Source organism: Rosa chinensis, chromosome 5, assembly GCF_002994745.2.
Source record: "Rosa chinensis cultivar Old Blush chromosome 5, RchiOBHm-V2, whole genome shotgun sequence".
Taxonomy (NCBI): domain Eukaryota; kingdom Viridiplantae; phylum Streptophyta; class Magnoliopsida; order Rosales; family Rosaceae; genus Rosa; species Rosa chinensis.
This window is the reverse complement of record NC_037092.1, coordinates 54,113,981-54,258,159: the sequence shown is the minus strand read 5'-3', so window position 1 is coordinate 54,258,159 and position 144,179 is coordinate 54,113,981. Positions and strand designations below refer to the sequence as shown.

Sequence of the window (144,179 nt, the reverse complement as noted above, 5' to 3'; positions counted from 1 at the left end):
GTTAATGTTTTTGGCAATATCCTTTAAGAAGATTCAGCATAGCGGGCCGATACCTGCGGCCCAAAAATAAGTCTACTTGAGTTTTAATAATAGCTAAAGAGTATCATAAGGTTGAGAGTAGGTAGTGTGGCCTCATTCAAACTCTGTTGTGAGAAAACTAAACTCCAAGTCTATGAAAAATTTGATACATCAATATGCAAATGGTGTTCAAAAAAGCCATAGAAACCAAGATACTTTCCTCCATCCTCCCACTATGAAAATACTAGTAAAAAGAACAATAAAGCCTTCAACATACCTGCTTAATTATATGGTGGATGATAGAAAGAGAGCTTCTGTGTTATGAATGAGGGCAACGCCAGAGAATTCACCAGGAGAGGGAAATTGAGTTTAGTGAGGAAATGAGTATTTAAGTTGGAATTAGCTTAAACAATATTTAGCTCCCTGGAATGCTCTTAATTCTTATATTTGGCATGTGTTTATGTTTGTATGCCTCAATGGGGATTGTATTGGACCATATATACAAAATTGAAAAACAACATCTTTGTGGTAACTAATTATTTTTTTTCATGTGCTTTGCTTAATTATTGCTTGCAACCCTCCCTCACCGAGACAACGTACGTGTATCGATCCTTCACAGCATATTCATCAAGGGTGAACAGACGAACTTTGAACTCATAGACAACGACCTCGAGGCCTCGAAGTTATATCCCAATTACAACTACACTTCCATTGATAGCTACCTTGACATTTGCTTGGTTGCTCCTCCCAAGATCAACTTAGCAGCGTTCTAGTAAATTTTTATGGCATTTGGTGGAAGAATAGATATTGGATTTATTGCTTATTTGGATTTTGTAATCATAATCCTAGAACAGGCTAAGAGTTATAATTTTATTGATATTGAAATTCACTTTTAAGAATAACTCTATATGCTTTGTAATTCCAGCAAGGGTAACCTTCAAACTAATTTAATTTGTCGAGACAGCATGGGTAACCTTCAAACAAATTCCAGCAAGGGTAACCTTCAAACTTCTCAAAACATGTAGAAAGACAATACTCTTCTTAACAATCCACCTTTATTCTTCTGGAGCCACCGTGCTCCCCAAATCACAACATCTCCCATTTCACAAAACAATCCTCAACTTAAGAATATTAATCACCCGGATTATCAGAGCAATCTAATGCAAAAGGTATGAAGGATCGATACATTCTACAATGCCGAAGCTATGATAGCTAGGGCTGGGATTTTAGACCCGAAAAACCGAGGAACCCGTCCAAACCGGCCTATTCGGTTCGGTTCGGGTCGGTTTTCTATCTTAATTTAGTTGTTTTGCTCTGGTTCGGTTCAAGTGCTACAGTATCCGGTTCGGTTCCGGTTCTCAACTATTGTTTCTCGTTTTCCCCGAACTGAGAGTGCAATGTATAATTACACTTCCCCTATATATAAATAGGTGGCAGCATTTTAATGGGCAACCTCTTAACCTCATGTGCAACTTGCCTTCATACTATCTTTTCTCTAATTAAATACAAACCACCAACTCCCATTTTTCTATGTCTCTCGACCCCCACAACTTCCTTTTCTCTATTCTTTGTTTCTTTTTTCATCATACATCTACGGTTCCATCTCTTTCCTCTTAGCCGCAACTATTATTCTTCTCTCCTCCTCCCCCTCCTTATTCACTTCTTCTTCGTATTCAACTATTTCAGTCGTATAGAGCCCAAGCAAGCAGCAGCCATGGTTCTCAAGACTGAGCTTTGCCGCTTCAGTGGCATCGAGATCTACTTAGGTAGGGGACTACGGGCATCAGATTCATCCGCTCTGATTCTCAGGTTAAACACCGAAGCCTAACTGCACCTCTCTCTCTCTCTCTCTTTGTGACCGATTTCTATACTCATTGTCTCCATCACTAATACTGGAGTTGTGGCCTGGTTTAGGTTTTCCAGTTCCTGAATTCCAAGTGTAAGAGGTACTTCCACAAATGGAACAGAAGAATCGTGTACCTGAACCAATTCTTGTTGGTTAGAATTTTGCTCAGTTTCATAGTTTAGAAATCATTAAACAGACCCGAATCTTGTCTCGTCGGTTCGGTTTCAGTTCTTGCTTTTTTTCCGGCAAACCCGAACCGTCCCAGCCCTAATGAAAGCTATGCCTCAACTCCATGTACGCCCGAGTACAAGATAATCTAGCCTGCAAACTGGGCATTTAAAACTGTTAATGTAAGTGACTGAGGGTTCTAATTAATGATAAATAGAGAGAGAGAGAGAGAGAGAGAGACACTAGAAATATAGTGGTTCGTCTCCCGCCTCAGCGGGAGACTACGTCCACTTGAATATTGTACTAGTGTGTTTGGGCCTTGCGGCCAAAGGGATTACAAGATGTAATTACATAGGCATTTGCCAAGCGTAATTACATATAATGAACTACGCTCATTCTACCGCTAGCAGTACCAATAACCATCAAGGGTGTGATCTACAGAAACACAGCAATACAAGCTATCAGTAGAGCCTCGGCTCACCTCCAGATCACCGCGGACGCGCTGCCACGCGCCGCGCCAAGATAGCACCAGAAGCTGGGAACTGAAGCATATCAGTCCCACATAGAAAGCAAAGAAGTGGTCAGCCTCTTCCTCACCTATAAAAGGTCCACTCCTCTCTCCTCATTAGTTACGCATTTACTACTTACCTACTATTATTCTGTCATCACAAATACATTGACTAACTTAGGCATTGGAGAAGAGAAGACTGTCCAACGCAGTCTTCCTCTGACACCCTTTGTATTTTACTTGACAGATAGCGGAGGCTCTGAAAAGATCACAAGTAGCGGTCTGCCCACGGGACCTGCGTTAACCAGGATTTGGGCTACCGCTCAATCTTAGACATTAACATTGGCGTCGTCTGTGGGAATTCTTGAACAAAAGGCCATCCCACCATAACAATCACCATGAAAAAACGGTGGTGGGGGAAACGCTGAAGAGCAGGGGGACCAATTCGCCAACCCCTATCCCACCAACCCCGTGCATAGCATTAACCCAATGGTTAACGTTAACCGAGCATTATTCAGCACTCCGATCAACCCAAGCGTGGATCCCCAGATTCCACCAACCCAGGCAACAGTGGATGCTAGACCAGGCAGCAGTTTCCCATTGGGTTAGGACTTCGCTGCCATGTATGAGCTGGCATTGGCGGACCTCCACAAGGCAAACAGGGAGCCCGAGCAAGAGCACAGAGAGAAGGCTGAGGCCCAAAAGCAAGTGGCCACTCTGATGTACAAGTTCGATGAGCTGAAAAAGGGCGTTGGAGGCAAAACGTTAACCCGCGCAGTGATACCCGCGCCAATCGTACAGATGCAGGTACCACTAAACCCACTTGAATTGCTGGGAATGGGACCACTTCCCTTGCCCCGGCTAATGCTAGAGCAGGAAGCAAAGTCACAACCATACACCAACCGCTCCGCGACCAGGGCTAGAACCGAAGGTAACCAACCTGTCCCAAGGCGGGAGTTAGTCCAGCGGAACCTCCAGGCGAGGCCCGACGGTGACGCAACCGCCTTGATCCTGGAAAGGATGCAACAATTAGAGCAGAGGCTAGTCCGAGCAGAGGCAGGCACCCCAGCGCCAACTCCAAATCCACTCTTTGCCTCTAGGCCAGGATCGCTCACAGCAACAATTCTATAGGCCGTCAGACCAGCACATGCAAAGACGCCGAAAATGCCACATTACAGCGGCAGAACTGACCCATCCGTTCATATGGATACCTTTAAAAAAGTCACTAACAACAAGGGATTTGATTACGCCACCCTCTGCCACTTATTCAGTGAAACGTTGGATAATGAGGCAATGAGTTGGTATTTCGAATGCCCACTGGGATCCATCGATTCGTTCCACGCCCTGTCGAACGCTTTCCTTTCCCGGTTCATCCTGTTGGCCGCTGGACATCACAACACTACCTAGTTGTTCAACGTCAAGCAGGACACAGAGGAGGCATTCAAGGCATTAATAACCAGGTGGCGAGCGGTGGCATCCCAGTGTCGTGATCTTGACAAAATAATGGCATTGGCGGCCTTTAAACAAGGATTGCTGAAGGGACCATTTCTCTATCACCACAACTATAACCACCCAAATCCCTCATATGACCACGTGATGAGCGAGGCCGTCCTCCACGCATAAGCAGAATTCATCACGTATGGAGAAACCTCGCCTCCCCCCCCCCCCCCCCCCCCAAAAAAAACACCTGCAAAGTCCTCTCAGCCATCAGGAAACCGCTTCCAAAACCTCCCCCACACCGCCAACCAATAAGAAAAGAGAATGGCAACAAAGCAACTACGAGAACAAGCGGCAGAAGGACCAACACTACCACAAGGGTAACTGTTCATCTCAAGGGGACAACAGAGGTAAACAGATCGAGTCCTCCCAGTGGTACGCAGTGTTTACAATCCTCACAGCCTCCTATGAAGAGATATACGACCAGTGCAAAGACCAGATCCCACCACCACCCCCACGAAAGTACCCAAGAGTGGGAAAACCAAGGCACATTAGCAAGTTGTGTAAAAACCACGAGGACAGCGGTCATAACAGCAACAACTGCAACGCTCTCAAAACGGCAATCAAAACTTTATATCGTGATGGTAAGTTGGAACAGTTCAAGGTGTGTCAGCTGCCACCTGTGGTCGCTAACATCAAACCCATGCACCGCATCAACACCATCGATGGCGGTGCTCCAATCACTAACATGTCTCATAGGGTAAGAAAGCGTTATGAACGCGCTAACCACCCCAAGTAAGTTTGTAACATCCTCTACGAAAGATCCAGTAAACTCCCAAGGTCTGGCTGGGAACCTATTACCTTCTCGGAGGAAGAAGAGCACGGAGTGCATCTATCTCAGAACACACCGAGGCAAGGCAGAAATCACTCCAAAAACCAAAAATAGAAACTGACAGAAAACAATTAAATAGAGATTAAGATCACCAACCTGAGAAACGCTAGCTCTGACATGCGTAGGGAAGTCTTTCTTCACTTCAGATGGACCTTTTCTTCGACAGGCAACAACCGCGCTAGAGTTACAGAACGGAAACCTTGAGATTTCAGGCAGTGAAATTAATCTCGAACACGACGACTCAAGATTTGAAGTGCAGAAGATGTCAAAACCACTGTGGTTTCCCTCTTTTTATGTCAACATCAAACCAATCTAAGCCATCCGCTAAAAAACAACACTGCACGATAGCCTTACACGTGCCCCACAATCACAGTTACTCTCCTGATTAATGGCGAGGAGGCGGGCGTGCTGTGGAAACGTTATCCCACACGCTAACCCCATACATGTTAGACACGTGTCGACAAAACGTATATCCGAAGTAACCATCAAATGAAGAACACCCCAATAGTCAAGATAGTCTCCGCTAAGCGCAACTCCGCTAGCTGAACTTCTCACCATCTTGAAAGCGAGAGTCTTTGCTAAGCGCAACTCCACTAGCGGGACTTCTCACTTTTTCATCTTGTAAGAGACAATCTCTGCTAAGTGCAACTCCGCTAGCGGAACTTCTCACCATCTTGCAAGCGAGAGTCTCCGCTAATCGTAACTCCGCTAGTGGGACTTCTGACTTTTCATCTTGCAAGAGACAGTCTCCGTTAAGCGCAACTCCGCTAGCGAAACTTCTCACCATCTTGCAAGCGAGAGTCTCCGCTAAGCATAACTCCACTAGTGGGACTTCTCACTTTTTCATCTTGCAAGATAGTCTCCGCTAAGCACAACATTGCTAGCAGACTTTTCTCCACCTTGCAAAAGAAATTTCTCACCGCTTATTTTCAACGGAGAAATTCCCGCCAACGGCTGTTCCAAAGCAACGCCTCATAATGGACAACGACCGCCACACGGCGTTGCAGTCAAGCTATGTTCCTCTGGGATAAGGGGACTCGTCAACAGTCTTCGACTGCCCTGACCAGGCACGTTGACACCCACAATTCGGGTTTAAAAGCTTAGGCTCGCTACCCAACACCTCTGCTCAGCGCAGATCCCCCTCATCAAACAATATATCGGCCGAACGGAGGTCTATCTTAGCCGGGGAGTAGGGGACTCCCTGGGGGGCCTAGCAGGAGCCCACCCAAAAGGGTATCAAGCGTTTGTTCATAACAAATCCATGGTTGACAATGCACTGACTCTAATTATGTTGTTGCAAGTCTAGCAGAAGTAACGCTTCGAAACCGCTAGGCAACTCCCTAACCAAGATGGCCCTCCTTGACCGGGGGCTTGGGGGACTTGTACTTACATAGGCATTTGCCAAACATAATTAGCTATAATGAGCTATGCTTATCCTACCACTAGCAGTACCAATAACCATCAAGGGTGTGATCTACGGAAACAAAGCAATACAAGCTATCAGTGGAGCCCCAGCTCACCTCCAGATCACCGTCGACGCGCAGCCATGCTCCGCACCAAGATAGCACCAGAAGCTGGGAACTGAAGCATATCAGTTCCACATCGAAAACAAAGAAGAGGTCAACCTCTTCCTCACCTATAAAAGGTCAACTCCTCTCTACTCATTAATTACGCATATACTACTTACCTACTATTATTCTGTCAACACAAATACATTGACTAACTTAAGCATCGGAGAAGAGAAGACTGTCCAACGCAGTCTCCCTCTGACACCCTTTGTATTTTACTTGACAGATAGCGGAGGCTCTGAAAAGATCACAAGTAGCGGTCCACTTACCGGACCCGCGTTAACCACGATTTGGGCTACCGCTCAATCTTAGACATTAACACAAGAGATGTAATGGGAAGGAGTCTCCTTTTATAGGGGAGGGAGGCTCCTTCCTTTACATATTCTTCAATGTGGGACAAGAAGTCCCATTCTAGTCTAGAAATACATATTATGGAGGTATATTGGCAAGGTCAGAAAGGTTGCTTCCCGGCGAGGTCTTGGCCACTTCTGACTACTACGGGGTAGGTTGTATGTCGGGCTACAGGATGTATATCTCGATTGGGCCCCACCATGGATTGTGGGTCCCCCTAAGAGGGTGTTACTTATGCTTGGTGATGATAGCCAAACTAGCTTGCTAGTAGAGGTATCTAGAAGTCCCCCGAAGTCCCCAAGTAAGAGGAGCTTCTTGGTTGGGGAGTTATAATTATGAAGTCATCAAGCATAAGTGACGTTCGAGCAGTGCCCAGCCCCTACAAGTCCCCGAACTCCGTAAGCAAGAAGGGACTCTTTAACCTGTAAAACAAAGATAGAGGCGTGCCCATGTAGAGTGCTTGTTGTATTTGGCAACGTACGTGAGTTGCATTGATATGCATTGGCATATATGAATGTACGATGTGCATGATACATGTTCATGTATATATGTGAATGACTCCGAGTACGATCGATTATGACGTATAAACTCGAGAATGCTTATGGTTGTGTGAACATATCACGAATAAGCATATGGATTGCATATGATACTCGTGGTGCTCGCAAGAAAATGAATGAGTCAAGTTGATGAGGTTACGCTCAGTGTAAGTTGTATGAGTGCCATGAAGGCAAGCGCTTGTAATTCGTGAACTATGAATACGCGAATGCTTGGGTTTGTTTCGTTTTCACTCGTATTAATGGAACGCAAAAAGAATTCGATTTGAGGTAATCGACAAATGGTAGAAGAATTCAATATTCCATTAATGTGCACTATGTCGAAGAGACGTGAGTGTCAATCTCGGGGTTGCCGAGAAGGCGTGAGCATGAAAACTCAGGGGTTGCCGCGAAGGAGTGAGCATGAAAACTCAGGGGTTGCCGCGAAGGCGTGAGCATGAAAACTCAGGGGTTGCCGTGAAGGCGTGAGCGTGAAAGCTCGGGGTTGCCGCGAAGGCGTGAGAGTGAAAGCTCGGGGTTGCCATGAAGGCATGAGCGTGAAAGCTCGGGGTTACCGCGAAGGCGTGAGAGTGAAAGCTAGGGTTTACCACGAAGGCGTAAGCGTGAAAGCTGGGGGTTGCCACGAAGGCATGAGTGTTAAAGCTCGGGGATGCTGTGAGCGTGAAAGCTCGGGGTTGCCGTGAAGGCAAGAGAATGACAGCTCGGTGTTACCGCGAAGACGTGAGCGTGAAAGCTTGGGAATGCACGAAGGCGTAAGGGGGAAAGCTCGGGGTTGCAGCGTAGGGGGGAGCGTGAAAGCTTAGGGTTGCCGCAAAGGCGTGAGCGTTAGAGCTCGGGGATGCCCCGAACGCATGAGCATGAAAGCTCGGGGATGCCGCGAAGGCTTGAGCGTTAGAGCTCGGGGTTACCGCGAAGGCAAGAGCGTGAAAGCACGGGGATTGCAGCTGAGGCAAGAGTGTGAAAACTCGGGGTTGCCGCTGAGGCAAGAGAGTGAGAGCTCTGGGATTGCTGCTGAGGCAAGTGCGTGAAAGCTCGGGGATGTCGTTGATGTAAGAGCGTGAAAGCTCGAGGATGCCACTGAGGCAAGAGCGATTGCTGCTAAGGCAAGAGAGTGAAAGCTCGAGGATTGCCGCTGAGGCAAGAGTTTGAAAGCTCGGCGATGCCGCTAAGGCAAGAGCGTGAAAGCTTGAGGATGTCGCTGAGGCAAGAGCGATTGCTGCTGAGGCAAGAGTGTGAAAGCTCGGGGATTGCCACTGAGGCAAGAGTGTGAAAGCTTGAGGATGTTGTTGAGGCAAAAGCGTGAAAGCTCGGCGGTGCCTCTCAGGCAAGAGTGTGAAATCTCAGCAGTGCCGCTGAGGCAAGAGCGTGAAAGCTCGAGGTTACAGTTGAAGCGTGAGAGTGAAAGCTCGGCGGTGCCGCTAAGGCAAGAGCGTGAAAGCTCGAGGATGCCGCAAAGACAAGAGCATGAAAGCTTAGCGGTGCCGCTGAGGTAAGAGCGTTAGAGCTCGTGAGTGGGAAGCTCGAATGTGATGCCTTGAGGCGTAAATGTAACTATTGCTAATTATGCTGGGCTATATGTACAAGTCCCGAAGTCGCTGTCAAAGAGGGTTTTCTTGCGGAGTTGATACTAAAGCATAACTATGTGCCGTATTGCGAGCATAACTAGTGCAAGTGCGCCGTCCATCTAGAATTGGTCGGAGCGAGCGCTTATGCCTTTTTGGGTGGGCCCTTGCTGGGCCCTCCAAAGAGTCCCCCACTCCTAGCTATAGACCTCCGTATGGTCAGAAAATTGTTTGATGAGGGGAGCTGCATTTAAGCAGTGGGTGTTAGGTAGCGAACCTAATCTTTGATACCCAAGCGTTGGGGCTTAACTGCTGGATTAATGGCTGCCATGGGCTACATTAATCGGTCCCTTTACTCTTTCCCGGAGGAGAAAAGCTTGACTGCAATGCCGCATAGCGGTCTTTGTCATTATGAGGCATTGCCTTACCGCATGGTGGTTGGTCGTAGACCATAGACTCGTGGAGTCTAGACCCATTTAGGTCTCTTTCCCGTGGGAAGAGTTTGACAAAGTATGGTGCTCGGAGGCTAGACCATATGTTTACATATACAGTATACGTAAAGTTTGTAATTGTATGAACAATGACAAATAAGTATAGCAAGTAATCATATATGGATTTTATGGCCATGTGACATGCATATTAGATAATTGCAAGTGTAATGGGTGTCCATATAGAATTTTGGGAGTAGCTCCCGATGAATAGTATGAAGCATTGTGAACTTGGAACTTAATTAAAGCATGTTGGATATGTTTGAGCGAGTTAGGTTGTGTTCGAGCAAGTTAGGTGTAGTTAAGCGGATAGGCGCTGAGCATGTAGGGCGTGGCCCAAGCGCGCAAGTCGTGGCCATACTCGATACCCAAGCGAGTCATAACCATTGCAAGTGTTATCCGAGCATGTTTAATTAAGTCACAAGTGTCATAATGTTTATTTAATGTTGCAATTAAATAGAAGTATGGCATGTGTAGCATGTACTTGTATTGTGGAGTCTAATAATATTTTTGCATTGTTGTAAACATGCTAGGGATCATGGAGACATGTAAGTGTATATCAGGTGTGATATATTAGGCATGCTTAGAAGTAGTGAAAGCACGTAAAGGCATGGCAATAGCTCTAATTGAAAGAGCGTGAAAGATAAGACATAGTTACATATCTTGTGCCGAGTTGGAGTTAGAATTGATATAAATACCCAAATCATGTTGGAGTTGTCCAAGCATGAGTGCACAACGCTCCATGTGATCGGCGAATGACCGCAAATAGCTTGTTTTGGTCTTGAATGCCATGGGCAAGGCATAATACTGAGGTCTTTGGTTAGTAGAAGCATGTGACACATATGCTTTGTCTCCTACCAAACAGAGTAGAGAGTAATTAACACTTGTCCATATAAATGCATTTAATAAGAGAATAGCATTTAGTAAGAGTATAGCAATTGTGCTTGAATTTGATTCAGAGAACATGCAGGTTCATAATAATTATGAAAAGAGTGATATCAATTGCATGATATTGTTGCATGGATTGAGCACAATGCATGAGATATAATTGACTATCTACTAAGTAAAATTGCGATACGTTGGGTGTACCGCTTTGTACCATGTATTCATGAAAAACCTGGAAACCACTAACAACATATCCATTGATAAACACTGTAAAAACTGTACTACCACTTCAAGCAGCCACCAAACTACATCAATTGTTCCAAATATTCAACAGAGTAAAATCGATCTAGCTTGAAGTAGCCTAGCCTCTTTAACGAATCCATGAAGTGAATGGTTTCTTCATCCAGATTCACAACAACCAACGTCTAATGACCACTGTTCACAATAGAAATAAGTCTAGCTCTCAATAGCAAAGGAGTCCGCGCGTTGCCGCGAGACTTGAAATTTAGCAGAAATAGAGGTGCAATGAGAAATAAGAGGAATCTCACAAGTATATGAACCTACGAATTATAGCAACTAAAGCCATAGGCAAATAAACATAAACTTCATTGCAAAGTACAGATCGAACTGAAAAACACAAATCTAAGTGATTGTCAACCATTAACCACCACGATAGTCTTCAACTTCCAAAGAGAATTTTCCTTGACAATTTGATTTCCTACAGTTGACCTGCAAAAGTAGATAACTAAATAGAATTATACTCCTATAGATAGCCAAAGCTAAAAAATGCAGCAACAAACCAGGGCATTCTCATTTATATCACTACATCTATATCTAAAATTATCCTTAAGTGCCTATAAGCATGACAATATGTAGAGCCAAGGGCACTACATAACCAAACTTCAGTTTCAACATTGGGAATCCAAGAAAGCAATGAATTTGGCTTTGTCAAAGATAAATAGATTTTCAATTATAAATGAAGAGGGAATAGTTTTTTCACCTGGTTTAATGCCCAAGTTGTAATGCCTTCTTGAATAAGATTGATTGAGATTAGTGCTCTGAAGTGTAAAACAGTTTTCTTATTAATGAACAAATACAAATTTGTCAACTCTTTTAAGCAATGCCCCCTCATATTCTATGCAAAAAAAAAAAAAAAAAATTTAAATAAAAAAAACTATCTAAACTCAGATTCTCTAGTTGGCATAGCACACTATCAAGGAAATTGCTAGGTTTTAGAAATGGGAATTAAGATACTAAGATAAATACGTCATTGAGTATCTACAATTACTAAAGCAGCTCAAAGTATCCATGACAGAAAAGATGCTCCAACACTAAAAGAGATAGAAAAGATGCAAGGAACAAATCATAAATTATACTCGATTGAGTTGAGAAACTATAGTAAATAATCTTTATCAGCTCAAGTCATGGGATTCCTTAATACTGTCAGTAAATTACACCTTTTCAATCGGTGACCATGTAGCATTTATAAATTTGCAGTGGTCAAGAAGCAAATAGTCACTAAAAATATACTTAAAGTTAAGTTGAAAGCAATTGCTTACTTTCTGCCTCTCCCCTCCTCTTCTTCCAGCCTCTAAAGATGTCACGCCCTGATTTTACACACATGAAAATCGATATATAATCCCATAATTACATATGCGTGAATGTTCAGCCATCAATACAAAATACCTAGAAACTTTTTTCTTTTTAACCCAAGTACATATTGATGCCCTGAACCCACTATGTCAATATTGACCTGCTCCATAGATTCATATATTACATAAGCTTATGTATTAAATTATCAACAACAAAATAAACGTTAATGTTACTCAGAGTTAATTTTACAACGGAAGTCCTTATCAACGGTAACGTCATAAAAATGGCTTCCTACCGTAAAGCTACAAAGGCACTACCTCAGCTTCAGCCCCGATTATCCTAACCTGTAGGATTAACCCCTACACCGTTTGAATAGTGTACCGGGTTGCCACACAAAAAACCGGGTAAGCTTTTGCAAGCCCGTATGAGTAACTCAAAACACACATGCACAACTCACGCCAAAACGAGGAAAACAACTCATGCTTTGATTCCTTAAAACACGAAATAAAGGAGAATAACTCACTCTTTAATTTCCTTTCAAATCGAAACATAGAAAACAACTCACTCCTTGGTTCCTATCAATTGTACCATAGAAAACAACCCACACTTGAATTCTATCAGTAAAACATAGAAAACAACTCACACCTTGAATTCTATCAGTAAAACATAGAAAACAACTCACACCTTGAATTCTATCAAATGTACCATAAGCGTACCAAAGAAAGCAACTCACTCCTTGATTTCTATCACTAAAACATAGAAAACAACTCACACCTTGAATTCTATCAGTTGTACCATAAACGTACCATAGAAAGCAACTCACACCTTGATTTCTATCAAATCGTTAATAAGGAAAACAACTTGCACCTTGTCCCCTTAAAAACCATTAATAAGGAAGCAACTCACACCTTGTTTCCTAAAAATACGTAATGTCATGAGTTATCAATAACCAATTCCCGTTACCCCATGAATTACCTATATGGCAGACAGATTAGAGCTCTAACTGAAAACGTAACCACTCGTCCGGCCAAAGACGTGATTACCTGATATTCTGCCCAAGGTAATAGACCTTGATCCTCGGGCCACACTGTCCCTTGGAGCAAAACATTAAAGGAGTCACACTGGACCCAAAATGTTACACAAATCTCAACGCTTTTGAAAACAATCGAAATCAACATTTCCATAATCATTGTTTTCCGAAAAAGCCAATAAAACAATAAAAAGCATCATTTCATGCATATTGTTTTCACAAACCACCAAAACATATATATTTCACGTAAATATATATATATATATATGTAGTCATCCGCTCAGGAATGCCTACTAATACCAACTATAGTTTGTAGTTACTAAATAACTCTCAAAACGATAAGGTAAGCCCGTTCGTGAATGAACTTCGTGAGATTACTCACCTCGAAACTCCCGCTGCGTCTTCTATACAGAACCGAACTAACACTATCACCGATAACTCGTCCAATTCACCTTTAGAAGCACCTAATCACCAATGATCTCAAATCAGTAACGATTCACATTTGATTAAAGTTCGAAACCCCTATTTTGAACTAAAATCCCCAAAGTGGCGCCAATTGAGGAAAAACCACATCCGAGACCTCCCAAAGTCTCCGAAATACGTCCACGATCGATGTGACCAAACCACAAGTCGATCGGACGCTCGAATCCTCATGAATAGAATAATCGATCGGTATGAAACTGCAAAAATCATAACAATTCCATACGAACTCCAAAATTTTCATGTTATATATCGAAACGCTCGTATCAACGAGTAGAACATATATAATACCAAAAACAGTTCCTTAAGTGGCCGGAACACCGCCGGAACTCAGCCACAGGCGGTGGTGCACCGCCGCTGGCCAAAACTCAATATTTCACAAAACTCCCAACATCAAAGTTCTTCATCTAAGCATGCTTGTGAACCTTCATAACTAGCTCGAAGTCAAAAAACAAGCATAAAGGGTCTAAAACTACCTCACAAGCCGTTAACAGTAATCCGAACTGAGTTAAACCAAGTTTCACGTGAATCGATCCAAACAACCACCAAGGATTGATCAAGGAGGCTGCTCTGAGCTCAACCAAGAAGACTTGAAGCCTCGCCGACGTCAGAACAAAGATTTCCCACCAGGTCCGAAATCACCCAACTGCGCTGCCTTCTACACCGCACCACCGAGAATCAGTGCTAGAGGACACCATAGGGACCACCAGACGTAGGAGACGATCCTATCTGGAAAATTTTGTCCCAGAGACCGCCGCAGTTCGCTGGAAAAGTCGGGTAGGATCGTCCGGGTTCAGGTCGGGTCAGCCGAGTTACTTCGATAGTGAAGGTGTCGACCGAGAGAGAAAAGAGAGAGAATGTGAGCTTCCGGAAATGGAAGTAATGAAAATAGTAAGTTTCCAACTTGGGAAACTTCTATTTACACCAAAATGGAAATTCCTTCCAATGGCCATAACTTTCTCATACGAACTCCAATTCTCGCGTTCCATATGTCCACGAACTCGTATCGACACGCTCTACAACTTTCGTGAAGGAAGTTTTTAGAGAATCTCAACGTATCAAAAGTCAACCTTTACAACCCCCCCCTAAAACCATATTCTTCAATTAATTATTCGCCCGAAACACTTCTGCTCCATCCACGAGTCACGAAACCGTCCAATAACCACAATTTAGATTCCTGAAAATCCTCGGAAAATAAATGCGAATTTCCGGGGCATCACAAAAGAACTGGCATAGAAATTGACATTAACCAACCAAATAAAAAAAAACAACTAAAGAAAACATCAGAAAAATGTATATGAAAGGACACGATATAGTACATTATATTTCAATTCTGGTGTATAATTTTGTTATTCTTTATCTTCTTCCTTTCCTTTTCAGATTCCTTTTTCTTTTTCTTTTTATTTTGATACTAATGTATTTGCAGTAGTTTTAATTTTTTCATGTACAACAGCAATCCTACTTCTGCAGTCCCAGGAATAAATCTATATCAAAGAAACACATCTATATATAAGCATGTATGCCATACTTTGATAGCAATACTAATTGTGTTCATATCTTTCCTCCAATTCATACATATCTCCCTACCAACATAGATCAATCACTCGTCATTCAACAATGATAGCTTCTGTGTTCCTTTTTCACGCAAAACAATTACATACCCATGAAATAATAGCTCAAGTCTTTACCTGTCAAAGCATGACTGCAGCTCCAAATTCAACCCCTATTCCTTATCTAACTCTGCGTTCAAACCCAAAACCAGAACTTAGAGTCAGCAATTGTTATAGGCATGTTAGAGTTGAACATAGTCTATTACATTTGTTGATCAAATTTTCCAGTAAAGAAAGACATAACACTAAAACAAGAACCTAGAGTCAGCAATATGTCATGACTTAGGTTTAGCACACAATACTCATATAAATAATAGGGCTTTCCGGATGTACCACCCCATAAAAAGACATAAACTAGTTAGTGTTCAGTTGAGGAGGAAAACATGAAATATATGGATATAGAAAACTGAGAAAAAGGTACAGTAATATGGTAGAATTAAGAGTGTAGGACACACTTAGAGAAATGCAATTTTTGAAATGTGCTTGTATGCTGTATTTTCATATTTTTTTTAATATTAATACTCTTCTTTTTCATTACCCTCTGCAGCAATCAAAATCTTGTTGAACTGCATGGGTAGTTAGCTACATTTGGTGTTTAATATTAAAGACTTCAAAAATGTCGAGTAACTCCACTGAAAGCTTTAGTTCTATTATGCAGTTGTGTACGAAAGACCAACTTATAATGCATATTATTAGGTATCAGTATGCATATCATTCGGTATCAGTATGATGTAAGCTTAAATGTAAGTTCGATGTGACCAAAATCCAAGTGGTGGAGAATTAGGCCTTCATTGGGTATTAAATTGACTATCAATCAACTTTACAATCACTTCTATGCAACTATAAAATTTGCATACCCATGCAGAACCAAGATCAAGTATGTTCCTAGCAAATACCACTCTAATCAAATTCTCTACCTGCTTGCATTCATCTTCAATAGCATCATTAAGATCCACCACATTCTCAAACATATTTGATCACCAAAACCAAAAACAACCTCAACACCAACAAAAGAAATTGCAGAGCTCAAACCCCAAATCCGTAATATATGAAGAATTAAAATAATTTTGAAGAAAGTTTTTGAAAAAGTAAAGCATTTACCTCTTAAAATGAAGATCCCTTTGCTGTCGGTGATGTCCAATGAGATAGTACATTGCTTGATAGATAATAATGGAAGGCACCACCAATACACCAAAAACCTTATCAAACAACGGCAGAAAACCGTTGTGGGATTTGGAGGGCAACCATTGTAGAGCGAGCCGTTGTCTGATGAAAAATCAGACAACGGTGGAACACAATTGTCTGAGAAACATACAGACAACGGGTATGTGTTATAACTGTTGTGTGATGGCTCTGCAAATGGCTCGGCAAATGTCATGCACAGCTGCTTAGCAGTTGAGGCGCTGCCTTCAGACAACAAAACTTGTTTAAATCTGTTGTTTGTTAAGCTTGTCAGGCAACAGAACTTGTTTACATCCGTTGTTTGTTAAGCTTGTCAGACAACAGAACTTGTTTAAATCCGTTGTTTGTTAAGTTTGTCAGACAACGGAGGTCTAGTGCTTTCTGTTGTGTGAGAGTAAATTAGAAGACTTAATTTTTGATAAAAACCATTGTCTGATATATGAGAAATTTGTTGTATGATCATTTAAACAACCATTTTACCTAATGAACAGTAGTGATCAAATGGAAATAAAATTTGATGCAAACCATCAAATGAACTAGCAGTACTTCAACCCATACTTTAAACTTCAAAATACATTGGATCCACCAAGATATATTTGTATTAGTCATTGTTCCACAAAGTCATGAATCAGTGACAATTTATTGTCTTACATTGCATCAGAGACAAAAACATAAGTGTGCTAGAAATGGATCAGTGATTATTGGACTATTTATGATTGCTTGCCCATTTCGGCCACTACTAATGCCTGCTCCTGCTACTCCTCTTTTCTTTACTTCTGCCATCACTGTGATGTAATGTTAGTTAACAAGCCAAGGGAAGGAAACCTTTAAAAAATTGATTGAGAGAATAAATTAACTTCTCTGCAATTGAATAATCTACAACCACAAAGAAAAACATCAACTTATTTCAAGAAGCTGCATACAATATTCCCACATCAAAAGCCACGCTACACATGAGTTGCTACATGTAAGAATCTGCAGAAAAAGACAAAAGAAAAGGACTTGCATCTACATCTCGTAATGCAAACCCCAGTTTGGAAGACAGGTGATCTTTCAAAACCAAACTGTGGGACAGTAACATCATTTGCACAACTAGAATCCATATGTCTTATATACGACAAGTGATTGCCACATAATCAAACCATAGGCCCTAGAAATAAGATCTTGATACTTCTTTATACTAACAAGTTTCTTGCTAACCCATAATAATTCAGAATTAATTCAGGACCGCAATCAGATGAGATAACTTGCCTTTCAATAGACTCTGCAACATACTCCAATGAATCACTGAGGGAAGCCAACAATATAAGCTTGTTGTCATCACGAATCAGGTTATCCTTTGAAATGGTTAAATATATAGCATCAATTCATAATCTTAATATTAAAGGAAATGATCACTACTTCATTAGCAACCTCACAACTAACAATACATGCAGACAATTTAAGTCCAACATCTTTGACTGCCCAAATGCATTTGATAAAACACAAACTCGGCAATAGCTTTACAGAAGAAATCAAAAGCACAACGGACCAAATAATCTACAAATAAAATAGAACTGCTTCCTAAAAGTGGAAATACAAAACTGCAGAGCAAGACACTGCCACTAAACACTTACTTAATAGACAATAACAAATTACACTCATCATAAGAAGCACATTGGAAAGTCAAAGATGCACAATGAAGGAACATAAGAAAAGTAGCCAAAGCTTCAATAAGCCACATGCAAGGATGCAGAAAATAAAAGAAATTACATACATGCAACAGGAGTACTTAGCTGAGAACAAGAAATAAACTGAGTCATGAAAACTAAATCTTTTCCTTTGCAAATGCATAAGACCAAACCATGGGACTGAAACTAAAAAGTAAAACCTGACCTTATAAAAAGTCACAAACAATTTTTTGCAAGTTATAAACACGAAGTGTTGCAAATAGAGAAAAGGAAAAAAAAGGAAAAAAAAAGTTACAAGTTTCAAGGATAACGTTCATCAGAGCACAAAATAAGAAAAACTGAAAAAGTTAAAGACTTGACCATGGACTTGGAACAATCGCTATGTTTAAAACTCTAAAAATGTAATCTTGCCGTAAAAGTCTAAAAATGGAATTGAAAATCTCAGAACAAGAACATAACCCCAAAAAATACAAAACAAGCACATGCATTTCCATGAAAAACTATAAATGATAAGAATACGGGAAAAAAAATTACTACCTTAAAAGCACAAGAAAACCACTTCCTGAAACCCAGCCGTGTCGCTTCTGCATACCTTGCAAAACAAACAGAGATAAATCATTGCTCTCCTTTGGGTTATAGGCTGCCATATTCCTGAAATAAACAAGTGTGAAAGTGATAGATGGTAAAACTGGATTATTTTGGAACTATACAGTCTGAAGGTTTTAGCATAGTAAACATTGGCCAAACAAGCTAAAAATTTTCAGAAACAAACCTCAAGATGTACTGAATACATCCAAAAAAAAAAACAAGTGAAAACAATGAAAATTGAGAGAGTTATGCTGAAAACACTTCAGCTTGTCAGAAATTGCACGAAACTAATTTGCATTCCAAGTTCTTTGATTAGGCTGAAAATAACAAGCTTTGGATATTTGGCTTTAGCAATAACATCACAACATCACTAAGGTGAAGTAAAGGCTTCACATTACTTACAAAGTATAAAGCCAGAGACAAAAGCATAATGAAAACACAATTAGTTTTGTTGATGTCTTATGACAGAACAAATAGAGTCTCTTGCAAACTGAAATTCACAGAAAAAAGCTTTGATATGCTAAGAACTTGAATCCAAAAAGATTTTGTTGGTCCAAAAACGAATAAAACTCAAGGAGCTTGAGCAAGTTAATTGCAATAGAAACTAGAAGCAAAATACAATACAATTGGCATAAATATGTGGTGTTTGTTCTCTAAATTAAGACAAAACACAATAAAACAATGACAATAGAAGCTAAATGAATAGAAACTGGTTTACTTGATTAATACAAGTTAATATTTACCAACCAATGTTACTTAAAAACATCGAATCGATATAGTATAAGAATCACGGGTATCACAACTACCACAAATAACCTAATAACAAAGACTAAGGAAAAAGTACCAAAGCATGATTATAAGAATTGCAGGTATCACCTGCCAATCCAGAAAATCAACAACAACATTCTCAGCCACCCCGTTTTCGGGTTGAAGCTCTTCCAACTCTTTGGGATTGGAAACCTCAACAACTGTGGCAACTCTCGTGTTCTCGCTATCGAAAATCCCTCCCTCCTTGATCAAAAGAGGATCTATCAACGCAATCGCTGCTCAAATTCAAAATAAAACCCTTAAATAAAACTCAAATTCTATTCACAACAAAAACCTATATCCAATTCCACCGAAAGCTTTCACCTTTATCAAAATCTCAATGTTACAGCAAACACCCAACAAAACCCAAATGCAATTCCACCTAAAGCTTCCACCTTTATCAAAATCTCACAGCAAAACCCAGATCAAAATAGACTCTGAAAGTTTAAATCAACTTACAAGACCAGTCATCGGCGAGTTTCTGACTTTGAAACAGGAAGGTGTTCCAGCCTCTCTCCACGGCGGCCATCATGACCTGCTTGCACTTCGTCCAAACCCACACCGTCTTGTTTGAGCTCCGAAACGACGTCATAGAAGAAGCAACTGATGAACTCTGGGTGGCCTTGGTTTCCATTGGGTGTTTATTATGTGAAGAAATCAATCTGCAAATAAAAGACAACCATATAACCATAACAATAAAATAGAACAATTAACTAAAGACAATTAATTATACATTTATTGTGGTTGCTCGATGAGGAGCGCATGAACGGCTTGTTAGCGAATCATCTTCTGCTCCCCAATGCTTTGAACTTTTCAGAATCTCAGACAAACTCAACAGGCTCTTCGGCACCTAAAAAAAATTAAAACCCTAAATCAGAAAAATATTAGAAGATTTCAGTCCAAATTGATGGAGAAAAAGAAGTGGGTACCTCTTGAATCGGAGACATAGAGAAGACTGAGGAGGCTTCAGTTCAGAAAACAGAGCAGGCTTTGGTGTAGCTGTAATCAAAGAGAAACTGGCTGACGAGGAAGGCGATCTGGACGGGGGTGACGGTACACTTTCCCAAATTCTCCAATTTCTTGGCTTTAGATTGCTTCGCCATTGTTCTGCGATTGATGATTAGGGATCTGAGGAATGGATTTCAGTGGAGAGAGGGTGAAATCCACTTGGCACTTAGGTGAGTAGTTGGGCGCGCTTCGATTAATGGATGAGGGTTAGTTGTTGATGAAGAGGAAGGTATCTGTGTTTCGGGGAGAGAAGGAGACTGACGAAGAAATCGTGTTTTCATGGTGTTTTGTATACTGAAATAAATGAAGTAGGATATACACAAGTTGCTAGCCCTAACTTAAGTTGTCAAACACCAGGTAGTTGGCTCTTTTTATTTTGTATTCATGAATCACACAACACATAAATGAAGTTATGTTGTTTGATTCTGCGCACTTTAATTTTGAGCTGAGGCAGCAAGGAGGGGAAGTTCCCGCTCTATGCAATCAAAGTTTCAATTTTAAGGGGGGAATGAGTGGTTTTTGGAGGCACATCCAAACCTGCCAATATATCTTCCTTGATCTGACAACACAAAAACAGAAACTGTTGTATGACATTTTGCAAGCTACATTCATACAACAGATATAACTATTTTGTTGTCCTTTGGAGCACCAATTTAGAGCCAAATTTGAGTTAGGCTAAGAGGGAAATCTGCCGCTATTTTTTTTTTCATTCACACAATGAACTATTCTTATAACTGTTGTGCAATGATCTACTAGCCAAAAAGTTCAAAATTTTAACCACCTTATACAACGCAAGTTTTGTAAACGTGTTGTGTGATTCACTTTTCTTCATCACACAACACTTTTTTTTTTCGTCGTGTAAAAAGTGTTGTGTGTTTAAGTTATTGGTGTAGTGCACTCTCCTCCTCATTACTGTCACAAAACTGATGATGCATGAATTTCATTGGTGTCACGAGACTGCATATATTCCATTGCTCGATACATAATAATGGAAAGCTCCACTCTCCTCCTAATTTTTAAATTGGGCTGTGAGACCCCCTGAATACAATTTCTGGTTCAAAAGGATTAATGCAAAATAATATCATGCAGCAATTTAACAATGACACTGTAAGACCCCGAAAATTCGTTATTAATTCCTAAATGTTTACTGGGATTAATAAAGTGTTCGTTTGTATGATTTCGTGGTTCGAGGGTGGAGTGGAATTATTTTCGGACGAATAATTATTCGAAGTGCACGTTTTAGGGGGTTCACAAAGTTTGACTTTTTATACGTTTAGATTCTGTGAGAACTTCCTTCACCAAAGTTGTAGAGCGCATCGATACGAGTTCGTGGACATGTGGAACGCGAGAATCGGAGTTCATATGAGAAAGTTATGAGCGATTGAAATTTGGAAAATTTCTATAAATATAAGAAAATCCGAGATTTTTCCATAAATCCCAAAACTTCTGAAATTTCCATTTTCTTCCCCAGAATTCTCTCTGTTCTCTCTTCTCCGAGCAACCCGACCCGAGGAGAAACCCGGCATCCCGACCCGACTGGATTTTTCTTCTCCAGCCACCTCCGGCTACAGGACAAGCCAAGGAACACTCAGACTTGCCTCGCCTACATCCCTGTGGTGGTGGGTTGATTGGTGCCTTGCCGGAAGTAGCAGATCAGAGCGCCCAAAGTTTATGCTTTCGGGATCCGACCTGTTTTCCGATCTCCGGCGACTTCCCGGCCTATCTCTTCGCAGTTCTGGGATTGCCTCTTCCTGCTGATCATCCCCATATAGGCCTTGCATCTCAATTTTGGGTGTAGAGCGCTAGATCAAGGTTTGACTTTTTCGATGATCCTGATTCGATCTAGGATCTGATCAGACAACGAGAGTGATCCAACTTCCAAGCTTGATCTAGGACGATCTAGACCGAATCTCACTTTGCTCCAGGTATGAAAGTGGCTCATCTCTTCATTTTGAACATGTTTGTAGTTGGTGACTTTGGCATCGGAGGTAGTTGATCCGTCGTTGACCCCCGTGGTTGACAACAATCTGAACCACCGCTTGTAGCGGGGCGTGGTGGCGCGTCTGGCCTTATTTTTGTGTTATGTTTTCAGTTTATGCATCTACCCATCGATACGGTAGTTTTGATATATTATAAGGTTATTTTGGAGAAAGTTGATGCATGTTAGGGTTTTAGGGTTTTCGATCCGTGAGGATTTGGCCGTCCGATCGACTTGTAGTTTTGATTTGCTGATCGTAGAAGTGTTCCGAAGACGTTGGATGGTCTCGGATGAGGATCCGACTGTTGGATCGTCGTGTAATTGTGTTTTGTGAATTGTGTGATTTGTGTTGTATTGAGTGTGACCTTGATGTGATTAGGTGATTGACGGAATTGTGTCAGCGGAGTTTGGATGATTTTGTGCTTGTCTGTGAAGACGCAATTGGAGTTAGAGGTGAGTAAATCTCACGGTGTTTCGGTTGATAAACTAGTTATGTTTTAATTTAGTGGATTTAATTGTTAGCATGAAAAATCGTATTTATCGAAACAAATTATTTGTTTTAAAATATATGAACTTGATCGACAACGGTTCATGGATAAGTCAAAACAATGTTTTGATATAAAATGATTTTCGAGAAGTATAATTTATAAACCTATAGTTGGTATTAGTGGTCATTCCTGCGTGAATGACTACGTATATATATATATATATATATATATATATTTACGTGGAATATATATATTGGATGGTGTGACATTGGTGAAGTAATGATTGAGAGTTGATTGAATTGTTATTTCGAGCATTTCTCTTAGGAGCATACAATTATCATGATGTGTTGATTATTGTGTAAAAGTGTGTTTTCCTTGAGGAAGTTATTTGAGTCATGGGGGATTTGTTTTAAGTGTTTTCTGATCTTCGGATCTGGTGTTACGGTGGTGATAGTTTCTGATCTTCGGATCTGGTGTCACAGTGGTGACAGTTTTCTGATCTTCGGATCTGGTGTTTACTGGGAGTTGATGGGTGATCATCTACTTTAGTCAAAGTCGATGGGTGAACATCGACTATCGACTTTAGTTTGGAGTTGATGGGTGATTATTGACTTTAGTGTGAGTTGTTTGACTTCTTCATTTATTTTTGTTTTCCTTCTAATTGTTGAATTTTATGTAATCTCCTGAACTAAGTCATATGCAGGGATTACTGTCTTTTGGAATTGTTTGTTTTAATCTCCTGAACTAAGTTATATGCAGGGATTACCGCTTTTTGTATTGTTTGTTTTAATGTAAATTCCTGAACTAAACTCTATGCAGGGATTTATATGATTTCTTTTGTTTGTTTTCATGTGATCTCTTGAACTAAGTTTCTATGCAGGGATTAATGATTTTGCTTCATTCTTATTGTGGATACAGTTGTGGGTTGTGATCTGTAGTGATTGATAAATGAGTTGGGGTGGCATGATTTTGGCAACCGCGTTATATTGAGGGAAATGAGTATGATTTCCTGATTGTGCCGTTGAGGCAAAGGAATAGTGATCTAATAGATTGTGGAGATGTAAAATGAATTGAGAGACAGAGCATGTGGGTTTTTAGTTGGGTTGAAATTGTTGAGCATGTTATTGATTAATTTGAACTTGACGTTTTGTTGTGATAATTGCATATTGTTTTGTTAAGCTAAGATGGTGAAAGCCTGTATTTTGTGGAATTAAATATTGTTGCTTTAATTATCTCACGAGCTGAGAAATTATAAGCATGAGTGACGTGAGTCACTTTATTTGAGTTTACTCATACGGGTTGAAAAGCTTACCGGGTTTGTTGTTTACATTCCCGGTGCACTATTCAATGAGGTAGGGGTTATTGTGCAGGTTAGAATATCGGGTGATCGTTATCGAAGCTGAGGTGGACTTTCCGTCACGTGGGTGTAGAAGGGCGCTTATACTTGTAGTCTTCCGCTGTGTAGTGAGTTGGTGAGAGTGATTACACGTTGAATTGATATTCAGTTTAATTTCTAAACTATTGTAACATAATATGTGACTCTAAAGAACGAGTCGGTATTGACATTGTGAGTTCGATTTGTGTAGTTGCTTAATTTATTTGAAAATTTTTCTCTATGTGTTTTCTTGTTATTATTAAGTTATCGCGTTTCGGATTTGAATTTCTTTATTCAAAATTCGGGGGGGGGTTGACAGTTTGGTATCAAAGCGTAAGGTACATATTTGGTGATTGTCAGTACTACCCGAGTGATGGCCCATCTGCAGCGGATCCCCATCTGATGCTCTTCAGTATTGATATAATCATTGGGTATGTCGTAGTGTTAGGTGTCAGTCAGGGCATAAGGCTTTGGAACTTTAGGTTTGCCCTACAGGTGAAGGGGTGGAGCTTTGTGTAGCTTCATTGAGTTGTAGTCTTTGAGGAATGGGAGCCTCTGGATTAAACTCTGGTGGAGTTGTCGAAGATGGTTTTCATGGAAAATCGTATCCTTTGTGCGGAGTAGTTGTTTGGTTGTTAGGGTCATGGCGTTTGACCTATGCTTGTATCTAAAGTGGGTACAAGTATTTGATTGAGTGTAGTTGTGCCTTCCTAAGTTAGATTGGCAGAGGTATTGGGTGGAAGGTGCTTATCAGGGGATAATCATCTTGTTTAATTGTGTGGTGTCTTAGTGGACCATTTTCAGCATACTCTTATGTGTTCAAGGTGACACTGAGGTATCTATGCTGACCTTGAGTGTGGTTTGGGTTCTTGGTTTGGTATTGAGAATGATTGTGGAATGCTGCTTCTCTGATTTTTGTTGTAGTAGAGGTTTTGGCAATGCTGATTTTGTTTGTGGAATGCTTTGTGATGACTTATGTGTAGGTTAGCTGAGGCTAGACCTTACTGTGATTTAGGTTATGAGATGGTAGAAATTGATGAGTGATTGTGCATGCCTTATATCGATGGTGATCGAGACCTTGGTGTTGTGGTGATTTGGTGAAACATATTCCTTGTGATTTGGAATGGTTTCACCGTGGCAAATTTATGTGTTGATTGAGTGATTGAAATGATGTTGTTGTTTTCAATTCTTGTGTAATGTTGGGGTTGTATGATTGGTGAAGTGATGCAGATACTGTTGTGATAACAGGATTCTAGACTCTTGTGTAGTATGTGCATAGAGTAGTAGTTTAGCAGACTTGTTGCAATTTTGGTAATGGTGGAGATTCGGCATTTGGGTTTGCCTTACCTCCTAGTGTTCCTATTGTGCGAAACATATTGATGTGCCTATGATGAAGATGGAGACTACGAGTGATCCAGTGTGTTGATCGTGGTACAGTTGGAAGGGATGTTGATGCGACTATTGTTGATGTTCGGCTTTGATTCTAGACGGGACAACAAAGCAACTTGGGTCGAGGGATATTGACTTGCTCAGTATCTTGTGGAGGCATCGTGAGGAGAGCATTAGTTGCAGGGGAGCGCGGACTAGATTTGAGAACGAGTTAGCCATACCTGATTGTTGGGTAGTGTGCTTAAATTTCGGACGAAATTTCATTAAGGAGGGTAGAATGTAAGACCCCGGAAATTCGTTATTAATTCCTAAATGTTTCCTGGGATTAATAAAGTGCTCGTTTGTATGATTTCGTGGTTCGAGGATGGAGTGGAATTATTTTCGGAAGAATAATTATTCAAAGTGCACGTTTTAGGGGGTCCACAAAGTTTGACTTTTTATACATTTAGATTCTGTGAGAACTTCCTTCACAAAAGTTGTAGAGCGCATCGATACGAGTTCGTGGACATGTGGAACGCGAGAATCGGAGTTCGTATGAGAAAGTTATGAGCGATTGAAATTTGGAAAATTTCTATAAATATAAGAAAATCCGAGATTTTTCCATAAATCCGAAAACTTCCTAAATTTCTATTTTCTTCCCCAGAATTCTCTCTGTTCTCTCTCCTTCGAGCAACCCGACCTGAGGAGAAACCCAGCATCCCGACCCGACTGGATCTTTCTTCTCCGGCCACCTCCGGCTACGGGACAAGCCTAGGAACACTCAGACTTGCCTCCCCGACTTCCCTGTAGTGGTGGGTTGATCGTTGCCTTGCCAGAAGTAGCAGATAGGAGCGCCCAAAGTTTATACTTTCGGGATCCGACCGGTTTTCAGATCTTCGGCGACTTCTCGACCTATCTCTTCGTAGTTCTGGGATTGCCTCTTCCTGCTGATCATCCCCATATAGGCCTTGCATCTCAATTTGGGGTGTAGAGCACTAGATCAAGGTTTGACTTTTTAATGGTCCTGATTCGATCTAGGATCTGATCAGACGCACGAGAGTGATCCAACTTCCAAGCTTGATCTAGGACGATCTAGACCGAATCTCACTTTGCTCCAGGTATGAAAGTGGCTCATCTCTTCATTTTGAACATGTTTGTAGTTGGTGACATTGGCATCGGCGGTGGTTGATCCGTCGTTGACCGCCGTGGTTGAACACAATCTGAACCACCGCTTGTGGCAGGGCGTGGTGGCGCTTCTGGCCTTATTTTTGTGTTCTGTTTTCAGTTTATGCATCTACACATCGATACGGTAGTTTTGATATATTATAAGGTTATTTTGGAGAAAGTTGATGCATGTTAGGGTTTTAGGGTTTTCGATTCATTTCGGTTTTCGATCCGTGAGGATTTGGCCGTCCGATCGACTTGTAGTTTTGATTTGTTGATCGTAGAAGTGTTCCGAAGACGTTGGATGGTCTCGGATGAGGATCCGACTATTGGATCGTATTGTAATTATGTTTTGTGAATTGTGTGATTTGTGTTGTATTGAGTGTGACCTTGATGTGATTAGGTGATTGACGGAATTGTGTGAGCGGAGTTTGGATGATTTTGTGCTTGTCTGTGAAGACACAATTGGAGTTAGAGGTGTGTAAATCTCACGGTGTTTCGGTTGATAAACTAGTTATGTTTTAATTTAGTGGATTTAATTGTTAGCATGAAAAATCGTATTTATCGAAACAAATTATTTGTTTTAAAATATATGAACTTGATCGACAACGGTTCATGGATAAGTCAAAACAATGTTTTGATATAAAATGATTTTCGAGAAGTATAATTTATAAACCTATAGTTGGTATTAGTGGTCATTCCTGCGTGAATGACTACGTATATATATATATATATATATATTTACGTGGAATATATATATTGGATGGTGTGACATTGGTGAAGTAATGATTGAGAGTTGATTGAATTGTTATTTCGAGCATTTCTCTTAGGAGCATACAATTATCATGATGTGTTGATTATTGTGTAAAAGTGTGTTTTCCTTGAGGAAGTTATTTGAGTCATGGGGGATTTGTTTTAAGTGTTTTCTGATCTTCGGATCTGGTGTTACGGTGGTGATAGTTTCTGATCTTCGGATCTGGTGTCACAGTGGTGACAGTTTTCTGATCTTCGGATCTGGTGTTTACTGGGAGTTGATGGGTGATCATCTACTTTAGTCAAAGTCGATGGGTGAACATCGACTATCGACTTTAGTTTGGAGTTGATGGGTGATTATTGACTTTAGTGTGAGTTGTTTGACTTCTTCATTTATTTTTGTTTTCCTTCTAATTGTTGAATTTTATGTAATCTCCTGAACTAAGTCATATGCAGGGATTACTGTCTTTTGGAATTGTTTGTTTTAATCTCCTGAACTAAGTTATATGCAGGGATTACCGCTTTTTGTATTGTTTGTTTTAATGTAAATTCCTGAACTAAACTCTATGCAGGGATTTATATGATTTCTTTTGTTTGTTTTCATGTGATCTCTTGAACTAAGTTTCTATGCAGGGATTAATGATTTTGCTTCATTCTTATTGTGGATACAGTTGTGGGTTGTGATCTGTAGTGATTGATAAATGAGTTGGGGTGGCATGATTTTGGCAACCGCGTTATATTGAGGGAAATGAGTATGATTTCCTGATTGTGCCGTTGAGGCAAAGGAATAGTGATCTAATAGATTGTGGAGATGTAAAATGAATTGAGAGACAGAGCATGTGGGTTTTTAGTTGGGTTGAAATTGTTGAGCATGTTATTGATTAATTTGAACTTGACGTTTTGTTGTGATAATTGCATATTGTTTTGTTAAGCTAAGATGGTGAAAGCCTGTATTTTGTGGAATTAAATATTGTTGCTTTAATTATCTCACGAGCTGAGAAATTATAAGCATGAGTGACGTGAGTCACTTTATTTGAGTTTACTCATACGGGTTGAAAAGCTTACCGGGTTTGTTGTTTACATTCCCGGTGCACTATTCAATGAGGTAGGGGTTATTGTGCAGGTTAGAATATCGGGTGATCGTTATCGAAGCTGAGGTGGACTTTCCGTCACGTGGGTGTAGAAGGGCGCTTATACTTGTAGTCTTCCGCTGTGTAGTGAGTTGGTGAGAGTGATTACACGTTGAATTGATATTCAGTTTAATTTCTAAACTATTGTAACATAATATGTGACTCTAAAGAACGAGTCGGTATTGACATTGTGAGTTCGATTTGTGTAGTTGCTTAATTTATTTGAAAATTTTTCTCTATGTGTTTTCTTGTTATTATTAAGTTATCGCGTTTCGGATTTGAATTTCTTTATTCAAAATTCGGGGGGGGTTGACAGTTTGGTATCAAAGCGTAAGGTACATATTTGGTGATTGTCAGTACTACCCGAGTGATGGCCCATCTGCAGCGGATCCCCATCTGATGCTCTTCAGTATTGATATAATCATTGGGTATGTCGTAGTGTTAGGTGTCAGTCAGGGCATAAGGCTTTGGAACTTTAGGTTTGCCCTACAGGTGAAGGGGTGGAGCTTTGTGTAGCTTCATTGAGTTGTAGTCTTTGAGGAATGGGAGCCTCTGGATTAAACTCTGGTGGAGTTGTCGAAGATGGTTTTCATGGAAAATCGTATCCTTTGTGCGGAGTAGTTGTTTGGTTGTTAGGGTCATGGCGTTTGACCTATGCTTGTATCTAAAGTGGGTACAAGTATTTGATTGAGTGTAGTTGTGCCTTCCTAAGTTAGATTGGCAGAGGTATTGGGTGGAAGGTGCTTATCAGGGGATAATCATCTTGTTTAATTGTGTGGTGTCTTAGTGGACCATTTTCAGCATACTCTTATGTGTTCAAGGTGACACTGAGGTATCTATGCTGACCTTGAGTGTGGTTTGGGTTCTTGGTTTGGTATTGAGAATGATTGTGGAATGCTGCTTCTCTGATTTTTGTTGTAGTAGAGGTTTTGGCAATGCTGATTTTGTTTGTGGAATGCTTTGTGATGACTTATGTGTAGGTTAGCTGAGGCTAGACCTTACTGTGATTTAGGTTATGAGATGGTAGAAATTGATGAGTGATTGTGCATGCCTTATATCGATGGTGATCGAGACCTTGGTGTTGTGGTGATTTGGTGAAACATATTCCTTGTGATTTGGAATGGTTTCACCGTGGCAAATTTATGTGTTGATTGAGTGATTGAAATGATGTTGTTGTTTTCAATTCTTGTGTAATGTTGGGGTTGTATGATTGGTGAAGTGATGCAGATACTGTTGTGATAACAGGATTCTAGACTCTTGTGTAGTATGTGCATAGAGTAGTAGTTTAGCAGACTTGTTGCAATTTTGGTAATGGTGGAGATTCGGCATTTGGGTTTGCCTTACCTCCTAGTGTTCCTATTGTGCGAAACATATTGATGTGCCTATGATGAAGATGGAGACTACGAGTGATCCAGTGTGTTGATCGTGGTACAGTTGGAAGGGATGTTGATGCGACTATTGTTGATGTTCGGCTTTGATTCTAGACGGGACAACAAAGCAACTTGGGTCGAGGGATATTGACTTGCTCAGTATCTTGTGGAGGCATCGTGAGGAGAGCATTAGTTGCAGGGGAGCGCGGACTAGATTTGAGAACGAGTTAGCCATACCTGATTGTTGGGTAGTGTGCTTAAATTTCGGACGAAATTTCATTAAGGAGGGTAGAATGTAAGACCCCGGAAATTCGTTATTAATTCCTAAATGTTTCCTGGGATTAATAAAGTGCTCGTTTGTATGATTTCGTGGTTCGAGGATGGAGTGGAATTATTTTCGGAAGAATAATTATTCAAAGTGCACGTTTTAGGGGGTCCACAAAGTTTGACTTTTTATACATTTAGATTCTGTGAGAACTTCCTTCACAAAAGTTGTAGAGCGCATCGATACGAGTTCGTGGACATGTGGAACGCGAGAATCGGAGTTCGTATGAGAAAGTTATGAGCGATTGAAATTTGGAAAATTTCTATAAATATAAGAAAATCCGAGATTTTTCCATAAATCCGAAAACTTCCTAAATTTCTATTTTCTTCCCCATAATTCTCTCTGTTCTCTCTCCTTCGAGCAACCCGACCTGAGGAGAAACCCAGCATCCCGACCCGACTGGATCTTTCTTCTCCGGCCACCTCCGGCTACGGGACAAGCCTAGGAACACTCAGACTTGCCTCCCCGACTTCCCTGTAGTGGTGGGTTGATCGTTGCCTCGCCAGAAGTAGCAGATAGGAGCGCCCAAAGTTTATACTTTCGGGATCCGACCGGTTTTCAGATCTTCGGCGACTTCTCGACCTATCTCTTCGTAGTTCTGGGATTGCCTCTTCCTGCTGATCATCCCCATATAGGCCTTGCATCTCAATTTGGGGTGTAGAGCACTAGATCAAGGTTTGACTTTTTTAATGGTCCTGATTCGATCTAGGATCTGATCAGACGCACGAGAGTGATCCAACTTCCAAGCTTGATCTAGGACGATCTAGACCGAATCTCACTTTGCTCCAGGTATGAAAGTGGCTCATCTCTTCATTTTGAACATGTTTGTAGTTGGTGACATTGGCATCGGCGGTGGTTGATCCGTCGTTGACCGCCGTGGTTGAACACAATCTGAACCACCGCTTGTGGCAGGGCGTGGTGGCGCTTCTGGCCTTATTTTTGTGTTCTGTTTTCAGTTTATGCATCTACACATCGATACGGTAGTTTTGATATATTATAAGGTTATTTTGGAGAAAGTTGATGCATGTTAGGGTTTTAGGGTTTTCGATTCGTTTCGGTTTTCGATCCGTGAGGATTTGGCCGTCCGATCGACTTGTAGTTTTGATTTGTTGATCGTAGAAGTGTTCCGAAGACGTTGGATGGTCTCGGATGAGGATCCGACTATTGGATCGTATTGTAATTATGTTTTGTGAATTGTGTGATTTGTGTTGTATTGAGTGTGACCTTGATGTGATTAGGTGATTGACGGAATTGTGTGAGCGGAGTTTGGATGATTTTGTGCTTGTCTGTGAAGACACAATTGGAGTTAGAGGTGTGTCAATCTCACGGTGTTTCGGTTGATAAACTAGTTATGTTTTAATTTAGTGGATTTAATTGTTAGCATGAAAAATCGTATTTATCGAAACAAATTATTTGTTTTAAAATATATGAACTTGATCGACAACGGTTCATGGGTAAGTCAAAACAATGTTTTGATATAAAATGATTTTCGAGAAGTATAATTTATAAAACTATAGTTGGTATTAGTAGTCATTCCTGCGTGAATGACTACGTATATATATATATATATATATATATATATATATATTTACGTGCAATATATATATTGGATGGTGTGACATTGGAGAAGTAATGATTGAGAGTTGATTGAATTGTTATTTCGAGCATTTCTCTTACGAGCATACAATTATCATGATGTGTTGATTATTGTGTAAAAGTGTGTGTTCCTTGAGGAAGGTATTTGAGTCATGGGGGATTTGTTTTAAGTGTTTTCTGATCTTCGGATCTGGTGTCACGGTGGTGACAGTTTTTGATCTTCGGATCTGGTGTTTACTGGGAGTTGATGGGTGATCATCTACTTTAGTCAAAGTCGATGGGTGAACATCAACTATCGACTTTAGTTTGGAGTTGATGGGTGATTATTGACTTTAGTGTGAGTTGTTTGACTTCTTCATTTATTTTTCTTTTCCTTCTAATTGTTGAATTTTATGTAATCTCCTAAACTAAGTCATATGCAGGGATTACTGTCTTTTGAATTGTTTGTTTTAATGTAATCTCCTGAACTAAGTTATATGCTGGAATTACCGCTTTTTGTATTGTTTGTTTTAATGTAAATTCATGAACTAAACTCTATGCAGGGATTTATATGATTTCTTTTGTTTGTTTTCATGTGATCTCCTGAACTAAGTTTCTATGCAGGGATTATTGATTTTGCTTCATTCTTATTGTGGATACAGTTATGGGTTGTGATCTGTAGTGATTGATAAATGAGTTGGGGTGGCATGATTTGGGCAACCGCGTTATGTTGAGGGAAATGAGTATGATTTCCTGATTGTGCCGTTGAGGCAAAGGAATAGTGATCTAATAGATTGTGGGGACGTAAAATGAATTGAGAGACAGAGCATGTGGGTTTTTAGTTGGGTTGAAATTGTTGAGCATGTTATTGATTAATTTGAACTTGACGTTTTGTTGTGATAATTGCATATTGTTTTGTTAAGCTAAGATGGTGAAAGCATGTATTTTGTGGAATTAAATATTGTTGCTTTAATTATCTCACGAGCTGAGAAATTATAAGTATGAGTGACGTGAGTCACTTTATTTGAGTTTACTCATACGGGCTGAAAAGCTTACCGGGTTTGTTGTTTACATTCCCGGTGCACTATTCTATGGTGTAGGGTTATTGTGCAGGTTAGAATATCGGGTGATCGTTGTCGAAGCTGAGGTGGACTTTCTGTCACGTGGGTGTAGAAGGGCGCTTATACATGTAGTCTTCCGCTGTGTAGTGAGTTGGTGAGAGTGATTACACGTTGAATTGATATTCAGTTTAATTTGTAAACTATTGTAACATAATATGTGACTCTAAAGAACGAGTCGGTATTGACATTGTGAGTTCGATTTGTGTAGTTGCTTAATTTATTTGAAAAATTTTCTCTATGTGTTTTCTTGTTATTGTTAAGGTATCGCGTTTCGGATTTGAATTTCTTTACTCAAAATTCGGGGCATGACAGACACAACCATACAGTAAATACTAATTCAACGTCCAAAACTGCAAATTTAATACACATAAGCATGCATTCTGTACCGAAGCAATTTGCTAAGTAGATCTTTAAAATGCACATAGTAAACTATTATTGTTACCTCTTTGCTAGTATCAGAACCTTCAGGTATGCAAACGGACTGCATGAGCCAAACTTGAATAACTGAAGAACACAAAAACACACTTGTTACATTAGCTGAATAAGCAGAAAGGGGACATGAAAACACATAGTCATTGAGGGGAACCTCCGCCATCAAATCACAACCCACTTTCTGCTGCTCTGAAAGAAACAACAATCAAAAGGAAGAAAATAAGACAATAGCTTTTCCAACTGATACATATACCTCTTTATAGCTAACCAATGAATTATTCTCACATCAAACTCTATCATACATCAAACAAATCTGTAGTTAAATAAATCTATATCTTATTAAAAAGACACTGCCTTGAGCTTGAACTTTAAAAATATAGTGGTTATTCTTGTTTATAAGGTATAAAATAGTAACCACCTTTATGTTCTTGTTTTGGTTGATCCTTTTGAGAACCCAGTAACGATTTTGATGAATAGGAACGTAACTTTTGATATAAATGCAAATGGGTCACTGAATTAACAGAGATGCTACAATTGGAAAGAAGTAATTGCAAATCAAATATAACCCAACAAAACACAAATCAAATTTGAATAGAAATTTTCAATTAAAACCCTAAAACCCAATCCAAAAGAAACTCTAAATAAATTGATTAACAGTGAATCGAAGGGCTTACCCAACAATAGTGAAACAATAAGGATTGAAAGCGTTGAAATCTTCTCAACCCCAACAAGAACTTGTGAGAGGGATTGAGATGGTTTGGCTGTATGGTTTGAAAAACTGATTGAGATGGGTTCTGTGTTTGTCGAAGAGAGATGGGGGAGATTGAGTTTTCAATTTTGATTGAGGAGAGTTTAATGGGGGAGATCTTCCAAGAGATTTGTGTTCAGTTGGGGCTGCTGGGTTCTTATGTGCCTAAGGGAGAGCGAGATAGATAGGGTTTCTCAGATGTGGAAGAGAAAATTTTTCAAAGGGTTAAATTTGTCAGGGAGAGAGAAATTGCTTAAAAATTTGGCATATATCCCTTCATGTTGTGCCAAAAAAACAAACAGCTATGACAAAAAAAAAATTTATCTCTTTTGACGAGACGATAGATAAATGTCGTCTGAACAAAAGAAAAAAACAGATACAACACGAACCGAAATCAAATTTATCTCCTTTGATTAGACGACAGATAACTGTTGTGTGAAGACAAACCTAATTCTCAAAGCTAACTTACCATGGTATGTTGCTATATTCAAACGACAGTTTTTACACTATCTGTCGTTAAAATATATCAGACGACAGAAACCAACCTGTCTGTCGTCTGATCTCTGTCGTCTGATGAGGTTATTGGCATAGTGTATATATAACATCCTTTAGCACCTTTCTCATTATTATCATATTGCATCACATATTAATAGCATCAAGCCATCAAGTGAATTGTTGAAGTTATTTGAAAGGCATGCAACATATGAATGGCAAGAATGAAATTAAGAGATGCATGCCAGATAAAAAAACAAAAAATAATAAGATAAATTTGTTTAGGGCCCTTCTCCCAATGGAATTTTTTCGATCAATTCTGTTACCTGGATCCAAACTAGCTAACTCGTCTGCCCATGCTAGGCAAAAAGTTCTGAATGAATTGTGGAAGCTTAATATCCCCCCTAAAGCCAAGATCTTTGCTTGGCTTCTAACCAGGGGAAGATTGAAAACTTAGGATTAATTGCTAGATTTTCTTCTATTTGTGATAGTAGTTGCCCTTTATGTAGCCAAAGGGATGAGGATATTAACCAGCTCTTCTTCTCCTATCCCTTTGCTACTAGAGTATGGCACTCTGCTAGATTTAATCTCCAGTCTATTTCTTCTTTTGATAGCTGGTTGCTTTCCTGGTTTAGTAAAGGGTACCAAAAGCAAAATACTGAAAACCTTATTATTATCTGTTGGAAGATTTGGGAAGCAAGAAATAATTATATCACCATCCCATCAGTGGTTGTCCATTCTGCAGCATCAATTGAAGCTGATTATAATGCTGGTTGTCCATTCCGCCAATACAGTATGGTACCGTCTGTTGGAACGTCCCCAACTAGGCTTTATAAACCTCAATTTCGACGGTTCGGTTTTGAGCAACAAACATACTGCTGCTGGCGTTGTCTTAAGGGCCATGATGCTTCCCCAATTTTTGCTGGCTCCAGATCCATTAACTGCTCCTTTGTTCCTATTACTGAAGGTAGTGCAGTCAAGAATGGTCTTTACCATGCTCTCATTCTCAATCACAAGAAAATTGAAGCTGAATTAAAAGTTAGTTATTGAAGCCATCATCAAGAAGTGTACCATTCCTTGGCGTCTACGAACTCTTATTATTTACATTCTCTTCCTAGCAAGTCAGTTTGAAGAAATCTCTTTCAAGCATATTCCTCGATAAGCCAACTTCATTGCCGATGCCATTGTCGGTCTCGGGCATTCCTCGAATTCTCCGATGACATGGTCCAGCAAACTTCCTCAATGTGCGTTGTCTGTTTTAATTTTGACAAGTTTAAGTCGGGTTGTGTTAGAGGCTTTTACTTGTAATTTTTCTTTTTTCACCTTTTTCACCTAAAACAAAAACACCAAAAAAGGAAAAAAAAAAAAAAAAAAGAGACGCAAGCATCTTAATTATTGTACATTTTTTTTTTTTAACTTTGTCAAGGGGAACCCAAAGGCTTCCTAGGCCCAAGATAAATCCCTTCGGCGCATGTGAAATGCTCCAACTGTGCATTGCAGCACAGTGCCTGGCCACTTTGACAGTTTCAGGATTCGAACCTAGGTTGGGGAGCACACCCAACTAGGCAAGACCCACTAGGCCACTTACAGTGGTTATCTTAATTATTATACATGATTGGCGCTGTATCAAATACCTGTTTATACTGTTGTTTATTATAATACTTGCATGTATAGTGCTTCATGCATGCCTTCATTTTCATTTTAACAAGAAGTTATTTGTCAAGTTTGTAGCTCTTTTACTCTTTACATGCTCCCATTTGTTCATTTAAATCAGAATTCAATGTTTTTAACTTACAAATTGACAAACGGGTGTGAATAAAGCCTAAACGGCGTGGGGCTATTGCTAGGCAGTGGTAGTGGGGGTGGACTTTTCGAAGGCAGCAAAGTTGGTAAACTTTAATGAAGCTAGCTGGGCGGAGGAAGGTGTAAAAGTGGAGGATATCAAAGCGAGATAATATAACAAATGGTCACTTAACTTTTACATGTTTGACACTTTGGTCACTTACTTTTTAAATATATCACTTTGGTCACTCTACTTTAATTATGTTATTCACTTTAGTCATTTTATTAAATTTTTATTAAAAAGAAACTTTATTAACCACAATATAAAAGATATTTTCATCTAACCAATCGTGAAAATTGAGAAATATGAATTGGAATAATTGGAATAAGTGATTAAAGTGAGACAAAATGCGGCTTCGGTGGCTAAAGTGATTGACAGAGTAATAGTTGAGTGATCAAGGTGATATATTTGAAAATTGAGTTACCAAAGTGTCGAGTCATAGTTGAGTGCCCATTTGTAAAATTCTCCCTATCAAAGTCACTAATGAATGGTGGTACCACTATTCTAAGTTTTCAACCCCGAGAATGTAACAGGGTAGCTCTAGCTAGCTCATGGTTTTATATATGGTACCACCAAGCTCACTCAATTTGAATGAAATTAAATGTATATAACTGAATACGGACCAAAATGACTTCAATGGTTGTAAAATTTAAAATTTCCAATGTTCAATGAATGAAATACTTCTTTGATGAAAAAATAAAATAATAATAAAGGAAAATAAGTCAAAAATATTAAACATTAGAATCCACCGTGTATGCACAAAGCCTGCAGCATGGTCTGATCCAAGTTGTCCTCATAGTCCGATCCTTTTTTTTTTTTTTTTGAGAAATAGATAACTTCATAACTTGTCCCTGACTAGAAGGCACATACATCATAAGTAGTCTCATGCCAAAAGTTCTAGATGGCACAAGCTTCCTAACAAATGACAAGTAACCCTCATTGCAAACAAAATGAGCTCACTTATTCTAAACAAGCAACTAGCAGGAGAAGCTCGTAACCTAGTGAATATTCATGACTCGAAACAACTAGACTAGTAAGTTCGCCTAGAGATCTCAATTGGTGTACAAAAATACTAGTAAATTGCAGAGAGCCTCCCACGAATGTAAGATCCAAAGGGTCACGAAATGCAGTAGGCCAACAACAATCCCAAGCCACCAGTCCATTGCCTTGAACCTGCAACTGAATAGCCCACCACATTTGAACTAAGGCCCTACGACCCAAGCCCCAACTTCTCCTCCTTATCCGTGAATATGGTCGGAGACTACTCTCTCGGTGATGGAGACACCACCAAAATCTGGCATAGCAGAGATGCAGATCACTAATACTTGGGTCCCAAACCCATATCTTCCACAAGTCTCGGGATTGGTCCACTTCAAGCCCATCAATTAGGCTTAGATTTGGCCTCAGCACTTGGCCACTACCATCACCGACGTCCGCTGCAGCCCAGAACATGGTAAACATCAAGGCCAGAACCTGCCAGGGTACAACTCCGTCACCGATAGAAGATGGCCAACCGAACTGCTGCCAAACCTCGCCATCACCATCGATCATAGAAACAAAGCCGTCGTCGAAGGTCAGCCAATCCCGATTGTGAAGCCATGCCTTCCACATATCGAACCACGCTTCCTAATTGCTGTCAAGCATCGAATAAATTGTAGAGGATTTCCACAATAGATTGGTGGAAAACACCAGTAGGGGGAGGGGGAGGGCGGCCAGAGCCGCATAGGGTTTTTTAACTAGTCTGATCCATTGCTTCAAAATATATGGCCACTATTCTTGTAGTACTAACCTACGTGCTGCTTCAAATTTAATTGCATTCATTAGACATTATTGTTTCAATTACCCAGAAAGCAAGAAAAGTACAACAACAATAAAAAAAACCCAAAAACCTAGTTAGAAGCTGCCAACTCTCTCTAAACCTAGGGTTAGGGTTTTCGATTTCTTTGCTTCTCCTTGTCAACAAGATGAGCTCTGTTAATGCCATGGCTGCTAGATTAGCCACCTCTCTTGCTATTGCTGAAGGTAAGAGGCAGATTGATTTGATTTGCGCCCAACACAGGGCCAAGGTTTGCGACAAGCAAACGTGTTCTTGGTGGGCAAACTTCTCACAGCCCGTGACTACAAGATCAAGTCATTCATGGGGATGTTTCGTAACGCTTGGAGGATTCATAGAGCGTTGCAAGTGGAGGAAGCGGAGGAGCAGAGGGTGTTCTTCACTTTGTCGGACCCTGCATATCATGTTCGGGTCTGGCGCGGTGCGCCATGGGGCTATAATCATGCTCTAGTGGCGTTGGCATGGTATGATGGCATCATGCCAGTTGCAAAGGTCCCCCTGACCACGACGTCTTACTGGATCACCCTCCAGGAGATCCCGCCGACGTTCCGGTCAGAAAGAGTTATGACTATGATTGGCTACACATTGGGGGATTTTCAGGAGATCGACAAGAATGCCAAGAAGGCCGGGAAGCTTCGGGTTAGGGTTGAGATCCCATTGAATAAGCCATTGCCATTTAAGAGATGGTATCTAGTGGAGGATGAAGTTGAGTTTCCGTGCAAGTTCACATGACAAGCTGTTTGGGCGATTTTCCACTTGTGTCCTTGTAATGCACGTTGGACTGCCATGCTCGGGGCCGGATTTGGATGAGGACGATGAAGTTGCTGAGCGGACTGTGTTGGGATCCCAGGGTTGGGCTTCGGAGGCAAATGGGGGCGGCATGCCAATGCAGGGGAGTGTAGGAGCATCATCTTCTGGCACCGCAAGCACTAGCGGGGCTCTCACTGGTATGAGGCTAGGGTTTCTACCCCGTGCCCATCTTTGGTGTTTCAGACTCCAATGCCTGGTCCAAGCGGCGAGCCCTCTTTGAGTGCCTTGTTTCTGAAGCAAAAGAGACAGGTGATGGTGCGTGACCTCCAGCAAACCGCCAGAACTCCAGAGCGCCTCACTGGAAAACGTCGTGGACGTGAAGATGGCTTCACCATATCCCCTAAGAAGCTGAAACTGAGTTTGGCTGTCGGTAAGAGAAACCTCATTTTGGATTCTGAAAAGCTTGGTTTGGATCCGGTCTTGCAGATAGAGTCTAGTTCTGGTAGCATGAAGAAGAAGAGAGGAAGACCTACATGTAGTAAGAATAAGTCATCTTCTGGTGACAAGGCTATGACCTCAAAGCATGAGGAAGGTCATACGCAGCACAAGTCTCCCAACAGGAAGCAGTCTGTGGGTAAACACTCCAACTCGAAAGGGAAGGAGATAGTTATTGCTTAATTTTTGCTATTGGGGTGAAGCTTATGTGAGAGTGCATGGACTTCTATGAGTCTTCTATGACATTTCTAGTTTTTTGCTTGTACCACAATTGCGTGATTGGCAAGAGAGGGCTAGGCGAGGTTCTTACATTCTTAGATAGGCTTGCTTAAAAGTGAGCGTCCCAGAGATTTTAATTATCTACTTTAGCTTAGATAGTTAGTTCGGTTTTTTCTGCCGAGTTCGGCTTCTATAAGTTATGGTAGACTCTAGCCTTTGGCTGTTGATCTAATAAATTCAATTTCTATTTCAAAAAAAAAAAAAAAAGTACAACAACTCAGTATTTTGCTTGCCAATACTATATAAAGGCTAGGATGGGTCGATGATGCTTCAACGTCTAGCATATATTTGCTTGTTCAGAAACAATAGTACCATCGATCACCAAAACAGATATGGCTGGAGAAAAGAGCAAGATACTGATAATTGGAAGCACAGGTCATCTTGGCCAGTACATGGTGAAGGCAAGCGTTTCTTTGGGACATCCAACCTATGCTTATGTGCGACCAATCAAACCCACCACCTATTCTTCAAAGCTTCAGTTGCACAAAGAGTTTGAAGCCATGGGACTCACTCTTTTTGAAGTAAAATTAATTATTATCCTTCTCTCTTCATCTGTCTTTGTTTTCCCCATGTAAATTAGTAGCTTGAAGCCCGGCCTCCAAATTAAAGTTCCAATGAACCTTCTACCCTACTCTGCATTAGTCTGCAAGCCGGAGTATTCCGCAGCTAGATTTTTCTTTTTTGCGGAAGTCAGTACAGTAGAAAATCCCAAAACATAACATAGTCCGGACTAGAAGAGATTTTTCATATATTTCATGTTTTACTCTATCCCAGACGCGCTAACATTAGCAATACTTAGTTTTACTTTCTTTTTCTTTAACTTGTCAAGATTATTGATGTACGACTTCGCTCTTGTGTAGTTGAGTGTTTTAATTTGTTTCATTCTGATTTCGTTCATGGTGTTAAGGTTTAGAGTTATGCGCGATAAACAGAAAATGAGAAAATTGAATTGAAAGGTTAATTAGTAGGGAGAATTCCACAAATGGTCACTCAACTATGACTCATTCGACACTTTGGTCACTGAAGTTTCAAATATATCACTTTTGTCACTCAACTATTACATTGTCAATCACTTAAGTCAGCCAAAGAGTATTTTTTATAATTTTTTTTTATTGAAAAAAATTAACAAAGTGACTTAAGTGATTGACAATGTAATAGTTGAGTGACCAAAGTGTCGAATGAGTCATAGTTGAGTGACAATTTGTGAAATTTTCCCTAATTAGTATGATATAAGGGAGTTTGAAATAATATAAAAAAGTGGTTGCCTCAAAGGTCTGGTATGCCTTTTTCTTTTTTTTCTTTTTTTGGTTGCGCATTCCAAATAGTAAAAATAAATAATAATATAGTATTCTCTCAGTTCTTGGCTAAATATAATCACTTGTAGTGTTACTTGGGATAATCTATCTGTATATATGTGTGCGCATGCATAAATTGATCCCATTAATTTTGGGGGATGCAAACAGGGTGAACTGGATGATCATGAAAAGCTAGTGCGGGCAGTTAAACTAGTTGACATTGTAATTTCTACTTTGGCCATTCCTCAACATCTTGAACAGCTCAAAATTATCAAGGCTATCAAAGAAGCAGGAAATATAAAGGTCATCGATTAATTAATATCCCCTTCTTAATCATTGGTTTTATGAAAAGCTGGCTACAATATAACTTAAATTGATGGTTTCCATTATTGATCTAACTAGCATTACATACCATTGTAAAACCAGAGATTCTTTCCTTCAGAATTCGGATTTGAAGCAGATAGAGCAAGTGGGCTGCCACCTTTCGAGGCAATACATGTGAATAGAAGGCAGATTAGAAGGGCGACAGAAGCAGCAGGAATTTCCTACACTTACGTGTCTGCAAACACTTTTGCTTCTTACTTTGTTGATTATTTACTTCATCCTCATGAGAAACGCGAGGAAGTAATTGTTTATGGCAGTGGTGAAGCAAAGGGTACTAAGCTCAAGTTAAGCTTGTATATATTCCAATGTCGGATATGATTTACCAACTCTAATAGTGTTGTAATCTATTTTGATGTCTAGCCGTGTTAAACTATGAGGAAGATGTGGCTGCTTACACCATAAGAGCAGCAACAGATCCGAGGGCAGCCAACCGGATCGTGATTTGTAGACCGCAAGGAAACATTGTATCTCAGTTGGAGTTGATATCAGCATGGGAGAAAAAGACAGGACGCACTCTTAAAAGGATCCATGTCCCAGAACAAGAAATTATAGAGCTCTCTAAGAGTATGAAACCTAACCTCCTAACTTTTTTTCTTTTCATGTTAAGATAGATTTAATAACAGCTTAAGAGTATCATAAGGTTGAGATCAGTAGGTAGTATGGCCTCATACAAACTTTGTTGTGAGAAAACTAAACTCCAAGCCTACAAATTGAAAAAGTTATTGATCGACATCATTATGCAACTGGTGGTCGAAAAATCCATGAAAACCAAGATACTTTCCTCCATGCATCCTCCCACTATGAAAATACTAGAAAAAAAGAACAGTAAAGCCTTCAACATACCTTCTTAATTATATGGTGGATGATAGAAAGAGAGCTTCTGTGTTATGAATGAGGGCAGTGCCAGAGAGTTTGCCGTGAGAGGGGAATTGAGTTTAGTGAGGAAATGAGTATTTAAGGTGGAATTAGCTTAAACAATGGTTCGCTTCATAATACAAAGCTAAAGGTGGAATGAGCATAAACAATGGTTATTGGCTCCATGGATTGCTCTTAATTCTTATATTTGGCATGTGTTTATGTTTGCATGCCTCAATGGGGAATGTTTGGACCATATATACAAAACTGAAAAACAACATCTTTGTGGTTGTTGTAAAATGAAAGCAAAAGTGTCTCAGAAATAGAGAGAATTTAGACGCATAGAGATAAGAGTGTATATATTCACCTCACCATGAGGGGGTTTATATAGGAGTACATGGTGTAAATAAAAAGGTCATGTTTAATAGCAACATCAATTACTCCTACACACTATTCTATCAATCAATAATCGATAGTGAAAGGCACATAACACTCTACATCTATTTGCATGATTTAGCTAGAATTATTTACAACACTCCCCTATGGATATTTCATGTCAATAGTGTTGCCTAGGTTGTGCGCTTCTAAGTTGCCTCGTCAAAAACTTTGCCAAGTAATAAAAACCCTGTGGAAAAAAAAAACAACCTTGGTCCAATGAGAAAAAGAGTACAATGCGCGTGAGTCTGGAGTAGTCATATCACAACTTCAGAGATAGGTGAAGTCTTCTTATCAGCATCATAAGTAGGTAGTATGTCTACGAGAGTGATGCATTAGAGTTGCTACACCAAAACATTGCCCGGTAAACACAGTGGAAAAAAAAAACCGTGGTCGAAGGGAAAAGATGAGCGAATGCATATATGTCGAATCAAAGCATCTTTAAGATGCAGTAAGTGGGGTGACCATGCCAAAGATGTGCCTCGTCAAAAACTTTCTAAGTAACAAAACCCAGTAGGACAAAATAACCCTAAACGATGGACAAAAATGAGTACAGGTCAAGTGGGTATGCTTCAGGATACTCCCCCTGAAAATTACATATTAGGTAATTTAGATAATTTACATAGACCAATACCTTATACATGCTTCTGGAATGTAGACTTTGGTTGTGACTTGCTGAAGAGATCAGCACGATTGTTTTCAGATCAAATCTGCTTGACTTCAATCTTTTGATGCTCCTGTTGTTGCTGATTGAAGAAGAAATTCGATGCAATATGTTTGGTGTTGTCTCTTTTGATGAAACCCGTCTTCATTTGCTCGATGCAAGCATCATTATTCTCGTGGATAGTGGTTGGTTCATCAGTGGTGGAATGTAGTCCACATGTGCTTCGAACATGCTTTGTGATGGCTCTCAACCATATACATTCACGTACTGCTTCGTGAAGAGCTAGAATTTCAGCATGATTCGAAGAGGTATCAACAAGGGTCTGCTCCGTAGACCTCCAAGAAATTGCTGTATTCCCAATGGTAAAGACATAACCAGTTTGGGCACTCACCTTGTGCAGGTCTGATAAATAGCCTGCATCAGCATATCCAACAAGACGAGCATCATTCTCAGGATCAAGGGGGTTTGATCCATTTCTTGATGCATAGGGATAGAATAAGCCCATATCTGTCGTACCTCTAAGGTAGCAAAAAATGTCTTTTATGCCATTCCAATGGCGGCGCGTTGGCGCAGAGCTATATCTAGCTAACAAGTTTATAGAAAATGAAATGTTCGGTCTAGTGCATTGAGTCAAGTACAATAATGCACCTATTGCACTTAGGTATAGGACTTCTGGTGCCAATATCTCTTCATTATCATCTGCAGGACGAAATAGATCTCTCTTAGGATCTAGACTTCAGACGACAATGGGAGTGCTTGAAGGCTTCATTTTATCCTCATTCAAACATCTTAACATCTTCTGGATATAGTTTGATTGATGAAGTAGAATCCCATCAGCACGATGTTTGAGCTTCAGGCCAAGGCAGTAATTTGTTCTCCCAAGATCTTTCATCTCAAATTCAGACTTCAGGTGCTTGGCGGTTTCTTTGATCTCTTCAGGAGTACCAATCAGAATCATATCATCGACATAGACCCGCCACAATTGCAAATCCAAAACTTGTTTTCTTAATAAACACGTATGGGCATGGTTCATTGTTTACATATCTCATCCCGATCAAATATTCACTTAAATGGTTATACCACGTCCGTCCGGATTGTCTCAATCCATAAAGTGAACGCCTCAGATGAATGGAGAGCGTGTTCCGTGGTCCAGAACTATTTGCATCAGGTATCTTAAGTCCTGCAGGAACTTTCATGTATATCTTTGTATCAAGATCCCCATAGAGATAAGTTGTGATTACATCCATTAGCTGCATACTTGGTTTTTCGAAAACTATCAAATTGATAATTTATAACGTTCATTATGAGAGAATATGTCTCCTCATAATCAATCCTAGGGCATTGAGAAAATCCTTGCGCTACTAGACGAGTCTTATATCTCACAATCTCGTTTTTCTCATTACTTACAAATACCCATTTAAATCCTTCAGGTTTAACATGGGGAGGTGTGGGAACGACAGGCCCAAACACCTTTCTCTTTGTCAAAGAATCTAATTCGACCCGGAAATCTTCTTTCCATTTTGGCCAGTCGCCTCTATGTTGACATTCACTAACGGAGTGAGGTTTGATGTCATCGCCGGTTATAATTTTGATAGCTACCGTGAAAAAAAATATATCATCAATGATAATCTCATCTGAACCTTACCTAGACATCGCATCCAATTGGATGAGCCTAGTTGGAAAGATTCATATCCTTTCAATGTTATCGAAACTACGGGTTCGATAAGTGTGAACTTCTGGTTCAATATTTATGTATGAACTTCTGGTTCAATATTTATATGTGAACTTCTGGTTCATTAAGTACCTACATTCTACACACACACACACACACACACATATATATATATATATTCTAACGCAAAGAATTTAAGCGAGTAAAATATTTTAATTTAATATGATCAAATAGAGAAGCAGGTAACACCACAAAATCTTCGATGAGCCGTGACCTGTTGGTTAGCTAGCCTAACTAACACTGTGGAGGTCACGGGTTCAAATCTCACTAACATCAGGTCTGGGGTGGGGTGGGGAGTTACATTGTCGTCCAGAGTGAAAAAAAAACACCACAAAATCATTGTGATAATAAATAATGGAGGGAATAAATACCACAAAATCGTTATAGTAATAAGAGCTATATACGTCATTAAGATGAAATAATGAAATAATAAAGAATAAATTATGAAATAATTATGGTAATGAGCGTAAATTACTATGGTAATTGTTTTGGATAATGTTAATCAAAATCAAAACATGGATTGATCAATCGCCAATTAAATGGCGTTGAATCTGCTTCTAGCAGAATTATTATTAAATGGTGTTGATAAATACCAACTTGCCATGATAACACAGCGGACAACATGCTGGGTTGGTACACACTGTGGTTGGGTTTGAATCCCAGAAACAGCACACTTTGTTTTTGCTTGTTGTTGAATTGGTATGCCCTCAAATATGATTGATCGATGCTCTCTAGTTGTGAATTGGTACTATTGGACCAAGTGCTAGAAATAGCACAGCACACTTTGTTTTTGCTTGTTGTTGAATTGGTATGCCCTCAAATATGATTGATCGATGCTCTCTAGTTGTGAATTGGTACTATTGGACCAAGTGCTAGAAATAGCTACAGCCAAAGAATCCTAATTTTTTTTCTCTTTTCTTTTCCAAAACAAAAACCCAACAATGCAAGACACATGAATGAATATATACAAATATGTATACCAAATAAATAAATCATATAGGATTAGGTAGGGTTCATGCATCATGGTGATTTTTCATATTCAATCAAACACTTGATAAGCGTAAATGTGAAATTCGAGATTTAGAAAAAAAACATGTAAAAACATACTTGGCTATAGAGCTAGTAGCGTGATTTTGATCGAATGATGAACCGCCTCTTCTCCGCAACCCAAGAGTTATTCGCCTCTTTTCTTGGCAATCCGCAATCCGAATTCTAGAGCTTTTCGTGCTGATAACATATTGTAAAATAAAAGCAAAAGTGTTTCAGAAAGAGAGAGTTTGGACGCATGAGATAAGAGTGTATATATTCACCTCACCATAAGGGAGTTTATATAGGAGTACATGATGTAAACAAAAAAGTAATGTTTAATAGCAACGTCAATTACTCCTACACACTATTCTATGAAGAACTAATCGATAGTGAAAGGCACATATCATTCTACATCTATTTACATGATTTAGCCATAATTATTTACAACAGTGGTAACTAATTATTTATTTTCCTGTGCTTTGTTTAATTATTGCTTGCAGCCCTCCCTCACCCAGACAACGTACGTGCATCGATCCTTCACAGCATATTCATCAAAGGGGAACAGATGAACTTCGAACTCACAGACAATGACCTCGAGGCCTCCAAATTATATCCCGATTACAAGTACACTTCCATTGATAGCTACCTTAACATTTGCTTGGTTGATCCTCCCAGGATCAAATTAGCAGCGTTGTAATCAGTTTTTATGGCATTTGGTGGAAGAATTGATATTGGCTTTATTACTTTTTTGGATTTTGTAATCATAATCCTGGAACAGGCTAAGAGTTATAGTTTTATTGATATTGAAAATCACTTTTAAGAATAAATCTATATACTCTGTAATTCCAGCGAGGGTAATCTTCAAACTAATAAAATTTGTTGAGACGGCATGAATCAAGAGATGAAACAGCAGCATTCAGGAGCATACTCTTGGTTAACCAATACATTTTGGATAAAAACACTATAACAAGAGCAACACCCAGATGTGTTATCAGGAGCTTGCATTTTGAATTTTGAATAAGGGGCCAATTCTAAATAACCACAAAACAAAGGAAATTTGTCACAAAAATTGCCAGCCATGGTTTGATAGACCTTCAACCACGCCAGAAACAAGAATAACAGGCCAATCTTACATAAACTTATTAGAATGACTTTGTCGATAAGGGAAAGACACTCATCTCATCAACTTATATGCCCAAGGCAAAACCCTTTTCACTATTCTGACTGAGATTTGACAATGAAATTCTGGCGACTGATGGGGTTCATGACAACAGGAGGTCCTGCAGTGCGAGGCCAGGCCTGGAATTTCTTGTCAGTTTCTTCCCACCATCCCTTGTTTGAAACAGTTCCAGGAGTGGTACCTGTTTATCACATCAAGAATGTTAGGTCTGAATAGAAATTATACCATGAAAAATTTCATCAAACTCCTCCATCACTTACCTCCAAATATCTTTTTGTCAGAAATAGTGGTGTCACAAACATATGCAACTCCAAAGGTTGCCAGGAGAGATCCGATGATGTACTTTCCTGACATTTTTCAACTGCAATAATCAAGAACATCAAGATATGCAATAAGGAAAAGAAGAAATGCTCGAGCAAAAGCCGGTTTTACAAAATATATTGTGATTTTTATAGATTAACAAAATAAACAGTGACATAATGGAGATATCAAGTAGAACAGATTTTTATGACAATGTTGGTGATTTAAAGTGTTTCCCTCTTTACAAATCAGCTATACCCTGTAATATATACAGGATCAAAGGCTGTATCAAATACTAATCTGAAGAATTATGAATATTGGTCAAACCAGCATCAGAGACTATCACTATAAACAAATAGAAATTTTGACAATCAAATGACAACAGAATTCTGATTAAGATAATCTTTCTAGTTATGAATAAGATCTCACTTATACTCCTCGTATTCATATACAGCATCAACAAGAGATGATACTAAATCTTAGACCAACTCGATAGGACTTCAATGGCCAGCTTTAGTGTTGTTCAACATAAACATATGAGCAACATAAGCCATATTCAAAGCTACAAAGGAAAGGCTAGAAAGAACAAAACCAAGGTTATATTAGAGGTTTGCATGACCACATGAAGAGCAAAAGAGCGATTTTCATAACTATTTTATTAACAGCTCGATAAGTACTTTTGAAATCTTCTTATATAAATTCTGGACAGATTACTTGAGTCAACTGAGGATCACCTAATCCCACCAGGCTGCTATTTTCAGATGCACGTCAGTAGAATTTGAATGGTCACAATACAAGCAAGCATGTGGTTAGATTACGTGGGATTCACATACTGTTGGGCTGTCCCTTACCCCACATGTTCTCATTACCCCTACCAGATTAACACCAATAGAAACAGACATTTCTGTGCAGGCCATTTCAAAAGGAAAGGGATTTTAGAAACAGAATTTGGTTAACCACCATTTGCAATCCAGAAGGATAAGGATTCCAGCCGTCATACCAATCCCATGTTATTAACTTTTAGCATCCTTGGGGAGCATATATACATATAAGGGAATCCATAATTATCGAGAACCAGAAACTTGACAGTCCCTTCATAGCTTTTCCTCTACCTTGGGTTTTCTTCCAACATTTTTCTTTTTATTATCTCACTATATATACAACATCCTACAGCACCTTTCTCATTAATAGCATATTGCATCACATATTAATAGCATCAAGTGAATTGTCGATACATTCGTCTTTCAATATAATCCACATCAAAGCATAATCACCCCACATGTGACTGATTTCCACATCATTCCTCCCCCAAAAACTACATCCATTAGAGACCACAGACTTAATACATAAGAGACCCAAGTTTTTTTATCTTCAATCAGAAACCCAAAACTATAGTTTACTGTTCTAATAAAACAATCATATTGATTTCATGTATACCTTAAAGAAATGAGAGAATGAATGCAGTTCCATAAAACTGAAATTCAAGTTTTGGGGCACTGTTCTCATATTTCTAACCTAAAATTAAGAAGCAGGGGGTAGCCAGATGAATCTGATACAAACGCAATCGCATACTAGTACAAATACAAACCAGAAATTTATGAATCTGAGAAAATCGTAAACATAGTAAGCAAAACCCTATATATATCTAATTAGCAAAAATCTAGAGAGGGCATGAAAGCGAGAAATGTAAAGCGTGAGGTTGTTGGATTGAGAAAATGAAAAACTCACATGAACTGGAGAAATCAAAGCGAGAAGCAAATGGCGACGACCAAACTTGTGAGACCGGAGAATAGTAAAGCCAGTAATTGGAAGCACAATATAATCGAGCTAGAGAATGGGCCAGCCCAGTTGACCCTATTTTCAGACCTTTTTTTTTTTTTTTTTAATTTCTGAATTATAATAATATATATGGGGGATTTGATAATTTAGTCTAAATAAATGTTAAAGAATGTCATTTTTAGAGTTTTTGTTAGGAAAAGACTTTTAAGATTTTTTTTTTTTTTTGTGGAAGAGATGATGAATCTTTTTTTTTTTTTTTTGAAAAGAAGATAAGTTTATTTTTTTTAAAAGTAAAGTCTTTCGTCATGTTGTGTCGGCCGCCATTCAAGTCTCCATCGTACTTTTTAAAAAGTAAAGTTTTCATCCTTTTTTTTGCGTTAGCAACCACTCATTTCTCTATCATTTTAGTGACATTGTAAAGTTCTTTGTCAGCAAAGGTAACTGATGAGTTTGGACCACTATCTGCAGCTTCATAATTTTCCTCATATTCAAAGAGAATCTGATATTTTTCTTCCTGTTCAATATTCTCTAGCCATGTAGTGGTGGCTTGTGTACAATCCAATTCTTTTCTTAATAATGCTGCGAAAAAGTCACAACTTTCTGGAGAAGGATGATTGTAACAAGTAATCATTATCTCTTCTCCACTTGCCAAAAGGCTTGAGTCATAGTCATTTAAGACTAATTCTCTTGATACTTTCTATGGTCATGGCTTTCATCCATGGGATGCTTTGATTTGGTTTTCCATTATTTCCCACAATGGTGGGTTTACATACAGGGCCTCAGATAATCCTAACATGGTGGTATGGAGAAATGTAATTGATATGTCCATTTACCATTGTCCACTCTGGAGTAGTTGATACGAATTTTAATCTCAGAATGCACCTATCAAGTCTAATATATATGCTTAACGGTTTCAGATATAATATTTGGAAGCCCTTTTAGATCTTCATTGAATTTTGTCCAAAGATTGTGAACGAAACCATTTTCAATGAGCCACCACTTGTGTTTCTGAGGATTTTCAGCCTGAACCTCAACTAGATATCTCCCATAATATAGGCCAGGGACAACGAATAATGTTTAAGGGAGACAATTTCTATATCCAATTCCTCCTATAAGATTATGGAAATGAAACCATTGAGATTCTTTTAATGCTAAAACAACGACTTTAGCACTTTCTGGGTTTTCAAGATATGATATCTTGGGATTGTCAACTGAAGCAGTTTTCTCTTTTGTACGAGATCCATACAATTCTTCTGTCAAAACATCAAGGAATTTAAGCATATAATTTTCATTACTTTCATAGAAAGCACTTAGAATATTATCTAAAATAAATTTTTGTTTGAAAGCCAAGTTTCTGTCTATTCTGTGTACAGGTTTCTGTAAAACCTTTAACAGTTGATTATGCTCACTTTTTCTTCCCAGAGCTGCAGGTTGGTTTTCCTAAAAAGGGTTTCGCCTGCTTTTTGGCAAAGCAGTGGCCATCAATGGACTTAATATGCTTTACCATCTGCTGCTTGAGACAGGCTAGCCGATTCTTTACCCTGGGATAGATTAGTTATGGCGCAGGGATAGAGTCATTGTTCTAATCAGGATCATGTTTTCACAATCTGAGTCTTTCAAAAGCATGAGTCATGTTTAGTCTGTCATATGATACTATGTATTGGTAACCTGGTCCGTCATGCAAAGGTCCTATTGTTTTGTCACCATCCTTGTATCTTTCCCAAAGACTTATTTCTACAAATTCTGGTTTTTTGCTTGGTGGATTGCGTCTTTCATCTCTGTTGAACATGGCCATCTCTCTTGTAAGCGCGTTAGACAAATAATTCATGTCACCTACAACCATTTCAACATCATATTCATATTGAGTTAAAAACATCTGCCATCTAAGAACTCTTCCTCAATCACCAGCTTCAGTTAACTTGTAATTTTTGAAGTTTTTAACTCTTTTGTTATCAGTTCTAATTAAAAACTTATTCCTTAAGAATGTTTCTACACCCTTAATGGATTTGATTAGAGCAACGACTTCCTTGTTTCCAGTAGAATAATTTAATTTTGCGGGATTCCTTGTCTTCGGTAGAATAATTTAATTTTGCATGCAGGATCATATTTTCCAGATAAGAATTTACAAATCTTTTCATGATTTGTATCTGGTGTTACGGCTAGATCAACTCCTGCCTTATAATAATTATTTTCATCAGTTTGCAAAATGACCAGGTCACCTTCTTCAGTAACAGTAAAGGAGGTAAGTGTTTCGTTAATTCTTTAATCTTTCTAATAGTATTATTGTCATCGGTTGTGAAAGACCATTTTTTCTTTGAGCTTGTCTTTGGAGAGAGTAGTGTAGTGAGTCTACTAACTTGAGGGATAAAATTTCTCGTAGGGTTAACAACTTCTAAAAATCTCATTAGAGATTTTGCATCTGGGATTTCTTCAAGAAATTGGCAGATTTTTTTGAAGATGAATCTCTCCGTCTTTAAATCAATTTCTCCTTTAATGAGATGGATTTTCTTTTGTCAAGGGATGATCCCTTCTGGACGATAAGCTTGCACACCTGTTTTAGGTGCTTCATGTGTTCATTCATAGTTTTAGAGAAGACAAGAATGTCATCTATATAAACTATACAAAAGTCTGAGCAATGCTTAAATATATTATCCATTTTCCTTCAAAAAATAAATGGAGCTTGCTTGAGTCCGAATGGCATGACTAGTCATTCATAATGCCCATGAGGAGTTCCAAAAGCTGTTAAAGCAATGGAGACAGGATGCATCCAAACTTGCCAGAATCCTGATTTCACATCAAATTTAGATAAATTTTTTGCCCTTCTGAGCCTGTTGATGAGCACTCTCACCTGAGCTATTTGATAACCATCATTAACGGTCGTTTTTGTTTACATCTCTATAATCTATTACCATTCTGGCTTTTCCTCTTTCTTACCAAAAATGTTGGAGCATGATGTGGGCTATTGGAAGGTCTAATGAGGTTCTTTTCAAGGAGTTCTTAGATCAGACTCTCCATTTCCTTCATGTCTTCTTCTCTGTAATGAGGAATAGCTTTGATATGGCAAATAGCATTTGCATTATGCATTTTCAGTTGGCAATATATTAGGTCATTCTCCCAATGCAATTAAGGGTCTTTGCTGATTACGGGTTTTAGAAGATTTTCGATTTCGACGAGAGTATATATCTTCTTCTGTTCTATTTTATTTGCATAAACTTTCAAGTTATGTTTTAAGATGAAGCTTTCTTCACCATCTAAACTTTCCTCTTCTAATTCTGACTTAGAGCTTGTGTCATTTATTCTAATTTCACTGTGATCTTTTAACTGTAAGATTGCCTAGAAAATTGGCTTACAATCACTGCGCTTTGCTGGCGACCTCTGATATTGCAGAATAGAGTCTTTACCAGTGACGCTTAATGCATTAGTAAGTCTGGGTTCCCAATAAAATCTTTTGTTTTTCTCAAAACCAATCACTTGATCGTTTTGAGTTATTATTTGTTGAAGGGGAAAATCATTTCGTATCAACAAATCAACATCTAGGCTTGCACATTGCCAAATTGTTTTGATGATGAAGGCTCCTCCTCCTATGGAGATCCCGACATTTTTAGCCCTTGTAGTCATGGATATCTCATGTGCTCCTAGAGCAACTCTAGTGGCTAACTTATTAGACATTCCCAACATTCTTTGAGAATGACATATCTCCTTGCTAGGTGTCACGAGCCAAACTTAAGAGTAGTGCTATGGTGACACTTTGTGAAGGAAATGCCGAGAGGGGCGAGCCTTGGGACAAGGAGAAGCCAAGAGGGGCGAGCTTGGAAGCCCAAGGGCAAGCTTGAAGCTAAAGTGAGGAAGAGTGGCATTGTCGTAATTAAGTGGAAGTTCGGGTTCGAGGTACTTCGGCATGGAATTTGGGAAAACTTAAAACACGAGAAATGTCTGGGACGTTGAAACAAGTTCAACGAACTTGACGGCATGTCATTTGGATTTTCTGTGAATTAGTTATGGACAATTAGTCTCCTCGGCTATTTTGATGTTTCCTCCTCCAGGTTCATGTAAGCAGGATATGCTCTATAGGGGGAGACATGGGGTCAAGCTCTCCACCACCCCCGGTGCTGGCCTTCATGGGGCACTAAGTGAGCTTCTCCCGAGCACCCGTGGGGGCCTAGGGGACCGGGCATGTGTCGTTAGAAAGGGGCGGCATATGTTTCCACTAGTCAGGAAGTCTCGTGGACGGTATTGGCCGAAAGGCCGATATTGTGGGTCAACGTCGGGGACGAGGTTCGTGTAAGGGCGATCTTTATGCCATCAGCGTTAGACAAACATGTGGGCTTACGGAAGATATGTCAAGACCTCGTGGTGCTCATTGGCCACGGAGCAACCGACGTGGGCATGTGTTAGGGTTCGACCTTGCCCAAAGCAAAGTGATGCCAGCAAGCATGGGAGGGGCGACCCCGTGCTAGACTGAAGGAAGCGTAAGAGGGGCATCAAGGAGGAGTTGTTCACTCAAGCGGCGTGCCAACAAGTAGGACGACATGCCTTCTTGGGGATTGGCCTATGGGCTAAGTATGCCTTGGAGTCATGACAGTCATCAAGAAGAGAACATGGTAGCCTTGTTGGATGGTAAAGGCCTCAAGGCCTCGATGGCTTGTCAGGTTGGGTACTCAAGGCTAGAGTAGACAGGCAAGTGTTACCCATGAGCCGAGTGGGCTATCTAGGTGATGTCCATGAGGCGAAGTACAAGGGCATGTGTTGCCCAAGAGCCGAGTGAGTTGCACAAGTGATGCTCATGAAGCGCAGGATGAAAACAAGTGTTGCCTATGAGTTCATAGGATTGTGCCAGTGATGCCACAAGACGAAGTAAGCGGGCACGTGCTGTCAAGTAAGGTGCGTAAGTGATGCGCACAAGGTTAAAGTACGCGGGCATAGGTTGTCCTTGAGCTGAAGACTGAGTGGGTGGCATAAGTGATGCCCATGAGGTGAAATATGCAAGACATGTGTTGTCTTGGAGCTGAGTGGGTGGTGCGAGAGATGCCCACGAAGTGATGAAGGTGTGCAAGCTACTAAGGAAGGACTCTTGGAAGAAATGTGAATGCCAACTTGGTCTCGGTACACAGTCATGCTACTTGCTATCGACGTGCAGGACGCACGCGGGTCAGTAATGGGCTGGCTCAAGCTGGGATGACATGAAAACCTATCGATTGGGCGAGTGTCTTGGAAGAGAACCATGACACAAGGAAGCGATCGATTAGTCACAAGATGTGAGACTCATGCGTGAGTAGCTTTCGTTGGTAAACCTTAACAAGTAAGAGGATGATGTCGAAGGGGTCAAGTTGACAAGAAGAAGCACACATAAAGAAAAAGAAAAATGGAGTATCGGGGAAGTAAGAAAGATAGGCTGGCCTCGGTTCAGAGGAACCTTGGCGCCTCACGGGCTAATTTCGCTGCGTATAAAGTCGGCCCGTGACACTAGGCTATATCCATAACCACTATCAACTTATGCATGTAGGTGGTATTTTTTGTGGTCTAGGAACTTAAATCCGACTGTGATGTAGTTACTATACTTGCTCGTCTAGACTTGCCTTGCTTGTTTCATGTTCGCTAGATCATTTAACAATTCTGTAAAAGGCTTAGTCTCCCTTACAGTCTCATCATCATAATAATGTTTTATTACAGGAATAGAAGACTCTTTCAAAGATATTTTGAGGTTTGTTTGTTAGTGAAGATATTATCTTCATCTTTTTTATATCATCTTCAAGGTTCATTCCTTGTTCTACTTGAGGTTCATAGAATAACGTATATTCTTGATCTTCCAAGATATGAACATCAGTATCTTTTGTCTTTCTTCTTGCTTCAACAACAAAGAATTTTGGATGATAATAAATCTCAACAGTAGTTTCACAATACATGGAAATTGTGATGTTGTCTTTATATCCACAATAGTCACATGTGAAGTTTCCTGGATTGGGATAGAAAACACTGGTTGCAATATCTTCTTTTTCCCAATACCTTCTTCTTCTTCTTCAAAACTTTCTGAAGAGCTTTCTATTTCATATTTTTCTGAGTATTCAAGAGAATATACAGAGTCATTGTCTTCATCAGAATAAGTTATATTAAAACCTTTTAGGTTAGCATATTCTATAGCTTCTTCATATTCTACTATTAAGGCCTTGGTAGACCTCTTTTCTTTTTTGGGACATTGATGTTTCCCTAAAAGGGTTAAATTTTGATTTTTTTTATTTAAAAAATAATAATAAATAAAAACTTCTTCCTAGGGGAAGACTTTTCTTTATTGTGCTCTGAACTTTTTCTAAACTCATATTTCTTCTTGGAAGAAGATGTTTTTTTAGTCTTGTTTTCTTGAAGACCAGTTTTTGTATTTTCTTTCCTTAGGGATATGGCATTCCCATTGTGTTGGAGTACCCATTATTTTTTGGCACATATTTTCAACTCCCTTGAGTTGTTTCTTGGCAGTTTTGGATCTCTGGTTTTCTATACATTGTTTTCTTTTGAGTTCCCTAACTCTTTCTACTACTCCTCCAACAGTAAAGAACTAGAGGTTTCTTCTAAAGATTGGGCGATTTAATCATTCCAAGGTTTAGGTAACTTTGGATTAAAGGATTGAACAAGGCCAGGTCATCATTTTTTATGTCCCTAATTGTGCAATAGTAATTCTGAAATTCATTTGTATATTCTTCAAAATATCTCATGTTACAAATACTTAGTTTCTGAGTATTTGCTTTGGCTTTTTCTTTAGCTTGTTCACTATTTCCCATACTACAAAACTATGCATAGATGGGAATTGCAAAGTCTAAATGATTATTGGTCTGGGATAACTTCGTTGCCCATTCAGCCCATTTTGAACTCTTCTTAAAAGACTATTACCATTTCTGGACTATGCCAGTTAGACTCATAGTATGCATGAGCATCCTCATATGAGTATTTAGATAAAGCTAGAGCCTGTGTTAGCTTTAAACTAGCAACCTAGTCATTATTGTTTTCTCCTACCCTATCTAGATCAAGGTAATCTCCTCTCTCTGACACAGGGTGTTCACATTTGGGTTCTCTAGGAATATACTTCTGAGAGTTGCTTTCTCCACCTCTTCCTATAGGAGCTTGTCTTTTAGGAAGCTTGATCTTCTCTTCTTGAACGATCTTCGTAGGGTGATTTCTAATGTTTTGAATTATCATTTGACCCTTTTGACTTTGAGGAAGTGATCTTTCAAAATTTTCAATGTCCATAGATGTTCCTGGTTCTTCATGATTTTCTCTAATCCATCTGTGGATTCACAAGTCTCAGCTTGCGCATATTCATTTTCTTTAAGCATTTATTTTTATAGGGCCTTTATCATCATCTTCTTCCAAAAATTATTCATGAAACGCTGACCTACTTTTAGAAGTGTTGGCTTCTTCATAATTAGCAAATGAATGCCTACGGAATTGCAGACTAATTTTTCCACTCATATCTTCATAAACAGAAGCATTAGTGCTTTGGATTTGCTTGATAGGGGATGATAGATTCCATTATCTTAGGAATGAAACTTCATGCCATTGAGTGACATGTTTATGCTGAGAATTATTTCTTGGGTTAGTAAGAATGGATGTAGTACTGCTGGAAGTATTTAAGAACATGGTATTAGGAGTCACATTCAAACTCATCAACTTGTAATAGATTCGATAATCTATTGCAAGCTCCATAATTCCCTTCTTTATAGAGACACCATCTGTCTTGGTTCTCAATCTTAGGCAGTGAGCTACATCTTTCAGATGAGTAGTGAAGTTAGGGAAGACATTAAAATATGCAACCTGATTGCATAATAAAGCTTCCGCAGTTCCTAACAGACTCTTTTTAAAATATGTTATTCTATCTTTTTGTAAGACACATAGAACAACACAATCTATATCATCTCTTGCTAAGAGTTTTATTCCTACTTATACTGCACGAATATGCATATAGGAATATTTTTTTCTTAAAGGCTTCACTCACTTTTTTAGGAGTGATTAGTCTGATGTCTGTCCCACAGGTGGTGGCTAGGACAATTAATTTTAAGATTTTAAATCTGTGAGAGTCTACATTGAAAGATCATCTTTAGTAGATCTCACTGAGCTTAAATCTAGGAGCTGATGCTTCTCGCACTCTAGATTCAATTTCATTGTATTCAAATTCTTCAGCATTAATTAATTGTACATACATGAACTGTACTTCTCTTGCTAAGAATCATGCGTAGCATCTTAATATCTCTTAATATCCTGCTTAATATCTTGCTAAAAGTCATTTCTTATCATATAAGTCATTTTTCAATTTAATATTTGGAGACAATTTGAAGCTACAATCAGTTTGTACTGCAAGTTATGTTCATTCATACAAACAAGAAACAATGGGAGAAGTTCAACAATCGTATGTCGTTTCTGGTTATTTCATTTATCTATAAAATTATATTTTGAATATAGAAAAATAGGGATGTGTATTAAATATATTGGGATGTGTTAATATAAGTACTTTAAATTATATCAATCTTTCATTCATTTCACGGTTGAATGGCCTTTACATAGTCTTCCACTGCTATTAGTAGATAGATGAGATAGACAATAAGTTGTGTTTGTACCACTTTGGTACATAGAAATAGGTCCACTTACTGAACATCTGATACTCACTTATTTCTAGCAAGCCTATTAAACTACGAAACATAAACATAATACATACACCTACTACAAACATAAAGAACACAAATCTAAAAAGAAACTATTTAATATGCACTAGAACCACTGCAAGTGGCTTAGTGATTCTTGTCTAGTTGGGTGTGCTCCCCAACCTAAGTTCGAACCCGAAAGTTGTCAAAGTGGTGAGGCACTGTGCTGCAATGCACAGTTGGAGCATTTCACATGCGCCGAAGGGGTTTATCTTAGGCCTAAGAAGCCTTTAGGTTCCCCTTGACAAAGTCGAAAAAAAATAAAATAAAATATGCACTAGCTAGGACAAATCATTGAATTACACAATACTGAAATTAAATAACAAAAAGGTTTGAAAGAAAAAAAAAACATTAGAAAATAACGATTTTTAATCCTATCCAAGAAAAAAAATGGGTCCATGACCAAAAGCCCCAAAATGAGCCAAAATTATCCCACTTACCCCAGCAAGAGATTTTTATTCTCACTTACCCTATTTGAAGTAAAATGACAATTTTGCCCTCAGCCTAATTGGAAAAAGACATCGATGCCATGCTCCTCTATCTCTCCTCTTTCTCCGGCACGAGCAACACACTCCCTCTCTCTCTCTCTCTCTCTCTCTCTCTCTCTCTCTCTCTCTCTCTCTCTCTCTCTCTCTCTCTCTCTCTCTCTCTCTCTCTCTCTCTCTCTCTCTCTCTCTCCCCTCACCCTCGCCGACAAGGACAACCATATAAACAAGCCTTCGATTCCCTCCCCTACTGGTCCTCCAACGACTTTGACCTCTACATCTCCTCCGATCCTGATTTCCCGCCGGCCCAGTTTGTCACCGTCCACGAAGATGACGATGAAGACTTTGACGGCGAAGACGACATCTTTTCCCAATACCATTCCACAATCCACGCCGAGCAGACCCGCGATGACGTCGTTTCGGAGCCCAATTCCATTTCCAACACCGACGACTTGTCGTCTGACCGCGAGAACCAGGTCAATTTCGTCATGGATCTGTTCCAGCAGTGCGTCGAGCAGTCTCAGGTAACGGCCCGTTCCGTTTTGGTCTCCGGCGACTCTGATTTTGGGGTTGTAGGGTTCTGATTTGATTTCGAATTTGATGCTTCAAACATCGTTTGCTATTTCTGATAGTCCAACTAGCTAGCTTAGCAGCAAGTTTGGCTCATCTCCGGCGAGATTTGGCGCTCGAGCTCGATTTGCGATTATGGGCAAATGAAGCAATATTGCTCCGTGTTTTGTGGTCAGAGAAGTTTGTTTGTGATTGCACACTAAAATTGCTTCCGTTGCGTACTATTGATGCAGTCAAGAATGGAATTTTGCTTCGTATTTAGAAAATTGCATATGGTTCTGCATTAGAACTGCATAATTGCATGAATTATCCTCCTTTAGTTATTTACGAAACTTGTTTTATAAATTTTGTTGGATATTGTCTACATATGTGAATCTATGTCTCGATGCAGGTCTATCAAGCAATTGTTGCTTATACAAATAACAACAACTTGGTGTTTTTCTCGCTGTATTGATATTGTTGTTTATAATAAGTTGAAAAGCAGGGAAGATGGATATGTGGCTGGCTTTCTGGGAATACTATGGAAGATGGAGCCATAGCACTTTTTTTGCAGTAAAATGGGTCAAAAGCCCAAAATGAAAAGAAAAAAAAAGTTCTATTGGGGCAATAGAGGCTCGTAAAAGGTCTATTGGGGGGCAGTAAACGTCTATTGGAGGGCAATAGACGTTTTGAATCGATGTAATCTCTTCATTTTTTTTCTTTAATGGAAGTTTTATTTGTTTAATTTAGAAAAATTAGTTCTCATTCCGGCGACCGAAAGTTGTATTGGGAGGCAATACATGGCTAATAGTCGTCTATTGGGGGCCAATAGACGTCTATTATCCCTCTATTAGGGGCAATAGATATCTATTGGGGGCAAAAAAACTTTCTGGTGAGATTTTCAGCAAATTCCGGTGGGCGGTAGCCGGTGACCGGAATCCGGCGGTCGGTGACCGGATTCCCGCGAAATCTCCTATGGTTTCTCTTTCTTCCATTCTCTCTCTCTCTCTCTCTCTCTCTCTCTCTCTAAGTAACAAAGGGGTGAGGGGTAAAATAGTATTAAAAAAAATTAAAAACAAAAAAAAAATCTTAATGGGGTATTAGGGAAGACTCCCTTAGAGTGTATTGGGTAAGAGGGAATTAAAAAAACTTAATGGGGTAAGTGGGAAAAAAATCCCTAGAAATGGGGTAAATGGACAAAACCCCCAAAAAAAATTAACTGCTATCAATATATCGATACAATGATGTATAGTTTGATGTATAGTAGAAGAAACTCACATCTTCAATGCTTAAATATGTTCTTCTTCAAACACCCCCTATGAAGCTGTTTCCACTTTGAATATGCACAAACATACCTAACTTGCTAGCTAGCAAGCAATGAGCGCTTAAATCGGTCTAAGAGAACCATGGACCGGTGTAGAACCTGAATGAGCGCTTGAACTAGTTCTTTCCTATCGTTTCTGGAGAATATGGACATATACAAATAAGAATATGTTGAATATCCCTTGTATTTTATTTTCATTATGTTTCCAACAACCCAATAATATATATCAACTCAAGTAGCAGTGGTGTCTCTCAGAAGTTAAGTGCCCAATTTGGGAAGGTTCAAGTTTGATGAATTTATACCCATATGGCTCATTAGAAGTAACCATTCTGATGCAGCTAGTAAAATCCAACAACAAACATTCAAAACCCTGGATCTGAACTCATGAATACTCTCGAAAAAGATGCTCTACTACTGAAATTAGAACAGGGATCTTCCAAGGTGCCATTACAGTTAATAAGGTTAGATAAGACGAAGACTTCCTACAGTTAACTTGGTTATGAAGGATGACGAGCCCCAAGCTGAATCCAGGTACTGGATGTCAGGCGTTTAAGTCTTGGAAGGTAGAGGACAATGTAAAGGGAAGACTGCTTTGCTGTGTTGCCTCAACGACAATGAGGAATTTCCAATATCTCGAAATGGTGATCTTTTCAGAGCATGGGGAGCAATAGGTGTTCTGTTGGTGCATGAGTCTGGTTTTTTCCTACTTTCAAGTAAAACCTCCCTTTGCTTGCTGCTGTATTCTTTGGTACAATGGTTTTCCTTCAAGTGACAAATCAAAACCCGTTTTTCCATTTCGGTCTGCAGATCCCAGGGATTAGGTGAGCAATTCTCCTTCTTTACTTTTGTGTTTTCACATTTCCTCAAGCTATTTAGCTCCGCATGGAGTGATGACACTTGTTCTTGCAAGCCCCTTGCTTTGCTTTCAGATGAAACAGCTTTCTGCCTCCATTCTTGCACCTGGAGAAGAGAAGAAACATGAGTTCTTGATTGACTAAGTTTATATGAAAAAATTTCAAAACTACGCTTCGGCCTTCTCTTCCACAACTCAAATTTCCCAACCGTCCAAGAAATCAGTAAACCAAAAACAAAGAGAAAGATGATGCAACAATTCCTAACATATTTACTTTCCCAGAAATATTCACATAATCATCACAGAGAATGACTTGCGAGGGCAATATGTGCCTGTTCATCTTTAATATAGAAAAATATAAACTATTATTAAAATTAGAAAATTGGGTAAGGAATCTTACAGAGGAGCTCAAGGATTGGATATGATAATCAGAGTCTAGGGCTCGATCTTCCCAAAAGTCTCGAGAGGCATGCAATTCCTCCATCTCCTCCCTCACCTGCCCAAGCATTTCCTGCATCTGAGACCATTGCTCTGTCTCAGCTCGTACTTGCTCTACAATCCTTCGAACAATGGCCTTGCAACGTCCTGAGCATACGTTCTCATCATGAGTTTCTTTCTCCTGCAGAACAAATTATCAAAATTTTGACAGATTCCCTTCTCTACTAAATAGTGTTGGGGAAAAAATAACATTTGTGGAGCATTTTGGATATCCAACAGAGAAAGAATGCATTTAGTGATTTAACCTCAAACAGAAAAGTAGATTTTTAATTTTTAAACAACTATGATTCCTTGTTTTAGAGTAGGTAATGAACTAGGAACCATAAAAATAAGAGAAGCATGCAAGGATTTGCTTTGTAACGTTGTTGTACCAAGGAAGACAACAAATCAGTGGATTCGATTCTCTTGGACGAGGAGGCAGAACTGGCAACAGAGTTGTTGGCTGTAGACAGCATTGAACCATATTCCTCCTTCATCCTCTTTAATAGCATCCCATTTGACAACCCCTCCATTCTCCTTCTCAGAATCTCCACCTGCATCATCTTTTCAATACAACTACATTAGGCATTATAATTGATTCAAATAATACAATGCATAGGTTAGTTGCTGATAGATTTAAGGCTACAACGACTTTGTCAACTGTAAATAACAACTCACATAGCCTTGGTTGAAAATAAGTGGAGTTAAGCAATTGAACAGCAGCATTGTGTATAAAAAAAAAAGTTAAATACAACTAGCTTGCAGAGATAACAGACAGTTCTTACATTGCTTTTGCCACTTGAAACCAAGTTCTCAGTTCCTCTATAGCTTGTTTTGATTGATAAGCTTGCTTCTGCCATCTCCTGGATCTCCTTAACGCATATCTCATCCGATGTTCCTCTAAACTTCTCTAACCGCCTTTGAAGAAGATAAGCTTGTTTGTCGAAGTTGCTGGACTTCCGAACCTCCACGCCCTTAGCTCCTAGATTCCTTTGCAACTTCTCTAGTTTCTGAACCAATTGCTGAATCTCTTCCTCCAATACCATAGTTACATTCCTTCCTTCACTAATCTTCTTTCTCCCCTGGAAACCAATCAGAATCAAACGTTGTCACAAACCAACCATATCAGATCATATTCCAGATAAAAAAAAAAATCTAACACATCACACTCTCCTTCATCACCCAACCCAAACAAAACATGTATTAAGCACATGTTGATAAAAAATAAAAATAAAAAACTAAAAATATTTCAACCCAAACAAAAAGATTCCACATTTCACTGCTTGCCTTCCCTCTAATCTTGTCAAGCAAATGGAGACATCACAAAAGCAATCCAAGAAATTAAAACAGCACAAAAGTTTACATCTTAGAAGTATCTAAAATTTGAATTTGTTATTCAAAAAAAAAAATTGAATTTGAGGTGCCATAGTTCCATTTGGAACTTTTGAAGAAGTAATTAGAACCCAAATTTTTATGAGGAAACTAATTTAAAAAACAGAACAACAATGAGGAAAAATAAGACATAAGAATCAGAAGAAAAAGAAAGACTCACAGAAACAAGAGTGTGCACAGCTGATTTAAGAGTCCTTTCCATTTTAACTTTGATCCTCTCCATCTTCTTAACCACAATCTCCTTCTCCATCCTCAGCAAATTGCACTCTGCCCTCAACATCTCCGCCTGAAACCTCCACTTCTCCTCTTCCACCACCTCCACGTCAGCACCACCATCTTCCTCCTCCCCCTCACTAACCCTCTCCCTCCTCCCCTCACTCTCCAAAAGCACTATTGGAAAACCAGCTTTTGAAAAAACTCGTTCTTGGTCAAACAGAGCCACCAGCTTGCCCTTCTTGTCCTCCACCGAAGTGGGCGCGGCTGGTTTTCCATGAACGGCGGCGATGCTGCTCTTGGGTGTTCTCCGGCGAGGCCTACGTGGCAAATGTAGGATCTTTGGGACCGGTGGGGCTGGTGGGTACTGCCGTTTTGGCCTCCTTGTTGCTGTTACTGTCGTTGTGAGAGACATTAATCAATTGAGAATCTGAGACCAACAACTACAAAAGTGTTTCTTTTTGGGTTTGAAAATGAAAGCTTTGGATGTAGCTAGCTACAACTAGACAGCTACAGAGAGACGTTGTGGGTTTTGGAAGAGAGAGAAAGTGTATGTGCGGGGGTTTTGGAAGAGAGAGAAAGTGTATGTGCGGGGGGTTTTGGAAGAGAGAGAGAGGCTGAGACAGGGACTGAGGGAGCGTGCAAACCTCGTTCAGAGCAAGGAACAGAGATTTCAAATGAAAGCTGCTGCATTTCGTTTCAACTTTGATCTTCATTTTGTTTTGTTTTGGGAAAGAAAAAAAATTAAGTATTAATTTTTCTCTTCTTGGACCTTGAAGTGAATACATTGCCCATATTTAATGACCACTTGTCCTGTCCTTGTTCTTCATGGTTCGTTCATTGCTATCCTAAAGTTTTACGGTTACATAAACGACCCAAGTTTATTTTGTCAAATTAAACATTATTTCAAATTCTCACGAAAATCAAACACTTATTTTTAGGTTGGAAAATCAAATCAACAAGGCCAAACTTCAATTTGGTTCGGTTGTGTAACGAGTCATTTATACGATTATGAATCCCCTGCCATCGAGCCTATTCGACTGCACTAGCCAGCGAGTTCCCATTAGCCATGGCTTGGCCGCTTTGATACCATGAAAGAGGAAGTCAACAATCAATACCAAGTCCATTGAGAGAGGTCTCTCGTTTATGTCAGGTATTCTACTTTGTCCAAGAAGGGGTTTCACTAATAAAGATCATATAAGAATAGCAGTTAAAAAGAGGGTAAATTCCCTCAATGGTACATGAGGTGTGGCTAATTGGACATTTTGGTACCTAGTCTTTAAAATATGACAATTTTATACCTGAACTTAGACTCCGTTTAACAGTTTGGTATTTTTGTTAATTTTTCAGTTAAATGTAAAGATAAAATTAACATTTAGAATATATATATATATATATATATATATATGAGTTTTGTGGGCTAATGACCATCAGCCTTGGGTCTTCATCATTTTTAGATCATTTAATTTAGGAGAAAATGAACATGAATTAATACTTGTGAGTTATGTTAAATATGTGCATAATTGAATTTTATGTTTAAAAAATTTAGTCGTCGTGATTTGAACACTCACGAGACTACTTTCGGTAGATTAGACATAGTTTTGTGGAGTAGTCTCGTAAGTGTTTAAATCACGATTACTATATGAGAGCTTCTATTCATACCTCTAAACTTGGTATTTGGACTTCTTTTTTTTTTTCCAAGTAATAGTTGACTTTGTCAACTCGTATCAAATTACCAACAAAGACATAAAAGATGGGAGAAAATAATAATGATAATAATAAGTCTTCAACTTGGAGAAAACTTTCTCCTCCAACATAAACCAAAATTCATTAGTAACAGTTATTCTTTATCTCTCAAACGGCAATCTTGGTGGTGAGATTCTACTCCCCGAGTCAAAAGTGAGATAAAATCTATCAAGCTTAATACCTAGTTAGAAAGTTATACCTAGTTTTAGCTTCTTTTCTATCAGTTTTCTACTTAGAAATTTATACCTAGTTATTTAGTAGAAATTTGAATATTTATATTTGACCTTTGAACAATCATATAGTTTTCTACTTAGAAATTTATACCTAGTTATCTAGTAGAAATTTGAATATTTTTGTTTGACCTTTGAACAATCATATGATGATTATGCACGTTCATATGTTCTACAGTACCTAGCTAACTTTTGAACTTTTGATATAACTCGTCAACGTCACATGCACAAGTTCATGAAAGAAACACTAAAGTACATATAGAATGAAAGAAATAAATAGGAGCGACAAAATTACTTGAGGGAGAGAGACTACCACCTAGAGATTTTTTTAATTTTTTTTTTAAGGTAAAATAGGATTGTGAATTGTTCAAAAATTGAAGGAGGTCCACTTACCAATTTTGGAGGTATGAATAGAATCTTAAAAAAAAAAAAAAAAAAGACTTTTATTGATTTTATTGGGCAATGGGCATTTTGGAAAAATTAGGGAGGTGTAAATAGCTAATTGGTTATTTGTAAAAATAAGTTAGATGTCTATTAAGTGGAGAGGTCCAAATACCGATTTTGGAGGTATAAATAGAAGCTCCCTTACTATATTTCTTAAACATAAAATTCAATTATTTCACCTTCAACATAACCCATAACAATCATATATACCCTTAAAAGATGAAGAACGGCCAACAACCCACAAAACTCATGCCTTTTATTTTGTTTTTATACATATATTCTAAATGTCAATTTTATCCTTACATTTAATTGAAAAATTAACATAAGTATCAAAATGTCAAACGGAGTCTAAGTTTAGGTATCAAATTGTCCTCTTTTAAAGTCTAAGTATCAAAGTGTCTAATTAGTCATACTAATTCAGATACCATAGAAGGAATTTATCCTTAAAAAGATGTAATATAATGTACTGAAATATATAAAGCTGAAGGAAATGACTAAATTCGTCGTGACATATGATCAGTTTTACAAATAATTGTAACAAGTAATACAACAATGAATATAAAACATGTTATGTGACAATTCGACCATAAGCGACCAAGGAGGCCTTAATCTTTGGTTGTTGGAACCTAAATGGGTTTGCTTGCCTATCCTTCTGCCGTCATTGTCAACATTGGACATGAGTATTGAGAGAGATGTGATGTCTGAGTATGAGATGCTGGACATTACTACTCCATGAGCTAAAGGTGCATCGTGATCCCAATGCAAGAGTAGAGAAGTCGGTCGTTGCTTGAGTAAGTTCATTTTGGCCTTCATGTTGGGTTTCGCCACAATATATGAATAGGGAGAGATGCTCAAGGGGCGGTGATGAGGTAGGAATTGACCTTAGTGATGAAAGGGTATTATAAAGAGTTGGTAACTAGTTAATATCAGTTTGGAAGTTCAAATTGTTCAATAGTTTACAATATGTTTGCGTTAGTTTTGCTAGTAACGGACATATACCCTTTACGTTGTACAATGTCGCTAAGAAAGCTGCTTTTACATGGCAAATTTGTATTCATCTTCACTCACCTCGATCATAGTTTGTGATGTAATGGAGTCTATTTTTTAGTGAGTAATTTGTATTCTTTTATTAATTAGTGATAGAGTAATCTTCATTCTAATAAAGAAAACAATATGATTGATAAGGTTAATTAATATCAAAAACATAGTTCAAATTTAACCCATAAGACATTTTTTTACTTCCGACTGCAGCTAGATCCTAAATTATCTATGAGAGCTAGGTATCACTTCAAATATTTTTGTGATGTAAATCCTGAATTTGGATAATATTTCTTCGTCTTACGTACCCTAATAAAATCGAAGATACTAGTGGGAGTAAAAAAAAGACAATTGACATATAATTATAATTTGAATTATATATTAATTCTTTCATTGACCATAAAACTAAGAAATAATTACTCCGTTGTACGTTGTCATTCAATTTTCAAGTTAATGTTGGGAGGGAGTTGCAGATACCAAGGTGGGGTGTCTGTTCTTACTTTTGAATTCACACTGCAAAACCAAATGATTAATCAATGACATGGTCCGTGCCGTTGAAGTTAAAGCCTGCCTGATATTAATGGATTCTCCTCCTCCTTCGTGATTCTTCTGGGCTTTATTATCTTCTGCTTTTACGCTCTCTCTCTGACTCTTGAGTCAGTCTCTGTCGATCATCAGTCACCAACCTCATTCCTTCACGCTGGGGCTTCTTCTTCTTCTGCACTCTGCACCAGACCAGACCGGCCAGTCCAGTCACAACTCTCTCTCTCTCTCTCTCTCTCTCTCTCTCTCTCTCTCTCTCTCTTCACGTACTTGGTTGGGACGTACTGGACCTTCAAGTTTTATATATATTACTTAAATGCTCTTACTTCGCCATTGCAGAGAAACTGAAACACGCACCGTGTTCAAAGGAATCATGCACGTACATCCTTACCAAAAATGGCTGGCTTATTTTGAATTTCTCTTTGTTTATTCGTACTTGGTTTGATTTTTGTTTTCTTGTTGTTGTTGATAATTGGATTTGCACACCCACTAGTACTACTTGGACAACGGTCGGGTTCCTTTGCATTCAACCACCATTTGAATGTCAGTGTCCATAGAACCATTTCAAAATTATTCTACTCCTCATCTACGTACGTACGTTTTGTTATACAACCGCATCAACTTTGCAAAGGTGGTGACATTATTTTTCTGAGTCACTTCTACGCTCAGATTCCAACTTCGCCTATTGTTTCCTTGCGCCATCTGATATGAATATGATCTTACGAAACATGGTTGTCAACCGTAAGGTCTTCTGTACTTATCCAGAGAACTTGGCGTTGGGCACCCTATATTGTAGTTGGTGGGTTGCCGTCGATCAAAGTCTAACATGGAGTTTGAAATTGCAGTGTTTAGTTTCCATTTTGGGTCAGAATATCACTACATGCACCAATAACTGGCTATAGAGACACCAAGTTTCATCACTAGACATGTATTAGGGACAAAATTACATCCAAATCCGTCCTTATAAGTAGGAGTGACGAACTAGTGATTCGTCCCTATTTGTTGCATCTCTAAAAGCTATTAGAGACAGCTGAACCCAACTATCCGTCTCTATTAATTATGGCAGAAAACTTAAGGACACTACAATCCGTCTCTAAGGGCAACTCCAACCATGGGGTGCCAAACCAAAATTTTGCCAACTATAAGACTTTGCTTCTCCAACCTTGTATTTTTGGTGGATCTGGTCCTATTAATATAAGACTTGGGCTCATTTGGAGTCTCATATTTGAGACAAATCCAAGACCAGGACTCGGAACAGTGAAACGGGACCACAGCTTCTGATTTCCCAGCCCAACAATTGAAGTGACGCGCTGGAAGGCTTGGGTGGGCAGCACGCGCAGAAGGGAGAACAGGGGAGAAGGAAGACGCGCCCGCTTGCGCTGGAGAGAGAAAAAGCACTGCAGGTGGTCTGCTCCAGTGGGCCCCGCAAGGCGAAGTTTGTCTGCTGCCGACCGTTGCATGTCCCAACGGTCACTAAATGCACGGTTGAGATCGCTCCATTTTGAAATGGACAGTTTGATGTTGGTTTTTTTTTTTTTTTACTGAACGGATCTATTTCAATCTGATGGCTCAGATTTGAGGGAAAAAAACTTATCAACGGCTCTTATTAAATGAAAGGTTATTATTTCATTTTTGTTCCAAAAAAAATTTAAAAAAAATACCAGAAAATTGAGGGAAAAAAATATACCCGTTGGAACAGTAAAATATAGGAAATTCTATAAATATCAACCCATTCTTTTCTATTTTCTCACACCAAATATCCTCCATCTCCTTCACAATTTTCCATTCATTAACCCATCTTCTTGTTCTTAAATATATCTTCCTTTTTTTTTTGTCTTGGAAAAAATGGCTCCAAGAGGGGATTCTTGGAGGCACAATGAAGAAGTTATTCTTTGCCAAGCTTGGATCATCGTTGGGGGTGTGGTTGTGTCGGAAAAGATCAAAAGTCAGACTTATTGTGGAGTCGTGTGGCGGAGGAGTACAATGCTCACAAACCGGCCAGTTGCATGGATAGAACACATTCTAGTTGCCACGCTCATTGGAAGAAAATAAGTCCGGCAAGTATAAAGTGGCGCCAAGCTCTTAACAAGGTCAAACACTTTCAACGAAGAAGCGGTGAAAATATGGAGGACGAGGTAATTATATTGAAATATGTTCAATAATGATTATTTTTTTATTTCTCATGTAGTTGTTAAAAGTAAAATGTTGTTATATAGTTTATTGATGGATTTATACTAAGCCAATTTTTTTTAAATATTTTATTTACTTAATATTATATGTAGCTCATGAATGTTAAATCAATGTACTACGACTCGGAAGGTTGCGATTTTGTGTTTGAGCATTGTTGGCAATACTTGAAAAATACAGAAAAGTTTGGGAAAACGCCATCAATGGAAAACACCCACTTTAGTGTTCCTAATCATGTCAACTTGGATGACGATGGAACAACCACTACTGAGGATGAGCTTCCGTCATCAAGAAAGGCATGTCCTTAAGGACAGAAAGCACAGAAGCTAGCTAAGAAAAAAGGCAATAAGCAGGATGCGGATGGCCTACGAGTTCAAATGCAGAAATGTTATGAACAAACCGAACGCGAGTACCAACAAAAGCAAAGACAGTTTGAGGAAGGTAAACTAATTGAACAACGCACTGAGGATGCTCGCACGATGCAGGTGGATCCATCAATTTTTACCCCAAGAAAGAGGAGTTATTGGGAGAGGAAGCAACAACAAATAATTGATAAGGAGGCCGAAACTTCAAGCATCCCAGAACAATCTCAAGATCCTACACCCCCTGAAGGAGACAACACAGGATTGACCACTTATGATCCACTTGGCGAGACATCTTAGATGTAATTAATATTGTTAGTTGCTTTGAATAGTTTGTGTTTTAATTTATGATAATAAAAATTATTTTGTTGAGTAGATCACCTTCGTAAAAAAGCATTGAACTTTTATTTTCATAATAAAGCACACCACACAAATTAAAAGCACACAACACAAAGTAAAAGCATACCACACAACAATACAACCAAAGTAGGCCATGACCACTTATCATGACAACATGACCACTTATTGAAAGCACAAAAAAAAAAAAAAATGCTCACTGGTGGTTCTGATCAGCTTGTAACTTCATGGTCCATAGGTGATCGACTAGATCGTCTTGGAGGTTTTTATTCATCACTGGACATCTAACCTCCCTATAACGACGCAAGAATTGATTTAGTTGTTGCGGATTGCGATCAACATCGGTGTCCATTACTGGTCTCTTATATATCTCTGCTTTCCTTGGTCTGGTTGGGATATCATCCGGATCAAATGGCTGCGCTGCATCTTCATCATGCTCATCTTCAGCAATCATATTGTGCAAGATAATGCACGTCATCATGATGTATTGAAGATTCTCCTTACTCCACCCACGAGCAGGTCCTCTTATGATTGCCCAACGAGCTTGGAGAATACCAAATGCTCTCTCCACGTCTTTTCTGTATGCTTCCTGCATCCTTGTGAAATATTGTGTCTGCAGCGACCTCGGGTTTCAGATTGCTTGTACAAATGACCCACACTTAGGGTATATGCCATCAACTAGGTAATAACATTGATGATAATGCCTATTATGTACCTGGTAGTTCACTTCAGGGGTTTTACCGGTGCATACGTCATTGAGCAACGGTGAACATCCAAGGACATTAATATCATTTAGGGAACCTGGAAGTCCGAAGAAGGCATGCCAAATCCAAGTATCGTAGGAGGCCACCGCCTCTAAGATGATTATGGGTTTCCCCTTGTAGCCAGTATACTGCCCTGCCCATCCGGTGGGACAATTTTTCCATTGCCAATGCATACAATCAAGGCTACCGATCATCCCCAGGAATCCCCGTTCTGCAGCCTTGTCAAGCAGCCGTCGCAAATATGCCGGTGTTGGTCGGCGGAGGTAAGTCTCATAGTACACATTCCAGATTGCTTTTGTGAAGTGCTCAAAAATCTCAATGGCAGTGGTCTTCGTAATATCTAGGTAATCATCACAGAAATCAGCTGTGATGCCATCCGCGAGCATTCTCATGGCGCATGTCAGCTTTTGTTCAGTGGATAAGCTGAGTCTCCCACAAGCATCTCTTGTTTGAACAAAATATGGGTCGTAGTTGGCCACGTCGCGCATCATCTTGTCAAAGACCCAAGGTTGCATTCTATATCGCCTGCGAAATATGTTTGGTTCAAACCTGCACGGATCTGTGAAGTATTGAGCTTTGAGTCGAAGATCCATCAGCTCTCGATCCCTGGCCTTATAGGTACGACCTTCTGAAGAACCACCCCATTGCGAATCCTCATCTTCCAGAGTTTGGATTTGCAAGGCAGCGGCAGACATCATCAAGGCTCGTTGACGGCTTCTCGTGACGGCCTCTTCTTGATCTTTCTGCAACCATTTCGTCAAATGAGAATAGCACCCCAAATGGTGCCTATGGTTGGAGTTGCCCTAATAGTATTAAAATATTATATATACATATATATATATATATATATATAATCCGCTTTTTATGTATAAATTATACATGAAAAGCTAAATAAAATTAATAATTATAATAATGTTTATTTTTCAAACAAAACTAAAAGCAATCATTTTGTATTAAGAATTAAGAATATATAGAGTGTGATTACACCCAGAACTAATATATTGGGGGGGGGGGGGGGGGGGGGACAAGAAATAACTAAGTAGTATTCTTCATGTTTCCATGTAGCTGCAACCTTCAACAAAAAAGCCCAATAAGCATATGAAGTTCAGTATTCACAGGTTGCAGTTTATTTTCCCTAGCTTCAGTTGCAGTATCGTCTTTTACCTGTGCCATGAAAAAATAGAATAGATCAGCTTAAAAAAAAAAAGGCATTCCCATCAAAGTCAGTTTACATTTTTAGTTCGCACAAATACATTAAACTACAATACCAATGTGGCCCAAGAGTATGTAACAACAGTTAAACCAAATAATCATAACTACTGCAGCAATCTACTTAAATGTTAAGAATGAGCATTATATGATACTAGCTCAATAATTTGCAAGGCTAATGCAGTGATACATACCTACTATGCCTCATAAAACTAAATTAAAAGGCCTAATCCATACATGGAAAGTGTGGTGTGAATTTAGCACATCTTTGATCTCCTATCTGAAATGTAGAACATGATCAGATAAAAGAGGAACAAGAAAATGAATTAGTTGAGATAGATATACTTCATGTTCGTACTCTTAAATGAAAATTGTAATGATATTCATATATGATTTGATTAGGATAGTCATTCGGGGCTAAGAAGTGCACTCACATGCCTTCTTACATATGGGGTTACATACTTTATTGTATTAATTGTCCATAGGCCCTCTCAGAGTACAGTGTGCTACTGAACAAGGCCTCTAACAGAGAGTGTCGCACTTTATTTTTATTCCATATATATCTATGAACATAAAATTGAAAAGAAAAAAATCACGATTATGTATACTTAACTACAAACAACAATCCAAATAGTCTTCCCAAATGCTGTACTCAGATTTCAGTGGAGAAACATAGTAGGATCTCTCGACTTCAGGTTTCGCTAAACTTGAAGTCGAGAGATCCCACTATGTGCCTACTATGTTTCTCCACTGATATTCCCATACAACATTCTTAGAGCTAGGCTCTTTTTCTCATGTATAATGATGCTTTGTGTAAAATATTATTTGGACATAATATTATCTACATTAAGTAAATAACAAGCTGATTAAACTTATTACAATAAATGGGAAATATATGAATTATCTACCTAGACACCTAATGGGCTTTGGTATGTCACTCATATGGTTAGGAATCCATTTTGATAAAGATAAATATCTAATTAGTTGATATGATAATTATAGCATCTTTCAGAAATAACTCATTGACTAGAATCAAGAATTCTTTTATGGGAAGACCTATCTAATTTGTATATATAGGTGCTTGAAGTCCCTATTCACTATGTGACAAAACATTCAGTCCTGCCCCATAGAGAGGAGTTAAACACATAGTTGAGTAGAAGATTTCTTGCGTGTGGCTGCTTAAAGTTTTGGAGCTCGGATTATTTGTGTTGAATAGCTGTGTTGCTGCTACTCACTACACCAAAAATGGTCTTTTACTGCCCACAATGTGTGCCGTAAAAAGGTATTTACGGCGCACAAAAGCAGGCTGTAAATGCCGGAGCCGTAAAAGACGTACCACATTTACGGCACACTAAAATGCGCCATTAAAGTGCATCCAAGAACGCCGTCAAAGTGATATCGGAAATGTCACTCATGTTATTTACGGCACATGTTGCACGCCGTAAAAGACTTTCTATTTAAGGCGTATAATGTGTGCCGTAAAAGAGTGATTGAGTTCCTATTTAAGGCGCAGCTTGCACGCCGTAAATAAGGTTTTTTTTAATAAAAAAAAATTTATATTTTTACCAATTTCACATTTGTATCACCATATCCATATGACAAATTAGATGTAAGAGAAACATTTCAATCAGATTATCGTTATAAGTAATTTCATTTACAAAATGACAATTAAAAATGTACAAGTAGCAGTTGTCATTACATCAATCAATCAAACTCTAATTGTACAAGTTCAATTCACATATCAGTTTCACAGTTTCACTTCAGCAAACAGATCAAGGACTACCACCCTCCCTGCAGGAACATAATGTAAAAGTGTCTGGAAAGAAGTGTGTTCCATTGTTAATGACAACAGATAAATAAAAGGGAACAATATTTCAAAAAAAAAAAATTGTAAATATAACCTTCATTTGTGCAATGGATCATGTGAAAATGACCACCCCTGCAAAATTAGTCATTAGCATACCAAAACATAGTAAAGTCCAGTGACTTTCCAGCAACACTACAAGTAACTGACATAAGGAAGTCATCATAATCAAGGTCAAAAGTGAAAAATACTTGTAGCACAAATTCTAGATAGTTGAAATTAACTAACTCTATTGGTAACTTCATTAAAGTTCTTTCAAACTGATCTCAAAACATTGGAAACTAAATTTCAAATATAGTGGTCAAAGTTCTGGCTAACAGATAGTTTATGCAGCTTCTTGATTTATCGTTTATCAATTCCATAATATGAAGTGATCGACAATTGCAAACCTGAGATAGTTGGGCTTCTACTTCCAAAGATGCAGCTCCCCTTTTAATCTCTTCATCCAGCTTCTTGAAATGTCCATACATAGAATAGTAACTGCAACATGCATTGAGAAGTGAGTGTTTCGTTCTTTCACAAGTGCAAAACAGAAGAAATGATAGACATTGCAGAAGAAAATCCAGAAAGACTAAAAGCCAATTAAAATGCATATCTACACAATACACATACTGATATAGATTTTTTTTTTTTATCAATTCAAAGTTCTTGTTCTGCACAAATCAAATGGTTTAGTTTGGGCTTGCCTAGAGAATAAAGTAAGAAAACTATTAATGTGAGGTCTAGTCCTCCACTACGACCACAAAACCAACATGTATAACCTTCATCATCACCAGAAAGCAAATCAAAAGTATAAATCAAACATACCTCTCAATCCATTATGTGTACTGCACCAGCAATCCAAACACATAAGCAAAGCCAAAACAGAGCACCAACTTACTGAAAGCCAAACTAAATCCTAAAAAACTTCATGTCTAATACAACTTATAAATTTTGGGACTTGCTTAAGCCTCTTAAGGTATATAGTGAAAATTTCTGCTTTAATTAAATAAATGATTTTCTGTCACAATGCACATACATTTTAACAAATGCAACTACCCTACACAGATTTTGCAGACACACACAAACACATCGAATCACACAACCCAACTTGATTTAGTAAATAAAAGTTTAGTACTTTAACTCTTCTTATTATATTACATACCAGCTAGCTGTTATTTCCCAAATAATATTATTTTCTTCAATTCTGAGATAAAAAGCAACACTGAATTATAAGTATTGAAGATGGATTTTACCTAACAAAGCAGCAAACTTCAGAACACCAATGCCACGGAACATGACTCTGCAGTGTTCATAAATAATATCAAATGCAGAACCAGGGTTCTTCATTTGGAGATCTGGGCTTCAGTAAAACTTGTGATCTTAAACTCTGTGGTGCGGAAAACTGGAATATAAATTTGAGGTGGGCAATCTGTCCGGACTAAGTAAATGCAATTACACAAAAGAAACAGTATGGCTTAAAGCATTTGCAAAAGACATACAAGATTTTAGCTTGACAAAAATAGTATTCATTGTAGGAATGAAAGTGCAATAAGCTTATGAAAAATGCATAGTAATTCAACCTCATAAATTCTCTTAAACTCCATGTATGCCAAACTGATCCTTAGGAATGAAAGTGCAATAAGCTTACGAGCTTAAGAACATTTGTAGAAATCTGTTTCTGGATCTCCCTGCAAGAGAAAAGAAATAATTTAAACAAAAAAAAAAAAGGAGAGAGAGAGAAGAGCTCGGGGTGGATAATAGTGCAACACTTAAAGATCTAGATAAACAAACCCAAGCAGGGTTCATCACTTATTGTTACTATTACAGTATAAAGTTTCAGAATTGAAAACCAGTCATACAAGTGAGAAACAGATCAATAAACAAAAAAATAAATGAAAAGTTAGGTATGTCGTTCAGAATCTAGATAAGCTAGATACTGTTACTTAATATTCCAAAGGACTTAACTAAATGCAATAGAAATCCTTTTCATCAATAAAAAGCACAGCTGCAGTAGCACCAAAAGGAAGAGGGAGAAAAAAAAAAGAGCATACCTGTAAAGTGTTTCATACACTAAAGGAACTGAAACGACATAATTTGGACCTTGAACTAATCGTACCTTACAGTAGGAAAATCTTACCTTGAACTCGATAAGTTCATCCAAAAGATTTTTGTTCCATACAAATCGAGGGTCAGCCTGAAAATGCATAAAGGAAACTGGAAGTTCAAAAATTCTGACCAATCGTAGTAGTCACATATTATGATACTTGACATGGATTACTTTCAATAGTCTTTCAGGGAATAATCAATTCACAGTCAACTCATAATTCTGAGTTTCCACCAACCTGCTTCCATATTGGTTTGGCCATCCAACCTTCAATCAACTTGCGTCTTCTCTGAAAGCTGGTAGAAAAACACATATGATTAGTAAAACTTCTTAGCTTTACACCAAGCTAAAAGGAGATATGCAGGAGTCAATAATTGATCTATAAGTGCACAAGTTACAATTATTTTGACTTACAGAGAGTCTTCTAATATTGACTGAGAAAGTGAGAACTGAGAAGCATGCTTTCTGAAAACATATTCAGTAAAACAGAACAAAAATTCAATTTGACAATCAAAACAGCACAACAAGAATAAAAATCCATGATTCAACTTACAAAAAAAAAATAATAAGGACGAGATTGACAACAAATCTGACGGAGCTAGTGGATTAACCAAAAATGGAGATCAAATATGAGTCAGTTCCAACTTTGTAATGGGTCTATGGCAGAACGAAAACCCAGAAATAGATTCAGATTCTAAGAAAAAGTCACATACCCAAAAGCCTCTCTTTTGAAATTGGTGATATTGCTAAGTGCATCTCGATAATTGAGCCCTATCTCCTTCACAAACTTAGCGGCCCCAATATTGGATCTTTACAAAAGATCTAATCATAACTGGATCTAAAATTAAGAAGAATAAACGACAACGATGATAACTGAGCAAGATTAAATCAAAACAAACCGACGAAAACAAGATTGAAGAAAAGAGTAACAGCAGAGATGGACCTGGAGGGAAAGGAGGAAGCTCCGGCTGAGAGATGTGTGAAGGAAGAAGGTAGAGAAAACGAATCTGAAGCAGTTGACATTTTGCGGTCGCGATCCGGCTCCAAGCAAAATGCAGATCCCAAAGAGGCGGTAGAGGGGACCACCGAGACCTTGGCCTGACGGTTTTGGACGGTGAGCTTAACCCAGTCCTTGGCGGTCTCCTTGGTGATCTCGAATTGTCGATGACAAGGAGAAAACTGAGAGGCCAGTGAAAAAAGAGAGAGCGAAAGGAAGAGAGAGAAACTGAAATGAGATAGGGTCGTGACTGGAAGTGAGGCAGTGAGAAACGAGGGCTCGAGGCTGTGTTATGAAATGAAAAAAATAAAAATGAAAACTGTAGAGGGAAAAGATGGAGGGAAATAAAAACTTTAGTGAAAATTTTTGGCCTTTTACTTGTACGGCACACATCAATACATGCCATAAAAAACTAAATGAACAATGACATTAACGGCGTTCATTGATGCACGCCGTAAAAGACTATATCAGAAAGGGTATTAACGGCCTGCGTGAAAATGCGCCATAAATGTGTGTCTATTACGGCACGCATTAATGCATGCCGTAAAAGACCATATCAGAAAGAGTATTAACAGCCTGTGTGAAAATGCGCCGTAAATGTGTGCCTATTACGGCACGCATTAATGCACGCCGTAAAATGTGTGCGGTAAAAGAGTCATTTTCTTGTAGTGACTGCTTTTGAAGGAATGGCTGTTGTGCATGAAGCAGGTGATGCATCTCCTCTTGTTGTATTCTAGTTCATATTATATTGATCATTTGGTTGTGTTTATGCATTTTGTGAAACGATCTTGGTTTGCTCATTAAGTTAACAAATGGTATCAGAGCAAAATTTCACAATTCATAAATCATTTTTAGAAGATCAATTCATTGTATTTTGAACTAGAGTTTTGTGTTATGTTGAATTGCAAAACGTTTTGGGAAATTAGGGTTTTGGTTAACAGGCAAAGAAAAAAAAATTTAATTCGGATTAAGATCGCTTTCGGGAATTATTGCTTCCGCTAAAATTGTTGCAGAATTGCAGTCGCAAAGGTTAGGCCTTCTGAGAACCATGTTTCGATTCAAAGCTTTAATTCGTTTTCTGTTGAATTACAAGAACAATAGAAGCATTCCCGGCGTTCACCTAGGCTAGAGTAGATGGTAACCAGATGAAATTTAAGTTTTTGTGTGCTTGTGTCTCTGAATTGAATTGAGTTGAATTGAAACGATTTTGTGCTTTCTCTGTGATTGCTTATGGATGGTTGTGCTTAATATTTTGCATTCTGCTAATATATATCTGTGATTGAACAATGATTATATGATAAATTGATGAATGTTTGAGTTAAGAAGTTCACTGTCTCCCTGTAAATGTTGTCATATTTTCATTGAGAAAATTGCAGATTGAGTAAAGTTTCTTTTCAAGTGCCTTGATGTCTTGAATTGATTTTAGTTAAACTTTATTTAGGTCACAGGTTGTTGCAAATAAAAATGGGCATGTTGCACAAAGCAATTTATGTTATTATTTGCATTTGATCATTAAGATAGAAATGACCTGGAAACTTGTGTTAATTGTTTTCAAACTGTGCTTACTCGTGTCTTCCAAAGAAGGGTTAATATAGCATAGTTTGGTGACAAACAGCTTCACACATGATTTTGAATTCATATTTTGATACTTAAAGACTCTTCTACTGTCATAAGATGTTGATTGTGTTTTTGGATAACTTGAGTTCTCTAATTATGGGGTGAAGATTCAGAAACTTAAGTACATTATGTCTACTGCTACAAAAGTGTTGCCTAATGTGAAATTCAGATTTGGGGTATTTTCATTGACATAGTATCTTGTGGTACTTGTTGCCATTATGGTTGATATTTTGTTTTGGTGTTTTATGTGTTTTTGAATTGCTTTTGGAACTAACACATAAATCTGCAGAAATATTGCTAAATTTAAACTTTGTATTTTTGCGTTTTGAAACTGAAACTTACATAATTTTTTTTTTCTTTTTGACTTTGCTCATTAGGAAGTATTTACATGAACCTCAACAATGTTTTGATGCTCACTGGAACAAACTTTAGACCCTGGAGAGATTCGGTAGAGCGTTATATGATGATGCATGAGAATATAGACCTAGTCTTTCATGAGGATGAACCTGAGGCATTAACTAAAGATAGTTCAGCTGAGGAGGTTAAGGCATTTAAAGTCTGGCACAGGTCAAATAGAATGGCCAAGAACACCATTAGGAACACTATGTCTGACACTGTAAGAGGTAGTGTAGAAGAACCTAACTTGGCTACTGACTATATGGAGGCCATTGAGAAAAAATTTAAAGAGAGTGAGAAAGCAGAGGCTTCAAGATTGTCTAAGGCTTTCCATGAGCTGAAGTATGAAGGATCTAGGGGAGTTAGAGAGCACATAATGAAGCTGATCCACATTAATGCTAGGCTCAGGGAGTTACTGATGGGAGTGAATGATAGCCAAGTGGTGCATGTTGCACTGCATTCTTTGCCAAATACCTTCAGTGGGCTTACAACTAGCTACAATGCTCTAAAGGGTACCTGGACCATAGATGAGCTCATATCTATCTGTGCTGATGAAGAAGATAGAATTAAGAAAGAGAGAGAGCCTGCAACCTCTATGAACCTGGTGGAAAAGCCAAAGAAAAAGAAGAACAAGCTTAAGGTCACCAAAACCATCACTAAGCCATCTGGAAACACTGCAGCACCTAACACCACTAAAGCTTTTAAGTTCAAGTGCTACTTTTGCAAAAAAGTAGGATATATGAAGAAGGACTGCTCAGGTTTTAAAGCTTGGTTGGTGAAGAAGGGTAAGAATTTCTTAAATACTACAGAAACTTTTTCTTTAGAAATTAATTTTGTCAATATTGAACCTCACACTTATTGGTTAGATTCTGGCTCACCCTTGCATATTACGAATTCTTTACAGGGATTCACAAAGAAAAGGGCACCAAGAAGTGAGGAAACCAATGTCTGTGTGGGAAATGGCATGAGGGTTGCAGTGAAGGCTATAGGAACCTTAAGACTAGACCTAGGTTTTGGAAATTTTTTAGTTTTGGATGATGTTTATTACATTCCCTCGATTAAGAGGAATTTGCTTTCTATGTCTCTTTTGGTTAAGACTGGTTGCTATTTTTACATTGATTTGGATGGAATAAAAATTTCTAAAGGTTCCTTGTTATATGGTTCTGGTGTTATTTTGGATAATTATATGAAATTGAATTGTTCAATACCTCAACAAGTAATCTCACTTGTTGAAGACAGAAATAACACATTAAGTAACAACACCACCATAGGTGTTAAAAGGACCTTGTTCAATGATAAATCAGCTTACTTGTGGCATAGGAGACTAGGCCACATTTCAAAAGAAAGACTGCAAATATTAGTAAAGGACAAAACACTTTCAGAACTAGACTTTTCAGACCTAGCTGACTACATTGAATGTTTTAAGGGTAAAATGACAAACTTAAGAAAAAAGACTGCTAGCAGAAGTGAAAAACTGCTAGAGTTAATTCATACAGATATATGTGGTCCCTTCAGGCATAGAACAATATGTGGAAATGTTTATTTCATTACATTCATAGATGACTATTCAAGGTACTGTTACATCTACCTATTGTCAGAAAAATCACAATCACTTGAGGCATTTAAAATTTTCAAAACTGAAGTTGAACATCAACTAGAAATGAAAATTAAGACTGTGAAGTCTGATAGGGGGTGGGGGGTGAATTTTATGGTAAATATACCAAGCAAGGGCAACAAAAGGGTCCATTTGCTTTATATCTGCAGGATGTAGGTATAAAAGCTCAATATACAAAACCATACAATCCCTAACAGAATGGTGTTGCAGAGAGAAAGAATAGAACTCTGTTGAATATGGTAAGCAGTATGATGTGTACTTCTGGGTTGCCAAAAATGTTTTGGGAGAAGCTTTAAGAACTGCAAACTATGTTTGCAATAGGTCCCCAAGCAAGTCTGTGGATAAAACACCATTTGAGTCTTGATGTGGTTGACAACCTAGTCTGCATCATTGCCATGTATGGGGTTGTAAAAAGCTGAGGCAAGAATTTACAATCCCAATTTAGGAAAACTTGACCCTAAATCTGTAACTTGTCATTTTATAGGCTATTGTGAAAAATCTAAAAGTTATAAACTCTATGCACCTCACTACTCACCTAGAATTTTTGAAACTCATCAGGTTAAATTTCTGGAGGAGAGTATTTGCAATACAAAATTTGAAGGTTTAATTGATGATTTTGAGGAAATTGCAGAAAGTGAGGATACATAAATAGAAATGCCAAACTTTAAAAATAATGCAAAAACTGAAAGTGAAGTTCACAATGAAGCATATGGTGACTTAGAACTTGAAAACAAAAATATTAAAGTGGCTAAACCTATACCAGATCAAAATGTTCCTGAACCTCAACAAAATGTAGCTGAACCTAGAAGATCACAAAGAACTAGGAAGCCAACTTTTGGTGGTCAAAATGATATTTATGAGGTTTATCTGCAAGAAGTTGAGAGCACTTTAGCAGATGATAATGACCCTGTAAATTTTAAGCAAGCTGCAGAAAGTAATGAGTCAAAACAATGGAAGAAAGCCATGGATGCAGAGCTTGAATCCATGTATAATAATGAAGTGTGGGAGCTTGTGAAGCTAGATCCAAATCACAAGCCTATAGGCAGCAAGTGGGTGTTCAAAACTAAGAGAGATGCTAAGGGAAATATTGAGAGACATAAAGCAAGGCTTGTGGCTAAAGGGTCCACACAAAAGGAGGGTATAAATTTTACAGAAACATTGTCACCAGTTTCAACCAAGGACTCTTTTAGAATCATAATGGCTCTTATAGCTCACTATGATATGGAGTTACATCAAATGGATGTAAAAACAGCCTTCTTAAATGGTGAACTGGAGGAAGTGATATACATGTCACAACCAGAAGGCTATATTGAAACTGGAAAAGAAAACTTAGTCTGTAAGCTTAAGAAATCTATATATGGACTTAAACAGGCATCTAGGCAATGGTATAGAAAATTTGATTCTGTGGTTGCATCTTTTGGTTTTACTGAAAACCTTGTTGATGAATGTGTTTATCTTAAAATTGTTGGAAACCAGTTTGTCTTTCTTATCCTATATGTAGATGACATTCTCCTTGCTAGCTAGCAGTAACATTAAGTTGCTGAAAGATACCAAAATATTTCTATCGAAAGTTTTTGATATGAAGGATCTAGGAGAGGCTTCTTATGTATTAGGAATTGAGATAAAGAGAGACAGAGCACAAGGTTTATTGAGATTATCTCAACAAGCCTACATTTCAAAAATACTTCAGAGATTTGATATGGCTACTTGTGCTCATGGGGAGGTTCCAATATCTAAGGGAGATAAATTAAATAATGATCAATGCCCTAAAACAAGTGTTGAGAAAAGGGAAATGGAGGCTGTACCATATGCTAGATTAGTTGGCAGTCTCATGTATGCACAAGTGTGCACTAGGCCAGATTTATCCTTTGCAGTTGGCATGTTGTCTAGATTTCAATCTGATCCTGGACACAAGCATTAGACTACTGGCAAAAAGGTATTGAGATACCTACAGAGGACTAAGAGTCACATGCTTGTGTATAAGCGTGTGAAGAAACTTGAACTTGTAGGCTTCACAGACTCAGATTTTGCAGGCAATTATCGCGCATCAATGAAGTCTACTTGTGGCTATGTATATATGTTGGCAAGTGGTGCAGTGGCTTGGAAAACAATGAAACAATCATTGATAGCCACATCCACCATGCAAGCAAAAATTATAGCCATACATGAAGGTGTATGTGAAGGCCTATGGATCAGAAACTTTCTTTTGGAAACAAAGATTTTAATTAATCTTGTTGATAGAAAGCTGAAAGTTTATTGTGATAATGAAGCTGCTGTGTTCTTCAGTAAGAATAGAAAAATGTCCAATAATTCAAAACATATAGACTTGAAGTTCTACAGTGTGAGAAAGAGGGTAAAAGATGGAGAGATTGAAATAGCTGCCATTAGCACAGATGCACAGCTTGTAGACCCCTTTACCAAGGCATTACCAGTTTCAGTTTTCAAGAAGCATGTTGAAGACATGAGAATTCTCTCTAGTTTAGATTCCTGAGTTCAGAAAGAGCAAAAGTCATAAAGATTATGTTTTCAGTTTCTTAGTTTGAAAGTTTCAATTTTATTTCAGTTTGCAGTTCATGTCAGAAACAATATGTATTCATATTTTGGTCAAATGAATAAAGCTTGAGGTATTTCCAGATATATTGTTTCACAGCTTGATCTTATTTTGATAATATTTGACTGCTGCTATTTTAGTTTTGTTGATTATCAGGTGGATGGAAATATGCATATATTCAGTAAGAGGCAAACATGCAATCCACTGGTGCTTAAGTAAATAATGTTTGCATTATGATTTTGATATTCAAAATTTTTAGTTGGACTATAATCAAGTGTTTACTGCAGAATGACATACTTTACCACTTGATTTCATCATATCTGTTTTGTAGTTCATGTGAGATGCAGAGGTTATTATTGGTAATTTGGAACAAATATGTTTACATAAACATGTTTATTTCCAAATTTTATTTTAGCTGCTACGTTCTTGACAGAACTGAATGGATCTTGAGAAACCATATATTTCAGTGCACACTTTGGCTATTTTCTGGAATGAGTTTTGGTTCAGTTGTTATGTAGACAATATTGGTCCAAAGGGAAGATTGTAAAATATTATTTGGACCTAATATTATCTACATTAAGTAAATAATAAACTGATTAAACTTATTACAATAAATGGGAAATATATGAATTATCTACCTAGACACCTAATGGGATTTGGTATGTCACTCATATGGTTAGGAATCCATTTTGATAAAGATAAATATCTAATTAGTTGATATGATAATTATAGCATCTTTCATAAATAACTCATTGGCTAGAATCAAGGATTCTTTTATGGGAAGACCTATCTAGTTTGTATATATAGGTGCTTGAAGTCCATATTCACTATGTGACAAAACATTCAGTCCTGCCCCATAGAGAGGAGTTAAACACATAGTTGAGTAGAAGATTTCTTGCGTGTGGCTGCTTGAAGTTTTGGAGCTCTGATTATTTGTGTTGAATAGCTGTGTTGCTGTTACTGCTTTGAAGGAATGGCTGTTGTGCATAAAGCAGGTGATGCATCTCCTCTTGTTGTATTCTAGTTCATATTGTATTGATCATTTGGTTGTGTTTATGCATTTTGTGAAACGATCTTGGTTTGCTCATTAAGTTAACACTTTGTGTACATAACAACTAGGTATCAAACATAAACGACACATCTATAGGCACCGAGTCCGTTACCCGGCGGTATCCTGCAGTATGATAGAACTATGGCCAGGCCTGAGGTCATAACTCATAACTACACCACCATTGTAATACCCAGTAGGGTATGGTTCGAAGGATCACCTTTAGGCCACTCTAAGAAGGGTACCAACCTTGGGTATCTTACTTAGGAAGGGACACCTCTCCCACATTGAAACTAAGGCGATGTCAGTCCCTAGTTCACCTTACTTAAGCATAATGAGTTAACCTATTGTTAGCATGTCAATATTAATACAAGGCATTTTGACACAGCTCGAACCTTAATTAATGGAAGTTATTCTGAATTTAGTGTGGAATAATAAAATTTCACCAATTTCCCAAAAACTTTGATTGTGGCCGAAATGCCCCAAAACATCAACTCAATCAAAACAAAAACCATGTATACTCACGTGTAAAGCACGAAGAGAGACCATGTTTCATACCACAAGCACCTCAAACGGTCGCCAGGAAAGACGAAGAACCGCCGGAAAAAGGTACAAGCTTCCGAGCTTCGAGACGTTTAACCCAATTCTAACTTTAATCCAATAGCTCAGATCAAGCGGTGGATAATTTAGATGGTTCAAATCACATCAAGATATTTATTTTTATTTAAATGAATTTCTATAATTCCAAAACTTCAAAAATTCAAAATAAATATTTCGGATGTCTAAAAAATTCTCCAAAAATTTTCACAGACTCACAAATCAACAAATTGAAGATTCAGGTTAATAGAATTTTCAAAAAAAATCCCTCGAGCATTGTGAACACTTATTGAGATCACTTAATTAATCTCGATAATCTCGTCTCAACTTCTTAAAATTTCATGGCTCACAATTGAACCTCGTAATGAAAAATAACATTATCTAATATAACAAACTTTTATTGAAGTGATATTTATTTAGTTCGAGGTATTATATATCTGACTTGGACAACAGAGGAATCTAAACCGGCCCACCCGATCTATTCCTTGACACTTTGTATATTACTTTTGATAGGTTACTGTTGTGGTATGGGGCACCTAATATATTACAATTGAAGTAGAAATTATGAAAATGAGTGAAGCACAAGATGATAGGCAAATTGTAGAAGGATTCTACTATAACAAAAAGATACAACAATTTCTCTTCTGCAATAAGGAGAGCAAAATTGACAATACCCTCTCTCTTATAACAGGAAGAAATACACTCTAACAAAAGAAAGACAATTGAGTTTTAGGAGAAATCTCTACTTTCTCTCTAAACTCCTATCCCTCTTTCTCTCTGTTTTCACTCACCAACATGGGATGACAACTTTATAACACAAGACCTCTATTTATACTAGATAGAAGCAGTTACAACTAGCTTCTTACAGCTAAAGAAACTTAGCTATAGATGAGTTGTAAATGCAATCTTTACAACTATTATATGTTGGAAAGTAAGCCACCATTTTTTACTTATCTTAGAACTTAAGCATGAAGTAAACTTAAGCTTGAAGTAAGCACCATTTTTTACTTAATCAATAACTTAAGCATGAAGTAAGAGGCAAAAGTGGCTTTACCTCCACATATCTCCCACTTAAAGTCACTTTTGTAATTCTTCTTTCCTTTCTACTTTGCCATGTCCATACTGCTTATGTTTCTACTAGGCCAATATAGGATCGACACCAAATAAACTTGCAATTGTTGATCGGGTTTGTTAGAACAACTTCTAGGTTGTCATTCGTATGGATTTTCTATATATCCAGACTTCCTTCTTCCACCTTCTCACTAATGAAGTGATATTGAACTCGTATGTGCTTTGTCCTTGAGTGAATGTTGGATTCTTTGCCAGGTGCAAAGCACTCTGACTATCACAAAATAGAGCAATCCTCTCTTGTTTGTGTCTGAGCTCCTCCAGTAGCATTTGCAACCATATTGCCTCTTTGCTAGCTTCTGTAGCTGCGACGTATTCTGCCTCTGTCGTAGAAGTAGTCACGATAGACTGCAGTTTCGAAACTCAACTTACAGCTCCTCCAGCAAGAGTAAACACATAATCTGTGGTGGACTTGCTCTTGTCAAGATCACCTACATAATCTGAATCAACATAGCCTCTAACAATAAAATTTGATTCTCTATAACATACTACAGCATTTGAGGTACCCTTGACATATCTCAGGATCGTCTTCACAACACTCCAATGCTCTTTAAGAGGATTCGCCATGTATCGACTAACCACTCTCACTACTTGTGCAATGTATGGTCTTGTGCAAACCATGGCGAACATTAAGCTACCCACTGCTGATGTGTGCAGTACTCGAGATATTTCCATCCTCACTGCTTCGTTGCTAGGACTCATACTTGAGGATAACTTGAAATTAATAGGAAGAGGGGTAGAGATCGACTCACAATCCTGCATGTTGAAGCAACACAAGATTGTCTTCAAGTAGTTCTTCTGAGAAAGCCAAATCTTCCTACTATTTTTGTCTCGGTAAATTTGCATCCCTAGAATCTTATTTGTTGGTCTCAAGTCCTTCATTTCAAACTCCCTAGCCAAATTTGCCTTCAAGTCTTTAATACGATCTTTGTTGGGGCTTGCTACCAACATGTCGTCAACATACAACAGCAGAATAATGAAATCACCATCACCAAATCTCTTGTAGTAAGCATAAGGATCTGGACTGAGTTTGTTGTATCCAAGGCTCATGATGAAGGGAATCAAATCTCTTATACCAACATCTCGACGCCTGTTTGAGACTGTATAGAGATTTGTTCAACCTGCAAACCTAGTTCTCTTTTTCTTTTTCTTCAAATCCATCTGGTTGGAGCATGTAAATCTCTTCAAGTTCTCCATGAAGAAATGCAGTTTTCACATCTAACTGCTCTAAGCACAGGTCAAATGTAGCACACATCGCCAGGACTACTCGAACTGTTATGAGTCGAACAACAGGAGAGAATGTTTTGTTGAAGTCAATACCTTTTTTCTGAGCGAATCCTTTCACCACCAATTTAGCACGATACCGCTCCACTTGGTTATTGCCATCTCATTTGATCTTGTAGACCCATTTGTTGCCAATGGACTTCCTTCCTTGTGGTAGTGGAACAAGATCCCATATCTTGTTTTTATGAAGGGCTTCAATTTCTCCTTGTATTGCTGCCATCCACAAAGAAGCTTATTGGCCTTTGGTAGCCTTATGGAAAGTTGATGGCTCTCCACCCTCTGTTAGTAAACAGTATGCAACATTTCCCTCCATAATGTATTGTGAGTGCCAAGTTGGTTCCTTTCTCTCCCGAGTTGACCGTCGAACTCGTGGAGTTGTAAACTCAACTTGTTCTTGTTCTTCGTGTTCTAGTGTTGCTTAAGAAGAATCTGGAACTTCTTGTTCTTGTTTATCTTCAACTTGAACTATAATAGTCTCTGGTTGCTTTTTTGAAGTGCTATCATTTTTATTTCTTTGTACCTTGTCTTCTATAAATATTACATCTATGCTGATTATCACCTTGTGGGCATTGGGATCCCACAAGCAGTACCCCTTAACTCCATCAGCATACCCTAAGAAAAGGCATTTTCTGAATTTTGGATCTAGTTTTGATGTTTCTTGAGCATTGTACATAACATATACAGGACTTCCAAATGTATGTAAGCTAGAATAATCAGCTGACTTAGCAGTCCACATCTCCATTGGCGTCTTCAGATCAACTGTGGTTGATGGTGACCGATTGATCACATAAAAGGCGGTCTTCACTGCTTTTGTCCAAAATGACTTGGCCATCCCCGCAATCCTCAACATCTCTCTTGTCTGTTCTAACAAGGTTTTGTTCATCCGCTCTGCTACTACATTTTGTTGTGGAGGGTATGCCACTGTGAACTACCTCTTGATACCTTCTTGTTTACAGAAGTTCTCAAATTCATTACTGGTATATTCTCCTCCATTGTCCGTCCTCAAACACTTGATCTTCTTTTTAGATTCAAACTCTACACGCGCTTTGAATATTTTGAAAACTGGGAATACATCCGCCTTCCTCTTGACTAGATATACCCAACATCTCCTGGAGTAATCACCAATAAAAGACATGAATTATCGTGCACCTCCTAGGGACAGAACTGGTGCTTGCCAAACATCAGAATGGATCAGTTCTAAGATAGCTTTGTTTTAGCCTTAGAACTTTTGAACTTTAATCTGTGCTGCTTACTAGTAACACAATGTTCACTAAAGGGTAATGAAACCTTTTTGAGCCCCGGAAGAAGCTTTTGTTTAGCGAGAATCTTCAAACCCCGTTCCGACATGTGGCCAAGCTTACGATGCCACATCATCGTTGATTCTTCTAAAGAAATTACTGACACAATAGACACTTCTCCTTCTTGTTGTGTTTCTCCTTTAAGCATGTACAGATTTGCAGCTATCTTTTCAGCTTTCATTGCCACAAGCGCGCCATTAACTATTTTCATGATCCCATGTTGACCATAAATTTTGTATCCACTACTATCTAATTGTCCCAAAGACAATAGATTTTTCTTCAAGCCTTTCACGTGTTGTACCTCCTGAATGGTGTGAACTATACCATCAATACATCTTCACTTTGAAGGTACCAATACCAGCAATCTCATAGGGATAATCATCTCCCATGAACATAGATCCTCCTGAGTTAAGTTCATATTGGTGGAACCATTCTCTACGATGGGTCATATGCCATGTTGCTCTTGAGTCCATAAGCCAGATATCAGCAAATTTTCTCCTCCCTTCAGTAACTATTGTTGCCTCCCTGTATAAAACTTCACCATCATCTGAGGTGCTTGCTACACAACCTTGAGCTCTTGACGATTCAGGACCTTTTCCTTTGGCTTCTTCATTCTTCTTGAGATGCCAACACTCCCTTTTGTAATGCCTTTTCTTGCCACAGTGATGACACTTGACACTCTTCTTACTTCTTGATTTTGGTCTACTCTGATTTTGACTCCCACTGGGGCCACGTTCCATTGATCTCTCTCTCGTTATCATCAAAGCTTCAACCTGCTGTGAGCCTCCCAATCTATCTTCTTTGCTCTTGCGCCGACTTTTTTCTTCAAGAACCGCAGCTGCAATATCATCGAAGACTAATATTTCTAAATTGTTGGTTAAGTTGAAGATGAGTTTATCATACAAATCAGGTAGACTTTGAAGTAGAATTTCAGCACGTTCACCCGTCTCTATGTTATGCCCCATTGCTGTGAGCTGTGAAAATAAGGTGTTACGAGAGTTGATATGGTCAGTCATCGTAGTCGACTCCATCATCCGAAGGGTGTAAATCTTTATCTTCAAGAGGATTTTGTTGTGTAGTGATTTGGCCTCTTACAATTTTGTGAGTGCATCCCATTTCTCTTTTGCCATCTTCTTCTTCGCCACATTTGACAATACTTCATCGGCTAGTGCTAGATGTAGATTAGCAATAGCATTGCCATCCATCTCGTTCCACTTGCCACCGTCAGTGATCTCCTCAAGCCTATCTCCAATTGCCGCCAAACAGTTATCTTTTCTCAAAATTTCTTTTATTCTCATTTTCCACAATGAGAAATTGTTCCCATTGAACTTCTCTATTTCATACTTCGTCGCCATTGTTGAAGATGCCTCCTTTCTACTAATTGGATCTGGCTGTAGCACGAAAACCGACTATAAACCCGATGCTCTGATACCATTGTTAGGATGGTATGGGGCACCCAATTACAATTGAAGTATAAACTATGAAAACGAGTGAAACACAAGATGATAGGTAAATTATAGAAGGATTTTACTATAACAAAAGTATACAACAATTTCTCTTCTGCAATAAGGAGAGCACAATTAACAATACCCTCTCTCTTATAACAGGAGGAAAGACACTCTAACAAAAGAAAGACAATTGAGTTTTAGGAGAAATCTCTACTTTCTCTCTAAACTCCTCTCCCTCTTTCTCTCTGTTGTCACTCACCAACATGGGATGACAACTCTATAACACAAGACCTCTATTTATACTAGATAGAGGGGGTTACAACTAGCTTCTTACAGCTTAAGAAACTTAGCTATAGATGAGTTGTAAATGCAATCTTTACAACTATCATATGTTAGAAAGTAAGCCACCACTTCTGACTTATCTTAGATCTTAAGCATGAAGTAAACTTAACCATGAAGTAAGCTATCATTTTTTACTCAATCAAGAACTTAAGCATGAAGTAAGAGGCAAAAATAACTTTAATTACGTCCACAGTTACTGAGCCTGCAACTACCATAAACAAGCCCCATGGCCCATTCGTGCTTCCATCACTGTGCACGAGATTGATACACAAGCACTCTGTTCTATGGGTTCATAATCGCAACTCGGTACATGTGATATACTTAATGCCTTATTTCATGTTGGGACTGGCTAGCAAACTCTACATGAGTTGGCTCTAAAAGGAATAATTTCCTAATTTTTTATTTGTGAAAATTGGTAGATGAGTAAGGTTCAGGGTTTGGACACAGCAACAATAGAGGGGAAGATAGCTTTTGCGATGTGCCTATCGTTATAGTTTTTATTTGACATAGGCTACAAATGTGACTCTGACCTTAGTCAGTCGATACATGCAATTAGCTCTCTGTTAGTAAAGCAAAGAAGAAATGCTGGAATGCTCGAAAGCAATTGATATTGAATGGTTATTTCATGCCACTCCTTGATTCAGTTTTTGTCTTCAAGGCAAGTGAGAACGTTCTTCATTTGAATAAGAGTAATATGGCCTAATAAGGACTTAGGGAGGCTCAATCCATTATCGTGAGTCCATGGAGTACTTTAAGTAACATATCCCTGTTGTCCTAAATCCAAATTTTATACATAGTCATCGGATGATCAATTTGATTATCTTTCATCTGTAAACACCGTTTCACGTCAAGTTTAGTAGTCAATCTCTTCATACAAATCATGAACACAATCCAGAAACTATAAGGCAGCACACTGTTTAGTGCGAGTTTTTAAACCATACCTCGAAGTTCACATTTAAATGCACATAGTAATGAGGAATAGGTCTATAGAGTTTGGATTGAGTTCAAGTATATGTCTATGGAGTTGCCGAAGTGCACAACAAGGATCCCTCAATCACCTTATTGGATATCATGAAGGAGATTGTTAAAAGAGTCTCTCAATGATCTATCTCGAGAAGTCTTCGGCTGGAGAGTTTAGGGTGTATCACAAGATGGTCTCCCCGAATAGGTTATTCATCAGTGATACATCACGACAGCCATATCATTTAGAGTTTCACAAAAGTTCCATGCCATAACTATGATCATAATATTGCTTCACATGAGAATGAAATTACATTGTGACCATAACTGAGGGTTTTCGTATAATACATTCAGGCTACAATGTAACTATGAAACCAAATGATTTTGTCCAAACTAACGTAAAACACAGAGCCGATCCTGAGATTCTAATGGCCTATAATAGTATAAAATCATGTATTTTGAATAGAAGTAGATATGAAATTAATAACAAAAACAAAAGTATATAAATACTTACTCCTCCATAATTTTCGGAAATAAAAAACTAGTTAAATATAAGTGAAGCTTGCCCAAAGCTGGGTTCGATTTGGGCCTAAGGATTGACATTGACTTAAGTCACTTAATTGAGTGCAAAAAAAAAAAATGAAACAGGATTTGGGCCTAAGGATTGACATTGTCTTAAGTGACTTAATTGATTGAAAAAAAAACAAAAAATAGAAAACGAAACAGGAGGGAGACTCGAACCTTGGTTGGGCCTTCGTAGGCTAAGATCATTCCCGCCAAGGCAACAATTCGCTTAGCGTTCATAAAAGCAAAACATATATATATACACTTTCTGTATTACATATACAGAACTTCAGAGGCCCCCCCGAAGCCGGTGGCTTGAGACGGCTGCCTCAGGCGGCAGCCCTCAAGGCCGACCCTGGTAAAACAAAACCAATTCAAGCACCACTGAGACTAAATCTTGTTGCGTTAGCAGTCTTGTGATATATGAGCAAGAAGATTTACCAACCCAAAAAAAAAAAAAAAACATTGGGACCCAGCTATTAAATTTGTTCAATGCATTCTTACTTTTGTGTTTTTCTTTTAGATTTTTTTTTCTATATGAAGGATTCACTTATGTTTAAATTTTAATTTCTAGCACTATTTTAAATATAAATTAATTTTCTAATTGACATGTGAAAGTTATATTTTTATATAGGAGTAGTTGTTTTATGGTCCTAGATAATATCACTCGAATTTGGTAGGGACTATTGTAGGGGGTGAAAAAACATTTAAATTAAGTAAACCAATCAGCAACAAATACATGTCGTAGTGACTAATAAAACATTACACAGAACCACAACGTATACCATGGTCTAGGACCGTAGAATAATTTTTCTTCTATACAAAAGTTATAGTGAATTCATATCCGGTAGTTGCGATTTCTAGAGCCATCATTAATAAGCTATCTGGGGTTCGGTAAATTTCTTTCTCATTAATCTCTTAACTTTCTTATTCCTATATGGTGATTCAGTGCACTCAACTTTATGATATGAAGCATTTTCATGCATTATATGTTTCACAGTTGGAGAATATCAAATGACAATGATTTGACAATTTCACATGTGAAATCAAAACATGGCCATCATAGGTATGCTCTCAACCTAAAATTAGGACCGGGCATAAACCAAACTGAGGATCCAAGACCGCAATGAAAAAATGGGACAATTACCGAATCGAAAGAACTAGAGCAAAGAACTTCAGTTTTCCAAACCGGACCGTTTCGAACCGGTTCGAAAGCTGGTTTTAGCATATGGACTGACCAATAAAAAACTCAACAGGCCGAATATTTATATTGTATATCAACTCGTATTATTTTTATTTTCTGTCAATTCCTGATTGGGTGAAATCAGGTTTCACGTAAACCTGTCACACCTAATCATGAAAAAAACCTAACCTTATGTGAGTATGCTCCATTCTCTCATTTTGTCTCTCACCACTCTCTGGACTCTCTCATTCTCAAATCACCAGAAAAATCCTCAAAACACCGGAAAAATCCATCTTGCTCAACTTTTTCTTTCTAGCAGTTTTGATTGGGGTCTCTACCTCTTTAGGATGGACTTCGCACATATCTGGGTTTCGAATTTGGGGTTTTCCAAAAGTTTGATTTCAAAATCTTGATTTCTAGTTTGCTTTAGGGTTAAGGTTTAAAAAAAAAAAAAAAGATTTGATTTCATTTTCAATTTTGATTTCAAAGCCATTTCGATTATTAGGGATTCAATTTCTAATTTGGGTTTCAGTTTTTCATTTTTGGATTTCAAATTAGGTTTCGATTTTAAGGTTGAGGCTTCATAACGAATGTTTTTATTTTCATTTTCAATTTGGATTTCAAAGGGATTTCCCATTTACGTTCTTGGAGATATCAAGTTAGGGTTCTCAGCTGTCAAATTTCCAATATTGAATTAGGGTTCCAAACTTTCATCAGGGATTCTTTTGATTTCCTTAAAATTTGAACTATATATGGTTTTCTGATTTATAATAAATTAATCTTTAAAATTATGGTCTTATGAAACTCTTTCAAATTTGGGTATGTTGACAGGACCCGCCTCGAATTTCACCCTAAAATCCTAAATGCCCCTGCGGAACCCACTTTAGAAGAAATTCTACCAAAAATTTGGCGAAACTTCCCCTAAAAATGGATTACCCAAAACCTGGAGAAAGACATTTTACACTTCTAAATCATCCATCCTTATTCTTCAGGAGCCACCATGCTCCCGAAATCTCAACATCTCCCATTTCACATTACATAAATCTCGACTTAATAACATTAATCCCACAGGTTATCAGAGCAATTCTAACGATAAAGGTAAACAAGGAAAACATGGATAAAAATGAATACACGGAAGCTGTGCTGTTGGCTATGCCTCAACTCCATGTACGCCCGACCTCAACTAATCTAGCCTGCAAACTGGGCATTTGAAACCGAAGGGCCCAGGGGAAAAGTATTAAAAACACGTTAGTGTGAGTGGACAAAAACAAATAATCAAGATAATTTAAATGGGGCAAACTTGAATACTTTCCCAGTTGTTTAAATTTATAAAACCTCGATGCATGCAACATTTAAAAAACATATTTCTTTAAACTCTGAAATCTCGTGAAAAAATACTAGCCCCGCTGATTAAGAGAAATCGGACTAGCCCCGCTAGTCAAGTAACAACAGAGTATGGTGAAGAAGTCATCACCATACAAGTAATGGAGCCTCCCAAGCTCGGGTCAGAGTGTCCCACACTCTTGAGCATCACATGCTCTGCTCAACTAACCCACAGACACAGATTAAGCGGGCAGGAGTACTAATAGGCTAGCTAGCAATAAAATAATACGACCCAGGTATGGTGGGTTAAAATCATACGAAAACTAGAAAACCATTAAAGCTTTCCCAAATCTCACGAGAAAAAATAATATATATTACCGACGTGACCCCGCACGCCAAAATATTCTCAAATTCATAGACCAATATGCGATATTAAAGTGAATCCATAAATCCCAACGAAAATCCCATTTTTGAAGATCCTTTGGGAAACTCGAAAGCGACGAATGAAAACAATATTTAATTATGAAAATCACCTCGGAAAATAATTCGTCGAAAATCAACATGAATCATAAACGAAAATGATAATCGAGATAAATCATAATCTTCGTAAATCAACAATGCAAGCAAATCCATAAGATATCTCGAAATTAATTTTCCAAAAGCAAATTATGGCAAAATGATAAAATGATAAACAAATAAGTAAAACATTATTTCGGAAAAATAATCGCATGCATCAATTCTTAAGAACAAAAGTCCACTCACAGTACTATTTAGGCGATCATGCATACGAGTTCCTTCGTCAAGCAATAGCTCGGTACGTCGCCCTGTACATAATTATATTTCGTGTATAATAATTCGACAATTAAATACGATTCCCAAATCAATCCGCTTAAGTCAACATCTCCATTTCCTTCTCCGATTCAACCCAAACTTTACCACTAACACCATTTCATTAATTTACAAGTTCTAGAGCAGATTCGAGAGAAATCCGACGATCGGATTCTCATAAATCGATAACTGAAATCCTAAATCTTCATAAATTAAAAATCGATTCAAAACTTCTCCAATCTTCACCAAATTCACATATATAAGCACTAGATCAAATATAGGATTTAACTAGCTAAAAACCGAAGCCAAAAACACGCCCTCCACACGCCATCAGCCACCACCTCCGATGGCCACCAAATTTTGGCACCAACAACTACTCAACAAACCTAACACTTTTCTCAACTACAACAAATTCCAATTTTACCTTGAAGAGCTCGAAATTGGCCGGTGAAAATTTTCCAGAAATTTTCAAACCCTGGGATCGGGTTTTCCTTCGATTCACTCTCCACACTGCGAATTGAAGCTAGAAGCTTGAGGGGAAATGATCCATGGCTCGAGGCACTTCTACTATGCCTGGTTTTTGGGCCGGAGATGGCCGGAACTGGAAGAAGTGGCCGGAAAACATGAACTGCTACAGTGATCAGGTTTGGCTTCGATCTGTAGTTTTCCGGCCAAATCGCCTTGAACCACCACTATAGGCGTGTGCGGGAGGAAGAGGCGGTCCTAGAATGATCGGTGGCACGCCGTCAGGTGGCAGCAATAGGAAAATATGCTGGAAAAACCAAGAAAAACAGAACCGGGGGGAGAGAGAGCTCGGGGAGAGAGAGAGAGTTACCGAGTGGGAAATGGAAACCTACTACAGTAACTTTCCATTTATATAGAAACTTACCATGAACAGTAACTTTGCTAATTTCATCCATAACTTTCGCACACGAACTCCGATTTTTACGTACCACATATGCACGAACTCGGTTTAACGTCCTCTATGACTTTCCAGAAGAAAATTTTCTCAAATTTTGACCCAAAAAAAAATTCAACATTTAGGGAAACTAAAAGTATCGAAACAAAGTAAAAAGTAAAAGTAATTGTTGTTTACTGTCCAAATGACTAGTAACCCAGTAAATTGAGATACAGGACGTAACAATCTCCCCTCCTTAAAAAAATTTTGTCCTTTAAATTTCATACTACCGAAGAGTACATACCAACCCGCAGTACACATTTACGAAGATAACACATCAACCTCACAATAGTGGGGATGGTATGGCACAGAAAAGATATGTCAAACTGCTCCAAACATGTAGAAATTAGTTTTTAAAAAATTATCCAAGAGTTGGCCAATTGAATAAGAAGATCAACCCTTAAAAAAATACAATCCTTATCTGATGCTGCCTGAATCTCTATACTTGTCGTCTCTTCCTTGAGTAAAGTTTTCTTTTACAACCTCAAGTCACTACTTTAAAAATTCATAGCGTCTCTGATCAACCCAACTACTGAAACAAATCACAACATGTTTATAGCTCAGATAGCACAAGGTATTGACATCACAAGTCAATCTGTTGGAATAGAAGTTTTCATAACCTTTTCATATAAGTTGCACGGTAAAGATCAACCCCGTTCTCCAACAACATTGTGATAATATATCAATCCATACTTAATACATTTCCCTTCATACGTGCATTCATGGGGGTAACCCAACCGCTACTAGCTAATATGCCATAAGATGGTTACTATATTAATCAAGTCCAAAACAAGTGATTCCGTAGCTATTACAAAACAACACTTTCTTTTTGCTTGTTTGTGCATAGATTTCTGATCAAATATCGTTCACATAAAGATCCCACAATTGTCAAGTACAACGAAGGGTAGCTTCGAACAAACCTATAAATTCCTAATCATATAGGTTAAGGGGGCCATTACACTTTCTCCGTGCTGCTCAGCTAACTGACCGGAACATTGATCAAGCCTTGAAACGACATCCCAAGTTAACAAAGAAAACTCATTTGATAGTTACCCGGCTGGCCACACTTATAGTATCTCGAACTAGGTAACTAGCGTTGTCCCTTAAAAATTCTTATAAATATAATGCGGTGGAAAACTCGTCCAAACCGAATGTGTTTCAAGGAATCTACTAATTACCAATGTCTCCAATCAAAACTGCTAAAATTCCTCACAAGTTAGTGTTTACTTAACGATACACAACAATACCATGTCTTTCAAAACTCAGGGCAAAGCAAGAACAGTAAGTACTCACTCTACTCCAGCCTTAAGACTCAAATCCAAGAGGAGATACATCACACTAAAGCTGTTCTTAGCTGAGGCTACACTTCTTTAATAGTCATGGGTCAAAAATCTGTTTGAATCTAGGTCGTTCTCGCTGGCCTCAAATGCCACAAATGATTAATCTATTTCATATACCAATGTAATTCTCACCACCAGAAATACCACAATCTATGTTATTAGATGCTTGACTGGAATTCTGATAAATCTTAAATAAAATGGCCTTTTTAGTTAGCTAGGAAAACTTTCTCTTATAACTGCTCCACCAGCCCATGCAGAACATCTCCCACCAACTGTCCGACTTCACCTTATGACAATTCTACTACATGTATGACATGATGGAAAAGTTCCAAATGCTACATGTACCAAATCTTCTAATGAATTATGATGTATCCAACAACACTAGGAATTGCTCAAAACTTGACCCAAAGTTGACCAACTAGAAAAGAAGTTCAACACTTGAAATGAACAATTCTCATGCTGGAATCTGGCCAATGACGGCAATCCCATCAAAATTCACAGCATCCCTGGTTGACCCAAAAGTCCTAAAGTATAGATAGGCCTACCAGCATTACCGAAAAGTCTTAGCCACTGATAAGGGGAATTGCAAAAACTCTTTTTGCACTAAATAGCCTGGAAAGAAAGTCGAATAAGTGCCCAAATCTAAGCCATAGAATACCGACAATGAAAAGCTCAAGGTCGATTTCTTAAACAAACAACACTTGAATACAACAGAAACTAAAACCTACTTCCTGTTCAAGTCATCTTACCGTTAGACAAGTGGTGGTGACCGGATATCACTCGTACCAACAACTTTACACATCTTTGCAATTAAGGATCACCATATGGTAGAAAGTTCAATCAGGGCAAGAACTGATATCACAAACAGCTCAACCCATCACTACCAATAATGGCACCAAAGTGGTAAAACTCACTCAATCCCTCCAAGGAATTCCATTACTTGTATTCACTTCCAGCAACAACCAGTTCTTCGAGACAGCAAACACAATTCACAAGATCTTTCCTCGATAATATGCTTAATACAAAACAGACATCCGTCCAAACATCTTGTATCACACAAAGCGATATCCGTATCCGAATGCGATCCCACCACACAATGATCCAATTTTCTCAAGTTAATCACCACTGAAGTACGTCATTCAAAAACATGCTACAATTTATATTTCACTCATTATAACTAAAGTTCTGGTCAAGCCTTAACTTAAAATATTTCTGGAGCCAACTGGAAAACTTATTTCCTTAAAGTTATTCCACCAACCACAAATATCATAACACAACCTATCGGTCAGGCAAAACCTCCACCAAGAATCTACCACAATTCAACCTTCAAGGCTCCATGATTCAGAACCCGAATCATATTCCGTATCACATATCAATTATGTTCGAACTTCTATGGACACCCAACAATGTCGCTACCGCTATTCCCCGATCTTACGTGTAACCGTCTCACTTAAAAAAAAAAAAGGATAACCAAAGACACCAATTTTCATAATATCACATACGAAAAGTTGATTCCAACTCTCCCAATTATTTACCGACCAAAGTCGTAACTCTATTATAAAACCTTAAACATCCTTCCGATTCCTCGAACTTCAAGCACATATTAAATTCAAAAGCTCACTCTTGTTCGTCTTCCTACTCACTACAATCTAGGACTCAGGAAGACAAAACTATAAGTTGTGGTATTTGAAATCAATTCTTTTATTCCAAGCAAAACTATACCCATACACCCTGGTTAGGGTAACAACCGAAAATGACAATTTCTAAAAATCTCATTCTATTTACAACTCTCATTTACTATTAACACTTCTCACTTATCATCATCAGTGACCAAGGCCACCTATAAATATGGCATCTAGCCATAACAACCCAAAATATTTCTTTAATTTCTCTGTTGTCTACAGGAGAATGATGCATACATAATGCTGACATAAGGTCTCCAGTTGAAGAAACCCCAATCTGGATCTCTCTGCACATCATCATATTGGGAATAATACCTCAAATACTGTTATTCCCAACTGATCTCCAACGATTGCCAACAATATCCCAAAATCTCGTTTACATAGTTGGTCACATCAGGTAACACAACTCCCAAAATTCAGTTTAAAATCAAAACCACCATTACCACTAGTTCCATTCCCACCAACGATCCTGATTCCGAAACAATTATAGCATTCAAAGACAACCCAAAACAATGGTCACTCATCTCTAACAATCGGTACAAAATAAAACTCTGGTCTCGCACCTTAAACCATACCACAACAAACTTGTCAACATCGAGGAAGAGATAACCACCACATTTCCTCGAATCATATTTCATAGCACAACTCAAATCAGTAGAGTAGTCTTACTTTACCAATACCAGGGAAAGGTGCATGACATGTAAGCAATCCGATACGCAGTGGAATCCCTATGAGGTCGGCGTACAGGAGGCATAGAACCTAAAGGGAAACCAACTAGACATGTATTGTACACACTTGATGAGTACATCAGCACTGAAGAGTGTATGATGGGGAACCGCTGCAGTCGGGCCATCACTCGTGAGGCACTGAGTAACATCAAGCATATACGGTAACTAGATAGGAACAAGTCTACATAATCTGACAACCTAATGCTCTAATACCAGATTGACAAGACCCGCCCCCGATTTCACCCTGAAATCCGAAATGGCCCTGCGGGGCCCCCTTAGAAGAAATTCTACAAAAAATTTGGGGAAACTTCCCCTAAAAATTGACAACCCAAAACCTGGAGAAAGACATTTTACACTTCTAAATCATCCATCCTTATTCTCCTGGAGCCAACATGCTCCCCAAATCTCAACATCTCCCATTTCACATTACACAAATCTCGACTTAACAACATTAATCCCACAGGTTATCAGAGCAATTCTAATGATAAAGGTAAACATGGATAAAAATGAATACACGGAAGCTGTGCTGTTGGCTATGCCTCAACTCCATGTACGCCCGACCTCAACTAATCTAGCCTGCAAACTGGGCATTTGAAACCGAAGGGCCCAGGGGAAAAGTCTTGAAAACACGTTAGTGTGAGTGGACAAAAACAAATAATCAAGATAATTTAAATGGGGCAAACTTGAATACTTTCCCAGTTGTTTAAATTTATAAAACCTCGATGCATGCAACATTTAAAAAACATATTTCTTTAAACTCTGAAATCTCGTGAAAAAATACTAGCCCCGCTGATTAAGAGAAATCGGACTAGCCCCGCTAGTCAAGTAACAACAGAGTATGGTGAAGAAGTCATCACCATACAAGTAATGGAGTCTCCCAGGCTCGGGTCGGAGTGTCCCACACTCTTGAGCATCACATGCTCTGCTCAACTAACCCACAGACACAGATTAAGCGGGCAGGAGTACTAATAGGCTAGCTAGCAATAAAATAATACGACCCAGGTATGGTGGGTTAAAATCATACGAAAACTAGAAAACCATTAAAGCTTTCCCAAATCTCACGAGAAAAAATAATATATATCAACGACATGACCCCACACGCCAAAATATTATCGAATTCATAAACCAATATGGGAGATTAAAGTAAATCCATAAATCCCAACGAAAATCCCATTTTTGAAGATCCTTTGGGAAACTCGAATTCGACGAATGAAAACAATATTTAATTCTGAAAATCACCTTTGAAAATAATTCGTCGAAAATCAACATGAATCATAAACGAAAATGATAATCGAGATAAATCATAATCTTCGTAAATCAACAATGCAAGCAAATCCATAAGATATCTCGAAATTAATTTTCCAAAAGCAATTTATGGTAAAATGATAAACAAATAAGTAAATCATTATTTCGGAAAAATAATCGCATGCATCAATTCTTAAAAACAAAAGTCCACTCATAGAACTATTTAGGCAATCATGCATACCAGTTCCTTCGTCAAGCAATAGCTTGGTACGTCGCCTTGTACGTAATTATATTCCGTGAATAATAATTAGACAATTAAATACGATTCCCAAATCAATCCTCTTAAGTCAACATCTCCATTTCCTTCTCCCATTCAACCCAAACTTTACCACTAACACCATTTCATTAACTTAAAAGTTCTAGGGCAGATTCGAGAGAAATCCGACGGTCGAATTCTCGTAAATCGATAATTGAAATCCTAAATCTTCGGAAATTAAAAATCGATTCAAAACTTCTCCAATTTTCACCAAATTCACATATATAAGCACTAGATCAAATATAGGATTTAACTAGCTAAAAACCGGAGCCAAAAAAGGCCCTCGCGCGTGGGGCCCACACGCCGTCAACCACGACCTCCGATGGCCACCAAATTTTGGCAATTTTGGCACCAACAACTACACAACAAGCCTAACACTAATTTTCTCAACTACAACAAATTCCAATTTTACCTTGAAGAGATCGAAATTGGCTGGTGAAAATTTTCCAGAAATTTTCAAACCCTTGGATCGGGTTTTCCTTCGATTCACTCTCCACACTGCGAATTGAAGCTAGAAGCTTGAGGTGAAATGATTCATGGCTCGTGGCCCTTCTACTAAACCTAGTTTTGGGGCCGGAGATCGCGGGAATTGGAGAAGTGGCCGGAAAACATGAACTGCTATAGTGATCGGATTCGGCTTCGATATGTAGTTTTCCGGCCAAATCGCCGTGAACCACCACTATAGGCGTGTGCAGGAGGAAGAGGCGGTCCTAGAATGATAGTTGGCAAGTTGTCAGGTGGCCGGAATAGGAAAATATGCTGGAAAAACCAAGAAAAACATAACCGGGGGTGAGAGAGAGAGTTACCGTGTGGGAATGGAAACCTACCACAGTAACTTTCCATTTATATAGAAACTTACCATGAACAGTAACTTTGCTAATTTCATCTATAACTTTCGCACACGAACTCCGATTTTTACGTACCACATATGCACGGACTCGGTTTAACATCCTCTATGACTTTCCAGTAGAAAATTTTCTCAAATTTTGACCCAAACAAAAATTCAACATTTAGGGCAACTTAAAGTATCGAAACAAAGTAAAAAGTGAAAGTAATTGTTGTTTATCGTCCAAATGACTAGTAACCCGGTAAATTGAGATACGGGATGTAACATATGTAGTTTGGTTTGATGTCTTGAAGTTTGGATGTTTCAAGTTTCTGATTTAAGTTTGGTCTGTAATATTTCTTTTAGCATTCTGGACTTCTGATTTTAAGTTTGGGACTTGTGTCTTGATATTTCACATTTTGAATAGCTGATAAGTGATAAGTTTACAGCAAACTTAAAGGCCTACTCACCTAAGGGAAAATTTTTAAGGAACTGTGAGGGACAAGTGAATCTGACGGCTGAAAATTAATGTACAGTTTTAAGTTGTTATAATTTCTGCTTTTATCTTTAATACGTACATGTAGTTGAGATGCATTTTTCCCTCACAGTCTCTTAAAACTTTCGCTTAGATGAGCAAATCTTAGCAAACTTATAACTATTTTGTTAAGTAAGTAACTTTTGTTATATGGGATAAACCGCTTGCTAAGTTAGTATGTTTTGTTACAAAATGGGCCAGTTGAGCCAATAAATATGAGGAAAAAAATTAAGTGCATTGACTTGAAAATTTGGGTACACCCAAATAGTAGGGTCAACACATTCTTTTTCAGTTAAGGGACCAAACTTTGGGTCAACTAACAAATCCGGGTCGAACTCAGTTTGGGCCTAAAACTTAGCCAGGTCAACCTGCGCCCACACCTACCAATATGGTCCCGAGTGTATTGGATACTATCTCTTCTAACGTTTTCTTCCTTATGAATAAAATCACTTCATTTCATCAAAAATAATAATAAAAATAAAATAAAATATGACTCGTGGCCATATCAACATATATTGGGGAATTTGAAAAGATACTTCTTTCTCTATCTCTCTGTAAAATCCAAGGTTACTTTGAGAAGTATCTCTGAAAAATAGTTATCATATTAATAGGTCCCAATTCTTGAAGATATCGAAATAGATTTCTTTCTTCTATGACCGACGAACATGGAAGCCAAAAAAAAAAAAGTGCTCTTCCACCATCTGAAGAAGTCTGGTTTGATATAGCTAATCAAACTGGAAAAGAATTCCAACTTCCAAATCTCTCTAGTCCTGTCTATCCAAAACATTATAGTTCTAATATTGTTGATAATTGTTATAACTCAAAGATGATCGATCCATCTTTTGCTGAATTCGAGATGTCCTTATATCCAATCATGGAAATGGTGTCTTCATCATGATCAATCAACGACTATGGTCTACCAATTGATGATCAACAAGTTACTCAAACAGGTAACCATCATGTGGACTTCCCTAAATCTACTAGTTTTCTTAAATCAAAAGGGCTTAGATATCAATTTTTCTCTAAGAAATTAGGAGTTTTGTGTTGTTAACTTCACCAACTCACTATCCATCAATCTTTTACAAAGCAATCCATCTAGTACTTCTCCCAGATTTGCCAAATTATCTAGGTTTTGGCTTAAATATCTATAACTCTTCTATAAATGCATGTCGATTTATTTCATCAACAATAATTGTGCATTCTTTTCTAACTTTGCATACTCGTCAACTTTTTAATTAGGTGGTTTTGGTCCTAGGAGAGGCCAAGTAATCATATCTAACTTCATTGATTCACCTTTCTTTCTCTCAGATGGCTCTCATGTTTGGCGGAGTCAGGTAGTTTATGGTCCTATTACAACTAAAAAATCTGAAATTAGTGCAAATAGAGATTCCTCTCATGGTCCTTATCACTTTCAGTATGTTAGCTATGGTATAGGAATTGAATCAAATGGATCTATCTTAACGGCAAACCATGTCGGAGCATCAGCCAATGATCATCGATCTAGTTCTCGCAGTTTAGAAAAGAAAAGAATGAAGCTTTTGGCCCTAGCTCATCGAATGTTATCTGTTCTAGAGCAAAGTACAAATGCAAGTTGTGCAATAAAGAGTTCCTCGAGTATTCCTCCTATGAAGAGCATATGTGTTATCATGTTATAAGGGCAGAAAAAGTGGAGAAGGAGTTAACCAATCAAAAGATAGCTCGCACATAACTCCTTACGATTGAGAAATGTTTGGAGGGTACTCCCTTGCGGTCTTGCGGAGAGAATTCTAGAGAGGATATCTATCACATATAGTATTTGGGGAGTAAAATTTTTCCCCTAAAGAACATTGAGGATATGAGAACCCCTCTACTATCTTTAGCAGACCCACAAGAATTGCAGTTATTCTAAATGGATGTTGTGTATGTGTGTTTTTATTTATTTTTATATATTTAGCGTGTTTCATAAGAAGAATCAAAGTAGTGAGCGGATTAATTCAATGGACATGTTTTTAGCATTCACTTGTCTATCTTTAAATTTAATGTAAGATTAGTGTCAAGTAACATCTATGGTTGTCTTTCCGAACTAGAGCTTTCCCCTTTTTTCTTCTTCTCTTTTTGGTTAAAGAATTTACATTTTATTGATGAATGTTGATTCTCTTTATTGCAATTTTTTTTTTTTGAGATTATGTCGATTAATAACATTTATTACTTTTACAACTATACTTGTGAAGATCAAGTTGTTTAGATTCAAGTCCAATGACTATCATAAGGTTTATATCTACTTAATTCTTCATACGAACTCCTAGCTTTGCGTTTCATATGTCAACGAATTCGTATTGACACGCTCTACAACTTTCGTGAATGAAGTTTCTGAAAAAAATCAACGAATAAATAGTCAACCCCTTGAGTCCTCGAAATAAAACGTTTTCGAGTAATTATTCATCTAAAACACTTTCACCCTACCCTCGAACCACGAGATCATACTAAAATCAACTTAATAATTTTCAGAAAATCATCCGAACTTAATAACGAATTTCGGAGTATTACAACATAAAGAGACGTTTAAGAACAGAGAGAGAGATGGGAGATTCCGCCTCAAAGAAGCAAGCCAAAGAAAAGCCCAGTAGGCATGGCTACGGACAAGAATGTTTTGAATATGTATTCATGCAACTACTTATCCAGTTATCCCCACAATGTCCATACTTGAATGGACAAACTGCAGATGCACCTAGCAGCTCTACTTCTTCCAATCAAGCCTTCATATTGCATATTCACAGCCCCTGCCGTCTGCTTCCCTACTACCAGATGCATATGATCAGGGCCGGTCCTGAGATTCTAACGGCCTGAGGTGAAGAATTAAAATGTGGCCTACCAGATTTATATATACGTGTGTGTATTTTTTAATTTTTTTTTGCACCAAATAATAGTACAAAATCATGTATTATATGTATATTTAATCCTACATAAATTTCTGAAATACGCAAAAAAAAAACCAAAAAAAAATACTTGAAAGGGAGATGCAAGGTACGTGTACATACCTCCAACAATATGGAGTATTTACTACATCACCAAGCATAAGTAACACCCTCTTTGAGACACCCACAAGCCATGGTGAGGCCCAACCGAGACATGCATCTTGTAGCCCTATGTTCAAGCTACGCTACGGTATCCGGAAGTCGCAAATCCGTCGCCGGAAAGCCACCTTCCCGGCCTTGCCAACATGCCCTCACAAATAGGCTTTCTAGGCTAGAATAGTAGTTTTGCATCCCACATCTAAGAAAATGTAAAGGAGAAGCATTCCTTCACCTATAAAAGGAATGCCTCCTCCCACTTAAACACCATTCAACACACTCCATTACACACTTTGTAATGCGCTTGGGCCGCAAGGCTCGACACACTAGTTAAACATTCAAGTGGACGTAGTCTCCCGCTAAGGCGGGAGGCGAACCACTATACACCTTGTGTCACTCTCTCTCTCTATCTCTTTCTTTACGTTAATTAGATCCCCAACGGATCCAAGCATTAACATTGGCGCCGTCTGTGGGAAGCCGACACACAAAGGCTTCGTCACCTACCACGAACTTTGACCCATTTGGGCCGGTCAATGCTTGGTCAACGCCCAGCGGAGCTGGTCAACGCCCGGCGGGGTCGGTCAACGCCCGTAGGCAAAGTCAACGCCCATCAAGGCTTGATCAACTTTTGGTCAACGCCCAACTCAAAAAAGGTCAACGCTGAACTATTCAAAAAAAAAAAAAAAAATTTGGCGGCAAACTTCTCTGGACACCCAGAGATTTGCTCTGGGCACCCAGCCACTTCCGCCAGAACTAGGAACCATCTCCGCTGGGAACCATCTCCGCCAGTCCCTACCTCCGCCCCGCTGGCCCAAAACTCAACCACCGATGGCCAAGGCTCCAGAGCCGCCTTCCGCCATGCATGGCACCGCCATGCTTCCGCCGCTCAGCGATCAGCTCCATCAGCGGCATCTTCTTACGCTTGCCAAGGCTCCGCCCCGTTGGCCCAAACCTCCACCGCCAAGTATCTCCGCCAGCTACACCACCGCTGGACAACTCGCCACACCCAGAAAACTTCTCTGGGCACCCATGGCCATTCTTCGATCATCAACACCGGCGGCACACCACCGCTAGCTATGCCCAGCGGTCAGCAACCTCCGCTCCGCTCCGCCAGCCCTCCGCTGGTTTTCACCGACGAGATTCACCGCAGAACTCCTCCGTTGGGAGTCACCGCCGACTCCCCGCTGCATACCAAGTCCGTCGCTAGCCACAAGCACCGCTAGGAGACGCCGGCGGCAAAACCTCCGCCAGCCGCAAAACCGACGGCCAAAACTGCTCCACCGTCGAGCACCTCTGCTTCATTCAGTTCCAATACCTCCGCTCCGCTGAGCTTCTGAGCTTTCTCAGCTCCGCCGGCCTCCGCTGAGTTCCAGGATCACCGCTAGCCACAAGCACCGCCATACTGTGCACCGCCGGACTATACACCGCTGACCCCAAAAATATGCTCTAGGCACCCAGTCGACATCTCGGCTCATTGCTTAGCCTCTGCCAACCAAGCACCGCCATACTGTGCACCGCCGGCATCTTCCGCCCAACACTATCAGCGGCAAAACTTCCGCCGAACTTAGTCAGCGGCACCGCCGAACTCCTCCTCCGCTGAGCTCCACTTCCTCTGACCATCTCCTCCGCCGAGCTGCGAACCTCCGATGCTTGGCCCAACGCTCCACCTCCGCTGACCACCGCTAGCTTCCATCTTCCGCCAACCCGCTGGCCAAGTTCCGTCAGTCTGCAATATGCAATTGCAGCGATCACCGCTAGACCAACCCAGGCGTTCCAAGGCTACTGCTGGTCACAACTCCACTGCCGGCTAAGGCTACCTCTGGCCAAAGCATCAAGCATCTTCGATCAGCTCCCTCTCTCAATTGATCTGGACTCACACTCACCCACTGCAAGCATCACACTCACCCACTGCAATTCGCCGACGAATCCGAAGCCAGATCCAAAATTTGAATCTCAGAGCTGAAAACTCTTCTCGACGCGACTGTCACCAATAAGCTAAGTTTTTCACACCAATAACTTACTCTCTGGTTTGTCTTATGGAATCATATGTGGACTATATGAACCCACGCCGCTTATGCCTGCTTCAATACACGTGATCTGCTTTCAATTAGTGACACCATGTAGCATAGTCTGCCTGCTACAGCTCACATGTCGTTGATTTATGTGTTCTATATACATGTCCAATAGCACACCTGCAGCACACATGCCTGTGTCGGCCACATGCTTTGCATGCTTGTTAATTGCATATTGATATAGTCATGCTACATGCGTCATTCAAACCATCCATCAAAAGCTCAAAACCATGCAGGCTTGTCCATATGTTTGTGGTTCTTGTGACCCCAACGAGGCAACGACTTCATATAAGCATGATAGTCCTTACTTTCTATAAACTGGTTGTACATGTACAAGCAATCAAATTGTGCCAGCTTCTCTCTTACACATATAATAGCTTCCAAAATGCAGCATGCATACTAGCATGCAAAATTTGACATTGATATGTATTTCCAAGATCATATATTTCTAAGGCTCATGATCCATATATACCATGTATCCATGCTGCTTATTCTTCCAGTAAGAATAAGTCAAAGTCCTCATGAATATTTAGGTCCCATGCTTAAATGGTTTGACTAGCCCATCTGCCAGTATTTGACATTCGTGGTACATATATATCCACCTAAAATGCTTAGTTCATGTCCATGACATGCATGCACATTTGTTATGTCAATTAGCTAACAAATCATATATGGTAAATACACCGAAATTTCTTCTCTATATTTCATGCCCAACATTAAATCTCACATTAGCGGCACACAATCAAATTTGCCATTTGGTGTCAACCACTACATTGCTTGTACACTTTGCTTACAATTTTGTCAAAATACATATACAAAATACTAGTGTTGATTTTACATACTCATGTGCTAATCACCTATTTTGTTTCAAGGAGATATAATCACCGATCACATTTCCAATTAGCGAAATTATCATCCTTTGACTAAGATGTTTCGCCGGAGCAATAGCGCGTCGTGTTCCTCTAGCCTCCAACTTGGCATAAGATAAGTAACTATATCTTCTCTTTTACGCTCTTTCAATGTGAGCTATTGCCATGCTTCCATAAACTTTTGAGCATGCCAACAATATTTCGTAGATTTGGCAACACTTTCTAGATCTCACATACTAGATATGCCATGCTTCACATACCGATCTCAATGATCCTTTAGCATATCTACAAAAGTGCAAAAATGATATTAGCATCCACATTACAAGTACATGCTATACACATATGCCATGCTCCTATTTAATTGCAAAATTAAATAAGTATGGGACACTCAAACAAAATTTTATTACTTGCTCTATGTGTTTATCATTTTTTTAAACCAAACCGCCAGGCGGTAAGGCAACGCCTCATCATGACAATGACCGCTACGCGGCATTGCAGTCAAGTTTCTCTTTCGAGAAAACAGCTAGGGACTAGTTAACACAGCCCACGGCAGCCATTGATCCGGCAGTTAACCCCGACGCTTGGGTATCTAAGATTGGGCTCGCTACCCAACACCCTCTGCTCCGCGCAGCTCCCCTCATCAAACAATTTTCCGACCATACGGAGGTCTATAGCCAGGAGTGGGGGACTCCCTGGCGGGCCTAGCAGGGGCCCACCCGAAAGGGCAAAAGCGTTCGCTCCAACCAATTCTAGATGGACGACGCACTCGCACTAATTATGCCTGATATACGGCACAAAGCTACGCTTTGGTATCAACCCGCAAGAACACCCTCCTTGACTGGGGACTTCGGGGACTTATACATACAGCCCAGCATAATTAGCAACGGCAACGCTCATGCCTCAGGGCATCACCGTCGAGCTACCCGTTAATGCCTTCGCGGCACCCCGAGCTTCCCTCTCATGCCTTCCCGGCAACCCACGAGCTTCCCGCTCATGCCTTCCCGGCACCCACGAGCTTCCGCTCACGAGCTTCCCGCTCATGCCTTCGCGGCACCCACGAGCTTCCCGCTCGTGCCTCAGCGGCACCGCCGAGCTTCACGCTCACGCCTTCGCGGCAACCCTTGAGCTTCCGCTCACGAGCTTCCCGCTCATGCCTTCCCGGCACCCCGAGCTTCCGCTCATGCCTTCCCGGCACCCACGAGCTTCACGCTCACGCCTTCCCTGCACCTTGAGCTTCCGCTCACGAGCTTTCCGCTCATGCCTTCGCGGCACCCACGAGCTTCCGCTCATGCCTTCCCGGCAACCCTTGAGCTTCCGCTCACGAGCTTCCCGCTCATGCCTTCGCGGCACCCCGAGCTTCCGCTCATGCCTTCCCAGCAACCCTTGAGCTTCCGCTCACGAGCTTCCCGCTCATGCCTTCCCGGCACCCCGAGCTTCCGCTCATGCCTTCCCGGCAACCCTTGAGCTTCCGCTCATGCCTTCCCGGCACCCACGAGCTTCCGCTCACGAGCTTCCCGCTCATGCCTTCCCGGCACCCCCGAGCTTTCCGTTCATGCCTTCCCGGCACCCCCGAGCTTCCGCTCATGCCTTCCCGGCACCCCCGAGCTTACCGCTCATGCCTTCCCGGCACCCCCGAGCTTACCGCTCATGCCTTCCCGGCACCCCCGAGCTTACCGCTCATGCCTTCCCGGCAATCCTCGAGCTTTACACTCATGTCTACTCGACACACTACACGTTAATGGAACATTGAATTTTTCTACCATTTGTCGTTTACCGATTGCGACAAATCAAATTCTTTTCGCGTTCCATTAATACGAGAGACAACCAAACAAACACAACCGTACTTGCGATCATCGTTCATGAGTTACAAATGCATACCTCCGCGGCGCTCATGCAACTTGCATCTCGCGAGCATAACCCCGTCAAACTCGACCTCGTTCGTCTCCTTGCGCGCGTCACGCATTTATCATATGCAATTCATTTGCTCACACGACCATATGCGCACTATTACGCTCATATATGCCAACGCATATAAGTGCAACTCACATTTGTTGCCCAATACAACTAGAATCCTACATATGCCTGTTTTTTGTCTTTGTTCTGCAGGTTCACGAGTCCCTTCTTGCTTACGGAGTTCGGGGACTTGTAGGGGCTCCGTGCCGCCCGGTTACTTATGCTTGATGACATCGTGGTTATAACTCCCCAACCAAGAAGCTCCTCTTACTTGGGGACTTCGGGGACTTGTACATACCTCCAACAATATGGAGTATTTACTACATCACCAAGCATAAGTAACACCCTCTTTGAGACACCCACAAGCCATGGTGAGGCCCAACCGAGACATGCATCTTGTAGCCCTATGTTCAAGCTACGCTACGGTATCCGGAAGTCGCAAATCCGTCGCCGGAAAGCCACCTTCCCGGCCTTGCCAACATGCCCTCACAAATAGGCTTTCTAGGCTAGAATAGTAGTTTTGCATCCCACATCTAAGAAAATGTAAAGGAGAAGCATTCCTTCACCTATAAAAGGAATGCCTCCTCCCACTTAAACACCATTCAACACACTCCATTACACACTTTGTAATGCGCTTGGGCCGCAAGGCTCGACACACTAGTTAAACATTCAAGTGGACGTAGTCTCCCGCTAAGGCGGGAGGCGAACCACTATACACCTTGTGTCACTCTCTCTCTCTATCTCTTTCTTTACGTTAATTAGATCCCCAACGGATCCAAGCATTAACAGTACGAACTGAGCCCAAGGAATGACTTAACTAATTGAAAAATTAAACAAAAAGAAGTGAAAGAGAGGTAACATCCGAACCATGGTTGGTGGGAATAAGGAATAATGTCATTCCGCTAGCGCAAAGCATCATCATGTGCTTTAGAAGGCACAAAATGTATATATACTACAATATAACATATATGCAGAATTAAATTACCTGAGGCCCCCGGGAACCCGTGGCCTGAGACGGCTGCCTCAGGTGGCAGCCCTCAGGGCCGGCCCTGCATATGATGACGAAGACGAGCGGCAGATGGATATGGCGATTAGGGCCTCTCTGAAAAGTAAATGATTCATTCCATTTTTGTTTAGTAAATATACTCCGATATAATGTGTTTCGTTACTTGCTGATTTAGAGTCCTAAATATATTACTTGCTCATTTAGAGTCCTAAATATATTTACTAAATTAAATCAAGATTTCAGGAGAATCTCTACAAAATTAAATCGAGACTTCAAGGGAATCTCTACAACTTTGGAGTTCTAGAAGCTGGCTCTGGTGAAGCAAAGCACTGCAACAGACTAAAATGGAAAAGCCATCAAAGTGGAGGCGTGAAAAAAAAATTAATTTTTTTTTTTTGACTTGAACTCACACATCCAACACATAACGACATGTTTATGGCGCTCCTTGAAGTAGAGGCATTTGTAGACCAAGAATTTAATGAAAATAAAATTCATTAAATAATTCGGTCAACACTTGAAATTATGACCAAACAAATTTAGTTGACATGCGGGTCCCACAAATGTACATGTGGATCGTGAGTCAGCAAAACCATGTAAACTGCGAGAATGACACATGACGACATATGAAAGGCCCGTCGGCAATAAATGAATCCATTATGATTAAATCAATTAATATTAAGGCAGATCAACCAAATTAAATCAATTGACTCTAGGTAAAATCAAGTATTAAATGTCGTCTGCTGATTAGATGACAATTGAATTAAATTGATAATCAAGACGAAAATCAGACATTAAATTTAGAAATTTTGTTCATTTACCCTAATCATAGGGTCATTTATCTCACTTACCCCATTAATTTTTTTTTAATTCTCTCTTACCCATGAAGAGTCTAATAAGGTCTTCCCTAATACCCATTTATTTTTTTAAGACTATTTTACCCTCACCTTTTGTTACATAGTGAGAGAGAGAGAGAGAGAGAGAGAGAGAGAGAGAGAGAGAGAGAAACCAGAGGAGACTTCGCTAGAGGCCGATCATCGGTCGCAGGAATTCAGCTAACGGTCATGGGCCACCGAATCCCCAACCGCCACCCGAAATCCGGTCACTGGCATTCACCCACCAGACTTCTCTAAAAACCTCCCCGAATGTCCCTAAAGAGGTTGTCGGAGATCTCATAGGTCATCGGAAAAATTTATTGCCTCCAAATAGACATTTATTGCCCCAATAAACCTATATTACCCCCAATAGAAGGGCAATAAACCTATATTGCCCCCAATAGAACTTTCGGTCACCGAATAGGAACTAATCTGCCTAAAATTAGACAAATAAAACTTTGATTAAAGAAAAAAAATGAGGAGATTACATCAATTCAAAACGTCTATTGCCCCCAATAGACCTTTAACAGACCTGTATTGCCCCCTGATAAAACTTGTTTTTTCCTTCTTTTTTCTTTCCTTCAAGGCCTTCTACCCCTATTTTACCAAATGAAATTTTTTAAAAAAAAAAGTAAAAACTTGGTTACATTAGGATGTTCAAGTTTATGATACAAAGTAACCTCTTGAGTAATAACTGCTCTTATAGAAAGAGAAGATATTTCAGTGTCAAATCTATGTCCCTGTTCTCCCCATTCTAGAAGTTTAAACATGTTGATAGCATAATTCAAAGGTGATTAGAAAATTGAGCAAAAATATTCTAACAAACACTCTGACCATAAAGAACTAAATATAGAAAAACTGCAGATTAAATGAAATGACATAATCAACCCATTCAACAAATAATTGCAGCAAAAATGACTGGCTGACTCAGTTATCTTCAAAAACCAAAATAATCCCAAAATTTGCCATAATATTGCCTCTGAGATAGTTATCTACAAATAATCGAATTTAATTAAAGCTCGACTTATTCAAATAGCAAAGCTTGCATAGCTAAATGAGAAACTCGATGCATTATCCCAGAACCTTAATTAGCCAATATCAAGCAGCAACCCAAGTGAAGTTGACATAATAGAGATTCAATTTAAACCAATAATAAATAGATTCAAAAGGAGAATTCCTCAATACACACATAACAAGCACCCAAGTGAAGTTGACATAATACAGCTCATCACAAATCCTTCTTCACCTGCCTCAGATCTAGATTTGGGACCGAAGCCTCATTGAAGATTTGGGAATCGATCATGGAACCTCAGTTGCTTCCCGCGCCGGTGGATAACTCGGCTTCGATTAATCATTCTCACCAGCGCTCACAAAACCTCAGCCTGCTTGTGATGCCCCGGAAATTCGTAATTATTTTCCGAGGAATTTCCGGAATCTAATTTATGGTTGTTGGACGGTTTCGTGGCTCGTGGATGGAGCGGAAGTGTTTCGGACGAATTTCTATTTGAAAGGTATGACTTTAGGGGGGGGCTCAAGGTTGACTTTTTATTCGTTGGGATTCTCCGAAAACTTCCTTCACGAAAGTTGTAGAGCGCGTCGATACGAGTTCGTGGACATGTGGAACGAGAGAATCGGAGTTCATATGAGAAAGTTATGGCCATTGGAAGGAATTTCCATTTTGGTATAAATAGAAGTTTCCCGAAGGAGAAACTTACTATTTTCATTTGTTTCCTTTTTCGGAAACCAGCTCCTTCCTCTCTCTTCTCTCTCGGCTGCTACCTTCAGTATCGAAGATTTCAGACTGACCCGACCCGGACCCGGTCGATCCGACCCAACTTTTCCGGCGAACTGCGGCGGTCTCCGGCGACGAAACTTTCCAGATAGGATCGTCTCCTCCATCTGGTCGTCCCTCTGGTGTCCTCTAGCGCCGATTCTCCTCCACGGCGGCGCTGCAAGGCGGTGCAGGTTGGTGTTTTCGGACCCGGTCGGAATTCCTTGTTCCGACGTCGGCAAGGCTTCAAGTCTTCTTAGTTGAACTCAGAACGGCCTCGTCGATCGATCCTTGGTGGTTGTTTGGATCGATTCACGTGAAACTTCGATCAACTCCGATTGGATTACTATTCACGTCTTGTGAGGTAGTTTTTGACCCCTTAAGCATGTTTTCTGACTTCGAGCCAGTTATGAAAGTTCACAAGCATGCTTAGATGAAGAACTTTGATGTTGGGAGTTTTGTGAAATAATGTGTTTTTGGCCGGCGGCGGTGCACCACTGTCTGTGGTGGCGTTCCGGCGGTGTTCCGGCCACTTAAGGAACTGTTTCTGTTATTATATATGTTCTACTCGTTGATACGAGCGTTTCGATATATAATATGCAAGTTTTGGAGTTCGTTTGGAATTGTTATGATTTTTGCAGTTTCATACCGATCGATTTATGCTATCCGTGAGGATTTGAGCGTCCGATCGACTTGTGGTTTGGTCACATCGATCGTGGACGTATTCCGGAGACTTTGGGAGGTCTCGGATGTGGTTTCGCCTCGATTGGCGCCACTTTGGGGATTTTAGTTCAAAACAAGGGTTTCGGACTTAAATCATTTGTGAATCGTTACTAATTTGAGATCATTGGTGATTAGGTGCTTCTAAAGGTGAATTGGACGAGTTGTTGGTGATAGTGTTAGTTCGGTTCTGCATTGAAGACGCAGCGGGATTCTGAGGTGAGTAATCTCACGAAGTTCATTCACGAACGGGAATACCCTTATCGTTTTGAGAGTTAATTGGTTAACTGCAAACTGTAGATGGTATTAGTGACATTTCTGAGTAGATGACTATGTGTGTATATATATATATTATGGGATGTATATATATACATACGTATTCATGTATTAGTTGTGGATTTGTGAAACAATATGCATGAAATGATGCTTTTTATTGTTTTGGGTTGTGGCTTTTGGAAAACAATTGGTGTGAAATGGTATTTCTATTGTTTTGAAAAGTGTCTGAGGATTTGAGAGTCACAGGTTGTGATTTCTCCTTTTGATTTGATTTAACGTTTTGATCTGAGGGTCAGGTTGGCCTAAGGATCCGGGGTTGCAGGTTGCATCCTCATGGCAATATTATATCGTAAGATTGAACCTTGGCCGGGTGACAGGTTACGATTCAGTTAGAGCTCTAGTCTGTCTGCCATCGTACTTAGGGATCTAAGTAGGTTACTTAAGACTCCTGGGTACATATTTTGTCCAGGTTGGACCTATTTGCTGTTTTGTCCAGGTTGGACCTAATTATTATTTTATTCAGGTTGGATCGATTTATCATATTCTACTTGTTAGGTTAACAATAAGTATGATTTATTTGTGTTGATATTTTGTCCAGGTTGGACCTATTTGCTGTTTTGTCCAGGTTGGACCTAATTATTATTTTATCCAGGTTGGATCGATTTATCATATTCTACTTGTTAGGTTAACAATAGGTATGATTTATTTGTGTTGATATTTTGTCGAGGTTGGACCTATTTGCTGTTTTGTCCAGGTTGGACCTAATTATTATTTTATCCAGGTTGGATCGATTTATCATATTTGAATTGTTAGGTTAACGATTTATATGATTTTGTCACGGTGTGACCTTCGTTGTTTCTTTTGGGAAAAGAGTATTGTTTTTGGAAGCATGGTATGTTTTCTCTATTCGCGAGTTGAAAGGTTTTCCTCGTTTCTGGCGTGAGTTGTGCATGTGTGTTTTGAGTTACTCATACGGGCTTGCAAAAGCTTACCGGGTTTGTTGTGTGGCAACCTGGTACACTATTCAAACGGTGTAGGGGTTAATCCTGCAGGTTAGGAAAATCGAGGTTGAGGCAGCGAGCTAGCAGCTTTACGGTAGGAAGCCATCTTTGTGACTTTACCTTTGATAAGGACTTCCGTTGTATAGTTACTCTGAGCAGCCTTTACGTTTTATTTTGTTGTTGACAATTTAATTCGTAAGCTTGTGTAATATATAACTCTTTGGAGTGAGTGTATATTAACTTTGAGGGTTCAGGGCATCAATATCTGTGTAAGTTAAAGGAACAAAAGATTTCAGGTATTTTGTATTGATGACTGGACGTTCACGCATATATAATTATGGGGTTATATATATCGATTTTCATGTGTGTAAAATCAGGGGCGTGACACTGCTTCTCTCGCCAGTGGTCATATTTTTGAGGCTCAGATGTCGAGATTTGAGTGACATAGACGAGAGAGAGAGACAGAGAGAGAGAGAGAGAGAGAGAGAGAGCGTTTCTGGTTTTATGAAAGAGATGTAATTTTATAATTATTTGAAGGTTATTAAAAGTGACATTTCGCAATTAAATGGGTTAGTGGGAATAAAAGTCTATTATTGGGGTGAGTGTGTTGTGTCATTTTGGTGCTTTGGATCAAGGCCCCTTAAATTTTTTGGGCAAATTCCTTAGTAGTTACGATCAAATCAGTTAATTAAGGCTGATTGATTCAATTATGCTATTAAGGAATACAATTAATCACGTGTCATCAATGCTTTCCAAATTGAAAGAGACGTTGACACTATAAATACCCCCTCTCAAATCAAGAGAAAGAACTTCAGCCACAGAGAAGAAACTACTCCCAAAATTCAGAAGTCTTCAAGCGTGTGAAGAACCCTCAAGCAACAAAATAGCCAGTTTCTCACCAACCTCAAGCCAAAGCACTCATCACTTGTCAACCTGATAGGCCCAAAATAGATGCTCAACTTAACCGTGCAAAATGTAGTTGTTAGTATAGAATAAGTAGGGATCGTTTAAGCCGAAGATTGCGGGTACACAAGTAATTACATAAAGAATCAAAGTATGAATATAAGTATGTATGAAAATAATGAAAAAATGTATGAACAGTATATTATAAAGAAAAAAAGGGGGGGGGGGGTTTTGGGTTTTGTAACGCAGAAAATTAAAGTAAAACATAAAAACAATGCGGGATTTACAATGATATGAATGAAGATGTTAGAGACTCAGAAATCTACTACCAAAACATGCTCAAGACAAGTTTAATATCCTAGTTTCAATTACTAAGTCATGAAAATGTTTCAATCAAGAACAAACTGTGAACGCACTGCATAAGTTCTTATTACTTCCCTAGTAAGCAAGATGAACGCACCATTACTAAGCCTTTAGAATAAACAATCAAGGTATAGAACGCTACCCTATCAACAATTAATTTATTCTAAGCATTAATCATATGTGGAAGTTTGATCGAAACAAGTATGCAAAACTAGTGTGGAACGCCTACCTAGCATGCAATCCTTTTTATTTGGTTTCACCTATTGTCCTATAGGTTTTACTACCATTGAAACAAGCATTATTAACCGTTTAGGAGATTAAAATACATATTTCTAGCCCCACTCACATGATCATAATATTTTATGTTCGCATTCATAAAACATAAACATGCAAGAGTTATCTGTAAACCAAAACCAAATAAACAATTTCACAACAAAGTAATCACGAAACTAGGAACAAAATATTGTCAAAAACATGTCTTAGGGCTTCAAACCTCACCCCTAACAAAAGTAATTTAGTTATACATTGTAGCAAAATAACATTGTATAATAAAATAGGGAAAAATAAAAAAAGATGGTGGCGGAGGAACAAAAAAGAGAGGTAGAAAACAAGGTGGAGGGTGCGGTTCTTTTCATTGTGTTGCAAAGGCTCTTTATATAGGAGATACACAACCCTAGTTTCCTTATTCAACTCTGCTTGTAATTTGCTTGAGGTTTCCTTCGATTGATGCACAATTTAATTACTTTCAGGCCAATAAAATAATTCCATGTAATCAAGATTGAGTCATCATCTCCCATTCGTATCCAAGTATGATTGGGGAAGCCTTTGGACGTCATAAACTCTAGAATCTTAATGTAAATACAAATTCCCTTCAAAAACCAGATTCTCGTGCAGCTTGACCTTCCTGTACTAAATCGGCCTTCTAGAAAGATGATATCAACGAACCGTAAAAAGCTGTGGAAACTAGACATCCGAGGCTTTTCAAAAATATAAAGCCCATTATCTAGTTCGTTCTGATCTGCTCTCAGTGCTCTGTCGAAGTTGACTGATTTGCACAGGCAGATTTCCTGATTTCGCCTTTCATGCGCCTTTTCTTCTTTATTTTCTCTTTTACTCCGCAAGAATCCTAAAACAATAAAAAAAATATTAATACTTTCTATTAAGAGAAATAGTGTAACAAAATGCAAGGAAATATTAATATAAATATCGCACATTATGCTCCTATCACAACCCTCGTGGCTATCATGCGACTCAAGATCAAGTGTCGATCGCCCTTGAGTCAAACTGTCACTCCCCGGATTTTGGATAAAGAAATTCAAAATTTGAGACGTGATAACTTAATCAAATACCTAGAAAACGTACATAGAAACTTTTTCAATTTAAACTAAGCAACAAACAAATCGAGCTCAGAATGTGAATACCGAATCGTTCTCTAGAGTCACATATTACATTACCATGTGTTTACACAAACTCGAAAGCATCAAAGTAAATATAAACACTCACTAGGAAATACTACAAACAACAGTAAATAAAATAACCAAAATAGGTTCTAAACCTAATACTGCTGCAACAACCAGCTGTGGCCTCAACCCTGGTTATCCTGAGCTGCAAGAAAAATCCCTACACCATGGAATAGTGCATTGGACTGCAACAATAAACCCGGTAAGGTTTTACAAGCTCATATGAGTAAACTCAACTTAAATAACTCAAACAACAAATGCTTATAATTTCTCGACTTATGAGCTCAATTAAAGCAACAACATTTAATTACACAATACATAACCGAACTTACAATCAAACAAGGTTAAAATCAGTAACCCTTGCATAGAAAAATTGTTCAGGAGATCACTTAAAATCACTCAATTCAATCATAGCAACTCCTACATATAGTTTAGTTCAGGAGGTTACATTAAAATCGTACAATTCAAATAAAACATAAATCAATGATAAAATCAAACAATTCACGCTAAAGCCAAGAAACCACTGTTTCAACTCCATTAAAACGACCCACAAAATGACTCGTTTTCAAAACTCGACAACCTTACCTCTTAAGGGTAACATACATCACTAAGTGACAAAATCGTATTATTTTCAACTCACAATTAATATGAAATCAAGTCCCTCCACAAACAATTAAAATAAAGAATACATCCAAACTCTCTTTTAAAAACACATACTCAGGAGTCACAAGTAACCTGCTAATGACCCCCATGACATTCCATGGCAAACAGACTAGAGCTCTAACTGAATCATGACCCACTCTCGATCACTACTGTGACTTTCGATCCGTAGACCCTCGATCCATAGATCAAAAGATTTAAAACGTTACTCAAGACTCAAAATGTTACACAACCTCACGTGCTCTTCAAAACCATATAATTGACTACAACAAAATATTGATTTCGAATCTTAACTTTAATCTCCAAAAATAATATAGAAACCAACATTCAAAAGATTGTTTTCACATCTTAAACCACCAACATAAATTGATACGTAAAACTCTTAATAAGGAAAGTCAATAATATAATTATTTCCATCCCAACTCATTTGTATCCATAGTAAATCAAATCACAACACATATAATTTCACTTCATACGTAGTCATCCACTCAGGAATGCTACTAATACCAATTATAGTTCACCACTACAAAACCTGTGAAAAATCATTTTTATAATAAAACCTAATTTTGACTTGCCCATGAACCCTAGATGATCAAGTTCATATAATTTTAAACAAATAATTTTTTCTAGAAACGATTTCACAATTAAACAATTAATTTTGAGTAGTAAAGTAACTCAGTTCATAAATGAACCTCGTGAGATTTACTCACCTCTAAATCCCGCTGCGACTTCTCTTACAGCCGAGATAAAGTACATAACACTTTCTGTCCATAACCTAAATAAAATAGGTCTCAACTTAGTACACGAATCACAAATCGATTAAAGTTTGAATTCTTCATTTGAAATAAAACCTGAAAGTAACGCCAATAGCATCAAAACTTCACCTGAGACCACCCAAAGTCTCCAGAACACTCCATCGTTGCTAGTGTTTGTCTAGAGGTGGTGGCGGCGTCTAGGTGACTGATCGAGTGATGTAGATGAGATTTTTGCTTGATGAATTGAATGGTCGGCGGTGGTGCGGCTTCTGGGTCTTGATGGGGTGGATTGATGGGCAATGATCGGTGGGTCTTGGCCGACGGTGAAACATGCCTAGGCTACTAATTGGACAACGGTTAGGGCTAGAGACGATTGAGGAGATGACAGTGGAGAAGAAGTGCATCGGTGAGGTCAGAAGAAGTTGTGAGAGAAGAGATGAGAAAGCCGATCTCTAGAGAGAAGAGATCTGGGTAGGAATATGAAGGTTTGGTATGGGTAGGAAGAACAAGAGAGAGAAGAGAAGGAAAGAGGGAGAAACAGAGATAGGCAATAAAAAAATAAAAGACAGATGAGGTTGCCTCTGTCAAATTTGACAATCCAAGTGAATATTTTATTTCCACGTCAGATTTGAAATGAGGGTTGGAGGAAAATAGTATGTCAAAGATAATTGTTGGAGTGTCTATCTGGAAAATGACATAACCATTGGAGATGGTTAGTAGCGTTCCTTTTTGCTTTAACCAGGCCATCACGAGCATTCGAGGAAGAAGCTACATTTGAAAAATTCTCTCGAGGATTGGTTTTGTTAGAAGCCACTTAGTTGCTTTAGAGGAGGCAGGCACCTCCAATTTCTATGAACATTCTTCCTAGCTATTACTTCCCAAACTTGCCTTTAAGATCTTGACTTGGACTTGTCTCCAGAATTGGACAATCTTAGATTTAGGAACAATGTGTTTTAAGTAGTTTTTGCAGTTGGTCAGTTTCCTTTTTCACAAGAGGAGCAAACTTGAAACCTTAATTGAGACTTTTGCCAACACCTCCTGAAGTTGAATGAACATTCTTCTTTCTATTTCTATAATTTATCAACACCCATGATCTCATAAACTCACTCTTCAATTACATGTTACTAGGATATTTTTCCATTGCTAGTCTCTGTATGGTTTTTCTTATAATTCATTGTCTCCAACACAAGGTTTGGCTTTTCATGCCAAGGTTTTTTATCTTCATTTGTAGAGGACATAGTGGTAATTGGAGCAACAGTGCTGGTTTTGATCTCTACAGTAAGATTAGACCCCTCTGTATAAGAATATTAATCCTTATACACTTCACAATTGAAGCAGATTGTGTTAAATCATGATGCAATAACAACATACATAAATAACCAAGATCAACACATATAACAACATATCAAGAACAAATAATCCAGCTGCACAACGTCCACATATAATCTACAGAAAAGCTTTCCTAGTGGCATTAGGACTCCACCTGGATCAATAGTGCTTTGGATCCCTGCAGAAAACAGCTTGGCCTAGGTTCGACATCTTGGAGCAACTGGAATGAGGATTGAATAGCAGCACAACTCGAGCAAGAAGCCTTCTGTATGTCAACACCAAAAGCTTCTGAATGGGGCTGAACGATATGCAAAAACTGTTGATGAATACAGGGACTTTGCTCCCTATATATATTGGCCAAAAACACGAGTTAGACTCATCCCATAAGGAGTCTAACATCGACTGAATGTTTATCATTTAGAGAGGCTTAATTTTATCACAACACTTAATGCTATTCAGGTTAATTAGCCAATGAGTTCCCTACTTCCACTAGGAGATATACATCCAAGTAGATAACCGGAATTAGAGTTATGATTATATACTTCTTGTTATTTATGTAAAGATAAATCAATTGGTTTTATTCTTAATGTAAATCAGATAATGTTAAGTCCATATTTTCTAACAATCTCCCACTTGGACTAACATTGTCTGCATACAACACAATTGAACCAATAACTCGACATAAGCAACAATTAAAGTGTGCACTGAAGTATGCAAAAACTCACTACTCATTCAGCTTGTCAATTACAGAAAATAATGCAGAACCTCAAATCAGCTTTGATTAAATAACCAGGCTGATTAAAGACCACTAACATGAAATTCTGTAATCACATAAGCTCTAGGTGATAATAAGAGCAAAATTTGGATAAGTACATCTACCTGCAATATCCAATGCTCATAGTCCAACAGAATGAGTTTGATAACTCAAAATCTCAACAGCAAAACTGAAACACTAGTGAACTGGTATTTGCTTAACTGAAAACTGAAAACGGAAAATGAATCTGCAAAATTCCTCAATGCAGAGAAGTTCACTTGATGACACACACTAATATTTTGAAGTTCAAAACCTGTAAGCAACAGTAAGTGTAAAAAACTAAAACAATACTAAAACTAAAAACACATATATGAAATACCTCATTTAATTTAAAGTCTGCAAAATCAAAGATTACAAGCCAAGTTTAAAGAATGCAGTAACTGAACCAAGAAACCTATTACAAAATAAATTCTAAAAATTAAAAGATGGCTCCCACTGAACTCAAGCCTCCAAATCTGGTAGAATTCCCATGTTCTTGGTATGTTTCTGAAAGCTTGTAACTGACAATGCTTTAGTGAAAGGGTCTGCAAGTTGTGACTCAGTATTGATGTTCAAAACATTTATCTCACAATGCTTCACTCTTTCTCTAACACTATAGAATTTTAAGTCTATGTGTTTAGAGTTATTTGATCTTTTACTGTTTTTACCAAAAAATACTACAGCCTCATTGTCACAAAATATTTTCAGTGCATCTGAAACAATTGAACTCAATATTTTAGTATGCATTAAAAAGTTTTTGATCCACAAGCCTTCACAGACTCCTTCATAGATGGCTATGAACTCAGCCTGCATGGTGGAGGTTGAAATCAATGACTGTTTCATGGTTTTCCATGCAACAGCCCCTCCTACAAGCATGAAGACATAACTAGATGTGGACTTTTTAGAATCTGGATAATGACCTGCAAAGTCTGAATCATTATAGCCAACTAGTTCAAGCTTTTTAACTTGTCTGTAAACTAACATGTGAGATTTTGTTTTCTGCAGATATCTAAGCACTTTCTTTCCTGCAACCCAGTGTTCATGGCTAGGATTGTATTGAAACCTAGATAAAATTCCAACTACAAATGATAAATCAGGTCTAGTGCAGACCTGTGCTTACATAAGGCTACCAATCAACCTAGCATAAGGCTTGCTTTCCATATCAGACATCTTCCCCCCATTTTTAGAATTTTTGTTTTTAGACAGTTTGTCACCTTTAGTCATAGGAGCATCACTTGATGCACAAGTCTCCATTCCAAATCTCTTTAACACTTTGGTGATGTAATTGTGTTGATATAAGCCTAATATGCCTTGTGCCCTGTCTCTCTTAATTTCAATTCCTAAAACATAGGATGCCTAACCTAGATCCTTCATGTCAAAAATTTTAGACAAGAAGGTTTTGGTGTCTTTAAGCAATTTAATGTCAGTACTAGCTAAAAGAATATCATCTACATACAGTATAAGAAAAATAAAATTATTCCCAACTGTCTTAATGTACACACATTCATCTACAATATTTTCAGAAAAGCCAAAAGATGAAATCGCTGAATCAAACTTCTTGTACCATTGTCTAGAAGCCTGCTTAAGTCCATAAATTGATCTTTTCAATTTGCATACATGATCTTCTTTTCCAGTTTTCACAAAACCTTCAAGTTGTTTCATATATATGACCTCATCTAACTCTCCATTCAAAAAAGCTGTTTTCACATCCATTTGGTGTAACTCCATGTTATAATGAGCTACTAGAGTCATTATAATCCTAAATGAGTCTTTAGTTGATACTGGAGAGATTGTTTTTGTATAGTCTATGTCTTCTTTTTGTGTGAAACCCTTAGCCACTAGCTTGGCTTTATGCCTTTCTACATTACCATTTGCATCTCTCTTTGTCTTAAACACCCACTTGCAGCCTATTGGTTTTTGGTTTGGGTTTGGTTTAACCAATTCCCATACTGAATTCTGCTTCATTGACTCGATCTCAGCCTTCATAGCCTTCTGTCATTCTTCAATTTCATGGCTCTCAACAGCTTGCTTGAAGCTTGAAGGATCATTATCTTCACCTCGGATTTCAGTTTCTTGCAGGTATACTACAAAATCACTCTCTTTCCCATATACAGTTTTTCTTTCTCTTTGTGATCTCCTAGGCTGAGGTGGAATTTGATCTTCTGTAGGGTTATTTTCTAAATGCACATCATTCATAGGTTCATCTTTATGAGGTTTTAAGGCTACTGGTTCTTCTAAAGCTTGATTTTGGTTTTGAGTTTCTGTATCTGTATTATTTGACTGAATCAAAGGCAAAAAGCTCTCCAAATTTTCAGTTTATGTAATTTCTTCTAACTCTAAAGACAAGTCTTCAAAATTAGTATTACTAAACCCTTCATCCAGAAATTTTGCTTGATGAGTTTCAAATATTCTGGTAAAATTATGAGTTGCATAGAACCTATACCCTTTGGATTTTTCACATAAGCCAATAAAATGGCAACTGATTGTTTTGGATTCAAGTTTCTGTGTTAGTGCATTTGGCAACTTGGCTTCAGCCTTGCCTCCCCACACATGGCAGTGATGCAAGCTAGGTTGTCTTCCACACCATAACTCAAATGGTGTTTTGTCTACTGATTTACTAGGTGATCTATTGCAAATATAATTTGCAGTCTTAAGAGTTTCACCCCATAAAAATATAGGTAGACCTGTAGTGCACATCATACTTCTCACCATGTTTAACAAGGTCCTATTTTTTCTTTCTGCTACTCCATTTTGGGTAGGATTATAGGGAGTTGTATACTGAGCCTTAATGCCATTTTCTTGTAAATAAAGTGCAAAAGGCTAGCCTGCTTCAGTGTGTTTACCATAGAACTCCCCTCCCCTATCAGATCTCACTAACTTAATTTTCTTCTCCAGTTGCAATTCAACTTCAGTTTTATAAATTTTGAATGCATCTAGAACTTGTGATTTTTCTGACAGTAAATAGATATAGCAGTACCTGGAAAAATCATCTATGAATGTGATGAAGTAAAATTTTCCACAGATAGTTTTGTGTTTAAATGGACCACATATGTCTGTATGTATTAATTCTAATAGGTTTTGACTTCTTAAGGCCTTTTTCTTTCTGTAGTTTGTCAATTTCCCTTTAAAACACTCAATGTAGTCATTCAAATCAGTATAATCCAATGCAAGTAAAATTTTATTTTTCTCTAATGTTTTCAGTCTTTCTTTAGATATATGGCCTAATCTTCTATGCCATATATTTGCAGACTTATTATTGAACAATGTTCTTTTTGTACCTATGACAGTGTTATTCTGCATGGTGTTTTGACTATTTTCAATTAATATAATCTCCTGTTGAGCAACAGAACAATTTAATTTTAAATAATCATGCATAAACACACCACAGCCAAGATAATTTGAACCCTGAAATAACTTTATTCCATTGAAATCAATAATGAGTTTGCAACCAATCTTAACTAAAAGACCTACTGAAATCAAATTCCTTTTCAAGAAAGGAATATAATAAACACAATCTAGAAAAAGAAAATTTCCTAAGCCTAAATCAATCTTCAGGGTCCCAATGGCCTTAACTGCTACTCTCGAACCATTCCCCACACAGACTTGGACCTCACTTTTCTTTGGTGTCCTCCTGTTTGTTAAACCCTGCAAGGAATTTGTAATGTGTATAGGTGAGCCTGAGTCTAACCAATAAGAGTGAGATGCTATATTAACAAAATTAACTTCTAGAGAAAAGACAAAATTTGGAAAGACTCACCCTCCTTTATCATCCAAGCCTTGAAACCACTGCAATCTCTCTTCATGTGCCCTATTTTCTTGCAAAATTAGCGCCTAAACTTAAAAGGTTTCTCAGCTTTAGGTTATGCAGGTTTGCCAGGTACTTTAGTGGTGGTAGTCTTCTTGGCCTTAAGTTTGTTTTGTTTCTTCCACTTAGGCTTTTCAACTAGGTTGACTGCAGTAGCTGGTTTGCCTTCTTTTCTGATTCTCTCTTCCTCTACTACACATATAGAAATCAACTTGTTCAGATCCCAGTTAGACTCTTAGGCATGGTATGAGGTTCTCAGGTTACTGTATGTGTTAGGCAGTGACTGAAGTGCCACATGCACAACCTGAGAGTCTTTAACTCCCATGTCTAAATCCCTCAGCCTCGAGTTAAGGTCGATCAGCTCCATAATGTGCTCCCTCACACTTCCTTTTCCAGAAAACTCCAGCTCATTAAATCTTTTAGATAGCCTAGCAGCCTCAGCTTTGTCACTCTCCTGATACACTCTCCAGATACTTATCTCCATGGCCTCTAGGAAATCCATGGCAAGCTCTGGCTCAATGATTGAGCCCCTAACTGTGTCAGACATAGAGGTTCTTATCACATTCTTAGCTTTTTTGTTGCAGCTATACCACTCCTTATAGTATTTTTTATCTTCTTTTGTGCTCTCAGTGTCTAGCTCTAATGGCTGGTCCTCAATCAAGCAAAGATCCATATTTTGATGCATAGACAGATAAAATTCAACTTGATTTCTCCACTTCTTATAATTCATTCCATTAAGCAACTGAATTTTGGCCTATAGTGACCACATTTAGACCTAAAAAACACAGGAAAAATAAAGAAAATAAGATTTCTGCAGTAAAACTTTATGTGTGTGTTAATCTTTAAAACAAAAATCATGTATTTGAATAATACAAAACAAATTCAGAAGCAGTCATTCAGTTTTTAAAATTATGCAGATACATGATTAGTTTTCCATAAACCCCATAACTGAAATAATATCAAGTAACACCTTTATGGCATAAAACTTAACATTCTAAAGTTCTTAATTATCATATTGCATTTAACAAAAATATGTTATTCCATGAATCAGTCTATATCTTTGGACAAGAAAAGCTTCAAGGTATCTAAATAGATAATTGTGTTTACATATGATACTGTTCTGCATTCAAGATTACACAGTGAACTACTTTAGAAGCCAAAATATAAGTGCAATTTTAGATGCAGATACACAAGTTGCAGTTTTGTTGATGCTTAAAATCTTTGAAAATTGATAATGAAAATCTACTTTGTGCAAAACGATCAAAACAATCTTTCAAGAATCACAAAACTAAAATTAATAACTACATGTTCAGTTTCCCATATGAACTTATTAATTTTCTTACATGCTATGAAAATAACAATACTGTAGGTTTTAATGTTTGGGAGACATATTGTTAACTAAAGATCCATAGCATACATAAACATACAATACTCAATCATATCACATCATCACAGTAACCATATAATCCTCAATTTCACACTTCATATATATCACACAATCACAGTAAAGCATTCAACCATATATGCATGATTCCATTCATATGCATGATCAAGCATTCCAATATGATTATGACAACCCTTTCCATATGCTAAACAGTAATCCATATGACAACCCTTTCCATATGCAGAAATTGAAAAAAACAAGTTCTGAGATTTTCAATGAACATACCTTGGCCTCTGCTACAGCGCTGCAACAATTATTTTAGCGGAAGCAAAATTAAGAACAAGCAACAATTTTAACCATTCTGTTAATCCAAAAATTTCTAAACGAGGGTCTTGAATCCTCAGAACTGAGAATTCAATCTCAGTAAGCCCTACTCAATCCGATCCCTAAAGCATAAGTGACCGTTATGTTCTAACGGTAATATTCTTTAAACTGTTATTTTAATTCTGGACTTGGGTTTGGGCCTGTTTACTTAATGAATTGGATTAGTACTAAAACCGGGTTAAACACCATTTAAGGCATGCTTTAACTATAAACAGAAAATATATTTTATTTTCTAGAAAATAATTTTCACAATATGGCTTTCTAACGCATGATATGTGTTTTATGAAATTCCTAAGCTCTGATACCATTTGTTAAATCATGATGCAATAACAACATACATCAATAACCAAGATCAACACATATAACAACATATCAAGAACAAATAATCCAACTGCACAATGTCCACACATAATCAGTAGAAAAGCTTTCCTAGTGGCACTAGGACTCCACCTTGATCAATAGTGCTTTGGATCCCTGCAGAAAACAGCTTGGCCTAGGTTCGACATCTTGGAGCAACTGGAATGAGGATTGAATAACATCAGAACTCGAGCAAGAAGCCTTCTGTATGTCAACACCAAAAGCTTCAGAATGGGGTTGAACGATATGCAAAAACTGGTGATGAATACAGTGACTTTGCTCCCTATATATATTGGCCAAAAACACGAGTTAGACTCATCTCATAAGGAGTCTAACATCGACTGAATGTTTATCATTTAGAGAGGCTTAATTTTATCACAACACTTAATGCTATTAAGGTTAATTAGCCAATGAGTTCCCTACTTCCACTAGGAGATATACATCCAAGTAGATAACCGGAATTAGAGTTATGATTATATACTTTTTGTTATTTATGTAAAGATAAATCAATTGGTTTTATTCTTAATGTAAATCAGATAATGTTAAGTCCATATTTTATAACAGTAGAGATGCATTCATAGACAACACCAAAAGGCTAAAAATTAAGCTCAATAAAGGGTTCAAAAGTTCATCATGATTGACTTCCACACATTGTCTGCAAAACTTGCCCCTGGCCTGTAAGAGAGTAAGCCTATCAACTTAGGATAACATTAGTACATTACCAATTAGACTACCAAGTCAAGTCCAAAATGCGAACGCAGACAGTCATTTACTAATTTTTCAACCAAAGGATCAAAGTCTAGTCTCCTTTTTTGACACTAAGGTCTGTCCTCTAATGATCATTGGTTCAGTACAAAGCACATAATCTAGGTCTTCATACAGTTGGAATTTCACAACAAAGAAACCATTAGGACCGTCCACAAGTTGTCAGGGCCCCTAATGCGATCACTATCTTTTCTAATGCGGTTATGAATGCAGGAATTAGAGGTTTCCTCTCCACCACTCCTCGTTGGGAGGGCAGAGAAATGGAAAATCAGTGTTGCCATTGTCGCTCCAAGCGCGACCATGACTAGAGTTACCGGAAAAAGGCCAGAAGGTTGTTAAAAGCAGTAATGAGTAGAGATAGATGACTGTTAGAGAGAATATGCCATTCACCCGCATACTGATATTTTTAACTCTTCTGATAAATGATAGGATAAACTTTTGTTGTGAAGAAATAATCAATAAAACCATTTATTCCATCTATTCAAGACTAGCGAATCTTTTTTCTAAAGAAAAAATTGTCCACTTGCCAAATATAAGATCCCATCACTGAAATTGGTTTCCTCTGTAAAACTAGCTAATCCTTCCTCCCTTTCGTTTTCACACTATTTCGAATGCAGCATGAAAGCTCATAACTATTTTGTGACAAACTCTAGGCACGCATGAACTGATGGTAAATTGTTACAGATGGCCGACTCACTTGCTACTAGTTTTGTGGGAATATATCCAAATATAAGAGAAGGTTATTGACCAGAATTGGTGGTGTTCAGACATAGATGAACAAATGATACTATTTTCCTGCAGAATCTGGAGATTGATCGCATCAAGCAATATGAGTATGTCCGATATAGTGAAGCAAAAATTTAGAGACAAATGGATTTACGAGGATGACAGCAATACTAAATTCTTCCATATCACTACTATGGTTAGAACTGAGAAGGAGAAGGAATAGGATTGATAGTTCATCTGACAAGAATGGTGTGGGATGTGAGGATCCTGTTGTCATGAAGCACAAGAATAGTCTTTCTTTTTACCGAGTTTGAGCAATTTTAATTTTGAAATGACTTGGTTTTCACATCAATTTTATTACAAATTTTAACCTTATTTGCTTGCTTATCTGGCCAATGCTCTGTCTTGAATCCTAGTGTGCCACCTCACATATGAACTTATTCCTTGACTAAATGTCTTGGTACTCTTGTTTATTTGGAATAAACAGAGCTTCTGTTACTTACTTACTTATGTCATAGAGTTGCAGAAGAAATAGGTTTTACTGATTATTTACTCGCAACAAAAGTTTATCCTATCATTTAGACGAGTTAAAACATCAATATGTTCAGCAATATTACTAGTCTTGAAGTTTAACTTTTATACCTAGTGTCATTTGATCTAGTGACATTAATGCTTATTTTGTTCGTAGAATATCTAAAATTTGACTCAGAGACTAAGAGTTATACATTTTCAATTGTAATATATATCAGTAATTTGTTGACGATTTTACTAAAGAAATTATCAAAAAAGAAAAAAAGAAAAGAAAGTCTCCGACTTTTAGTAGTCTTTTATTTCTGGTAGAATTCATTCTGAACAAGTCCTATAATCCTATTAGGCTTTTGTAGCTGTAGAGCGACGGAACCAAGTGTTCTTAGGAAGGATAAACCAGACACGTGGCAGAAATCTATTGGTCGCAATATCTTTGTAGGATAAGGAAATGGATGATGATTTTTTTAGAAGCACATACGCTGTGTCACTTTTGGACTTTAAACTAAGCCAGAACACAGTTCACTCATAGTTGCATTTGAGATTGGAAGGCAAAAACTTCAAAAGTACCAAGAAGATAAACCACCCGGTGCAGAAGAGATGGCTTCCATGACCATGACAGCCTCATTCCTAGCCTCAACCATCACCAAACCTTCAACTCCCCGCCGGAGCCTCATTGTGGCCAAGGCCTCAAGAGCCCCGGAAGCCGAAAAGGTCACCGTGGAAATGAAGAAGGGCAAGGAAGAGAACAGCAGTGGGAGGAGGGATTTGATCTTTGCTGCTGCTGCTGCTGCTGCGTGCTCCATTGCCAAGGTTGCCATGGCTGATGAACCTGAGCGTGGGACTCCAGCAGCCAAGAAGAAGTATGCTCCGGTTTGTGTCACAATGCCTACTGCTCGTATCTGCCGCAAGTGAGAAAATTTCGATCAATGTTGTAATATATTTGTAGAAGATGTGTAATCTGCTATTGTATCTTTTCTTGGCACAATCCTATTAATCTGGTTTCTTCCTCTTCTTCGATAAATGCATGAGAAACTCATGTGAGAAACTGAGAATGTCTTTTAGTTGAGAAATATTCACTACTTTTGCAAAATCCTTGAACCACCAAGCTTAGGATCGGAGCTCTCTTCATTTCTGTATGCAACCCTCATGGTAAGCATTACAGCAGAGGAGGCTGTGCAAGTCTCAAAAGACTCCGAAACCGCATCCAAAATGGTGCAAGATCGTTTTGGACTAGATGAAGTTGGTTCTTTCTTTTGCTAATTATAAATTTATAATCCATCTTTACCTCAACAGACTCCACAAAACTCTAAAAAACTTATCAAATCCAGATAACAGCAGTCAAATTATTATAGGAATCAAAAGAGATAGTCTTGTTAGTGACTAAGAAATTTTATATTTGAATTGAGCAGTCAGTTGCAGGTTTAACAAAAGCTCATGTTGCAAGCACTTCCATAAAAAATAAAAAATAAAAATTAAAATAATGTTGTAAATAATTATGGCTAATATCATGTAAATAGATGGAGAGTCATATATGCCTTTCACTATAGATTAGTGATTGATAGGATTGTGAATAGGAGTAATTGACGTTGCTATTAAACGTTGTCTATTTGTATACATCATGTACTCCTATATAAACCCCCTCATGGTGAGATGAACACAGACAATCTGATTCTCTGTGTCCAAACTCTCTCTCTCTCAAAATTTTTTTTTCTGTTTTACAACAAATAAATAAAAAAACTGCAAAAGCAGCAGAAGGAGCCAACTTTATACACACTGACGGGAAATAATAGAAACAAGAACTACTGGTAAGACTAACTAGATAGGAGGGGCTGGGAGGCTATCATATATTCACTCTTCAACACTTCAGCCAATGATGATGGAGGGAGTTGGATCCGATTACCCAATTCCATCCTCCATTTGCCTTGTAATGCAAGCCACGGAGCAGCAGCATTTGCTTCCCTTTTAATCCATCTCCGGCTACATATGTGAAACAATCCTTGAAGCCTTCTGATTTAAGGCATTGGCCTATGAACCTCGAGAGATTTTGCTAGTCTCAAACGTACAAGAACTGCAGAACTCTAGAGACCAAAGCTGAAGAAGACAAGGAGGGGGAAGAAACTCCAGCTATATTTCTAATTAATAATCACCCCACTTCCTGCCAATTTGGAACCACAGTCCCAATATCCATCACCGTTTACTTTGACACTACCAGATTCTGGGGGATTCCAACTGCATTTCATCACAGAAGAATGACGGGCTGAACCAGATACAACTGCCACAGATGTAGGGTCAAGAAATTCAATACACAACAGCTCCAATTGTATGCAAGTCATAGATGATCATATACAACTTCACAACGAGCATTCCAGATATGCCGTACAGTAAAAGCAACACAACAAAGTAAGGAGTACTTGTTATTCTTGTCAAAAGAAAACACTTCAAACAACCAGGCATCCAAGGTAGTGAGAAGCAAGATTTACCTTGTGAGGCAAGTAGCTTACACCAAAGATGCCAGTAACCCATCTATCAGACCATCTTAATCAATACCTCCCATCTAGCATGCTCCAATCCCAGGAGGCTCGAGAACCCTTTACAGGAGATAAAGGGTTAGGCCCAGAACCTTTTCAACCTAGGCTTTGCAGGCTGCAACATATATAAACCATGAAAACAAGGACTTTCTGCACCAAGAACTAACGAAAAATAATCAGACTAGCATTCAGCATGTTCTGATTAATGAGAACAATAGGAGCCTTCTTTGCTATCTTTAGACACCCTTCTACATAATATAGTTGTAGAAGCTGTGTATGCTACTGTGTAGCATTGTTTCTTGGCACAATCATATTAAGCTGGTTTCTTGCTGTTCTATACATTCCAGACAAACTATTGTGAGAGTCTTTTACTGGAAAAAAAGTTGTAACACTGCCAAAGTCATCTAACCACCAAACTCAGAGAACACTTCTGAATGAAACCCTCATGGTTAACAATACAGAAGCTTCCTAGCCATCTAAAAGACTCTGTAAATGTGCTCGGCCTCGCCCCAAGATCGCAGGCACATTGATCACTTCACTCCAGAAACCCTTACCATGAATGTTTTAGCTAGATGAAGTTGCTTCTTACCATCTCCACCTCCATAAGAGTACGCAGAACTCTATCCACTTATCAAATCCAGGTAACAGCAATCCGTCTATATACAGCCCAGTATGTTAACTTATCATGGGAGTTATTAACAACAGCTGATCGTGATCCTCCATGTTTGAATAGAGCAGTGTTACAGCTCAGCAAAAGCTCATGTCGGAAGCATGAAAGCTGCCTCACAAGAAAACACTGAACAAAAGGAGGTGGAGATCTTAAAACATCTATACATAATGAATTTTTTTTTTTTGAACCGAGAAAAACTGGGTTAATTTTATTAAACAATAATAAACAAGGTAACTCAAGTTCAAACCGAACATAGGATACACAATCCAAGCTACTCATACAAACTCAACATTCAAGAAGAATAAAAGCAAGCAAAACTTGATGCAAAATAAGACCGAATCCAGTATCCCATTTGTTCCTGCTGTTACCGAATAGTAACAGCTTGGTGAGAACAGAGACCTTGTTCCTCATTCACCCGAGCTACTAGCTCGGAAGCAATGACATTGCAAAACAGTTTCCATGGCGTACTCATTCACTTTTCCCATTTTGCTGGGAAGCAACAAAATTGCGGATGACTTCCATGGCTAACTGATGAGCACTCTTGCCCTGCAACTTTGCAAGTTCATCAACTGCTTCATACGTCTCCTTATCAGCAAAAAGCTTCAGGTTGTAACGTGTTGGTGCCACCTCTGGACCTTCCCATTTGTCAACCAACACTTGAAGTTTCTCAAAACCCTGTCACATAATACATATTAGATCCACAACCACCAACTTTCCGCTGACCCAAAAAACTCTTCCTATGTACCATGCTGAGGCCAATTTTAAGATGAAACCGACTTAATTGAGAAAACCCAAATAACACATTAGAATCTTGCTTCACCACTTACCATACGTATTGTGAAGTCGCCGAATGATTCTTTAGCTTGTCGCTTGCGTTTCCAATGATAAAATAAAGGTTCAAAAACTTTTTCCAGGTCTTGAACCTTGACCTTGTTCATGAAGGTTTTTGCTATTGAGGTTTGATTGGGTGTTCCTCCAAGCCATATCTATATGTACAGAAAGTGTAAAAAGAATAAGAGGTTAGTTGCTTTCTTAGTAATCTGCATTTGAGCATGATGAAAATTCTGGCAGATGAACCTAGAATTTGAAATACCTGATAGCTGTTGGGACCATCACCCACTAGTCCAAGTTCAGCCATGTATGGCCTAGCACAACCGTTGGGGCAGCCAGTCACCCTTATAACAACAGATTCATTGTACTTTAGACCAACCTGAAATCCAACAATATTACTAATTATATCCAGACTGATTCCTTATCCACACAAAATTTTAAATTCCCATACTTATTACTGCTTTTTAATTTCCCATACCTTCTCAAATACCGCTCGAACTCGCTTAAGAATGTCAGGTATTCCCCGTTCAGCTTCAGTTATTGCCAATGGGCATAGAGGGAAGGCTGGACATGCCATCGCAGTTTGGTTAAGGGGGTCTACATACCTAGGATGCTGCCAGAATCAGAATTGATCAATACTACAACAAGTACAAAAGATCACCAAGAATAATAGATATGCCCAAGCTCAAGTAATTAAGAACAGATAAAGGAAAAAATGATCAAACAGATAGTTGTCCGCACAACTCATACAAACAGATAAAGTTGGTCTTAGACAAGAAACAAGAACATTTGGAAGAATGAAAAAGGTAAGGAAACCAAAGAAATTGTAGAAGATCCCTTGAGATCACGTGGAGGCTTACATGATTTCCGCCACTAGATCCTACAAGAAAATCATTTGCAGAGCCGACCCTACACTAGACTACTCAACAACACTGATGCACAAAGTTAGATGAATGTGCCCTTAATGTTTTTAGGGGATTTTACATATCGACAGGATGGGATAATTATGTCTATTGGTAATATTGGACTGAGAACTAGGAAAGACCAGCAGAGAACACAACCAATGACCTCAACCCTCATTTAAATTCTGTCATTAGCGCACAGAAGATTCCAAATTTATTTCCATCATTAAAAAGGACAATAAGCTCCATTCTGTTGAACTAGTATACATTTCATCTTCTGGGGGCAAAAAACGGAGGTTATTTCTTTGGTCTAAAAAAGAAGAGAATCATGATTTGGAAAGGTTGTTCCCGATCCTTTTTTTTTTTTAATTAAAAAAAATTAAACAGAATCAGTATTACAAAACAAGGGCAAGAACTCCCCTCTGAAAACTAGAGAACTTGACATGACCGAGATACCTAAATGAGACACAGAGAGAAAGACTAAAACCCTACAGCTTTTTAAGCATAAGAGATGGAATGGAAAGATTAATCCAAATCATAACATAATGGAAACAACATAAAAAGGATGTTTTTCTATTACTTTCCTGGTTTTCACGGCAATCACAAAACAAATTTAGCGTGCTAGCTTTTAAACTGCATGTTGGTTAGGTTGACTAAGATGTTATGCACCCCTTGCAATTTAATACAGTACTTAGCTTAATACAATGAGCATGATGGATTTCTGAACCGGTCACAATTTGATAGGAAAATCCAAATTTACTTTACATATCTCTCTGTTACGTTGTTTTTGCATAAAAAAAAAATTACTAAAACAATTATATAATTCGTCACGCTCCCTCAATGAGATGACTAGTTTATCAGGAAAAGTCTATGGTACATTGACGTATCATTACATCAATGGTATACCAACTCCTTACAACAGTAGACCAGTTCCCACCTAGTCTACCAATACATGGAGTGAGTCTACCACTATATCCAACTAGTCTACTCGATGCATAGATACATTAATGTACATAGACGAACCCAATTTATATTACTCTCATACAACTAACAGCATGATATTCAATTCTACTGATTTGAAAAAGAAAAAAAAGAAAAAAAAATTGGTAGTAAAATGCACTTCACAAGATAGGAAGTGATTAGCTAGCAGCCACAATTCATATAGATCTGTGATGAAGAGGAAGTACAAAGAAGACTTACCAGCAGACCGGCCTGTGCAAGAGTTGTTGTGATGGGACGTTTCCATGCATTGCGAATATCACACAATATAATATTCTGGTTGGGTGTGAGCCTTATACTCAAATTATACTTTGATATAACCTCTCGTAATGCCTTCTTCATCTTTCCCCCAATACGCCCATTATCAACATGAAGCCCACAGAATAAACTGCCATCACCCTACCAATTTACAATATAAACAGTCAAAAAATGAAGCTGTGAGAAGGCACTGAAGATGGGAAAAGAGAGTTAACAAACCTGTTCGTGCCATCCCAAGTAACTTTTAAACTCCCACTCTGGCAACTTGCGGAATGGCTCAAATTTCTTTTGGTAATAATTGTCTTCAAGTTCTCTTCTAAACTTTTCAATCCCCCAGTCACTTATCAAATATTTCATTCTACTATACTTACGATCATCTCTTCTGCCGTGATCTCGTTGAACTTCTACAATAGACTTAATTGCTTTTAGAATATCCTCTTTGGGAACATAACCCAATGGTTCCGCCAGACGGGCAAATGTGGACTCCAACCTATGTGTCCTTCCCATACCACCACCAACCTGCAATGGAAATTATAAGAAATAATGTTTGTGGAGAAATGAGCTCTACAATAAATCCTACAAACATATCTTCATCTTACATATATGTTGAACCCTTGAGGCTCCCCATTATCATCAGTAACAACCACAACACCAATATCATTTGTCAGAATATCCACCGAGTTATCTGTTGGCACAGTGACTGCAATTTTGAACTTCCTGGGCAAGAACTGAGTTCCATAGATGGGCTCGGGGGAATCAGTGAAGGTTTTTCCGTTAGAGTTATCGTTTCTGACCTTGGTTACTTCAGGAGGTTCTGCTGTCAGGAACTGCTCTCCATCCACCCATACATCATAGTAAAAACCAGACTGAGGAGTCAGCAGGGCCGCAATGTTCTCTGCTGTCTTCTGTGCGAAAAGGTAATCTTTTCTTAGTAGTGGAGCAGCAGGAGCAAGGACGTTCCTATTAAGATCACCACAGGCACCAAGAGTTGAACCCATGCTTCTAATGATGCTACTCATTACTGTCTTAAGGTCCTTCTTCAGAACACCATGGAGCTGAAATGTTTGTCTGGTGGTCAAACGAAGGGTCCCAATTCCGAACTGATCGGCAAGATCATCCATGGTCAAGTATAGTTGGTTTGACACTTTCCCACAAGGATTCTTGGTACGAAGCATAAACGAGTAAGACCTTCCACCACGTTCATCTCGGTTGTACTGTTGGTAGCTCCCATGAAACTTGATGAGTTGGGTAGCAGCTTCGTTTATATTGGGGGTATCTGTCAAAATCTCTTCATTAAGCGGGTATCTAATGAAGTTGCTCTGTTCTTTGAATATTTCAACCTTGCTACGCTTTGTCACAGTCTCAGGCTTTGCGGGCTGCAACATACATAAACAATGAAAACAAGGACTTTCCACACCAAAAGCTAGTAATAAATACTCAAGCTAGCATTCATTATTTTTCTGATCAACGTGCACAATTAAGAGCCTTCTTTTGCTATCTTATAAGCGCAATGACAATTACATGATTAGTCGAGGCACTTTATGTCAAAGTTGGATGCAAGAAAAGAGTTCAATCTTTTAGGAGCTAATCATTTAAAGATGCAAATGAATCCCTTTAGCAAAAAAACGCATGTACAGGGCCGAAAATCAGTAAGCAAAAAATTAGACATCCTTTTCCTCTATTGCACATGAAGAAAGATTTCAGAAAATAATATGCATAAAACCCAAACAGAACAAGCAAGAAGAAAAATCTGTAAAATCTTGAATTTTAACCGAGGTTATAATTAATTAACCCTCCCATTCGTCAGTGAGAAAAGAAAAGAAATATGCAGAAACTCGTCGCTCATATTTGAAAATCAAGAGAAAGCAACACCATGAAAATGACAGTAGCATAACCCAGTCTAGACCCTTCACCACAATCCATACCAGAAATTACTACAAACCAGAGCCAATATCCCCAAACAAACAAAAAGGTTAATCAAACTTTTGCAAGCATTTTGAATGAATCTCTCAGGAAACCGAATAACTTATAATCATCTTTGCGTTTCCATACCCTATGAACAGTGCATTAACCTAAAATCACAGAGAAACCAGAGGTCAAAATCGCACCGTAGAGACGGCTCGAATGAGAGAGGAGCTCCGAGACGAAGCGTTGAAGAGAGTGACGTGTCTTCCTCCGGCGGTGAGAGCGAGCGAGTTTGCTGACCTCAGCCCCTGGTACCTTCCAATCTCCACCTTAGGCTCCCGGAGCACCGCCGCCGCCGTCGCAGTCGTCGTCGTCATAGCAAATCAACACGCCGCCGTATTGTTCGTGGCTTTCAGAAGACGAACTGAGAGAGAGAGAGAGAGAGAATCAGAGGAAAAGGGAATGAGCTGCGTTGTGAGTGAGTGAGGGGGATTTGAGTGGTGAAGAAGAGAAAGGAAACAACGCCTTTTGTTTCTTTTATTTATTTATTTATTTATTTATGATGTTTTGAATATTTGTCGTAAGGGCTAACGTGAGCCGTCACGTGCCCTCCACGGGTGTACGTTTCTATTTAAAAGACTGTGCACCAATCCCGAACGGCGCCACACGCGGACAGGTAGAGCGCGTGGAGTTTATCTTTGGATACCTGGGGGGCTGGTACATCGAACCTGGACTGGATTGGGGTCACTTTTTTTACCGTGGTCCCATCCTGGGCTGCGTTTATTTAAAAAATAGATGCCAAAGCCAAGCGCAGATTGAGTTGCACAATACTCTGTGTTTTGGTCAATGGCTCAATCATGTCACACAGAGAATCAAATGTAACAGAAACTTCACACTAGAGATGCCAAATTCCTTTCACATTATGTTGTTATTAAATAATTTTTGCGATTATAAACTAGGAAATTGCTTGAGAAATGACATAGGACGGCTCCTTTATTCTTTTACATGGTTCATGCTTCAAAATTATTTGAGATAATTATCAATCTCAATGTAGAAGAGTTGAAAAGAAGTGTACATTCATTAAAATTATATAGGTCAAAACCAACTGAAACTCAAATCAAACCGCTTTTATCTTTAAGGAGTTAAGGATAATGTTCAATAAGATTAATTCTAACCAAATTATTTCCTAACAAATCTACAGAATATTTAATTTTCCTCTTAAAGACTTTATTTTTTTTATCCCCAATGTCCTTTTTATATTTTTTTTTTCCTTTTCCAATGTTTTTATTTATTGTTTTGAATGTTTTGACCACTCTCTCTCCGTCTCTCACAGAGAGAGAGAGAGAGAGATCGCCGAAGTGGATACAGCCTCTTCAGACGCATTGCCACTAAGACCGAATCTTATCTCAATAAGTATAACAAAAAAAGGGCCCATTGCAAATTAAACTAGACGCTCAAACCTCTCCGCCCTGCATGGCCCCGACCTGTGGTATGATCCCACCATCCATCTACCATAAAGCAATCTAACTTAGAGTAGACACATGCATGGCTCGGCCTCATATATGCAACTAACATCTTGCCCCGAGCCCTTCATACCGATTTGAAATCCTAGGTCTAGCCACTAAATTTATACCCCCAGCTGGCAACAAGCACCACAAGTTACGAGATAGAGTATCAATGATGATGTAATGTCGCCGCCGGATGAAAACCATTGAGGATGAAAAAAACAGAATTTTTCTATAGCGTGTGAGGCCCTGCATTAAACCAGTTTTGAACATAGCCAATAAAACTTTCGAAAGAAAACATAAACTAATGCATCATAATCTAATACCATTTGGTCTAGTGACATTAATGCGCCTTTATAAGTAAAAGTTTTTGAGTTCGACTCATAGACTCTTTGTTATACGTTCTCCCTTGTAATTTGTTAAGTTGTTTAATCGAAAAAATAAAAATAATTGAACGTGACAACTGTTTTTTTTTTTTGGATATATGGGGGCTAAAAGGCCAAATGACAGGACCCGCCCCAAATTTCACCCTGAAATCCGAGGTGGCCCACCTTAGGAATAACTCTACCGAAAATGGAGAGGGTTTTTACTCAGATAAATTGTCCAGAGGACCGGAAAGTGGGCTTGGCAGTAGACTTTCTCGATGGTGTGGCCTATGACTGGTGGGACATGACTAGCAAGGAACAAGGAAATGTTGTCCCGATGACTTGGGAACAGTTTAAGGTACATTTTAATAGGCGGTATTTTGGCACAACAATTCGTGACAGGATGAAGTATGAGTTCTTACATCTAGAGAAAGGGGACAAGACCGTGTCGGAGTTTGAGCAGCGGTTTACCCAGCTAGCCCAGTTTGTGCCAGATTTGGTAGGCATTGAGGAGGAGCGGATCTCCCGATTTATTAAGGGACTGGGGGGTGATTATCGCCTGCAGTTGATAACTATACCATTCTATACTTACCATGAGGTGGTTAATGCTGCTTTGAGACTAGAGACCATGTTTTTGTCTGGTGTTCAACCACGAGATGCGGGTGGCCCTAGCCAGGGTCCATCTAAGAGGGCTGCTTCCACTTCTGATTCAGGATCTTCTGGAGGTAGTAGACTTGTCAGTTCAGACTGTCCACCTCCCATATTAAGTCCTCCAAAATCCGGTAAGGTGGTCGAGTCTGAACTGACAAGTCTACTATCTCTAGAAGATCCTGAACCAGAAGTGGAAGCAGCCCTCTTAGATGGACCTTGGCTAAGGCCACTCGCATCTCGTGGTCGAACACCAGACAAAAACATGGTCTCTAGTCTCAAAGCAGCATTAACCACCTCATGGTAAGTATAGAATGGTATAGCTGTCAACTGCAGACGATAATCACCCCCCAGTCCCTTAATAAACCGGGAGATCCACTCCTCCTCAGTGCCTACCAAATCTGGCACAAATTGGGCTAGCTGGGTGAACCGCTGCTCAAACTCCGACACGGTCTTGTCCCCTTTCTCTAGATGTAAGAACTCATACTTCATCCTGTCACGAATTGCTGTGCCAAAATACCATCTATTAAAATGTACCTTAAACTGTTCCCAAGTCATCGGGCCAACATTTCCTTGTTCCTTGCTAGTCATGTCCCACCAGTCATAGGCCACACCATCGAGAAAGTTTACTGCCAAGCCCACTTTCCGGTCCTCTGGACAATTTATCTGAGTAAAAACCCTCTCCATTTTTTTTAGCCAATTCTGAGCGTCCATAGCATCAAGAGCACGGGAGAAACTATACGCTCCATGGTAAAATTAGTTCGGAAACCAGGAAGCGCTGCAGTCAGCTGCTGGAAAATATGTCCCAAGGCGTTCGCCAATCCTTCAAGAGCATTCCCATCTCCAGGAGCGGGAGGAGTATCCCTACGGTTTCGGCGTTTAGGAGGCATAGCACCTGAAGAAGAGAAGGATAACAAAGCTCAAGGATTAGGACATTAACCTATCTACTTTACATACATAATGAACACACTAGCACCAAAGAGTATATGATGGAGATCCGCCACGGTCGGGCCATCACTCGGGAGGTACTAGGCGCCACTAAGCATATAAAGTAGTAGGAAAGTAAGAAGTCTACAGAACCTAACAACCTAATGCTCTGATACCAAGTTGACAGGAACCGCCCCGAATTTCACCCTGAAATCTGAGGTGGCCCTGTGGGGCCCGCCTTAGGAATAACTCTACCGAAAATTCAGCAGAGTTGCCCCTAAAAATGGACTACCCAAAACCTGTAGAATTACAATCACACTTCTAACAAATCATCCATAATCTCCTGGAGCCACCCTACTCCCCAACAACTCCACAATTTACAATTTACAACTAAAATCCGAACAATACAACATAACCCAAACTTTACAATAATTATCCCACAGGTTATCAGAGCAATCTAAAAGAGAGAATGAATTCATAATACACGTAGGTTCAACGATTAACTTACAATATGAAAACGACTGCTGCAGATGCTATGCCACGAATCCTACTATGCCGAAACAGCTACTCTGCAGACTGAGCATTTGAAACCAAAGGGCCCAGGGGAAAGTAGATTAAAAACGTTAGCATGAGTGGACAAAAATAAACAATTTAAAAGAAAAAGGATTTCATACTTTCCCACATTTATTCTCATAAAAATCTGATGCATGCACACTTAAGAAACACAAACCAACTGATGTTCAGTTCAAGAAAACCAACTAGCCCCGCTAGTCACAACAACCAAGTAAAAAGATTGAAACTCCATTACTCAAGAAAAATAAGACCAGCCCCGCTGGTTAAACAAAGAAAAGCAGACTAGCCCCGCTAGTCAAGTAGTAGCAAAGTATGGGGAAGAAGTTTTCACCATACTAATAAGGGTGTCTCCCAGGCTCGGGTCGGAGTGTCCCACACTCTGGAGCATTCCATGCTCTGCTCTACTCACCCACGAACACATAGTAAGCAGGGAAGAGTGCTAATAGGTTAGCTAGCAATAAATATGACGACCCAGGTATGGTGGTTTAAAACCATACGAAAACTCGAAAATCAGTAAGGCTTCCCTATTATCTCACGAGAAAATTACATGTTCCAAGGACGTGGCCCCGCACGCCCAAAACATTCTCAAATTCATAAACCAATATGCAAGGTTAAAGTAATTTCATGAATCCCAACAAAAATCTCATTTTCAAAGATCCTTTGGGAAATTCAAATACCAACGAATGAAAACAATATTTAATTCCGGAAATTACCTCAGAAAAATACTTCATCGAAAATCACATAAATCACAAATTCAAATCGAGCATAACAAACTTCAATTTGAAAATCCAATCGATGGTAATGAATACTCAAATCCAATTAATATGCTCGATAACTTAAAACAATAATTTAAATCGCTAATCCATTTCCCAAATCAAAATAAAGATAAATCAGCAATAATTTCCCAAAGACAAAAAAAATATAATAACATGGAATTAAATAATTAAATAATTAATTCGGGAAAAACATTTGCATGCATCCTTATTTAAAAGCAAAGGTCCACTCACAGTATATGGCTAACGTGGTATCCAAGCGTAAGGATCCTCATCGAGCGATAGGTCGGTATCTCGTCCTGTACACAATTATATTCTGTAAACAACAATTCGATAAATATTTACGATTCAAAACAAATACCGAAAACCCTACGTACTCCAACATCTCCATTTCTTTCCGGATTCATGCCAAACTTCACCATTAATATCCATCCGTCGATTAATGTATTCCATATCGGA

General features: G+C 38.7%; 8 protein-coding genes and 1 long non-coding RNA gene across 10 annotated transcripts; 2 read left to right on the top strand and 7 right to left on the bottom strand.

The window, feature by feature from the left end:
• Positions 1-40,071: 40,071 nt before the first annotated feature.
• On the top strand, positions 40,072-47,098 carry LOC112201866 (isoeugenol synthase 1). The gene is made up of 5 exons (XM_024342790.2): positions 40,072-40,286; positions 41,229-41,363; positions 41,487-41,715; positions 41,805-42,008; positions 46,660-47,098. Exons 1-5 carry the CDS (start codon positions 40,098-40,100, stop codon positions 46,854-46,856), a joined length of 954 nt encoding a protein of 317 aa, XP_024198558.1. The 5' UTR covers positions 40,072-40,097; the 3' UTR covers positions 46,857-47,098.
• A 23-nt stretch (positions 47,099-47,121) lies between these two features.
• Positions 47,122-49,517, bottom strand: LOC112201867. The gene is made up of 3 exons (XM_024342791.2): positions 49,368-49,517; positions 47,600-47,700; positions 47,122-47,520 (listed from the first exon to the last, which is right to left on the bottom strand). The coding sequence occupies exons 2-3, from the start codon at positions 47,691-47,693 to the stop codon at positions 47,375-47,377; spliced, it is 240 nt and encodes a 79-aa protein (XP_024198559.1). The 5' UTR covers positions 47,694-47,700; positions 49,368-49,517; the 3' UTR covers positions 47,122-47,374.
• Positions 49,518-60,786: 11,269 nt separating this feature from the next.
• Positions 60,787-63,971, bottom strand: LOC112167715 (myosin-14). 2 transcript variants are annotated; one of them, XM_024304764.2, is made up of 5 exons: positions 63,343-63,971; positions 62,576-62,872; positions 62,183-62,353; positions 61,714-61,932; positions 60,787-61,420 (listed from the first exon to the last, which is right to left on the bottom strand). In XM_024304764.2, the coding sequence occupies exons 1-5, from the start codon at positions 63,808-63,810 to the stop codon at positions 61,010-61,012; spliced, it is 1,566 nt and encodes a 521-aa protein (XP_024160532.1). In that variant the 5' UTR covers positions 63,811-63,971; the 3' UTR covers positions 60,787-61,009. The 2 variants fall into 2 exon arrangements, with proteins under 2 accessions (XP_024160532.1, XP_024160533.1); XM_024304765.2 differs by having other exon boundaries at positions 60,789-61,420; positions 62,183-62,344.
• Positions 63,972-70,498: 6,527 nt separating this feature from the next.
• On the bottom strand, positions 70,499-74,609 carry LOC112204015. The gene is made up of 3 exons (XM_024344903.1): positions 74,529-74,609; positions 71,018-71,809; positions 70,499-70,915 (listed from the first exon to the last, which is right to left on the bottom strand). Exons 1-3 carry the CDS (start codon positions 74,607-74,609, stop codon positions 70,499-70,501), a joined length of 1,290 nt encoding a protein of 429 aa, XP_024200671.1.
• A 1,561-nt stretch (positions 74,610-76,170) lies between these two features.
• LOC112201886 lies at positions 76,171-77,361 on the bottom strand. Its single transcript, XR_002936941.2, has 4 exons — positions 77,169-77,361; positions 76,939-77,063; positions 76,464-76,521; positions 76,171-76,315 (listed from the first exon to the last, which is right to left on the bottom strand). It is a non-coding gene; the product is annotated as an uncharacterized LOC112201886 (long non-coding RNA).
• Positions 77,362-123,349: 45,988 nt separating this feature from the next.
• Positions 123,350-124,141, bottom strand: LOC121049230 (secreted RxLR effector protein 161-like). Its single transcript, XM_040505900.1, has 2 exons — positions 124,008-124,141; positions 123,350-123,950 (listed from the first exon to the last, which is right to left on the bottom strand). The coding sequence occupies exons 1-2, from the start codon at positions 124,139-124,141 to the stop codon at positions 123,350-123,352; spliced, it is 735 nt and encodes a 244-aa protein (XP_040361834.1).
• A 2,786-nt stretch (positions 124,142-126,927) lies between these two features.
• LOC121049229 lies at positions 126,928-127,365 on the bottom strand. The gene has a single exon (XM_040505899.1). The coding sequence runs from the start codon at positions 127,363-127,365 to the stop codon at positions 126,928-126,930; it is 438 nt and encodes a 145-aa protein (XP_040361833.1).
• A 3,982-nt stretch (positions 127,366-131,347) lies between these two features.
• LOC112166194 (photosystem II 5 kDa protein, chloroplastic) lies at positions 131,348-131,861 on the top strand. The gene has a single exon (XM_024302967.2). It carries the CDS (start codon positions 131,434-131,436, stop codon positions 131,746-131,748), a length of 315 nt encoding a protein of 104 aa, XP_024158735.1. The 5' UTR covers positions 131,348-131,433; the 3' UTR covers positions 131,749-131,861.
• A 2,345-nt stretch (positions 131,862-134,206) lies between these two features.
• Positions 134,207-139,449, bottom strand: LOC112164556 (sulfite reductase [ferredoxin], chloroplastic). The gene is made up of 8 exons (XM_024300781.2): positions 139,133-139,449; positions 137,624-138,400; positions 137,244-137,543; positions 136,968-137,165; positions 135,344-135,478; positions 135,128-135,244; positions 134,862-135,020; positions 134,207-134,709 (listed from the first exon to the last, which is right to left on the bottom strand). The coding sequence occupies exons 1-8, from the start codon at positions 139,304-139,306 to the stop codon at positions 134,503-134,505; spliced, it is 2,067 nt and encodes a 688-aa protein (XP_024156549.1). The 5' UTR covers positions 139,307-139,449; the 3' UTR covers positions 134,207-134,502.
• Between the last annotated feature and the right edge of the window lie 4,730 nt (positions 139,450-144,179).

Excerpts from the sequence above, each read along its gene's own strand:
- LOC112201866 (XM_024342790.2), top strand. The coding sequence starts at position 40,098 with ATGGCTGGAGAAAAGAGCAAGATACTGATAATTGGAAGCACAGGTCAT. Across the intron at positions 40,287-41,228 it reads TGGGACTCACTCTTTTTGAA|GGTGAACTGGATGATCATGA; the intron begins GTAAAATTAATT and ends GGATGCAAACAG. Across the intron at positions 41,364-41,486 it reads AAGAAGCAGGAAATATAAAG|AGATTCTTTCCTTCAGAATT; the intron begins GTCATCGATTAA and ends TTGTAAAACCAG.
- LOC112201867 (XM_024342791.2), bottom strand. The coding sequence starts at position 47,693 with ATGTCAGGAAAGTACATCATCGGATCTCTCCTGGCAACCTTTGGAGTT. Across the intron at positions 47,521-47,599 it reads TGACAAAAAGATATTTGGAG|GTACCACTCCTGGAACTGTT; the intron begins GTAAGTGATGGA and ends TGTGATAAACAG.
- LOC112167715 (XM_024304764.2), bottom strand. The coding sequence starts at position 63,810 with ATGTCTCTCACAACGACAGTAACAGCAACAAGGAGGCCAAAACGGCAG. Across the intron at positions 61,933-62,182 it reads CTGATTTGTTGTCTTCCTTG|GAGAAAGAAACTCATGATGA; the intron begins GTACAACAACGT and ends TTTGTTCTGCAG. Across the intron at positions 61,421-61,713 it reads TCCAATCCTTGAGCTCCTCT|GTGCAAGAATGGAGGCAGAA; the intron begins GTAAGATTCCTT and ends TCTCTTCTCCAG.
- LOC112204015 (XM_024344903.1), bottom strand. The coding sequence starts at position 74,609 with ATGTATGGACATTTCAAGAAGCTGGATGAAGAGATTAAAAGGGGAGCT. Across the intron at positions 71,810-74,528 it reads TAGAAGCCCAACTATCTCAG|AAAGATCAAGAAGAGGCCGT; the intron begins GTTTGCAATTGT and ends AAATGGTTGCAG. Across the intron at positions 70,916-71,017 it reads CCCCTGAAGTGAACTACCAG|ACACAATATTTCACAAGGAT; the intron begins GTACATAATAGG and ends AGGTCGCTGCAG.
- LOC121049230 (XM_040505900.1), bottom strand. The coding sequence starts at position 124,141 with ATGGAGACTTGTGCATCAAGTGATGCTCCTATGACTAAAGGTGACAAA. Across the intron at positions 123,951-124,007 it reads AGGTTGATTGGTAGCCTTAT|GTTTCAATACAATCCTAGCC; the intron begins GTAAGCACAGGT and ends AATTTTATCTAG.
- LOC121049229 (XM_040505899.1), bottom strand. The coding sequence starts at position 127,365 with ATGGATCTTTGCTTGATTGAGGACCAGCCATTAGAGCTAGACACTGAG.
- LOC112166194 (XM_024302967.2), top strand. The coding sequence starts at position 131,434 with ATGGCTTCCATGACCATGACAGCCTCATTCCTAGCCTCAACCATCACC.
- LOC112164556 (XM_024300781.2), bottom strand. The coding sequence starts at position 139,306 with ATGACGACGACGACTGCGACGGCGGCGGCGGTGCTCCGGGAGCCTAAG. Across the intron at positions 137,166-137,243 it reads ACTTGGGATGGCACGAACAG|GGTGATGGCAGTTTATTCTG; the intron begins GTTTGTTAACTC and ends GTAAATTGGTAG. Across the intron at positions 135,021-135,127 it reads ATGGTCCCAACAGCTATCAG|ATATGGCTTGGAGGAACACC; the intron begins GTATTTCAAATT and ends CTGTACATATAG.